The 144,179-nt window shown below is 45.1% G+C and overlaps 6 protein-coding genes and 7 pseudogenes across 6 annotated transcripts; 8 read left to right on the forward strand and 5 right to left on the reverse strand.

Moving 5' to 3' along the window:
- Positions 1-9,944: 9,944 nt before the first annotated feature.
- Positions 9,945-10,655, forward strand: LOC136491854 (uncharacterized). Its single transcript, XM_066488071.1, has 2 exons — positions 9,945-10,265; positions 10,347-10,655. The coding sequence occupies exons 1-2, from the start codon at positions 9,945-9,947 to the stop codon at positions 10,653-10,655; spliced, it is 630 nt and encodes a 209-aa protein (XP_066344168.1).
- Positions 10,656-18,822: 8,167 nt separating this feature from the next.
- On the forward strand, positions 18,823-22,103 carry LOC136491855 (putative UPF0496 protein 2; the record flags this gene model as incomplete). Its single annotated transcript, XM_066488073.1, has 2 exons — positions 18,823-19,706; positions 22,082-22,103. Coding segments are annotated over exons 1-2 (906 nt in total), but the record flags the coding sequence as incomplete, so codon positions are not given.
- A 5,059-nt stretch (positions 22,104-27,162) lies between these two features.
- LOC136492964 (uncharacterized) lies at positions 27,163-32,115 on the reverse strand. Its single transcript, XM_066488986.1, has 7 exons — positions 32,075-32,115; positions 30,962-31,139; positions 30,771-30,872; positions 29,457-30,525; positions 28,837-29,360; positions 27,925-28,683; positions 27,163-27,798 (listed from the first exon to the last, which is right to left on the reverse strand). The coding sequence occupies exons 2-7, from the start codon at positions 31,130-31,132 to the stop codon at positions 27,163-27,165; spliced, it is 3,261 nt and encodes a 1,086-aa protein (XP_066345083.1). The 5' UTR covers positions 31,133-31,139; positions 32,075-32,115.
- Positions 32,116-36,522: 4,407 nt separating this feature from the next.
- LOC136491856 (abscisic stress-ripening protein 3-like) lies at positions 36,523-39,028 on the reverse strand. The gene is made up of 3 exons (XM_066488074.1): positions 38,891-39,028; positions 36,964-37,140; positions 36,523-36,855 (listed from the first exon to the last, which is right to left on the reverse strand). Exons 1-3 carry the CDS (start codon positions 39,026-39,028, stop codon positions 36,703-36,705), a joined length of 468 nt encoding a protein of 155 aa, XP_066344171.1. The 3' UTR covers positions 36,523-36,702.
- Positions 38,984-42,398, reverse strand: LOC136491857 (uncharacterized). Its single transcript, XM_066488075.1, has 4 exons — positions 42,248-42,398; positions 39,693-39,762; positions 39,531-39,589; positions 38,984-39,232 (listed from the first exon to the last, which is right to left on the reverse strand). Exons 1-4 carry the CDS (start codon positions 42,396-42,398, stop codon positions 39,084-39,086), a joined length of 429 nt encoding a protein of 142 aa, XP_066344172.1. The 3' UTR covers positions 38,984-39,083.
- Positions 42,399-48,823: 6,425 nt separating this feature from the next.
- On the forward strand, positions 48,824-49,684 carry LOC136490660 (glycine-rich cell wall structural protein 2-like; annotated as a pseudogene).
- Positions 49,685-51,939: 2,255 nt separating this feature from the next.
- On the forward strand, positions 51,940-53,126 carry LOC136491858 (BTB/POZ and MATH domain-containing protein 2-like; annotated as a pseudogene).
- On the reverse strand, positions 53,109-54,713 carry LOC136491859 (putative disease resistance RPP13-like protein 1; annotated as a pseudogene).
- Positions 54,714-59,038: 4,325 nt separating this feature from the next.
- On the reverse strand, positions 59,039-60,091 carry LOC136494459 (pectinesterase inhibitor 28-like; annotated as a pseudogene).
- Positions 60,092-88,164: 28,073 nt separating this feature from the next.
- Positions 88,165-88,578, forward strand: LOC136491860 (uncharacterized). The gene has a single exon (XM_066488076.1). The coding sequence runs from the start codon at positions 88,165-88,167 to the stop codon at positions 88,576-88,578; it is 414 nt and encodes a 137-aa protein (XP_066344173.1).
- Positions 88,579-102,907: 14,329 nt separating this feature from the next.
- Positions 102,908-104,237, forward strand: LOC136494346 (peroxidase 72-like; annotated as a pseudogene).
- A 7,134-nt stretch (positions 104,238-111,371) lies between these two features.
- LOC136491861 (uncharacterized) lies at positions 111,372-124,161 on the forward strand (annotated as a pseudogene).
- Positions 124,162-124,172: 11 nt separating this feature from the next.
- LOC136491863 (uncharacterized) lies at positions 124,173-125,166 on the forward strand (annotated as a pseudogene).
- The last annotated feature ends 19,013 nt before the right edge of the window (positions 125,167-144,179 follow it).

The raw sequence follows: 144,179 nt of genomic DNA on the forward strand, positions 1-144,179 counted from the left end.
GCCATTGGACGCTTAATGGGGTTGAAGTCCGAGTTAAACTTAAGTCGACCTGGCTTCAATAAGATGTTGGCCGTGATTGACACCTTGCTTCCGGAGGGCCACATTCTGCCAAAGAGCATGTATGAGTCACAGAAACTCCTTTGAGCACTTAAGATGCCGTATGAGTAGATACATGCTTGTCCGAAAGGGTGCCTCCTATTTAGGAAAGAACATGAGCATGCAAAGTTCTGTCCAAAGTGTAAATCCTCCAGATACCTGGAGGTAGACTCTGATGATGGCCAGAAGAGGCAACTTACGATCCCTATGAAAATCCTACGGTACCTTCCGTTCCTACTGAGGATCCAATGGCTATACATGACCGAGGAATCCTACGGTACCATCGTGCTGTCTTTCTCGCAGTCGGCGTCACATAGTGGCTAGGCTTGCTCGGACTTCCAGGCATGGTGTATGGCCCACAAGGGTAAGGCGACGTCCGACGTCTCCTTCAACCTAGAGGACCCGCCCGAGGCATACACGAACCCGAGCGTCCACTCCTGCATCAGTGAGTACACTAAGGTGGCGAGGTCGCTCCATGGGGCAAACCACGATCCGAGCACCCAGGACTTCGATGGAGAGGCCATCATGAGGGCGGGGCAAGGCAAGAAGCATGGGCGGTTCTGGCTTGGCGACGGCGTCATCGACACGGCCTCTACTCCCTCTCTCTCCCAGATCCAAGCATGGAGCACGAGCGAGAGCCCGGCCATTCGCACACAGCCGACCGCTGCACAGCACCGGGTCGACGCACTCGAGGTTATTCCTGTTTTACTCGTCATACATTGATCTTTACACACCTTAATTAGCTTTGCATTACTAAAACATTGGAGTGAAATATTGCAGGCCCGGCTAGAACAAGAAATGAAGGAACGTCAGGAGCTGGGGGCCCAGTTGGAGGCCGAGCGGGCCGAGCGGCAGGCCTAGGCGCAGAGGCTGATGGACATTACGGATTTCCTACAAGGGCTTGGGCAACGTATGGGCTTGTCTCTGCCACCTGGGCTGTTGGTTCCACCTTCGCCTCCGCGTCCTGCAGCTGCAACTACTCCTGTGAGTATCAAAGTTTTTTACTTTCGCTTGTGCTTTACTTGTATGGCCTCTATCGTCCTAGATTAGCTATCAAAATAATCTTGTCTCACATGCAATCTTTTCTCCTTTGTGCAGTCTCCATCTGACGGTGGTTCGAATAATCCACCTCATGCACCTACGAATGATGCATCTGGGCCTTCACCACAGTTGCAGTGGCCGAGATGAGTGCATGTTGTTTTTTTACATTTGTTGTTCGCTTGGTGATGGACTTGTGATATACTTGTGATGCACTTATGGACTTTGATGGACTTGTAAACTTATTTGGATGGACTTGAGCACTTATTATTATATATTGTGATGGATGTGATATGGGCGGATGGATGTGTGGATGGATGAGATATATATGCGATGGATGAGATATATATGTGATATATGTTTGTATGAATGTATTTGTCATGATGGAATGCAAAAAAAAATTGCCGTTTTGGGTCACTTTGCCGAGTGTTGCACTCGGCAAAGGACCCCTTTGCCGAGCGCAATGGTCACAACACTCGGCAAAGCTGGCAAAATGGGCGACCAGAAATCAGATTTTACAGCTTTGCCGAGTGCTGTGACTATAACACTCGGCAAAGAAATTTAAAAAAAAATTAAACTTTGCCGAGTGCCTGCCGTGTTGACACTCGGCAACGAGTTTTTTAAAAAATAAAATAAAAAATCTTTGCCGAGTGCCTAGAGGGGTGGCACTCGGCAAAGAAAATTTTCAAAAAAAAAATAAAGCTCTTTGCCGAGTGCCTTCCGGGTTGGCGCTCGGCAAAGAATTTTTTTAAAAAAAATAAAAAATCTTTGCCGGGTGCCTAGAGGGGTGGCACTCGGCAAAGAAAATTTTCAAAAAAATAAAAAGCTCTTTGCCGAGTGCCTTCCGGGTTGGCGCTCGGCAAAGAATTTAAAAAAAATAAAATCTTTGCCGAGTGCCTGGAGGGTTGGCACTCGGCAAAGAAATTTTTTAAAAAAAATTAAAAAAATCTTTGCCGAGTGCCTGCAGGGTTGACACTCGGCAAAGTGACCATCAACGGGACCGGCGCCGTGACGGTCGCTTTTCTTTGCCGAGTGCCCCCGGGGTACTCGGCAAAGCCTTTGCCGAGTGCCTGATAAAATACACTCGGCAAAGAGTGCTTTGCCGATCAAATTTTTTGCCGTGTGTGCTTTGCCGAGTGCCGCACTCGGCAAAGGCTTTGCCGAGTGCAATATAGCCTTTGCCGAGTGCCTACCTGAATCCAGTAGTGATTTATCCGGGTGTGTGACTAGAGGAACCTCGAATAGTGGGTCGTAGTTACAAACTGTGTAGAATTTACCTATATAGATATACATAAGTTTTAGAAAATAATCAGCAGCTGTCAATACATTTCGTATAGATGATCTTTTATGTATTTTTTTGTTAGGAGATGAGTGTGGTGATGTGTCTGCTTTTGCAAAACATGCTGATCTCTGAAGCTTTAATGATCATATAAGTTTTTAGCACTTTGTATATAAGTTTATTCAAGTGCGTTACTAATTTGTCTCAAAGGGTCTTCCACACGTGGCACGTGTTTATAAAAATATTTGTTATAAAGCAAAAATATTATATGTTTTGAAAAGTTAGAGATGTTTTATATCAACTAAAAGGATAAAATTGGTAAATAGTTGCTCTACAGTACAAATTAAATACACTAATTTATTGAGTTGAACATATCCATCAGTAACTATATCTCATGCTAACAAGCCTCCAAGGGTATCAGATCTGAATTCATGAAAGCCATCATACCAACAAGGTTAGGATGTGCTCCATATCCAGAAGGTCATCAGTCAGCTCTGTATCCCACATGTTATGGAGTTGGTTATCAAATTTTGTTTTAAAAGAGAAGAAATATAATATGGAGTAGCCGCATAATGTTGACAAATTTGGAAACGTCGCAATGATCTAATCTTTGAAAATTGTAAATATACATCTGTTATGCAGGCTATTTTTAGAATAATATGCAATGGATGTGGTTTTGGGCATCACTGTAGCTTGATGATGATACAAAGGAGTCTTTCTAGTTAGCGAGCAGGAAATTAGAGACCACTACGTTGAAGCTATTCGCCTCTCACGGATGGAAATTTAATAATAGACCATATCATGCATAATTTTGGCATTTTATGTTCCCCTGATTTATTAGCAATATCATTAAAACTATGTAATATCATAAACATTATGTGCAGACATGCAGAGGCGGGGAATTCTCATCCATTTTCTATGAAATGTTAATTCTTATTAGACAGCTAGATGTGCTAGATCCCCATACTCTATTGGTCCCCGGTCAAAAAAACACATGTCCTTTAGGGCCGGTTTAGAGCCCTAAAAATGAGAACTCCTAAAATCATCCTCCTCGTTTGTCATTACCGTTTACTCTCCACTTTGCCCATGCGAATCCTCTACCGGGTGAGATGCCTCTCCCGCAATGGATTTTCCTTCGCCCAGCACTTCTTTCCTCTAAGTGACGTCCTCGGTGGCCCTTCTCCTCTCAGCGAGGTTCAAGGAAGCTGTTCTCAAATACCCTAGTTGATGATGCGGAAATTCTTGTCTTGGCGACATCTAGTCCCATGAGATCCCGATGCACTGCTCTCGTATAAGCGAGGTCCCAACGCCTCCGCCGAAGCTCCTAACGTTCTCAGCGGCTACTCCCAGTGCCAACATTCACGACAGCACCTGCTTGGATCCCGATGCTGCAGCGAAGGGCACGTATGTCCTTGGCCAGGGCCTTGACATGGTTAGCATCCTGGTAGCGACAAAGCTCAAGCATGTGGGCCATATATATTGCAATGTTTACTTGCCTTTAACAATGATCTAGCGAAAGAGCTAGAAATGCTCCGAAGGGAAACAACCTAATCACAAGACAATCACAGTACCAACACCATCATACAAGCAATTACAAAGAACAATATATACTCAAGAACACCCAAACCCAATGATTAAGCCACTAACCATGCACATCTAGATAGATTATTTCTTTCATATAGGTTTTGACTAGTTTGAATTTAGAGACCTGAGTTAGAAGTACATTTTAAGTAGCCGAATTGAACCCCCCCCCCTCTTAGGGTCACCTCGGTCTGGTCATACGCCACCCTAGCACCACGCAGCTCAGACATGACAACACCGCCCAAGGCGGTGATGGCTGGTACGGTGCCCACCGGCCAGATACGGCCCGACAAGATGCATGTACAATTCAACCCACTATGGGATGGGATCCACGACGAAGCCCTTGACTTAGAGGCCATCTAGACCAGCGGGAACCACGACCCCAACGCTCGGGATCATGGCCATCAGCTCCACAAGCCAACCAGGTGATCGACGACCTAGGAGCGGCTACCAACTCCTGTACGACGCCCTAGGAAACTAGGAGGCGATGATGAAGACCACGGCAGAGACCACATCGCATAGGAAGGATGGCGAACCACCACCGTGCCTATAGTGCCACCACGGCCGGTCCAGTAGCACCACGTCACACCATGCCGCGATGTGGCCACAAGACCATGATGACAACCATGCCCAGACGTGCACCGCAAGATGGCGTCACTTGCAAGCCAAGTTAGCTAGGGCCTCCCTCAGGCTCACGACCCTTTGGTCAGGAGAACCTTCTACTTTGTACATGCCATGGCTCCGGACTCTATATAAGGGCAGCCAGGGCATCCATCCAAATGGACTCACTCTCATTCACTCATTTTTACATCATAGAAGGGCTCCTGAAGCTTCCCTTCGGGCAGCCCATCTCCTAGCTCTAGCTCTCCTACCTCTTCCACCATTCTTGCACCCCCCCCCCATTGTAAGAACTTTAGAGCATTCAAGCGAGAAACACGCATGCACTCGATCATCTCCGAGACTGGACATGGGGCTCTGGCTTGAACCAGTATAAATCATCGTGTCTTTTGGATGCTACTATCCACTTCCTAGAGCAGTGCGGTAATCGTATAAGTTTACTAGTCTGGTTTACAAAACATCGACAGTTGGCGCGCTAGGTAGGGGACAGTCGTGCACTCTCATTTGTTGAGAAGGAAGCGATGGCTCCTCGCATCATCGGTGGACTCGCTCATGGAATGGCCCATGGCGGCCACATCTACCACGAAAACTATGAGTTTACCAGCGTCGGAGGACCAGCGCCCACATCCGCCTTCGGCCATGTCCAAGAACTCCACTCAGGAGATCTGGATCTTGTGGTCTACGGCGGACACATTCTTGGAACTGCCCTTGGCGGCAGCATCCCAAAGCTCACCGATATAGGAGGGTCAGCACCCTCCCTCACCGAAGGCCATGCCCGAGTCCTCCATCCTGGAGACTCGGACCCCATGGCCAACGACGAGCATGCTCGCGAAACGGCCCACGGTGTCTGCATCCAAAGGCTCATCATGATGGAAGGGCTAGTGCCCTCCCTCACCGACGGTCATGGCTGAATCCTCCATCCCGAAGACTCGGACCCCATGGCCAACGATGAGCAAGCTCGCGGAACAGCCCACGGTGGTCACATCCAAAAGCTCATGACGACGGAAGGGCCAGCGCCCTCCCTCACCAAAGGTCATGGCCGAATCCTCTGTCCCAGAGACTTGGACCCCATGGCCAATGGTGAGCAAGCTCATGGAACGGTCCATGGTGGCTACAACCAAAAGCTCATCATGACAGAAGGGCCAACGCCCTTCTCACCGAAGGTCATGGCCCAATCTTCCATCCTGGAGACTCGGACTCCGTGGCCAATGACAAGCAAGCTCGCAGAACAACCCATGGTGGCCGCATCCAAAAGCTCATCACGACGACAAGGCCAGCATTGTCCCTCGCCGAAGGTCATGGCCAGGCTCTCCGTTCTAGAGGTCGAGACCCCTTGGCCCATGGTGAACAGACTTGTGGAATGGCCTTTAGTAGCCACGTTCAGGGACCTGCCAGACCATCCGCTGACGAGATGAAACGAAAGAGGACTCCAGCAGAAAAAGGAGGTAAACATGATCGTAGCCTAGGCCGGAGCTACCCTAGCTTACCTAAAATGGTCAAAAACAGTGATCACCTTCGATAGGTTTGATCACGCCAACCACATTCAGCCGCCGGGACGGTTTCCCCTTGTCGTCAACGCAACAGTCGGCAGAACGTGCCTCACTAAAGTGCTAATGGACAGGGAAGCGGGCTCAACATCCAATACGCGCGGATGTACGATGCCATGGACCTCCCCAGATTAGCGATACGGCCGATGAGCGCCCCGGTCTACGGGGTTGTAACACCTCTGGTGTTTTGACCTAGCACTAAAAATTGACATGCCATCATGTGCATTGCAAAGCATTCATATAGTATAAAGTTTTGAATGCATTTACTCAATAAGGTTTATTTCATAATGTTGTTATTTCATGTGATGTGTTTCAAAAACCCTAAATAAAGATCATGACCACAAGGGTCAAATTTCATGTGATCATATGAGACCATGTGTCATTTGACTCAAATAACCCTAATGGGCCATGTTACTGGTCAAAAATCAAAATTTAAGTAAAAGGAAGACAAATCAAATTTGAATTCAAATTCAATTTATAAAAGTCCTTTTTGCCCCTTTTGACTAATTCAAAATCCATATGGAATTTGGGGTTGAGGCAAAAAGAAAAGTTGGAGATTATTTTATGTAGATCAACTTTGGTATTCAAAGTTTTTCAAGTTTACATATAAAATTTGGAGTAATTTTGAAATGATTCAAATGCTCAAATGCACCCCAAATTCAAATTTCAAAATGGAGGCAGAATTTGAAAATATTTCTAGAAGCAAAGTTGTAGAGTTTGAAAAATTGAACAACTTTCATTTTTGGAGATTTTCAACTTCTTTAGAAAATTTGTGAGTAATTTGAAAAATGGACGCAGTGGCAGTTCTATAATTATTTCAAAAATCAACCTCCACCTCTCTGCTTGCCGCCGGCGCCACGCAGAGGTCACCGCCGATCGGATTTCGCCGCTTCTTCGCACGTTGACACGCAGCTGGTGCCGTGGCGAGCGCGGGCGTGCGCTGTCGACGCCGGGAAACACCTTCCCGGCTATAAATAGCAGCCGCCGCCGTCGTCATTCCCGTTTTTCCCCTTCTGCTCTGCTCTGCCACCAGCTTGCTCCGCCGCTCACCGTAGCCTCTGTCGAGCAGCATCCGTCGTACCCAGCTACGCCTACGTGATCGCCTCGGCCTTGCGCCTCTCTACGGCTTGTATACGCCACTTGGGTTGGCCGGAGTCACCCGGCGCAACTGCTTCTTCCCCGAGCCCGGCCGGAGCTCCGCCAGCATCGTCTCGACTTGGCTAGGCCATTCTAGACCATCTCCGCCTTCACCAAGCCCACCGACGTGACCGTGGTGAGCCACTGAATGTGAAGTTCACTTCGCTTTTGACTCTACCGCAGTCTTGCCGGGGTTACGCCGTGAGCCGACGTGCTCGAGCCGCCATGGCCGGCGTGGGGTCTTCTCCGGTGTACCTTCTGCCATTCCAAGGACGGAGATGGGTTCGTAGTAGGGTGTAGATCATTTTGATGAGGTCGGCTTCGCCGGAGCGTCACCGTCGGCGCATTTTGCGGCCGATCAGTGAGGGTAGCGCCGTCGTGACATGTTTGAGTCACTGACGGGTGGGGTCATTCTGTCAGTGCGAGTGAGGAAGAAGAACAGTGATAATTTTTATTTTCTGAATTTGTGAATAGTGCTAAAAATTTGGGAATTTGTAGGAAATTCATGATAGCTCCAAAAATTCTGAAATTTTGTGTGTAGCTTCTGTACATGCTCTAGTATGGTTTAAAAATTTGAAACTTGAAATTTGAATATATTTTTAATGTTCAAATATTCAGTCCATTAATTAATAAATGCAATTTCCATGATTTTTGTAAGCCACTATATAATTCCAAAAATTATGAAATTTGTTTTGGTACACTAATTTGTCATGAGGAAGCTTACATAAAATTTTCAGGTCATTTGGAACAAGTTCATTTTTGGGCTTATTTCCAAATTAATTCAAAAATAAATAAAAGCAAACCCTAAGTGTTTGAATAGTGTTGGATCTTGTTTTGGTCATGTTTTGTGACTAGTAGGGTTTCAAGATCCACTTGGTCAAGTCACATGTGTGGTTCTTGATGGTAGGATTGTAAGTTGGTTTTGTTGGCTTGCAACTGTACCGTGAAATAAAATCCTTTGCGGGGTGTTTTTACATTTTATGTACCGTGAAAGCATCATGTTTACATTATCATCATGTTAAAGCATATGTTATCATTTCGTGTAGAACCCGAGAACGAAACGATTCTAGTTGAGCAAGTTCTGGAAGAATCCTCGGTTGTCACGGGATTCGATAATTGTGGTACTGATCCGGAACCTAAGATCGTCAACGAAGGCAAGCCCCGGTTTATGCATTAAGCCCTTACCTTGTTTACTTTGAAAAGTTTATCACCTATGTTATTTATTGCATTAAGTTGTTTAATTCAAATGTTACCTACTTGATGCATTACCTACCTTGATAATTGTTTACCATCCTTGAAGATGTTTTCATTTATAAAGGCGTAGTGTGCTTAGTATGCTTTATGGTAGGCTTTCAAAGTAAAAGTTTCGATACAATCAAAGATGGCATACTAGCCAAAGAAAGAAAGAATGTAGAATGAACTAGCGACTAGTCAGGTGACTTATCTTGAATGTTGGGTAATGTTGCCGGCTATGTCGCTTAAAGGCCACTCATTGTGGATCTTCTGAACGAGACACTTTGTAGTACTAGTCACATACTCCGGTAAGCCTACTTCGGCTAATCCGATACTAAGACGAATGCCCATGCACTGGGAGTGGAGAGATGGCGGGAGTAGCGTGTACCCTCGTGGCTGGAATGTGGCCGGATTTGAGGTGTGCTGTGCTCTCGGGTGGCGTGGAGACGACTTAATATAGGAGGATCCGGTAGCGAGGTTGATATATGCAAGATTAAGTTCTACATATATCATGTGATAAGGAATCCCCAGCTAGGACTTGAATCAATTTGAATTGCTGGTGCTCCGCGGATATGGAGACTCGATTTATTACAGAAGCAATGCAGGACTGATGAATTACTAAAATATGAGAAGAGAATGGAATGAGAAGGAATGGAATATGGGAAATGTATATTTAGTTGAGATAATGAACACAAAGGACTTAGTGGTAAAACTTGAAAATAGAATGAAGAATAGTAAGCTTTTGGCAAAGAACTTTTGAAACTTGCTACATCCTTACCTTGCCCCAAAACCCTGCATCTCTAAAGTCTTACATCCTGTTATGTCGGGTTAGTCTTGTTGAGTACCTTTGTACTCAGGGTTTGTTAACCCTTGTTGTAGGTGAGTCGCATGCGTAGGCTTGTTTTGGTCCCTGCTACATGTCTGTGTTTGACGTCAATGACGATGAGGAGTGATGAATGGCCTTTGGACAAGGCACTAGTTTGTTTGATAAATAAAATTAATGTAATATTATCCCGCTACTATGGTTGTATGACACTTATGGTATTGTAAGTTTGAAAACAACTGGTTTGTAACTATGTTATCTTAAGACTTCTGCTATCTTTTACTCTGGTATATATTTGAATAAACTGTTGTAATTTGCAATGACTGTGATTGGGATCCTGTTTGAAAAGAGAATCGTGGATGATTCGGGTTTCCCAAGGACACCCGACAGACCTGTTGAGTTGTTGGGAACTCATGTACGCTATCCGAGGTCTGTTAAGACAATGATAGGTGCACGTGGGCCCGATTCCTTAGGAGGTTCTGCCATAGGGGTTGCGCCCAGAATACGAGCCTCTCCTCTCGAACAGGTTACTCTACCCATCATATTTGGAGGTCAAACAAACTTACGCACGGAGACGCTCGACTTTGAAGTAATGGACCTCCCGAGCATTTACCAAGCCATCCTAGGTTGGCCATGCTATGCAAAATTTATGGTCGTCCCAAACTACGCTTATCTCAAGCTCAAGCTTCCTGGTCCTAGAGGGGTCATCGCCGTAAGTGGCGACCTGCAGCAGGCGCACTCCTACGAGGAGGAAAGCCTCAACATTGCAATGGCTACAAGCCAAGCCCTAGAGCTCCAATCCATCTGGGCCACTATGATCGAGACTGCACCCAAATCCAGCAGGAGGAAGCAGTCGGCGGGAGCCTTCAAGCCCACAAATGACACCAATGTGGTGCGAATTGATCTCGAAGACGTTAGCAAAAATGTTCGGATAGGTTAATGCCTCTCCAACCAATAAGAGCGTGAGCTTGTCGACTTCTTGCTCTGAAATTAGGACATCTTCGCATGGAAACCTTCCGATATGCTAGGAATCCTGAGGCAGGTCGCGGAGCATAGCCTCGACATCTTACCCGGAGCCAAACCGGTCAAACAATGCCTCTACCGCTTCGACGACAAAAGGCGGAAGGCCATTGGAGAAGAGATCACCAGGCTCCTGGCGACAGGGTTCATCAAGGAAGTCTTTCACTCGGAATGGATCGCTAATCCAGTTCAAGTCCAAAAGAAGAATGGGGCCTCGAGGATGTGCATAGACTACACCAACCTGAACAAGGCATGCCCAAAGGTACCCTACCCGCTGCCATGAATCGATCAGGTGGTTGACTCAACCACGGGTTGCGAACCCCTATGTTTCCTAGACACATATTTGGGATATCACCAAATCATGATGAAGTAGACTGACCATCTCGCAACCTCCTTCATCATCCCGTTTGGCGCCTATTGCTACACCACCATGCCATTCAGGCTTAAGAACATGGGAGCCACCTATCAACGATGCATGAACCGATGCCTCGGTGAGCTCATTGGGGAAGTCATGGAAGTCTACATTGATGACATTGTCGTAAAGTCAAGGAAGGCTAACCAGCTAGTCAGCAACTTGGAGGCCGCCTTCACTAGTCTTAGAGAATTCAGGATCAAGCTCAACCCCGAAAAATGCATATTCGGGGTCCCTAAGGGAAAGCTCCTCGGATTAATCGTCTCCGAGCAGGGCATCGAACCCAACCCAGAGAAGATCGCCGCAATAGAGAATCTAGGCCCCATCACAAACCTAAAGGGGGTCTAGAAACTCATGGGATGTCTGGCCTCTCTTAGCCGCTTCATCTCACGGCTAGAGGAGCGCGGCATGCCATTATATAAGCTCCTGAAAAAAGCCAATTAGTTCACCTGGATGGCCGAAGCATAGGAGGCCATCGAGAAGCTTAAAGCGTTCTTAGCAATGACTCCTTTTCTAGTATCACCCGAGAAGGGGGAACCACTCCTCCTCTACATCACCGTAACCACCTAGGTGGTTAGTGCGGCACTCGTCGTCAAGCGAGAAGAGAGCGGGCACTCCCACAAGATCTAGAGGCTAGTATACTTCATTAGTGAGGTTCTCTTGGACACTAAGGTACGCTACCCATAGATCCAGAAGCTCATCTATGTCATCCTCATTTCCAAACTCAAGCTACTACATTACTTTGAGGGACACCCCATTGTAGTTGTGGCATCATCCCCACTTGGGGACGTGGTTCAGAACCGTGATGCCTCTGGCCACGTGGCCAAATGGGCAACCGAGCTCATGGTCTATCACATCACATACGTCCCAAGAACGGCGATCAAATCTCAAGTCCTCGCAGACTTCATCGCTGAATGGACTAAAGTGCGGACGCCCTCACCCCTGACCCACTAGGAATACTAGATGTTGTATTTTGATGAGTCACTCATGGCCATGGGCGCGGGGGCTGGGGCCGTCTAGATCTCCCTAATAGGAGACCGCATGGAGTACGCCATCCGACTCCACTTCTTGGCCACCAATAATGTTGTAGAATATGAAGCCATCATCCATGGCCTCAAAATCACCTCCGACCTTGGTGCTCATCGCCTCTTCATCAGAGGAGACTCAGATCTGGTCGTCAGCCAGGTCTTGAAAGAAGCCTCATGTCGCGATGGCAAGATGGTGGCTTACTGCGATGAAAGTTTGGAAACTCAAAGAAAGATTTGACGGGCTAGAACTACACCATATTCTTAGATGGGACAACCTTGCCACCGACTCCTTGGCCAAGATTGCATCAAGTCATGGGCCTTCCCCCTGGGAGTGTTCGTTAACGACGCACGTGAACCGTCGGTGCGAGCTCTTCAGCCGCATAGCCAAACGAATGGCGCGGCCAGGCCCTCCCAACTTGATGATGATTAATCGAGCAATGGAGGACGCCCAATCGAACTGGACCGCACCCTTCATAGAATACCTAGCATGGGAGAATTTACCTAATGACCTAATGGAGGCGCGGCGCCTAGCAAGGTGCTGCAAATCTTAAATGATCATAGGAAACATCCTCTATAAGCGCAGCACCTCAGGGATTCTCTAGACATGCATATCACAAGAGCGGCAGTGACTCCTACAAGAGGCCCATGCAGGGATCTATGGCCACCACGTGGCGCTCAAAACGCTAGTCGGGAAGGTTTTTTGGCAAGGCTTTTACTGGCTCACGGTGGTCGTAGACGCTCAACAAATTGTATGAAGCTGTGAGGGATGCCAGTTCTACACGCGGCAAACACACTTGCCCACATAGGAATTGGAAACCATCCCACTGACATGGCCCTTCATGACCTAGGGGCTTGACGTGCTCGAACCCTTCAGGAAGGCACCCGGGGGCTACACCCACCTTCTGGTGACAGTCGACAAGTTCACCAAGTGGATCGAAGCTAAACCTATAACAAGGGTAAGATCTGAAGACACGATAGAATTCTTCCTCAACATCATATATAGGTTTGGGTTCCCGAACTCCATAATCATCGACAACGGCTCACTCTTCACCAGGAAGAAGTTTCTCCGATTTTGTGATGACTATGGCATTCGAGTCGATAGGGCCTTCGTCGCTCACCCATGAACCAATGGCCAAGTAGAACACCATGATACTTTAGGCCCTCAAACCCCGCATCTTTGATAGGCTTGACAAATTTGTGGGACGGTGGGTGGGGGAGGTGCTAGCCATACTCTGGGGCCTAAGGATGACTCCAAACCGGTCCACTCGCTTCACCCCATTCTTCCTGGTATATGGCACCAAGGCTGTCCTACCATCCAACCTCGACTACGGAGCGCCATGAGTCCTGGCGTACGACGAAGCCAAAGTGGAGAAGGATCGGCAAGACGCACTTGACAAGCTGGATGAGGCCCATGAGACAGCGCTCCTCCGTTCCACGAAATACCAACAAGTGCTACGAAGGTATCACAACAAGAACGTTTGAGAGCAAGCCTTTCAAGTTGGCGATCTCATCCTATAGAGGATCCAAACCACCAAGGACATACACAAGCTAACGCTGCCCTGGGAGGGACCCTTCATCATCGCCAAAATCATCCGCCTAGGATCCTACCGGCCCATGGATGATGATGGCAAGATCTACACCAACTCATGGAACATCGAACAGCTACGCAGATTCTATCCTTAATATCACTTCCCAAATGTGCATATACCCTCCTGACATCACAAATTTGTAGACTAACCTTTTTTGCAAAAAGATCATAGACGGGAAGGGTCCTGATGGAACGAGACGAAAGGCGAGGAACGAAGAAGCGACAGGCAGAGCGTGCGTTAGACCTGCACCCCCTTGTCCATTTCATTAATTCTCTATGCAATTTCTCCTTACTTCATGTGCGAGCAGTCACCACTAAGTCATGACGTGACCTGAGGTGCAACAAGCCCTCAGGGCCACGCATAGAGCGACCCGCCACGATCATGACCCCGAGTCATATCTAGGAATCCATCTCTCTGGACGGTCCTTAGAAGGGCTCGAGGACACAAAGGGATAGGGGCAGGGAGGAGATGACCCCTGTGACTCTAATCGGTGGTGTGGAGCCACATGACCATCTCTCTGTGTGTTCGAGTCATCCACTTTGAAGTCACCAAGGTTGACCCCCTCTGGGGGGAGGCATCTTGCCCTCTGACCGCTGCGGAGGTGGTCGGGGACTGACGGGTTTGACGGTCGATGATTTATGGGACATCTCTTAACAAGGCATAGCCGAACTCCACGTCGATTGGGGAGGATATCGGGTCCCGCTCGAATTACCCATTGACCCCGATGAGGCGCACTGATTGGACCGCGTGATTACAGTGGACATGCCTCTCCCCGCATGGGATGAAACCAAAACTGCCTAAAAACAGGCCGCCGTGACCTCCTAAGGTCTCCAGGGACCCCAAAAGAAATGAAGCCAAGTCCTCGTGACAAGCTCCAACCAGAATCCCAGAACCGCAAACCTAAAGCTAGTAGACCAGCAAAAGTCAGTGACCCCTCATGGATGATCATTCGAGTTGCAACGACGCCTTCTTTGCAGGGCAACGACAACATCTAGGTAAAAGGACCGATCATAGTTCAAGCGCGCATAGTCTAGGCCCCCTGGAGCATTAGTGACCACTTTTGGCAAGAGGGAAACACACCATGATCGCGTTGACACTCAAGAATGAGGTTGTAACTTGTTAACAAATGGGGAGACTTTGCCCAACAAGTCAAAGCACAAACGAGGTGAGGTCTTTCAAGCTAAGGACGACCTCTCCATTTCATCAGAAGGAAGGTCGACAACCCACACGGAAGTCCTGACCTCTGTGATAGAGCCTCGCAACCAGACCACGTGGACTAGGGGCTCGGCATGACCCCGAGGCAAGGATGCGACGTACAAAAATTGAATCCCATGGGTACGGGCATTACAGGCATGGCCGAGCCACCAAGGCAAGAAAAGGAAAAGCCTAATGCCACCTCGGGGATGATGCCATCAGGGATATGAGCTGTGAATATGGTCGAACAAGGTGAGAAAGAACACCTTAATGACCACATCGTGGTATCACGATCCCCAAAACCAAGACACACAGGGAGGAGAGGAAGGCTAAATGGCCCCAGCGCGGCAACATCTCGTTGTGTCATCACGATGCCATGCCAAGGTGCAGTGACTAACGAAGCCCCGAATCAATCATTTGGCAGTCATGGAGCGACGAACGTTCTCTCCGGAGAACCGACTCGCTGCCTACACATGTTGATGCCCCGCGGCAGAGGGGCTAGCCTCCTCTCGATCAAAGGCCATCATGGATACATGATCCACTCAGGCATGGGTAAAACCCAGGCTATACGATCATGGGGCCGGCCTCCATGGCATCTCATCCTCCCCTACTCGCAAGTCCCCTTCTAGCACCAGTCGCTGGAACGGGCGACACCGGCTTTGGCCACCATAAACGACCCCTAGTGGGACATTAAGGGAACCACGTAGTTCTCCTCGAACTTTTCTAAAACCATTTCCTCACCCCTCAGCACCTAGCCATTCGGGGAGGCAAGGAACGATTAATAGTTACAATCATGGGTACCTCAAACGGTAGAAAGGCCTCTATTTATAGGATAGACTAAACAGCCAGAGACCCCCACGTTGCATGGTGATCCACGGGAGGTCACAACTAATGTCAGATGCCCACGTGAGGTCTAGAAAATCGAGACTCTCACAAAGGTAGGATCGGTAAAGCATTGACGAGACCACTCGGTCCCGCCTGGGTCACGAATCCTGATACGCAGCACACTAACGCAGCAGGACTTAGCGGTCATGTACCACGTCGTAAGGGCGTCCTAGCGGGGCAGAACACAACGGCCACCTACCAGCCCGCAAGGGGTCGAGCGATGAAGCTCAAACAAACTGCGAACTATGAACCCGCATTCGATATGCACGCAATACAGCGCTTTCACGATCACTTCGTGATCGCAAAAACGCTCGAAGGCTACTGTCGGGGTTATAATCACTGGGTGTCTCCAGGCACCGATTAATTAGCAGGCCGAGCGGCCCACGACACATCATCTAACAAAGGCTCGAACGACTGAGGTCCAGCTGAGCCAAGCAGAAAAGACCTGATGCCAAGGCCAGGGTCAACCGCGACCCCTCCATCTGCCTTAGACGCACGACGCGCAAGAGACTCATGACCTCTCTATCGTCCTGACCCCTAGGAGGAACAGAAGATGTCAGGCCCAGCCAAACATGCCCGCTCTGACAAGAGTAGGCACGTCGCACTGACCCCGCAAGGATCGAGGGGACAATAGTCACCTCAGTCCGGTCAGACGCCACCCTTGCGCCACGTAGCTCAGACAAGGCAACACCGCCCAAGGTGGTGAAGGTCGGTACAGTGCCCACCGGCCAGATATGGTCTGACAAGACGCATGTACAATTCAACCCACTATGGGATGGGATCCATGACAAAGGCCTTGACTTACAAGCCATCTGGACCGCCAGGAGCCACAACCCCAATGCTCGGGATCGTGGTAATCAGCTCCACAAGCCAACTGGGTGATCGACGACCTGGGGCGGCTACCAACTCCTATACGACGCCCCATGAAACCAGGAGGCGATGACGAAGACCACAATGGAGACCACGTCGCACAGGATGGTTGGCGAACCACCGCCGTGCCTACAGTGCCGCCATGGCCGACACTGTAGCACCACGTCATACCACGCCGTGATGTGGCCATAAGACCATGACGACAACCACGCCCAGACGTGCACCGTAAGATGGCGTAGCTTGCAAGCCAAGTTAGCTAGATCCTCCCACAGGCTCACGACCTTTCAGTCGGGAGAACCTTCTCTTTATACATGCCCTGGCCCCGGACTCTATATAAGGGCATCCAGGGCATCCATCCAAAGGGACTCACTCTCATTCACTCATTTTACACCGTAGAAGGGCTCCTGGAACTTCCCTTCGGGCAACCCATCTCATAGCTCTAGCTCTCCTACCTCTTTCATCATTCTTGCACCCCCCATTGTAAGAACTTTAGAGCATTCAAGCGAGGAACACACACTCGATCATCTCTGAGACTGGACGTATAGGGCTGCGGCCTGAACCAGTATAAATCCTCGTGTCTTCCTAAAGCAGTGCGGCAATAGTATAAGTTTACTAATCCGGTTTATAAAACACCAACACGTATTTATCTGATTTAGAAAAAAACAAAACAGTTATGATCTAGATATTAAATTGCCTTTGAAAATAGCAAGATGACAAAATTTGCTCGGTTTTAACGGTTAACCATGTTCCCTAGTTTAGTACTTTATTCATTTGAACCATTGGAGGGCTTCTAGTATCCGTGTTTTCCATTACAGACCATGTTCCGTAGTTTAGTACTTTATTCATTTGAACCATTGGAGGGCATCTAGTATCGGTGTTTTCCATTAATTTTCCATGACAGTTTTACGTCATCTTGATAAAATTCTTATTCTCTGATCGATTAAGTTTCTGAAATGTGTATTTCATCGGTTTATTTCACATTTGTCACATGAGTTATTAGCTAGCCACAATAGTTCAGCCTGCGGAAGACTGCAAGCTTGCAATTAACACATGTGATGCATGCTTGTAAAGTGCGCTATTTTCTAAAAGTTCCGGTTGTACATGTTCTAACAAAGTGTGCTTAGCTTGTTCTTGCATTGGAGTGAGCCAGTGACGATGTACGGGAGATATAAAGGATGATGTCTTGTAGTACAATGTTACCACTACAAGCTTTCTGTTGGGGATTCCTTGTTCGTTTGTGTGTTGGGCAAGAGATGCTCCTCCTCTTGTGCAAGCAAGAGTATTGCATTTCCAATGTGGCCAAGTACCACCGCATGAAATAAAAGAAACTAAGCAAATTGAAGGCCAATAGGTTCCAACAAGCTAATAAGCCAGTAGGAGCTATATATACCAATTTCCTCTCATGTTTATATATTACCTCTTTCTTCAGCTCCGGGCATGGTTCACAAGGTGGGCAAATTGTTTGTTATATGATGTGCATAGTTCTGAAAATAGATCACCAACAAATAGATAACATTTTTTCTGAAAAAGTGTACTTGTTTCTTGATTATCTGATTTGAAATAATTTAGTTATGATTTTGGATACTAAACCACCTATGAAAACCAGTGTTATCCTAAACGGTAAACGGTAAACAGTCGGTCCCGTGCCGTTTAGCCCATTATTCGGGCAAAACGGGTGTTTAATCGGGAAAAAATGGCCGTTTAAACGGTCAAAACAACCAATTAAACAGAAACGGTGTACCATCGTGTAGCGTTTAAACGGTGTGTAAACGGACTAAATGGCCATTTAGACGAATAGTGATTAAAACAGCTAGAGTCCCAAATTTGTCAATTTTAACAGTTGGAGGGAGTCCAACATCCAATTTCGTAATTTAGTACTTTATACCTATTTTAACACTTGAAGGACGGCGTCCATCCGTTTGCTTCACATTTGTCACATGAATTAGGCACAATCTGTGAAGTGAGTGCACCAAATTCTCTTTGGGTTTCAGGACTTCTTACGGACTCTTGTGAACAAGAAGAAAAGATGTTCAAGAAGAACCCAACTACGTACGCACGTGAAAATGCATTATATTGGTGCTGCCCATGGTGATCAGAGCTGAAGGTGTTTCTAGAAGCACGCGTACGAATTACCTGAACAGTCGCAAAATTCTCTCGGGGTCACAGGAACAGCAGCAAACACCAAATCAAAAAAAAGCTTTGCATCACTCCAGCACGCGGCAGCCGGGAAAGGACACAACCAAAGATACCGACCGACTGATGTGGAGTGCAGGTCTGCAGGAGAACGTTTGGTCATGCAAGCAAGAACGCGGCTGAAACCGCCTAATCCTGAGGCTATGCTGCTTGCATATATAAGGCCTGGAGCCCTCCATTCTAAGCCAAGCAAAGCAGCAGGAGATACTCCAGTACAGTTCTGCACTACTACTTGCTCCCTGAAGAACCAAGATTATCTCCATCCAAAGATAGATACATATGGCGGCTGTGCGCGCTCAGAAGGCCCAGGACATTGAAGAGGAATGCAACAGCACACTGCGCTCACAATCCAAGGAGATGGAAGATCTTCTTGAGACTCAGGAGATCATCATCTCTCCAGTGCTTCATAACATGATGGTGCACCGAAGAACATCTTCAGAGATTGAGCTCGCAATGGCGAATTACTTCGACGCTACCACGGAGGCCCTAGAGATGTGCAGGCAGCTCCTCCAGAATATCAAAGACGCCCAAAGCAATTACCAATCCATGGACAGCTTCCTCGCTAGCATCTCAGCTTCCCAGGCACTTGACTTCCCTTTCACAAGCAACAACCCTTTCTGCACCACAACACGAAGCAACTTGAGGCCGATCCACGACAAGTACTCCTGCATACTTCAGAGCTTAAGATCGAGCCACAGGAGAGTAGGGAGGAAGCTCAAGATGGTGAAGGCCGTCAAGAAGCTCTCGCGTGCCTTGGTCGTCATGGCGGGCGGAGCGGCTGCTGTGGCTGCCTTCGGCACTGGGGCGCACCTGCTGTTCTTCGGTCTCCTCCTCATCGGGACGGCGACCACGGGGGCGCTCAAGACGTGGCTCGCGGCGAGGGCTAGTACAAAGAAGCCGTCCAGCAAGACCATGTCGTCATTGCTTCAGCTGCAGGAGCAGCTCGACACAGCGGCGAAGGGCACCTACGTCGTTGGCCAGGACCTCGACACTGTCAGCAACCTCGTGGCGCGGCTCTCCGATGCCATCGAGCGGGAGAACGCCATGGCGAGGTGGTGCGCGGAGAGATCGGACGAGAGAAGCTCGGTGCTAGAGATGGCGAACGAGCTCAGGCGTAGCTGCTCGAGCTCCAAGAGACTCACCAATGAGCTGGAGGAGCACGTGTGCCACTACTACAGAATGGACTTGTTGTCCTGGACGGTAACAGCCTTTAGTCCCAGTTACCGCGTTGGGACAACGATTTCGGGACTAAAGGTGGAACCTTCAGTCCCGGGTCATCAAGTCGGGACTAAAGAGGGACCTTTAGTCCCGGTTGGTAACACCAACCGGGACTAAAGGCCCTCCAGCCGAGCGAACCTGGCGCATCCTTTAGTCCCGGTTGGTAACACCAACCGGGACTAACGGTTCACCCTTTAGTCCCGGTTGGTAACCCCAACCGGGACTAAAGGTTCCTTTTCTTTTTCTTTTTTTTTGTTTAATTTGTTTTCAGTTCAGTTACACGTATTTATTTAATATATAATATGTTTTTATGTATATATTCTACGCTGCTAATATAAATACACGCATGCGTATAATTACATCTAATTCTCATCTTGAGCATTATTATATTCGAATAAAGTATGAAACTATATATATTATAGATATATATATATATATGTATATATACAACACTTTCATAATTTTGTTCTCGAAAATAACGATATCAATAAACATTTAATTTACATCATTTATTCCTTAAGATCAAAGTAGAACTCGCCGTTGGGATTTAGCACTTTTTCTAGAAGATATCCTGCTATTGACTCTTGAACTGCTTTCAGATGGTCTTTTTGCATGACCCTTCGTTTCAACCATTCAGTCTTGCATTTGAAATAAAAGGAAAAGTATTAATACACATATATGTATATATATTCATTTAAAAATAAATAAAAATTGATATATACGTACTTTGAGGACATCTTTAGGAGTTCTTCTTATGTGCGCAGTGATAAATTCACAAACGTAGTATCCACACAAGTTATTACCTGGTTCCTGCCGCAAACACCACTGTACGAGAAGAAGATTATTCTCATCATCTCACACGTAAATTGAAGTACGATATAGTAATTAAACACGTGGGGAAGTGTATATAGTACAACTTACTGGTATTTCAACTACATTAAGTGGTGCCTTGCAATCCTTACGATGTTGCCGAATAAACTCTTTCCAAACCCTGTGCGACCTAATAATGTACGATCAGTTAATAAATTATGGCAAAGTCTATTCAATAATAGTTGTGCGCGAGAGATCGAAATTACCCCTGGATAATGTCTATCATATCTTGGTATAGTGCCCGTTCTTTTCTCAACGAGTCAAAGATTAGTAACCGACTTGAGTTTAACTCAATGACAATGAGTATCCAGTGAAAACTGCATTGGTTTATACACACACGTACATGCATATAAGTTGTATTGATATTACATAAAATGTGTAGACTACATTATTATTAACACTTACTCAAAGTTGTACGGGAAAAGTATTGTTGTCTTGTCGTGCTGCTTCACGAAGAACATCATGATATTCTCCTGTGCTTCAGATACCCATCGCTCCTTGACAATAATACCGGTTTTGAATACTGATATAAGGATCAATGAAGCCAACACTGGTGTCTTGTATTCTTTGGAGCTCTGACATCTGGAATCTATATATAAATATAAGTTACATGTGAGGATAATTATATACACGTACGCATGGAAGTGAGTTTATTAAATAAAAGTAAGAATCACTTACAAACAAAAGGAGCTAATGATTGATTTGTCCAGAGCGTCCATGTGGTATAGTTGATGCAATTCTTCGAAACTAATATGTAAGATGTCATCGCCACGGAAGTAATGATGGTCTCTAAATCTGACAAAGATCCACTGCTCACCCCTGCCACACGCCTGCATGTACCACTTGTTGAGCAAGTACATTTGCGTACCCAATTCATTCAGAGCCGCAGGGTTGTACAGACTTTTGCCATATTTATAAGTCTTCCAGGTATCAACTTCCAGGTTCTGGATTGGAGCTTTGCCCGTCAATTGATCCAAGGTTAAACCAGTATCTTGAAAAAAAGCATTAAGGGCTTGAACCGACACTTCTCCAGAGTTGTCTGGTCGATAGACTTCTATGTTGGAACCATATTGATTAGCAACAACAAGATTTTGCATTGGTTGCTTCTGTTGTCCGAGCTGTGGGACATCCTTCCCTGATGCTCTTTTCCTTTTCTTATCTGCATCATGTGACTTCACGAGGGAGCGGTCATAGTCTGATAGTGGCGAAGGCTTACGAAGTTCAATCATCTTTTTCTTATGAGCATCGACCTTCTGCCTCAGCTCCTCTCGTGGTAGGTAAAAGTACGGCTTCTCCTTAAGCTTCGCTTGACTCTTCTTTTTGGTATCTATAAAAAAATCTTTCACTTTTTTGTCTTCTTCAGCTGCTATTTGCTCATCAGTTTTTTCAGAAAGTATTTCTTGAGAAATAACTCTTTTTCTCGGGGTCTTCTTTGCCGCCGGGACCTTAGACGTCTTTGTAGTGCGTCGCTGTGGAGGGGGTGGGGGCGGTGTTGGAGACCGGCGTGGAGGCGATGTGGCCGGTGTTGGTGGAGACCGGCGTGGAGGCAGTTGGAGATCGTTGTGGAGGCGGTGGGGCCGGTGTAGGAGTTGGAGATCGTCGTGGAGGCGATGGGGCCGGTGTAGGAGTTGGCGATCGCCGTGGGGATGAAGTCGTCTCGCCCCCCGCGACGCTGTGATGAGATGGGGAATGAATGATTAGGCTAGGCTGGGGGGAGACCCTGCTACAAAAACAAGTTGTGTGTCAATTATTTTTTAAGCCAATAGAAAATTAATGGAAAATAATATTTCATTCACTTTCATTCGTACCTAGGGTGAGGTAGGGGAAGCGGTGGCGCCCCAGGAATGATGATGAAGCGTTTGCGCCATTGAATAAATGTCTTTTCTGCTTCTCCTAGTGTCTTCTCCCCATCACCGCCTTCAATGTCAAGAGGAACATTGCTGTAACCTTTGAGCACTCTATCGACCGAGACGCTAGCATATCCAGGTTGAATAACTGACCCATGGATTCTTGGTGTCTTCGTTCGGTCTATTGGAGATACAACCCCGACAGCCACCATGATTGATGCATTATTACCATCTGGAATGTGCAGCTCACATGTTGTTAGAGGCTCGGTAATGTCATCAACAGGGAAGCGCAACCCAGCGTCGTCTTGAATAACTGGCAGCTCCGTAGAAGCACAACTACTTTTCATCTGACCAACGGGGCTAATGGTGACTCCCGGCGTTGATTGCGATTGCATTTGACTCATTGCTAGCTGCACTTGCCTCTTGATCTCCTCCTGCATTCTTGCCTCAAGAGATTTTTCTCGTTCACGTGATTCAAGCAATGCTTGTCGTGACTCGTCAACAAATTGCTCCAATGCACGGATTCGTTCTGCCTCCTCATCCTTCTTTCTTTGGCGGCTTCTGTAGGTATCCTTGTCTGCTGGGAATGCGTGTAGCCACGGAACCGCCCCATAGCCTCTTGTTCGACCACCGTGTTCGGGATTCTCTAGTGCATATGTCAATTCATCCTTCTCTCTGTTGGGCTTGAAAACACCACTATCAGCTTCTTCCCTAGCACGAGCTAGTCTCTGTGTTGCTCTCTCAATTTTTTGGCCGAAAATTAGCTTGCCAGTGTCTAGGTCTAGGCTTCCCCCATGAGCGTAGAACCAATTCTTCGCGCGTTGAGGCCAGTTCTTCTCTATTGTTTCAGGTATGATTCCCTTGGCAGTAATCTCTGCTTCTAGGTTCTGCCACTTGGGAATAGCACTCTTATAACCACCTGATCCCATGCGATGATGGTATTGCTTCTGTCGGGCATTCTGCCGATTCCTCATCACACGTTCCTCACTGTCTTGGGATGTCTTGTATTCTACGAAGGCATCCCAATGGGACTCCAACTTGACAAACGCCTTAGCATTGAAATTCGGCGTAGCATTCTTCAAGATAAACTTTTTATACAATGTCTTCTTCCAACTCTGGAACAATGTTGCCATCTTCTTCATTGTCCAATCCCTCACTAGCTCCTTCAAAGCATCATCTGCTTGTAATGTGAAATGTTGAGTGATATCACTCCAAGCTAGGTTCTTGTCACGATCAGATACAAAACTAACATTAGGAGCGGATATCTTCTGCTTCCATTCACGAGCACTAACTGGGATCCTATCCCTTACAACGAACCCACATTGATTGACATATGTCTGAGCATGTGGTCCCAATGGTTTGCCGGTGTCGGTGTCGAATTCTGATATTATGAAACGGCCCTCTAATGGCTTTTTTGGCCCTCGGACTTTCCTACTTTTGTTGGTGGTTGATGTAGATCCAGAGACCGGCTACATGAGTACAAACACAACGATTAACAACAAATATACGTACGCATGCATCTATAAGAGATGATAGATAATCGAATATACCTCGCCAGTATTTTCTTGCGCGACAATTTGTTGATCTTCAACCACCGGCATATTCAGGATATCCTCATAATCAGCAAAGTACTGACTCGTGTCATCTACATCCACATTGGTGCCGGCGTTGATAATATCCGCCATTATGTCATCACTCAAGTTATCATTCGGAGCAGCCATTTGTATCTTCAAGATAACACATAGATAGAATTACTATGGTACATAATATAAGTACATGTGATAACACATATAGAATTACTAAATCCAATTAAATATAATAACACATAATATTTCATCAACATGGAAATAAGTACATGTATATATACACATAGAATGATACAATATATTTTCTCTCTCTCTCAACACATAGAAATAAGTGCATATGTCTATATCTCTAGATATGCATGTGATACACATAGAATGTCTCTCTAGATACAATTTTCTCTCTCTCAACACATGAAAATAAGTACATGTATATATACATATAGAAATAATTAAGTACATATGTATACATATAGAATCTATCTCTAGATATAATATATATAGAGAGATAGAATATATAATTACTAAATCCAATTAAATAAATCTAACATGAAATTAGATAAACTAGTAAGATAATACATTTTAATCTAACATATATCAAAAACTATAATAAAAAACTATCTAAAAAAACTATCTAAATAAAATACTAATTAAATTTTAATACATTTAAATCTAATATATCAAAAACTATCTAAAAATAACTAAAAAACTAACAATAAACTACATGTACTTATTTTAATCTAACATACAGCCGAGACTTTGTAAAAAAAATCTAAAAAAAAAGCCGATCGAGAGCAGCAGATCATATCGAGTTCGATCGACGGAGGCCGTACGGCGTGGGCGCGCGGGAAGCGTCGGCGACGGATGGTGGGGTCGGGTGCGGCGGCGGAGACGGGATGCGGCGATGCAGGCCTGGAGAATGGCGCGGCCGGGCGGGGGTAGACGACGACGGCGGCGCGGCAGAGACGAGCTCGACGACGGCGGATGGCGCGGCCAGGCGGGCGGCTGAGCGACGGAGGCGAGATCGAAGATGAACAGAACAGACGTTCGATATATATAGCCTGCGACCCTTTAGTCCCGGCTGGTAACACCAGCCGGGACTACAGGGCATTTAGTCCCGGCTGGTAATACCAACCGGGACTAAAGGTCCAACCCTTTAGTCCCGGTTGGTCTTACCAGCCGGGACTAAATGTCCTTTAGTCCCGGCTCGTGTTGCCAGCCGGGACTAAAGGTATTTTTTGGCGGGCACCTAAATTGCCGCCCACCCTTTAGTCCCGGTTCTTGGTCTGGGCCGGGACTGAAGCCCTGAAAAATTTGCCAACCCGCCAGCGTAATTGGAAAGGCCTGGGATTTTGTTTTTGTTTAATACTAGGTTAATCAATTAATTCCATAGCAACTTCAATACTTTGCAATATTTATTTTAAAAAATACTATTGATTAACTAATTATTTATTGTAAATAGGAAAATTTTGTAACCTAAAGTTTTTAATTTCTTTTATGAATATAGAATATAAATGTTACTAATACTAAGTATTTTGTTAATGCAAAAATATATTTCTAACTTAAAATTAATAAAACTAATATTATTCGATAGGAAATTTATTATCACATTATTGTAACGTCAATGTTTCAATTTTTTCTCGGTTTTTGACCAAAATTGACAGGAATTTTTTGTTGAACCTATAAAAATAGAGAAAATGTAGTATTTTTTGTTCTACAGCTTTCTCAAATGAAAAAATGGCCTATATAAGGATTGTATATATTGATGAGCTTAACAAACTCGGTATTCAAAACTTTTCAATTTGAGACAATCTAGGGTCCCGAAAACTAGTTTGTAGGCGTCGAAATTTAAAAATCACAAATTTGAACCGTCCAAACTTTCTCAAATGGAAAGTTGACCAAAACAACAATTGTAGATCTTTTTGAGTTTAACAAACTTGGTATTCAAAACTTTTCAATTTGAAGTCATTTAGAGTTCATAATACTAGAGTCAAAGTGTTGTTTTTTTATTTGACCAAATTTGACTTGGTCAAACTTGCTCAAATGAGACACTAAATGACCTCAGATGAAAAAACTCTGAATACCAAGTTTGATCATCTCAGAAAGATCTACAATTGTTACATAGCTCATTTTCCCATTTGAGAAATTTTTATCAAACACTAGTCACAACTTCTTGAATCTCATATATACTTTCTAAAACTATGTCACACACTTGTGAAATTTGAACTACATTTTGTTCAAGCTTTCTCAAATGAAAAAATGGCCTATATAAGGATTGTATATATTGATGAGCTTAACAAACTCGGTATTCAAAACTTTTCAATTTGAGACAATCTAGGGTCCCGAAAACTAGTTTGTAGGCGTCGAAATTTAAAAATCACAAATTTGAACCGTCCAAACTTTCTCAAATGGAAAGTTGACCAAAACAACAATTGTAGATCTTTTTGAGTTTAACAAACTTGGTATTCAAAACTTTTCAATTTGAAGTCATTTAGAGTTCATAATACTAGAGTCAAAGTGTTGTTTTTTTATTTGACCAAATTTGACTTGGTCAAACTTGCTCAAATGAGACACTAAATGACCTCAGATGAAAAAACTCTGAATACCAAGTTTGATCATCTCAGAAAGATCTACAATTGTTACATAGCTCATTTTCCCATTTGAGAAATTTTTATCAAACACTAGTCACAACTTCTTGAATCTCATATATACTTTCTAAAACTATGTCACACACTTGTGAAATTTGAACTACATTTTGTTCAAGCTTTCTCAAATGAAAAAATGGCCTATATAAGGATTGTATATATTGATGAGCTTAACAAACTCGGTATTCAAAACTTTTCAATTTGAGACAATCTAGGGTCCCGAAAACTAGTTTGTAGGCGTCGAAATTTAAAAATCACAAATTTGAACCGTCCAAACTTTCTCAAATGGAAAGTTGACCAAAACAACAATTGTAGATCTTTTTGAGTTTAACAAACTTGGTATTCAAAACTTTTCAATTTGAAGTCATTTAGAGTTCATAATACTAGAGTCAAAGTCATAACATATTACATAATATCCGTCTCTAAAACATAATATATTAAACATGCATCGTTGTATCATGCGGGCACAACAGTGAATTTCTTCTTGACGTATGACCCTTGGTTATGATCTTGTCGTAACCATGGAGTGTCTTCATCATTTAACATGATGCTTGGATCTTTCTTCACTATGAAGGGTGGAATTCGGACATTTCTTTCGTAATCTTCTGACATGTCTGACTTGTCTTCAATTCCCACTATATTTATTTTCCCAGAAAGAATTATGTGGCGCTTTGGCTCATTGATCATTGAGTTGATGTCTTCGTTTTTTCCTCTCTTTGATTTTGTAGACATGTCTTTCACATAGAACACCTGACTCACATCGGCAGCAAGGACGAATGGTTCCTCTTTGTACCCAATATTGTTGAGGTCCACTGTTGTCATTCCATACTCTTTGTCGACTGTTACCCCTCCTCCGGTCAGCTTCACCCATTGGCACCGGAACAAAGGGACTTTAAAATTAGGTGCGTAGTCTAGTTCCCATATCTCTTCTATGCGGCCATAATATGTTTGTATATTCCCATTTGGATCTGTTCCATCTATGCGAACACCACTATTTTGATTGGTGCTCCTTTTATCTTGGGCAACTGTGTAAAATGTATTCCCATTTATCTCGTACCCTTGGTACGTGAGGATATGCCACGATGGCTGCCTAGCCAACAAATACAGTTGCTCATCAATATTGTCATCGCCTTGACATTCTTTTCGCAACCAACCACTGAAACTTTCCATGTGCTGACGCCTAATCCAAGCTTCAGTCTTCCCTGAAAATTTGGATCGTAAGAACTCCTTATGTATCTCGATGTACGGATGCACCAATGACGAGTTCTGAAGAACTGTGTAGTGTGCTTTATTGAAATAATCGTCTTCCATGCCGATATATGTTTTCTTCCCTAAAGTTCCTTTACCACTGAGTCGCCCCTCGTGTCGTGATTCGGGAACACCAATCGGGGCAAGGTCAGGAATAAAGTCAACACAGAACTCAATGACCTCCTCTGTTCCATAGCCCTGGGCGATGCTTCCTTCAGGCTTAGAACGGACTTTCACATATTTCTTCAAGACTCCCATAAACCTCTCGAAGGGGAACATGTTATGTAAGAACACAGGTCCAAGAATACTAATCTCCTTCACCAAATGAACTAGGATGTGTGTCATGATATTAAAGAAGGATGGAGGGAACACCAACTCAAAGCTGACAAGACATTGAACCACATCATTCTGTAGAGTAGCTAGTTCCACTGGATTGATTGCCTTCTGAGAAATTGCATTGAGGAATGCACATAGCTTCACGGTGGCTAGACGTACATGTGGAGGTAGAATTCCTCTTAAAGCAACTGGAAGCAATTGCGTCATAAGCACGTGGCAGTCATGGGACTTTAAGTTTAGGAATTTCTTATCTGGCACATTTATTATACCCTTTATATTGGAGGAGAATCCCGATGGGACCTTGATGCTGCTTAGACATTCGAACATGTTGTCCCTCTCTTCTTTGCTAAGCGTGTAGCTAGCAGGACTTAAGTAATGACGTCCATCATCTGTCTTCTCTGGATGAAGATTGTCTCGTTCTTTCATGCCCTGCAAGTCCTGGCGTGCTTCAAGTGAATCCTTTGGCTTCCCGTACACACCCATGAATCCTAACAGGTTCACACAAAGATTCTTTGTTAGGTGCATCACGTCGATTGCGTGGCGGACCTCTAGGACTTGCCAATAGGGTAGCTCCCAAAAGATGGACTTCTTCTTCCACATGGGTGCGTGTCCCTTAGCATCTTTGGGAACAGATTCACTGCCTTGTCCCTTTCCAAATACTACTTTCACATCCTTGACCATTGCGAGTACATCTTCCCCGGTTCGGTTATAAGGCTTCTTCCGATGGTCTGGCTTACCTTTAAAATGCTTCCCTTTCTTTCTTACTTGGTGATTCAACGGAAGGAATCGACGATGGCCAAGGTACACGACCTTTCGACATCTTTTCAAATATATACTGTCAAGGTCATCAAAACAATGTGTGCATGCATTATATCCTTTGTTTGTCTGACCTGAAAGATTACTTAAAGCAGGCCAATCATTGATTGTTACGAACAACATTGCTCGTAGGTCAAAGTGTTCTTGTTTGTACTCATCCCAGACACGTACACCTGGTTTGTTCCATAAAACTAGAAGTTCTTCAACTAATGGCTTCAGATAGACATCAATATCGTTGCCAGGTTGCCTCGGACCTTGGATGAGGATCGGCATCATAATGAACTTCCGCTTCATACATAACCATGGAGGAAGGTTGTAGATACATAGAGTAACTGGCCAAGTGCTATGACTAGTGCTCTGCTCTCCAAAAGGATTCATACCATCTGTACTTAAGGCGAACCTTAAGTTTCTAGCCTCATTTGCAAACTCTGGAAATTCCCTGTCTATCGCTCTCCACTGGGACCCATCAGCTGGGTGTCTCAGCATATTGTCTACCTTACGGTCTTCTTTATACCACCGCAACAACTTTGCATGGTCTTTATTTCTGAACAAACGTTTTAAGCGTGGTATTATAGGAGCATACCACATAACCTTGGCAGGGATTTTCTTTCTAGGACGTTGTTCACCCTCGACGTCACCAGGATCATCGCGCCTGATCTTATACCGCGATGCTTTACATACCGGGCATTCATCCAAATTCTCGTATTCATTGCCATGGTAGAGGATGCAGTCATTAGGACATGCATGTATCTTCTGGATTTTTAATCCCAATGGGCAGACAACCTTTTTTGCTTCGTACGTAGTGGTGGGCAATTCATTTGGCTTCGGAAGCATCTTCTTTATGAGGTTCAATAAATTCCCAAATGCCTTGTCGGATATACCATTCTTTGCCTTCCATTGTAGCAATTCCAGTGTTGTACCCAGCTTTTTTTGCCCCTCTTCGGCCGTCGGGTATAGCAACTTCCTATGATCCTCAAGCATGCGCTCGAACTTAACTTTCTCTTTTTCACTTTCCCATTCTTGTTGTGCATCACGAATGGCATCGCCAAGAGCATCACCGAGATCATCTTCTACCGCTACCTCTTCTTCATCTCCCCCCATTGTAGTATCATCAAAGGCACCATACTGAGCAATAATGTCATCAATGTCTAAATCTTCTCCTTCACCTTCTTCCATCATGACCCCGCTTTCTCCATGCTTAGTCCAACATATATAGTTTGACATGAAACCTGACTTAAGCAAATGTGAATGAAGACTCATTGAGCTTGAATATTCCTTTAAATTCTTACATAGGGCACATGGACAGCACATGAAACCATCCCGCTTATTTGCCTCGGCCACACCTAAGAAATAGTGCAAGCCCTCAATAAAGTCTTGGGAGCGGCGATCGGCATTGTACATCCAATGGCGTGACATAATCTGTATTACACGACAAATTATGAAAACCTTGAACATAATTTAGTATTTTATTACACAACATAAATGACACACACACGGTTGATTAATTAACTAAGTCTGGCTACAACGTAAGCAATCCCAACTATCACTAAACAAACTAAAACTACAATGCACTTCAGTAACATAATTATTTCGTGATCGTACGCAACTAAAACAGACAAATCATTCTTCTGTTGAATATCAATAAGCTTCTCCTGCTGGCTCACTGCCTCATCAGCAGCAGCCGCTACCTCAAGCGCACCCAAATTCTGCACGTATGTAGCATAATCTTCCTCCCAGTACCAACCATCGCATCCATTGCCCTCCCACTGTAATTAAAGCCAAAAAATATTTAGTCAAAAATATTCAAGAAAAGCAGGTCAATTAGCCATAAAGATAAAATGCGTAAGAAACTCACATCGCGATCCGGGCACTTGTAGAAAACACGGCCCTTGTTGGGTCCCTGTCTCTTGACTCGGTACTCCATCACAATCTTCTGCTTACACTTGCCGCAGATAATGAGAGGGAGTTCTGGCCTCAGTCGTTTCGCAACCGAACAAGAGGCCGATGATCCGGTACCAGTTGTCATCTACTTTCTATACTTATTTTTGCAAACTAGTGTAAATTTCATATTTTCTAAAATGATATATTTAAACAAAACTAGTACGGATTTCACATGTTTCAATAAATAACCACCCGTACTAGTTGACCTTGCTTACGTGATCATCTCGGCCAGCATTTCTCCACCGGACGGCACCGTACTTGGCCAAGGAAGAGCTCCGATTCTACGAGAAAGGGAACACGGTCTTCCACGACCGTTGCAGCTCTCCCTCGTAGCATCAAAGTTCCTCCTTGACGTCCGTTACCGCTCGGCAGAGAACATGTTGGCCGAGCTGAACACGGTCCGCAAGTTCAACTAGTACGGATTTTCTATAATTTTCTAACTATTTACTAAGTTTTTCATTTCATGGAAAATTTAATTCTAAAAAAAGGCATGATTTCTAAGTAGTTCATTTCATGGAAAAAATAATTCTAAGTGACCTGCTCGATATCGGCGAGCTCGCGGACGTTTAGGTTGCCGAGGATAGTAACATTTGTAGATGACATTTGTAGGTCTGAAGTTATCAAATATCCATCAAATTATAGCTCAAAAACATGTTTCAATAAATAACCATCCGTACTAGTTGACCTTGCTTACGTGATCAACTCGGCGAGCATTTCTCCACCGGACGGCACCGTACTAGGCCAAGGAAGAGCTCCGATTCTACGAGAAAGGGAACACGGTCTTCCACGACCGTTGCCGCTCTCCCTCGTAGAATCAAAGCTCCTCCTTGACGTCCGTTACCGCTCGGCAGAGAACATGCTCGCCGACTTGAACACGGTCCGCAAGTTCAACTAGTACGGATTTTCTACAATTTTCTAAGTTTACATATAAAATCATAATAAAGTCCAACATATAAAGTTACACATGCATCTACATCGCAAAATGAGATAAGCTACTGATAAAACATAAGAGGATTAAGTTTGTTACCTCCAAAATCGAAGAGCAACACCAATGGAGGGGGAGAGAGCAAGAACAACAGCAAGCTGAAAAACAGAGGCAGTGAGTTTGAATGGAATGGCTCGGGCTCGGGGAGGAAGAAATGAGCTGAATTATAGGCCGGGATTATTAGTCCCGGTTAGGGGTCCAAACCGGGACTAAAGATTAATCTTTATTCCCGGGGCATCACCCAAACCGGGACTAAAAGCTTTAGTCCCGGCTGGTATTACCAGCCGGGACTAAAGGTTTACCTTTAGTCCCGGTTGGTAATACCAGCCGGGACTAAAGGCCCCTGCCCCGCGGACGACCGTTGGGCAGGGACCTTTAGTCCCGGTTGGTATTACCAACCGGGACTAAAGGGTCCTTTAGTCCCGGGGGCAAAAAATGCCGAGGCTAATGCCAAATTGGGACATCGTTCTAAAGTCTGTTCTCTAGTAGTGTGCCTGTTCCTTGCCACCATACATAGGGCTAGAAATTTGGTCATCCAAGAGATCTCCAAGAAAGCTTGATATGAAAATAAAAAATTATAAACTTTGACCATCAGATAGTCAAAATATTGTAAACCATGTTGTTTTGGCAATTGGAATCACCGTGTTAATTCTTATCCAGACAACAATTTTAGTTCATCTTTTAAGTCTTTCTCTCGTATATTCATTTGGAAGTTAAATTTTTTTCTAAAAATCAAGATTGTCCTGTGTGGTATCTCTAGCAAGGGGTAATTTTAACAAAGGACAATCTTACTGAGAGGAATTGGAAAGGCAATCAAAAGTGTTATTTCTCTAACTATTACAAAACCATTAAACATCTTTAGGATAATATGCAATGGATGTGGTTTTGGGCACCACTGTAGCTTGATGATGATACAAAGGAGTCTTTCCAGTTAGCGAGCAGGAAATTAGAGACCACTACGCTGGACCTATTCGCCTCTCACGGATGGGAATTTAATAATAGACCCTTTCATGCATAATTTTGTTATTTTATGTTCCCTTTATTTATCAGCAATATCATTGGAACTATGTAATATCAAAAACATTATGTGCGGAATTTCACAGGAATCATACATAAATTTCATATAAATCAGTTTAATTTCACAAAAAAATACATGATCCAAAAAAATCTGGCAACAATGCAAAAGGGGCCTTAACCTGAGATCTCGAGAGATGCTACCTAGCACGAGCACCTTCCCCAATGCAGGTCCCTTCTCCCATGGTGCGAGCACCATCCTGGCGTGGCTCCCTCTTCCCGTGCGTCCCTTCTTCCAATGTTTCTACCTCCACCTCGGCTCCTATCCTATCTTGGCGTGGCTCCCCCCCCCCCCCCCGCCCCCCCCCCCCAACACCCACACCCACACACACACACATTCCTCCACCATCGGCTCCCTCCACCACAGGCCTACTTCCCCGTCCTGGCAAGGCTTCCCACGCCAGTGGTGGCGCCGCACACCACTATGTGCCCGCCTCTCGTAGTCACCTACATTGGTACCCCAAGCTCCAACGTAAATTATAGATTTTATTTTTTAAAATTGTTATCAATGTATTTACCAATATACATGTGGTTTTTGAGTGGATTTGTTTTATTAAGTTGATAGTAAATTGGTATTTAGGATTCATTTGATTTCAACTAATAGTCAATTTGTATATAGGATTCGTTTGATCCTTTTGATTGCCAATTTGTATGCAATGGGTGGAGGTAGCAAGGCTAGTGGTGGTGGTGGCAACAGAGGAGAGAATTGATCCTTTCCTATGTTTCGTGTTCATATATGAACTTAATGTTGTGGCGAACTATGTGATGTGATGAACGATGTCATTTAAACTTAAACTAATGTGTTTCAATTTGTGGATTTTAGTATTACTCCCTCTATTCCAAATTGTAAGCTATTCTGGCTTTTCTATGCACATAACTTTTACTATGTATCTAGGCACAATGTATATCTAGATATATAGCAAAAGTTATATATATAGAAAAGCCAGAACTTACAATTTGGAATAAAGGCCAGGAGTAGTTATTTGTATAAACTAGTAACATTATTTGTATAAACAGAGATGATGAGAAAATAAAGAAAATGGAAAATATATATGTGCCCTGATTTGAACACTATTATTGGTGGAGTTCGCGGTCCAGAAAACAGGGCCTTAAAAGTAGAGGAAGCCTTGAAATCAACATGTAAATCCTTGTACGTAATAAGGGCATTGAAATGGCAGACATTCATGGTGGGAATATTGTGTTACTTTGAAATAACCTATGAAAGGTCATCAAGCTAAGTATGTAAAAGAGCAACTTCAACCAAGCTCTTCCCCCACCCCCAAATTCCCTCAAATTGCCAGCCCTTACTACTTAGCACACTCCAACCGATTTCCTAAATCTTTCTTACTTTACTGTATATTATCATGGACCTTGCTCATAGACCCCATTTGTCAACTTTGTGGGAAGAGAGAAAGGAGTTGTAGGGACAGGATGAGGGGTTCCTACATTTGGGGTTCAGGAGAGAGGAACGAGAGCCTCACATCCATCGGGGGGTGAATAGGAGTTCGGTTGGTGAGCTTTTTCATGTGTTTGAACTATCAAAATAGGATGAGGGCTCAAATAAGGTCTTGGTTGGAGTTGCTCTAAACAGAATGTAGAAAAACTCCATGATTTTTCCACTTAAACTGTGCAACCCAAGTAACACCATGATGTTGTCCTTGGTATTTAATTTCAAGATGGGCATAAAGCTAATCTTAGTGGGAAGTTTGATGACACAGTTACCAAGAATGCCAAGTCAACTTTTGTGTCAGTAACTGTGACAGCGGATTTCATACAGATGAAACTCTCTCTATCTCTTTCTTCACAATTAACCTGCCAAGTCTAAGACTGGGAATGGGCCTTCTAAATCCAAGGGCCAAATGGAGCCCCAATACGGCCTCTTTTTAAGGATTGTCTATGGGCTATGTATTGAAAAGAGCTGATTCGGATTGGATTCTATAACAAAAGGGTTGAACATTACACTTGGTCCAAGACATCAAATTTGCTGATGTGTCATAATATTAATGGAAATGCTCTAACCTAAGCATCCGATGCTCTTGAAAATATCGGACGGACTCCAGGCTCATGTGGCCCACGGACAACCACTCGTTCCCTAATTAATTTTTATCCACTTATTTTTCAGCCTCCACCGACACCGCCTCCTGCTCTACCTCTTCTTCAAACCCCTCTCATCCTCACCAGGCGAATAGCACAACGAGCTCAGCCATCCCCATCCTCCTCTCACATTCACCGGGCACAAGTCGCTGTTATGTTGTTTCTGTCACCTGATGGGATTGCTTCGGCTGCGGGCGATGGCGGCGGCAGCTATCTGAATGTCACGCCTACAACTATGGTTCTGCCCGCCCGCAATAACCACACGTCGCCGCCATGCGATGTGTCTGCCATGCCACCCTCGATGGGGCAGCCAGACCGCCCGAACGATTCAGAGGCGTTCTCGAACATCGTGATGGGCTACATCAACCGCATGCTCATGGTCGAGGACATTGACGATAGGTCCGAGCACTACCTGGAGCACACCGCGCTGCTCGCTGTGCTGCTGACGACCTCCTCTCTCTCTCTCATCTAGACGGACTACACCCGAGCGCTGCTTCCTGGCTACTGCAGTTCCCCATCAGATATGCCATGGCCACCGGTGATGCCGTGTTTCAAGTGTTTTAGATGTATGTTTAAAGTGTTTCATCAGGATGTTGTGTGTGTTGCAATGGCTATATATGCATGTTGCAAGCTATGTTTCATGTTGCAAGCATATATTTCAAGTGTTGTTTTAAGTGTTTCATCTGGATGTTGCAGAAGTATATCTGGATGTTGCATAACATGCATGTTGCAATTAAGCGAATGTTTCAAGTGTTTCAGGTGTTTCATACGTATGTTGCAAGTGTTTCATCTGGATATTGCAAAAATAGATCTAGATGTTGTATATGTTTACAATGGCTTTCAAGTATTTTTAGGTGTTTTTACAAGTGGTTTAGACGTATGTTGCAAGTGTTTCAGCTGTTTCGGACATATGTTGCAAGTGTTTCATCTAGATATTGCAAAAGTAGATCTGGTGTTACATATGTTGCAATGGGACCCACCTGCCCCAGCCGCCTGCTGTAGCTGCTGGAGCACCACCGAGCGGGTGCAGATAGTCCCCGCGTGCGGTCTTGGGCGCGAGAAATGGGGTGTAGGCGCTGCCGTCCTTCCGAACGTTCGGACGCTAGCAATCCCCTTGTATTAGATGCAAATGAAACTCAAATAAAACCACTAATTTGTCCTAAAAGTCCCATATGAAAAGTGAACGGAGTTACTATGATCAGTGCGTGGTTTAGTTAAAGACAAATCAAATCAGGGCGGATTTCTTAAATCTGTTTATAAACACACGTAAATTCACATTATTCGAGTATAGATCAGAACATCTCTCGATACATAAATAATAATTAAAAAGGATATATGCACACACACCAAGGCTTGATTTGTACTTGATACAAGAACGCCGAAGATCAAGAGTTCCTACGTGCAAATATCGGTAGCCCAAATCAAGACCTGCACACACACGAGTTGAAAGAGAACAAATCAAGCAGCAGCCGCGACGAGTTGTGGCTCGGGCAGTCGATCGATCAGTTGTGGCCGTGCTTCTTGGCGTCCTTCTTCTCGTGGTGCTCGTGGAAGGCGAACCCAGCGGAGCCCACGGCGGCGACGGCGGCCACCTCCTCCTTGATCCAGTGGCCGTGCTCGTTCTCCGGGTCCTTCTTGGCCTCGTGCTTCTCATGCTGCAGTCACATGCACAGGAACGCATCGATGCATACCAGATCAAGAGCTGAATCATATATGCATCGATCAGGCGATCGATCAAAGAAGTTGGATCTTGTTCTCATCACCAGGGCATATGCGCCGGCGGCAATGGCGCCGAGCTCGCCGAGCTGCTCCATGTGCTTGTGGTGCTTCTCCTTCTTCTCGTAGTCCACCTCGCCGGAGCTCTCCTCATCCTTGCGGTGGTGGAACAGGTGGTGATGTGCTTCTCCTCGGCCATGACACGTCAAAGAAAGATCAGATGTCTCTCGGTGAACTTCTCAAGGGAGATGGAGATGACTTCTTTGGATGAAGAAACCGTGGTGCCTAATGGACAGCATTTTATAGGGGTGGAGCGGATTCTGCAATGCACAACTGACCCTGCCAACTGTTCATTCTTCGGCCAGTCGGAGGGCATTTTAGGTACTTGCTACTGTTCGTGTGAGTGTGAATTATTGGGTTGCAAACTTGCAACATTTGAAGGAAGACTTTTAGTTTATTAAATCAATAAATCCCGGCGTTATAATGAGCGCAACATCATCTAACCACACTTTTAGGAGTCACTAGAGGCGAAAAAAAGGAGAAGGCCTGAGAGTTCAGACTTGCGTTTCAAATTAATTTTAACTTGTACATAAAAGCATAAAAGTTTTCAGCGATATTGGTTGGAGCTTTCAGCGAATTTTAAACTAAAAAGTTTCAGGAAACCTGTGCTTGAAAGTTTTTCGATGTTATGAGGAATCTTCATGACTTCAAGTAATTGGTTCCACGAGTTGTAATTAAGTTTTTTCTCTCACTTTTTTCTAATATTTTAATTTGATTCCATTGTTGACCATATATAGTTAAATTAACCTAGCTAGCTAATTGTTGTACGAATCATTTAATATTCTTCGTTCTATGTTTAAAATTATAGTTCACTTTACTTTTGTTTTAAGTAAAAATTAAATAAATTTATAAAAAAATTATCAATATATGAAATATCAAAATAGTTTGATTATGTAATTCACAAAATATGATCTTGATAGCTAGTGGATTTATTTAAGGTTATACATATTAATATATTTTATATTAAAATTGGTCAAGATTAAGAAAGATTGAGAACAAATAAAAGTATAATCTGGAACCAATTAATATAATAGTTTTTTTTATTTTACAGACCAAACGAATGTAGTAGTTGCGAGAGAGAAATAAAATACTTGACGAGTAAGAGTAAGAGAGTGTTACTGTTAGTAGCCTATGCCCTGCACAGGATAGCGACATGCATGTAGATAGGGTTGGAATTCACTTGGCCTGGGTTAACCGTGTTAACTTCCACGGAAACTTTAATAAGTAGTTGGACAAGCAAGAACGCGTTAACGATGGATCGATCGATCTTGTGCTGGGATTCAAAAGCTTGTCCGTGACCGCGGAGAAAATCGCGTTGCCGAGACCATCCAGAAGATGAGAGGTGAAAGCTACCACTACTGGAATCTCGATTTTTTCTGACGGTGCGAAAACCCACGGAAAAATTCGAATACCGTCAGAAAAATATTTTTCTGACGGTGTACCCTCAGAAAAATACCCACAGAAATATAATGACAGAAAAATCCAATTTTTCTGTGGGTTCACCGTCAGAAACAATTTTTCTGTGGGTCTCGCACGCACAGAAAAATTGTGTTCGCCCAGATTAAAACTAATTTTTCTGTGTGTTAATCCACACAGAAAAAAGAAATAAACGCACAGAAAAACTCATGTTTTTTTCTGTCGGTCTAGGTGAACTCACAGAAAAATTCATTTCGCCCAGATTAAAAAAAATAATAGATAGCATACATATAAAGATCCAAATGTTCAACACATTCATTAATGACATCCGGGCTACATAGAGATAATGTTTAAATGATCCGGCATCAATACATTCAAAAGCATTACCATCTCATCTCAAAGTTCAAGTCTCAGTCAAGATGAGTAAAGTACCAGCATGCATCATTGAGTCATATTATACCTAAAACTAAAGCTAACAGATTAGAGCCTATCAAGGGCCTCGAGGTAATTCTGCTTGAAGATGTCAAAAAAGATCTTCATGGAGTAGCGGTTGTCCTCCAGCATGGTGAAGCCGCTGAGGTACCTCTCCACCTCGTCCCACTCGCCGCCCTGCACGAGGTCCTCGAAGTGCTTCATGTTGAAGTAGAAGCCCGACTCCTGCTCCAGCCTGCACGGGCAACCGCAAAAAGCATCAGAAATCCCAGCTCACCCAGCAAAGAAAGGCTCCAAAAACCCCATTCATGATCATGGCGAGTACTCCCTTGTGCATCGTCTCCTTGAACTTCTCATCGAGGAACTGCAGGATGAGGAAAACCAGCTCCCTGCTAAGAGACGACATGCCTGCAAAATAGAAGGATTAGATGCTATGGCATATCATCATCTAACAGAAAATGATGCAAATCAAGCAATGAAATTCTTGAACTTCTAACATTTGGGGTGAACCATAAAAAATAACATGTATATATATATATGATACAAGGCAGCCATATTATAATCATCTGATAAAAAATGATGCAAATCAAGCAATGGAATTCTCGAACTTTCAACATCTGGGGTGAACCATAAAAATGACATGTATATATATGATACAAGGCAGCCATATTATTGTGCTACAATTGACTAGAAGATGAGTTTGTACAGTGAGATGCATGGCTGTTGTTGGCATGGTGAAGCAGTTCATGCCTGTTATTTTTCCAGCTACAATGAAAGCTCAGTGTTAATCTCATCAGCAGGAGCAATTGAACTTTTCGACAACACATAATGTCATAAAAGTCGGAGTACAAAATCAAACTTCACTTACCAGGTGGACCTTGTTGTCCACAAGCAAACAATATTTTCACTGCCGGTACGTATATTCAAGAAACATGAAGCTGGAATCAAATCAATTACGAGAAGCATGCAGATGTATCAGTGAATTGGTAGTTGGGTTAATGAGATTTTTCATGTAACTCTAGTGATTAAAGCTATGGATCAGAGCTTATTGATGAGAAACCATGAGAGTTACAACTAGCCTGAACACATTAACATCAAAGCACATTACACCATTGATTATTACTGCAAATAGTGACAAAAACTCTGCCTACTAATCAAAAGAAACTCTCCATTATTCATGTGATGCTACAACTTGTCTTCTGAATTGTTGTAAAATACAATTGCTGTAGTAAACAGCACTGTTAAGCCCTGAATCATATACACAAACAAGCTGTCAAACATAGATGTTTATAGATATACTGCATATATTATTGGTACCATATATTATTAGTAGCATAACAAAAGTGACTAGAGTTGTCTCACGAGTGACGACAGCGACATGTACATGATTCAAAATATCTCGGTTTCAACTGCCAGGCCGTCGGAAACAATGAAACGAACTGGAAGGATCATAGAAGGACGTATTGGATTTGGATTCGATGGCTCTAGGCACAAAATAAACTCTCAGAAACAGTCGACCCAGAAAATATATGGAGATAGGGTGCCAAATCTGGTAACAAGGACCAGAAGGAAAGCAGATGGATGGGGTGCCAAATCTGGTAACTGGAGCAGCCAAAGAAACAATCCTGGGAGACCCCAAGGAGACCAGATGAGAGGGGTCCACCTCCACCAAGACAACGGTTTGAACTAACAATAGAGGAGAAGAACATTCTTCTAGAAGTTGAACCCATAATATTCCGTGTGAGAAGTTGAGTAATCTTGAGTGGTTTGTCACATGAATGCAATAACAGAAAGCTAACATGGTAGAATGGGCAAGTTTTCTTATATGAGAAAGATGTCTAAAAAAATATGTAGACCAAAATAATAATAAGACAGTGCAAAGGAACAGATCAGTTATATACTAGCACAGATCAGTTATATACTAGAATGGTGATCAAATGATGTAGTATTCAACACATTGGCCTCAGATATCAGTTGCTCCTCGGTTGACCTTGAGCTTGGAGCATAAGAAACAAACAGAGTAAGAAACAAAGTTCCAGTACCTCAACACAAGCTCAAGGTCATCAGTTCTTGGCATGCTTAATATGATATCATCATTGGCAAAGTAAGTGAGGCCTCAGCCAAGCAGTTGCCATCATATTTACTACAAGGCATTGAGATAAAGCAACTGTCAATGGGAGGAGCAGCCAAGCACTTACAAACGGAAGAAGACAAAAGTTCCAGCCAAAATTTCACAGAAGAAATACCACAAGACAGTGACCATCTCCAGAAATTTACCCATTATCAAGAGCAAAAGAACTCAAGAAATGGCTCAGATTTACCCATTATCAGCCTTACAACTGCAACTTAATTTCAGCTGGAGCTTAATTTAATTCTCTCTAATGGGAATTGAACTGGCCACAGAACTGGTTGCTTGTACTGGTACAAGCCATCCTAGTTAAGCAGCAAACAAAACAAAATATCCCAAGTACCAGCTCATAAGGTGCTAAAGTGCAGAAGTTCTCTAATGGAAACTTGATTCATCACAGCCACTCAAGAGTAGTACAAAACAAAAAAAGTCACAAGGCATAGTTAGGGATGCAAGATATTCAAGATACTGTTTTCATAGCATCTCCAAGCTGCAGGATGAACCCCCAATTTCAGTCCCCTAAAGCTGAAATATTTTTGAATGTGTCAATCTGTAGAAGCAATTCAATATGTAGTAACATACATGAGGTGCTATACTAGTCAGCGCTTTCACAAAAATATCCAAATTATTGCTAAGAAATAAGACATTGTTTCAATCTGTAGACAGAGTAACTGCTAATGCATGGTCTGAATTTTTAGACGCAAGCAACATATACGCAACTGTATTTTCAATTCTACTACGAACCACATATCAATCTCACTAGATCTCTTTTTAATTTAATTCTAACACAACCAGACATGACATAGAAATATTAACTTTTTACTAAATATACAAATGTTCACTTAAATCATTTGGGTCATCTCATATTGGCAAATTCCTTGAATGCCTAGTATGTCTAGCTGGGTTCACCAATACCATCTTTGTTGACTACAATCACATAGTGTGCTCTATCTGTTGCCTACAGATTGTTGACTACAAAAATAATTTAATATTGCACCTAGTAGGCACTTAAAATAGAGAAGACAAAACAGCATGAACATCAACTAAGAGCAAAAATAAAGTGCACAGAGTAATCTTACATGTCACTTTCATCTTCCTTAAGCATAACAGAGTAATCTTACATGTATTGCTCTGGTAAAAAAATCAGTACTAGTTATATTAACAAAATTCAATCCACGTCCTACGGCATACACATGTGATTAGATCAGATCTGTTCTGAATACACATAACCAAATAGCTTAAATTAGGGTTCGTTCTCAAATTTGCACAAAAGGGAAGAGAAGGAACATGCATACCTGGCTTGTGTTGTGGGTGCTTGTCGTTGGCAAAGGGCTCACCTCGGCCACTGGAAGGAGGCTGCACTCGGAGCTGCAAGTGACCTGATGTGGTTGCGCTTGGAGCTGCAGATCTGGACGTCGGGCTGAGAAGGGGCTCTAGATCCACCATGCTTGGGAGGGCCCGCACGCCGTGAGGGTTGTGCTCGGGAGGATAAGAGGCCGCCGCCACGCCCCGCCGCCGGCCGGATCCAGGAGAGGGAGGGCCAGATCCGGCCGGGTGAAGAAGGGGGAGGGGAGGGGCACCCGCCGGGGAAGAAGGGGGAGGGAAGGGGCGCCGGCGGGGGAGAAGGAGGGGGAGGGCGCAGATCGGCTCGGTCGGCGGCGGATCCAGCCGCCTAGGGGCGTGCCCGCCATGGATTTGGCCGGATCCGGGGGTGAAGGAGAGGGGCCGCGCCCGCCGCGTCGATGAAGAGGGAGAGGGAGGAGAGGGAGTGGCGGCGCTGCTCGGGGAGGGGAGGGGCGCGGCGCTGCTCGGGGAGGGGCGGGGCGCGGCGCTGAGTCGCAGAGGGAGGGGCGCGCTGAAAGGAGAGAGTGAGGGAGGGGGCGCGGTCTAGTGCGTTGGGGGCGCGGCGGCCGGCGGGTTAGGGTTAGGATTTTTTTTTCTGTGCGTGTACATATTTTTTCTGTGTGTTTTTAAAGAACCGACAGAATAAATTATATTTTTCTGTGGGTGTTTATTTTTTCCGTGTGTGTATTGTCACGCACAGAAAAATTATGCGATTTTTCTGTGGGTTTTAGTATTTTTCTGTCGGGATATTTTGGAACCGACAGAAAAATCGTAATTTTTCTGTGCGTACCGAAAATAACGCACAGAAAAATTTATCACCCACAGAAAAATGCGAGATTCCAGTAGTGTACGTACTGACCATTATTAGCTTTCATATATATAGTACTCTATAGTCTCTCCATTTTAAATTATAAAACGTTTTGACATTTTTAAGTATATAGTTTTATATGTACTTAGATATATATTATGTCTAGATACACAGTAGAAGCAATGTATCTGAATTGACATCCCCCGGACTCAGCATTGGATAGGAAAAAAGAAAGAAAGATAGTAATAGTACGTCTAATCTAACGACATAATTTCTTGCGTGCTCATGCGATTAGTCAATGCAAGAGCAGGCACTTTAATCGGAATCAACAAGTGGCCGGCGGTGGCTGTTGAGATGGCGCCGGTCTAAATGCTCCTGCACCGGTTGGCGGTTGCCTTCGCTGCCGCCGCGCGCACGCCTCATCAGCCGGACGGCGACGACATGCATGTGCTGCTTCGCACGGAGACGCCCGGACCTTGGCTTGGGTGGAAATTTTGCCAGCGTCCTTAGGGGGTAAGGTAAGGTAAGGATAATGCCTTGGCCACCGTGATGCAAATGAAGAAAGCCGGCCGGAGAGGGCGCGAGGGAGGAGACGAGACGAACGACGACGTGCCAACTTGCCGAGCGGCCTCGCAATCGATCGTTCTCGTTCAGGTTCACGTTCCCGTTCCCGCGAGGCCGTTCCGTTGGTTCGTGCCAGATCATCGTCCAGGCAAAGCTCGGCGGCCACTTGCAAACTTGGAATATGGGGGGAGGTCACGCACTGCCGCGGGATTATTTGCCTTTGCATAATTGCATTGACCACGGAAGGCGTTCGCACGTTCCCAGCTGCCGCGTCCTCCGCTATAATCCGTTGTCGGAGGCTGCCATTGGTCACTGAGATTTGGAAATCGTCCGGTAACGTGTCGGGTTGGGCCGCCATGCGACGACCAGGAAAAGTGTTTCGGGCTGGCCCGTGGCCCATCGTTCGTACACCACGTTGCAATTTTTTTTCTTTTTGTAAATTATTACTTTTTTTTGCAAAAAAGAATCGTTCTAAAAAATTCTAGAATTATACTCCCATCGCCAATTTGATATTGCCAAGTGAACCAGCGGAATTTCTCATGCCACCTATTTGAATGTGGAATTTTCCTTTTCAAGAGCGTACCTTAAAAGTATGAACTCAGATGAAAATACTCCTTCATATCTATCCCAAAATAACTAATATTTTAAATTTCTTTTAAGTAAAACAATTTTGAGTTTGACTACATTTATACTAAAAGGTATCAGTCTTTATGCTAACATGTAAGTATTATTGAAATTATCACAAATTACACAGGGACTTCGGACGATAGACCCAACAGGAGGTGGAGGATAAGGTAAATCCACAGCAGAGCACCAACAAACGGTTGGTAGTGGGCTAGGCGGCAAGCACGGTAGATGCGGCAGCGAGCTTGGGGCAGGCTAGGTATCGAGCTATGCCTGTGGGCTGGATTTATTTTTTCCTAATTTAGCCTGCCTTTTTTATATCTCTAATTAATTTACAGAGACTAAGGGGTGGATCTATCGGGGTGGGGGGGGTGCTCAAACCCTCTCTACCGCTTTCGCAACAATGGAGCTCGATAGATATGGAAGATATAAAGATGGGGTTTTAGAGGTTGAAGATGACTTGAGCCTCTTCTTCTATAAATTACAACACAGACAGAGACGCACGCAGCCAATGCTTCTAAAGATTGGTTTTGCCTACCACTGATAACTTGTTTTGTAGTATCGATTCTGAAATTTCTTTTTGTTGGACAATATTTTGCAACAAATGAAATCTCTATCTCTATCTCTACAACTAAAACATTCATAACTATTCCGTCCACATGTGCGACACCAAAGCCGCTCTATGCGATCAGATCAGAAAGACAACGCGCACTCGCTCTATGCGATCAGCTCAATCCCCATAATAGCCGCAGCAAATCAGGAAGGCAAAAATCAATTTCCTAGACTAAAAAGAGTAAAAGATGGACATTTTTTGGTGCCACAATCACCGCTTTGGGTCGTCGGCCTACCCCTGCGATCCTCACCTGCTTTCATCGCACTTCCCCCGTGCGATATAAAAGGAAACCGCCATCCACGTCGCTCCCCCGCGATTCATCCGCCACCAACCGCGTCGCTCCCCCCGTGATTCCTCCGTGAGAAAAGGAATCGCCATCCAGCTCGCGCCCCGAGATTCGACCGCAGACAGACAATTGCTCTCCACGCATGGCTGTCGTCGTCCTAGTCGCCGCCCCGTCGTCGCCGTCACCCGCCAAGATCTTGCGCCGTCATCACCGTCGTGGGCGGTCCTTGCCATCATCGCCCTCGCCTTTGACGTCCTCCATCTTCCTCACCAGCCGATCCATCCACTGTCGGTGCTGCTCCGTGTCGTCTAGAGGACGTGCGGTTCTGATCCTGCCGGCTGCCTCTACTATGTGCATGCCGCTTGCACGTGCTGCTCTAGCCCCAAGACGGGAGGGCCGGCCGCCGAAGAACCCTGCCCCCGACCAGCCGTTGGGCAGCCCTGGTCTCCCCGCTAGCGGCGGTCGAGGCGGAGGTGATTGGGGACTATGAGCGCGAGTGGGCTGCGAGGATCTAGGAGAACATGGAGCAGATGTAGGAACTCGGCATCCTTGACCTTGCGCAGACCCTCAGCTACTCCGTCGCTGCCTCGGGTCACGGTACTGGCAGCGTGCGGTGGCCCCAGAAGCCCGTGGAGCTGGGGTCCGCTAGCAGGGCCAGGGTGAGGTCCGCGTCGCCAGTGCCCTTACGGAGGTCGCTCAGGTATTACTTTCTCTGATCTGGGTTACCAGCCTCCATGGAGGCATGGACTCCTTCCTTTGGCCGTAGGAATTTTCTACTTGCTTTAGAAGCCGCCCAGAGAGCTGTACGAACAAGTTGTTGAATATTTGAGTTCTTAGCCCTTACTGATAATAGCACCTAGGCAAAGGAAGTAGGGCTATTCCTTGATTTTTTTCCATCTCTTTCTGTTGTATAGCAACACATGCCGATGACAAGCCTTTCGTTATAAGCAGCTTCAGGGTTCATGTAAATGGGGAGCCAGCCGCATGCTCGCATTGCATTTGTATACAACACACTGATGAAGAAGCATGAGACACAAAGTAGCCAAGTAGAACCATCCGAGCGGGATCTCCATGAAGGTAAGTCGACTTCATTTGTGGAAACCTCAGCACTAACAATCTATTCGATAAAATATGTGTGATATGCTTGTCCTGAGCTGCTACAATTAATCAAGTACTTCTGTATTCATTTGCATTGTTCAATTAGAAACTATATGGATTTCATACATAAATAATTTCTGGGAAAAGTTGCAGTTTATATTCATTGTGCTTCAGATTATTTGTGACCAAATGGTGTCTAGAAAATAGAATATATTCATATTGTCCCTTCGATGTTCTGCAACAAAGTAACGACTTAACCAATTTTTGTTATGTTTCTTGCCACGGCCAACAGCTTCCAGTTCATCAAAAAACTGAGCTCCCTTTCTCTTAGTTGGGATTGGGGTTTGGTGCTCGCTCAACAATCTTATTTTGACAGCTACCTAGCTACCTATTTCAACAAATAATATTAACTCAGGAAGCATCTGCAACCAAATTCCAGCATATTGCATTGTTGCAACTGAGCATTCATTCAATCCATTTGCAGAATTCTAAATAAGTGAGCCTTGTGTCTTGAGGATGTTTGTTTCTTTAGTGATGAAAAATCAATAAAAAGGTATTCAGGTGTATTTTTGCTCACTAGACTTTTGATAGTACATTGATAGGTTTCTGTTTGTGTTTTGAAGGCAGTGGTTAGCACAGCCGAGTTTCTCGAGCGCAATAGCGCAAGCCTTGGTGAGCCCGCTGCTCTTGCTTCATTTTACCTTGTTCACCTTCTCTCAGTCCTTCCCATTTGGATTATTCATTTACTGTAGTCTGTTAATATGCGTTATGAATCAGGCTCTAATTACGAAATAGTCACGCCAATGTCTTGTTTGGTTCGACAACGGTTGTGCCTACGGTTATCACTATTGGTACTAGAAATCTACGCTTTAAGTACTTATTACTTTGGTATTTGAAGGGCAAAGGTTGTTCTTTGGTTCAGTATAAGGGCAAAGTGTACTTTCTAATGCACCAACTGTATAAAAATAGGAGTACTTACAAGTATGCTCTATAAGAGATAGTGTGTACACTCAAATGTCATAGTAAAAATACATATGTGCACTATACTCTAAAAAAGGAAGGTGGAATCCATCCTTTTCAAACTGTATATGACTATTGTTCAAAAATTCATGATATTAACAGCTGAGATGTGACTGTTGTGGTACGTGCATGACAAAAATTACTTGGGATTTACAATAAAGGATCCCTAAAAACATATCAAGAAGCCACAAACATTATTATTCAACAGTGCGAGTTTCTGAAGGTGGTTAAGAAGTTAGGTTTCTCTGATTTGCTCGTCAGTGCATTGAGTCAAGAAATAGCTAGCCATTGTTATGATTTTTTTTTGTTTATAGGCTTACAATCTAGCCATTGTTGTTTTGATATTTGTTTGTGGCTTATCCCTGTTTTGAAAGTGTGTGACAATACTCAGATGGTGATTATGGTTCTTTGTTTGAGTCTAGTTAAATTGGAACTCAATTCTGATTTCATTTGTGCTGATACATGTATTCCTAAGCAAACCAATTTGGGTGAATATATACATAGGCTTTCCTTCCACCCTGTGCATGTTCTAACACTATTGGCTCATGTATTTCTTCTGTTTTCTTTTAGGTTGTTGAGCTCCAGCGAAAGCGACACCTTGAGAAAATGGCATGATCAGCATATAAGGTTGGGGCCAAATCATTTGCAAATGAACAGTATGGTTAGATCAGGTATGGCATGCAGCTTGCTTACCCTTTTTTCTTGATAACCAAAATCTTATGGTCTCTGCATTTAGGAAACACAGAAAAACTAAAAATCTATCAAAGTATTATTGAAAATAGCAATTCTACGATCAATTGGCATTGAACTCTATTTTAGACTTTAGTGTGTCTGAGTCAGCATATTCTCACTTGTAATCTATTTTAGGTTTGTAAATTATGTCGAAAAGGTACAACAATCTATATTGAAAGTGACATGCGTGATTGTGTCTGTTAGCAGACTTGTGGCATTCAATATAAAGGATCAAGTTTTTTTAATGCTTGGACAATTCTGTTCATAAACGGCATAATTTGGCACTCAGTTCAAGGCAAATGGGATAGCTTTCGAAAGATGAGATTGCTGGGTTAGGACAACTGTTCAAAGCAGTGGATGCTAAAAATAGAGTTGCAATTACTTTTGGTGATCTTAGAGGAAGTTATAGGAGACGCTTGTACTGAATTTGGAGGATAGAAAAAATGGAGAATTCTGTATTTGGCATCGAAACAAATCACTCTTTCGTATTTGGCACTAGAAATTTAAACTTCCTTATCTAGCATCAACTTGAAAATTCCTTCCGTATATGGCACTTCCGTCCATTTTGACCATCCAACCGTTTGTCAACTTCGTTGACCATGTCAGTTTTTTTTAATAAGTACCAAAATAGCCCTCTTAATTTGGTCGCACACACCTGCTCGGTCCCTTCTTCCCCGTCAGGTCTTCTCTTCCTGTGAAAAAAAAAAACAAAACCGAAGCCGGAGGAGATGAGGATGTACTGAAACGGATGAACGTGACTAGCTAAGAAGCGTACGTGAACGATGGCTGACGAGTACGGCCGCAGCGGCTACGGCAGGTCCGGCGCCGGCGCCGACTACGACAGCGGCTACAACAGCAAGTCCAGAACTGATGACTACGGCCGTGGAGAAGGTGGGTACAACAAGTCCGGCGGCGACGACTACGGCCGCAGCGGTGGCGATGGGTATGACAGGTCCGGCGGCGACGAGTACGTCCGTGGCACCGGGGGCGGTGGCAACAACAAGTCCGGCAAGGACGACTACGACGGTGGGTACAACAAATCGGGCACCAACGACGACGAATACGGCCGCTGTGGCACCGGCGGCGGGTACAACAGCAAATCCGGCGACGACGCGTACACCGGCGGCGGGTACAACAGCAAGTCCTCTGGCGACGACGCGTACACCGGCGGTGGCGGCGGGTACAACAGCAAGTCCGGTGGCGCGGACGACGGCGAGTACGGTTCCTCCCGGGACGACTCGGAGAAGTACCGGAAGGAAGAGAAAGACCACAAGCACAAGGAGCACCTCGGCAAGATGGGCGCCTTCGCCCTGGTAACTAACGTCCATGCATGCATTTCCTTACACGCACGAATTAACTGACGCCATGCTTTGTGACTGCTGTCACGTTCATATTGACATTTGACAAACTTGTGTCCATGCATGCGTTGGTGCAGTACGAGAGGCACGAGGCGAAGAAGGACCCGGAGCACGCGCAGCGGCACAAGATCGAGGAGGGCGTAGCGGCGGTGGCGGCCCTGGGCGGCGGCGGCTTCGAGTTCCACGAGCACCACGACAAGAAGGAGGCCAAGGACGCGCGCGGCGGAGGACGCCGAGGAGGAGGCGGAGTCCGGCCGTGGCGAGAAGCACCACTTCTTCGGCTGATCGAGCTGCTGCTGTTCGATCTCCCTTCGTGCTGCACTGCTGCTCCCAGAAGCAGCATATGCATGCAGCGCGCGGGCGAATAAAGAAAGCCGGGGGGTTTCGAGAGTACGGCTCAGTGTGTCCATCTATGTAAAATTATGATGATGTGCTGGTATTAGTTACGTTGATGATGTGTCTGCAGTGCTGTCGGCTGTGTGGGGGAGTACGTAGTGTGTGTTCCGTGGTGTGTCTCTGCATGTGCATTTGCCTAATAAAGTATATTTTTTACTCCTAGTCCTATGTGTATATATTATATGTACGTGTGTTTCACTTGAAATGTGTTAAAATTTCTTCTCCCGAATATAACATTTATTCTTGCGTGTAAGTTTTTGAAACAAACAACCGTACATTATTCTTAGGTGTGAGCATTCACCATGTTCGCTTGTTGGTTTCAGCCAGCCCTAAACCAGCCAGTCAACAGTGTTTTTCTCTCACAATAAATCCAGCACTGATCAGCCAAAACTAGTCTAGAAACCAACCAGCGAACAGACCGATTGTATAAAGCGGATGTCTTCGAGGGGGAAAAAAATTGGTGCGCGATGGGCGCACCGAGGCACGCGTGTGCCCCCCTGCCCGATTAACGCCGCGTGGTTCTAGACTCCATCTCATGGTATCTGTGAACGATTCAGATCGGCACATGGCCCGGCTCACATCGTAATCCTACTCCGATGCCGTTCGTTGTCCGTACCCGTGCTTGTGCTGCCTACGACCTGCCAGATCCACGTGGCGTCCATCCGCGCGTCGCTGCGGCCGTCGCGCACCCAATTTCTTTCACTTCGAGGAAGCTTCTATGGACAAAAAAAAATCTTCTAATTTTCTATTAGAGGAAATATATAAAAAATCGATATATGCACGATGTTTGTTTGTTCCAGTAATTTTTTTCCTTTGAAGTCTTCTCTCGCTAATGAACATCGAGCTTTCTCCCTAAGCACCCAAACGCATTGTGAGAAAACTCACGGCAATCCATCCAAAGTCCAAAAGCCGCATCCAAATACACACGCGGCCCATCCGTGGATCACGAAGGCTCACGTACGTTTTTTTTATTAGGTTCGTGCCTCTGTGTTGCTTCGGGACAGCTAAACTTTTGTACTAAAAACATAAAGATCGCACGATAAAATAAAAATACTGTGAAATTCAATACATTAAAGTGATATTTAATCAAAAAGCAAAGTTCATGAAATTAACATAGTCACGGAGAGCGCGACGTCACAGGTTCACCAACTCTACTATATATATCTTTCCGTGCGTCACAACGGCGACAAATAATGCCCTGATTATTTGAGCATGAACATGTTGTATTGTTAAAAAAACGATAATGTGAGCAGTGATGTTCGGAATATCAATATTACAAATTAAATTTTGTGCATGGCTAAAATTCTTAGTGATGGTTTGCAATCATCAAGGTATGCATTTATAGTTTTGTACATTTGTGCACACGCACTAAAAAGTTCATATCACCATAACAAGATTAATTGATTCCTTAACTTTTTAGAACTAACCATCTCTTAGAACGCTTCAACCAAAAAATGCTTAGTGACAGACTTACAACCACCGTGTGTCAAACAAGAAAAATATCTTACGTTACCACTTTCATTATATCACTATTTTTCTAGAGAGAATTATTTATTTGACACCGAAACAAATCAGTGTTTCGTATTTGGCACTTGAAAATTTGAACTTTCTTATCTGGCATCAAGTTGAAATTTCCTTTCGTAAATGGCACTGCCGTACATTTAGGACCATAACGGTGTCAAGTGACTGATAAAAAGACATAAATAGTATGGACGATATTGCCGGAGCTCTTGCGCAGCCCCGTGCCATTGCCCCGGCGACCCGACGCATAGACCCCGTACCAACGTCCCCGCATCGCTGCCCTACCGACTGAAGGAGGCAGGACGATGGCGTGTCGCTACCCCCACGGAGCGCCTAGCTCGCTTTGCCGCAACCTCGCTAGTGCCGCGCGCTGGTCATCGCGGTCTCCGCGTGCCGCTCGCCGCTATCCGCGTGAGCTCTGCCGGCACCACAGCGCCTCACCATGCACCGGCGCCGCTGTCGTGGCCCCACACGCGAGCTCCCAGCTCGCTGCCGCACACGAGGTCCACTCGTGCTGTTCCCGTGCGAGGTCTTCCCGCACCGCCGCAGCCTCGCCGTGAGCCGGCTCCGCCACTCGCCAGTCGTCGCTGGACCTGTGCACCGCTTGCCGCCATCCCGCTGCCATGCCGGCCTTGGGATCCGCCGCGCTTGTCATTGACGAGCCTCCCGCTCCGCCTCGGCCATCGTCGGTGGCGAGTTCATAGGGCACCACCTTCTCCACATCGACGGCTACTCGCGCAGCAAGGATGAGCTCCCCACCTGGCAAATCAATCCAGTCACGCCCGTTCATTGCGGGGGGGGGGTCGCTGCTGGTGCATCCACTATTACCCCAACGGCACTAGGTCTAAGGACGCTGATTTCATATTCGTCTTTCTCAGCCTCGACGAGAGTGCCGGTGGACCCGTGAAGGCGCGAGCCAAATTCAAATTGCTCGAATCGGGCCTGGGAACCCGCTGCAATCAGAATCCCATACCACAGACCTACGCGTGTTCTCTCCAGGTGGCTCAGGCTACGGCTTCAATGATTTCAATTAAAAGGGAGTTCTTGGAGAAGTCGGAGCACCTCTTGAACGATTGCTTTAGGATCAAGCTGCGGCGTCATTATTCCCAAGGAGCTCCACACGGAGGACAGGATTGTCTCGCTCCTAGACTGTAGTACCACCACCTGACCTGAATCAGCATCTTGCCGATCTACTCGAGTCCAAAGAGGGCGCCGATGTTACTTTCCAAGTTGCCGGCTAGTCATTCAGCGCTCACAGGTTTTTGCTTGCGGCCCGGTCGCGAGTCTTCAAAGCAGAGCTGTGGGGCGCCATGAAGGAGAGCACGGCCATAGGGGACTGCATCCGGATTGATGACATGTTACCTCAGGTGTTCAAGGCCTTGCTCCATTTAATCTACACTGACTCACTGCCACAGATGGAGGAACAAGAGGCGGCCGCGATGGCCCAGCATCTGCTGGAAGCGGCGGACAGGTATGACATGCAGAGGCTCAAGCTGATTTGTGAGAAGCTATACAGGCACCTAGACGTCGGCACGGCCGCAACCACTGTTGGTGTTGGCTGAACTAGCACTCCTGCCGTGGTCTCAAGCAGGCCTTGCATTGAGTTTCTCAAATCTCCTGATGCACTGGAAGCAGTCATGGAAACTGATGGCTTTGAGCATCTGACTAAAAGCTGCCCTGTTCTCGTGAAGGAGTTGATGTCCGAGCTTTACCTGTTCAAGCAATGCAAGAGAAGGAAATTGAAGACATGAGCCTAAGATTTCATCATTTGGTAATGACGATTGGGACTATCCTAGAAGAAATTAGTGGTTAAGCCCTTTGGAAACAATGAACAAAACGCAAAGCTACGCTTCAGCGGCATGAACAGGTGGTCATAGCTCACCTTCAGCACCTGGCAGTACCAGATTCTTCACCTCATTGTCAGCCCACAAGTCGTTATTCAGGATTTCATCCCAGTGCTTCCAGCTGGTTGAAGCACCCAGGGCACTACCAGCTGCCTCTGCCGCCAATGGCAAGCCCTGACATTTCTTCGCGATCTTCTCACCAATCTCTACAAGTTCTTGCTCGACGTTGGCATCACTATTCGGTAGTGCCCGTCGCTGGCATACACGCCAGCAGTCTTCATCTGACAAGCATTTGAGATGATACACCTTGGTGCTCACCATCCTGGTAACCTTGTTGCTCCTCGTCGTCACGGCAACCGCGCTCCCCGGAGCGCAGCGGCTCAGCGGGGCCGTCAGGCTGTTCCAGTGGCTGGGATTGTCATCCCACACGTCGTCGAGAACGATCAAGCACCTCATCCCCGCAAGGTGCTCGACTATGAGCTCATGAAGCATGCTCAGCTCGCCGCACTCCGGGCGCGATCTGGTGACCGCCTCGACGATCTTGCGGGTCACGCTGACGACGTCAAACTCATAGGATACCCAAATCCAGTGTGTCAGTTAGAAGCACGACTTCATAGCCTCCATGCCGCAGACGTGCTGCATCAGAGCTTTCTTGCCGACGCCGGCCATCCCGACGATGGGCACGACAGCGTAGGTCCTCCCGCCATCCGGCTCCCCGCATACCAGCACGGCGACCCTCTCGATGTCGCGCTGCCGCCCGTGGAGGCGCTCGGGACAGGGGAAGCGCGCTGCTTGGCACGAGCGGGCTCGCCGCCGGCCGGGGCGCGCCGTCGTCGGGCCGCAGCCGGAGCTTCTTCCTGTCCGACGCGATCTCCTCGTACCTCGCCCAGATGCCGTCGATCTTGCGGCGGAGCCGCCTCGCGATCTCTTCGTACCGCACCCCCGGCCCCGCGAGATGGGGCCAGCGCCGGCCGGCGAGCCCGCCCCACCGCCGCGTCCCCTGCCGGAAGCTCGGCCCGCCCCGCTGCCGCGACCCCTGCTGGACCCGCTCGTCGATCTGCCACCATGGGGAGACCTCGGCTGAGGGACCGGCGCCTCTAGCTGAAGGAAGGGCGCCGTGATTTTCTGGGCGCCGGCGGCCTGACGGCTCCTCCGCCCCAGAACAAGAGTATAGCTTGCTTGCAGTTGCACACTTGCAGTATGTTTCCAGGAACACAGCAATGGCCAAGTATTTATAGAAGGGATTCACATGGCTAATATGCTGCACACGTCCTAACAAAAATCTGACGGGTAGTTGTTAATTCTAGTTGATTTGCCTTAATCTCGAAATGGAGATATTTTTCTGCAGACACAAACTAGTTGGCTAGTTGCTTGGTTGTCGACATCATCTTGTTGGGCCATGGATTAGATAATGGATGCATGAGGGTTTATTCCCTGAAATCCGAATCTTTTTTTTTCTTGAATATGTGTATCATTGCATTAATGAAAGTGAACAGAACAGATTAATTTTTATAGTTAAACTAGCTAGAGCCACTCACAATTTGCTCTGACATCTTCGTTCTGATAAAGTGAAATAACTAGATAAAATTCTCTAATTGGAGATGGATATGCTTGCTTGGCAGCAGCATGGCATTGGTGGAGCAGAGGATTAATCAGTCATCACGGTTCGTTATCAGAATGGGACAGAGTTCTGCACCGAAAGTTCCTACTTTATCTTGATGCAATGCAGAGCATGTCATGTATAGGCTAGCTGTGTGTTATACTATCATTATAGTATTAGTTGTACTGATCAACCTGTTGCTTACAATCACACTTCATAGTCTTGCAGAGAATGATGCTAAAAAATCTGCATTTTATCTACAACTGGAAACTGAGAATCAAAATAGGGGGCTAATTGAACCAGTGAAATGGAACCGCTATTATACACCTAGTTAGTACTTAATTGATTTCTCCCAATCCTGCAAAACACAAATTGGTGAGTGCTGTCACCAATCCTCCAGGGCCCAGCGCAGGCACAGCTGCGCAGCAGTGCGATAGCGCCCCTGCCCGCCCCGGTTTTGACGTCGGGTGGCGCTAAGACCGGCCGCGCGCTCGCGCATCGCGCGGTGCCGCGTGCCGCGCCGGCGCCTGGCACGCCCTGCTGTGCTGCTCGCGGCCTCGGGCCACCGCGATGCGCGATGAGCGATGCACAGATGCCGCGCCGGCTCCTCGGCCGCTCAGTCTCCACCCACCGTCGCCGTCGCCGCCGCCGCCACGCGCTAGCTGCTAGCATGCTAGCCAGCTTGAACTGCCCTTTAGTGGGCCTTTTCAGAGCAAGAGCGGGCCTTTTTAGACTATGTAGGCCATGGGATGGGCTACTTCGGTCAAAAAATTGGCAGGTTGGACTGGGCCTCCGTTGAGATATGAGTAATTTTTACTGAATAAAAAAGGAAATGATTTTAAGCAAGGAAAAAAACATCGAGAATGATTTAAAAAAGTACATTTCTAAATCAAAATAATTTTTCTAATAACTTCTAATAATAGATTAGGATTTCGCCGATTTTATGATTGAGGGAGGCAAATTAGACTTGCATAGTACCTGAGGGAGATCAGATAGAATTTTTTCTTAAAAAGTTGTATTCTCTAGAAAAAAAAAGTCCATTTAACACTCTCCTTTAACATCTCTCAACTTTAACGGTAGCCTAAACTTTGTACCTCATATATAAAAACCTAGTTTTTAAGGTAACGCCAGCATCAATCACACTTACGTCAACTAGCGAGGGGATAAATTAAACTTGATAGTTTAGGTGGTAAATTGGACTATAAATGTTTTTTTAATTTATCAAATATTTTTCCTGTAGAATACGTCAACCACACTATGTCAGCTGCGATGGGATAAATTAAACTTGATAATTTAGGTGGTATAAATTGGACTATTTTTTTTTTGAAAAATTATCAAATAGCTTTTCCTATAGAATTTATGCGATTAAAAATCCTATAATTTAGTATAATATGAAGAAAATCACAAAAATGGGTTTATCTTAAATTATTAAACAAGTCCCAATTTTTTTCCTAAAATCATGCTTTACCATACGGTGTCTACATGGAAATTATTTAAATATTTTGTGGACTTTTTGTGATGTTTATTTGCTAGTAGGTACTTGTGTTATCTATTATAATTATTCGTTGACCAACAAAACCACAATAGAGAGTTCAATTCCGAAACGTATTATGACTAAACTGTGGGTTATGTTGTACAGCGTAGGTATGTTGGCTAGTAGTATTATATTATATTAACTAGCAAATATGCCCGTGCGATGCAATAGGAGAAAAATTATCTATTGTTTTTAGAAACTGACAACAAAAATAGTACATATATATTTATGTTTTATACTAAATCTATAAAATTTAAAATCTAGTTTACTTTGTACTAATCATGACATCCATGGCATAAATTAGTGTTGTCAATAATATGACAATAGCCTATTAAGTTTGTAGCGAATTAAAATACGACATTGATGCATTTTTCCTCCCATTGAAAAACACATAAATAATCTATTTAGATGTAAATATATCATAAATTTAATTTTCATACTATCCATGTATTGGTACAGTTAAATATCAAGTTCCATGACTTTCTCTAAGGATCCAGAAATATATGTAGTTCTAGTATCTGATTAAAGTTGGCAATGAGTTAGTTGTAGACATATGAAGGATTTATCTATCTGCTAATGATGATTATGACATAAGACCTCTCACTTTTCCATGTGTCGGCCCTTATTAGGCCTTGCATATATACATTTATTTAGATTGTAATAGACAACAAACTGGTTGAGATTTTAATTTTTAATATAGAGTTCATCTATCTAAGTTTTAATATTTTTTCTAATCAAAACTACCCTCAACAATTTGGTGATGAAAATATTTTATTTCTTAGGAAAGGGTTTTAATTTTAATATATGGTTTTGATTAGTTGGACTATAGGCTGATCTAAGTTTTAATAAAAATATATTTTTTTCTTAATCAAAACTACCATGAACAATTTGATGATGAAAATTATTTTGTTTGTTAGCAAATGGTCAATCGTTCAAAGAAAATATTATATTATATTTGTTATTTTTTAACGTTTATGTGAGAAAAAGTTACGGAAGCAAGGGAACGTGCACAATACAAAAATCTAACAAAAACTAATCTGAAGCAAGTAACAAAAATAAAATCAGAATCGGCATGGGAACTGGAGCATGGAGCGAGCATAAAAAAGATATGACAGAAACGACCTGGACACCAACCTGGACCTGGACGGAAACTAAAATCGGCAGCCGTTCGGCCATGGATAAATAAAAAATAGAAAAAAAAACATGTGTCCTAGTTTGGTTCTTATTTGGTACTTCTTTTGATTTGGACTCAATCTTGATTCGAACTTGACCTGATTCATTGTGGCATAGATTTGGTCGTGTACCCCCTGTGTCACGATTCCTCTTGCGTTACGGTATGGTGTACAGACTACAGATACATCCTTTTTCTATTTAGATTAGAATTCCTATTCAGATTTAGGATGGGACACATTGGCCTGTTTGGATACTCTAGCACAGCTAGAGGTTAGAGTTAGTTTCTAGCTTAGGACTAGCCCTGAACTAACTCTAGCCTAAGAGATGTTTGGATACAAGGGTTAAAATGATAATAAATGTGCTTTCCAAATCATTGGTGCGGGTGAAAGTAGAGAGAAAACAGTGGACCCCACCTCAAATAGCCCCAACTAGCCTAAATAATCACCTCTTTGGGGGGATAGTTTCTTAGGATGGGCTAGTTGCAAATAACCCACTCTAGCCCTCCTGTTTGGCTACTTTAGGGCTAGTTGAGCTACAACTAGCCCAAACTAGCGCTAACCCATAGATCCAAACAGGGCCATTATATAGATTAGGATTTCTAGCTATCTTATATATATATAATAGGAAGCATGCAAACAAAATAAAGACAATTTTCACATTCACCGAGTTAGTTAGGGGACGATGATAAAAAAAAACGGCCTGAAATTTTGTCTCTTTATTAATAAGTATAGATATAGATAAAGAAAAGAGTAATATATATATATATATATATATATATATATATATATATATATATATATATATATATATATATATATATATAGAACTACTACTCTGTAGCTGGCTACAAAATAATTTATTCTGTAGCCACTTTGAGTTACAATAATTACTATGTTAATTTATGAGATTATAGTAACTCCTTACTAAGTGGTTTACTATAACGTTATGGTAAATATCCCCGTGTGTTATAGTAACCCAACTATAGTAAATATATATTGACATTATCGTAAATTAGTATATAAAATTATGATAAATGGAGGTGGCTACAGAATAACTTATTCTGTAGCCGGCTACTGAATAGCCTCTCCCTATATATATATATATATATATATATATATATATATATATATATATATATATATATATATATATATATATACCTAATATTAAAGAATGAAATAATTCTTTGATAGGGTCTTTCTTTATTCTCAAACTGCCTTCGCATGTTTATTGTATCTAGTGATAATACTTCTGATTTCAACACGTATTGGTTACCTTGCAACGGCCGTTTTTATATTACTACTAAAAATATAAAACAAGATGTGCACCGACTACAATTCTGTCCTATGCAATAACAACATTGAAGAGATGGCTTTCCATCTGTTCTTTAGCTACTCTCTCAGTCATGCTTGCCGGAGATTCTTAGGTATTCATTGGATCCTCACAAGTGATTTCTTCCTGACGATGCAAGCAAAGCATCATTGTGCTTTCGGGTAAAAAGAAAAAGACGTGCTGCACCGAGGAAGGAGTGAGGAGGGAGGAGGTGGTTGAGTCCAAGAGGTAGAGACAAATTGTGCCAATGCCCGTCCGCAAACAACAGTCTGTGAGAGCAACCTTTTTCATTCCGCGGACAGCTATTCATGTCGGCACTGCATTGCACGAGCACGACTCATGACATGCATGCTTGATCAATGATCATTGCTCCATTTCACTACGTACTCTTATGCATGAAGATCGACACTAACCGACTGACAATTACATTACTGGGGCTCCTGATTTTGCAGCAGGGAGATGATGTCGAGGGCGATGGTGCAGAGCCGCCGCAGCGCCTCCTCCCTCTTGGCCAGCTCCGGCGGGTACGGCCTCGCCCCCCGCTGCTTCTGCTGCTGCCGGCGCCGGAACAGCGTCCGGCACACGGCGGGGTACTCGTCGGCGGCGCTGACGTGCACGAAGGCGTAGTCGTAGGCCTGCCTCGGCTAGGGACGCCCGCGCCTGCAGCAGCGCGTCGCGCGCGGCGGCGTACTTGCCGGCGCAGGTGCGGAGCAGCGCGCGGTCCGCGTCGGGGGTCGCCGCGGCGTCGCTGGCGTTGCCGAGGAAAGCCGCGGTGCCGGAGGCGTTGGCGGCCGCGGCGGAGACGGCGATAGCGCAGAGGCCCGGGACGTCGGCGGTGGAGCTGGACGGGTCGGCGGCGAGCGCGGCGATGCAGACGTCGTAGAAGCTCGTGGAGTTGCACGTCGACTGCACCAGCACAGGCTGGCGATGTTGCTTGCCGACGCTGCTGATCTGTTGCTGTGGTTGTGCGAGGGCGGTGATGGAGGAGGAGTCGGGGAGGTGGAAGAGCAAGTTCAGCTGGATGATGAGCAGCAAGATCAGCAGCGGGGACGCCCTGGTCGATGCCATTGCCGTCGGCGCCGTATCCCCTAGCTGCTCCGGTGCTCCGGCCGGCCCCTTGGTGATGGAGACGGACGGGTGAGGAGGAGAAGATATAGCAAGGCTGTGAGGCTGTGCCGCCCGGTGCGTGATGGCGCCATGGATATGGACAAGATTGCGCAAAGCTGCTGGCTGCTGTATTTGGTTGTCGCCTTGCTTCACGTGCATCACTGAGGTCCCCAGTTCAAAAGAAGAAGAAGAGAAACACTATCGACGGGCGTCCCCTCCCGGCCCACACTCGGTTCAAGCCAGCTCTGCTCACGAATATTTCAGCCATTCTGCACCGTCAGCTTCCGCTACACTCAACTTTTGGAGCTGTCTTGTACTCTCGTTACGAACAGCATAAGCTGTGTTACAACGCTCTGTTCGTGTTCAAGTAAAACACTTTGCCTGGGAATTACAGTTACACAGCCATCAAAATGTACTGACAGCAATTAGCGTTCCGTGCAGAAGCAAAATATCTTTGAATTCTAGGCTATGATTCTAGCACCACTGGGCTCGAGTTACATTTCTGTTTAGACAAGTTTCCCTCACACAACTGACACCGAACAATCTCAACCTACAGAAAACAGCAGTACAACCCAGGAAAATTCTGCTAACATTCAGATTCAGGGCATCCAACAAAACCCAAACAAATCAACCATCGCTAGTCACTGTAAAGGCAATGAGAAATAAAGATCAGTTGAAGAATAACATGACCTCTTAGTAGATCAACCAAGCTAAGGGAGCTTTTCATTTAGTGATAGAAGCAACTCAAGCAAGCAACCATTGACCGGTGTTAGGAAGTTGTGTGGCAGACTGGCAGTTCTGTTCAAAACAGAGATAAAAATTTTAGCTTACAAGTAATTGTGAAGATTTTGTAGAATTCAAGTATGCCTATATGCGGATTAGGAGGTGAGTGCACACAAATAACATTTCTTGGTGAAGGTGCATTTAGTATGAAAGGAGAGGTGTTGATGTTAGAAATGTACTAGTGCTACTCTCTCATAATTAGTGGAAAGGCAACCTGCATCTGAATCCAGCACAATCTTTTCATACAGAGCTTGGGTTGTGACTCACAAGGGTGTCACAAATGCAATTATATTTAGACATAAACCATGACCAAAGAAACTATCTAATTAAGAATTCTACCAAATCTAAGTTGATCTGAAGTTCTTGCATGAATGCACGATGCTTAGACCAAATCCAATCTTGCATGCATGGTCCAGCACAATCTTTTCATACAGAGCTTGGGTTGTGACTCACAAGGGACCCAAACTTTTTTGGTGATCTTAATGGTTCAAATAATTTCCTTTGGCACCCAAATTAGCTTGGTCCACTTCCTATTGTCTTGATTGTTGACCTTGTGAACCCCCAGGGGGTTGAACCCAAGTTTGCCTGTCACGGTCGATCGCCTTGTTCACTCGGTCTCTCAGCACACGTGTTGCACGTGCCATGATGGTGATGGATGAACTCGCCCTATTCCTCAAAGCAAAACAAAATGTTGTGTGTGAACTGAGAAGACATGGACCACTCCAACTCCACTCATCAAACCAAAACACAGTAAATATACAAGACATGACGCTGACCACCATGGAATTCGAACTTTACTAGGCACAACCAGGAAGGCCCTCGACCTGACCATCGACCATGAACCAAAATCGACTACAATACTCCTACATCTGTTTACATGCACATCATTCCTCATCACCACTGCCACCTCTTAAATGCGCTCCTCCAAAGGGCGTATGAAGACGATGGCCAACTCCTTGTCGCGGGGAGCATAGATGACTTAGCAGTTGCTGATGGAGCACAAAACAACAACGGTGACGTATGCTGCTCACCGGCGATGCTTGTCGGACTCAAGGAAGATGAGCTCGACCTGATGAACACTGGACACACGCGAACACAAAGGAATTTTGTGCCGCAACAACGCAGCGTTCTCGAATATTGATTTGAATATATACAAGCAGCGCGTGGTTTCATGAACATGATGAGAGGTGAGTCGTGCTCGCCATAATCTCTAACTTGATCATGCCATCCCACGACCGAGAAAAGAGCACACATGACGGCTTCCATGACTCAATGGAAAATGATAAGGATGACCGACTCCGCGTCGCGGACAGAGCATGAGTCTTGCGTTTACAAGGACGCACCCAATCTGGTTCAACTTTATTGGTCAAGAATTAAACCTAAATCGACCGAATCAAATTGAATTAACCAACAAACGTCCAACAAAAGGCGAGTTATTTGTATCTTGCTCCACTACATTAGTTCTTGGCTTCTTAATATTCTGTCCAGATTGTATCAGTAACTCCCATTGTTGTGATTTTGAGTCTAGGACGACCCTAACACACAGACATGCAAAAAGTCTAGATCGTTCAAAGATTTGTTCAAGAATGGGTACTATATGAAATTCTGGAGGCCATTGCAATTTTTGCCCTATGGTAAGCGCTAAAGCAGCCTCTGACTAGCCTAAGCTCTATTCCTAACATTTTAATAATCGTCTAATCTTTCATTAGCCACACATGGTGTCTAGAGTGCAAAAGAATGAGCCTAAACTTAACTATTGTTGGTTGTAGCCAACAAGATTAAGAGTGCAAAGGAGAGAAGAGTGGGAAGCAAGCGAGTGATCACCCAGCCAAAAGCCCCTCTCCCCCTTTTTATAGGGTAGGTGGGAGAGGAGGTTCTCTTTATGTCCCCGGTGGGGTTCGTATTTACAAAAGCGGCACTAGAGGCTACAAATGGATCCTAGCAGGGTTTGTATTTATAAAAATACCACTAAAGGCTACAAATGACCCTAACATGTTATCTTATGAGCCCTAGGCTGCGTAATTGGGTCCTGGACATGATAGTGGTGTCCCCAACATAAAATACAACCCCAACAGTAACCCCTCAACTATTCAGTTTTTAATCGAAAGTACAAAGACCCAATAGTTGAATGCAACAAAGTGTGGCCCAATTATAACTTAGACTCGGTACATGTCGGCCCCTCAATTGGAGAGTCCTAAGTGCGTCCATATTTGTGCTAGGATCACGCATAAATACGCACAAAATCACAAGAATGGTACACAAATATATAATAAAAGGTTACGAGGTTTATTGATATCTAGAATTAAGGTCTTACAACATTGCCCCAAAGGGGCATGGTCATAGGCTACATATCTAGCGGAATACTACTGGCCGCGAAACAACATTATTGGTGGTCTCTAGAGCGGGATTATGTCACACCCAATTTTAAGGATAAAATTGAATGCACAAAACTCGTGTGTGCCCAGGAATCAATCACACACACAAGCTGACAAATTACATAAAGTATCATCACGGTGTCTCATACATCAGAGTTATAATAAAACTTAGTCTTATACATCACAGCGGAATAATAAAAAGATAATAAAACTCTCGTGGCCGTCATCACAGGGAAGGTCAACTGGTTGACCACAAGCCTAATAATCCTCCGGGAAATCCTCATACCCGTTGTCATCTGTTACCCATCCGAGATTTTTATCCAAGTAAAGAAAATAAACAAGTGTAAGTACATTCCGTACTTAGCAAGCTAACATGGGGTTATGAAGCTCAAAAAGGATAGACTCTGGTTTACTGCAGTTAGCATTTTTAATAGGTCAAGCTTTTATTCTCAAGTATTATCAAGTTATGCTTAAGCTCTCATTTAATTCCCATAAGAACATATATCGGGGTCAAGTGTACCATATATCATCATTGAACAACTTTAAATGATCATCAACAAGTAACCAGTTATTCTGTGAGTTTTCCGGACCGCTTGTAACCGTGAGCACGGCTGTTATAACAGTTTGTTACCCTCTGCAGAGGTGGTGCACATTCACCGCGAGTCGTGATCCCCATATGCCCGGGTTAATTACTCCCATGTCACTACCAAGGTGAGCGGGCAGGGTACACTATGAAGCCATTTCATAGGTTTTCCTAACAAGTTAGGGCCGCTAGGTTTCCTTGGCAGGCAGATGTAGGGACCCCCCTTTCCTATGGCACAAATCCATCGCGGCTATACTCATAGGAACAGAGGCAGCCCTATACCCAAAGTGGCAAGCCCCATTTGCGCCAAAAGGTAACCTCTAACTAGCTAGGAAAGGTCCTATTACTGAGCTAAAGTCAGAGCCATATGACTCTCCCGGTTGCACTGTCAGTCCCAGCTTTTGCCTGACAGATAAGTCCTTATGGAGGGCCTGGGAGCAACATGAACAAAGGTCATTTGCACTTTCGCCCTATGGAACAGTTGTTATAAATCATGTTACTCACTTTGTTCCATAGTATCATTCATCAACATGTATGTCAAGTTCAGTTAGAGCACTAGTAATCTACCCATATGCATTTAACCCATAGGAGACAAGGAACAGGATAAACAATCACTAGGATGTTCCTTACGGGTATTAAAATTAGACACATGCAAATGAGTAATTGATTAAGGTGAAATAGGACATCAAGGAAGGCCCATGTTATACTTGCCTTGGTTCACAAACTCGTGCTGGTCCTGCTGGTCGTCGAAGAGTTCTTGGTCTGCCACGTTTTCCTCATCGTTTGAACGCTGACCAACACAGCAACATACAACATTCCAAAAGCATTCATGCAAAGCAAACATTCCTATCATTAGAACAGTACACCAACAGTATTGAAATCAAGATAAAATGTTTGTAAAACTAATCTACTGTCTCGCTACGATCACGTCAACGCGAAGTTCACGAAAAACGGAGCTAAAATACGAAAGTTATGATTTAAACAGGTTTTCCTATAGCCATATATTTAATTAAATCTAATCATGAAATTAAAAAGTTCTAAACTTGACTAACAGTAGCTCCAACATGTAGCTTATGAAATTACGAAGCTAACTGCGATTTGAATGGATCAATTCGGAGCTAAAACGACAATTTTATAAGCGAAACAGTTCAAATGGCATTTCTGTAAATACTGAAAACGTATTTCTGACTTAAGTCGTGGAGTTTACGCTTTCCAAACGGGATTGCGCATTCGGGGAAATATGCTTTGGGCTACGGGTTAGGACTTAGAAAAGTCCAAGGACTCTTTTGCATAATTACCCGTGAAGGGGTAACTTCTAATCCTGGCCGTTGATCTCGCGATGGGCGGTTAGGATCGGCCTGGGGAGGGACGGCCAGCCGGAACAGTGTCACCGGTGGCCAGGCGCCATTGCTGGCAGCGTGGAGGTCATGGTCGTGCGTGGTTATGGTCTAGGGTTCACCAAATGGACATCCAAGGGCACCGGTGAGTGCGGGGGAAGAAGGGGGGTCGCGGCCATGCCGTTACGGCAGCCGAGGAATGGCGGCTAGCGCGGTGGCCGCCATGGTCGGCGACCATGGCTCGCGGAGCTCACGGCCAGGGCTCAAGAAGCCAAAAAAACGAGAAATAAGCTACTCGGGGAGATAGAGGGGAGAACGGCGAGTCTCACCACGGTGAAAACTGGAGCGGAGGCGGCTCGGTGATGGAGGTTCGCGCGGAGGTCCCAAGCTCGACGATGGCGGATCCTGGCGACCACGGCTGCGGCGGTTGCGGCCTTCCTCGGTGCTTGGCAAGCGCGAAAAACGAGAGCAGGGGGCAGCCGGGTGCACGCGGGGGGTTAGGCTGCTATTTGAAGCGGCCGAGGCACTAGGGGGGCGCTCCCATGACGTCGTTCGTGGGCGACGGTTGCGGACTTCGCGACTTGACCGGCGCGGGGCGAGCGGAAGGTTGGGGGCGGCGCCGATAGGTGGGGCCTAGGCGATCAGCGGCTGGGCGCGGGCGCAGGCGCGCGGCAACGGTTGACGCGGCTACTGGGCTGGCGCGGCTGCTGGGCCAAGCGGCCGAGGCGCACGGCTGGGCGGGCGATTGGCGGGCCGAGCGGGGAAAAGGGGAGAGGGGCCAGCGGGCTGAAAACAAGGAAGGGGAGGAGATGTTCATTTTTCCTTTTTATTTTCCAAACAAATTTTCCCAAAAGCATTTTCAAATAATTTTTGAATTCATTTGAACTCTAATTCAAGAACAATCATCCCATGAATAAATATTGTAGCAGCATGTATGCATCCAAAAGTTTCTAATCTTATAATTGATTTTAATTCCCCAAAAATTATTAATTTCCTATAATTGAATGCACACTTATTAACATAATTAAATCAAATTTACTTATTTTAAAAGAATGAAAAATTTTGGGTGTTACAAGTCTACCCCCCTTAAGATGAATCTCGTCCTTGAGATTCGGGTGATTGCTTACTCAAACAGTTGGGGATAAGTCTTTCTTCAGATCCTCTTCTCTTTCCCAAGTAGCCTCATCCTCTGTATAACGATTCCACTGCACCTTGCACATCTTTACTGTTTCGGCTTCTCGTAACTCTTTCGGTAGTTTCCAAGATCTTTATCGGATACTCTTCATAAGTAAGATTCTTCCTTGACAACAAGTTCTTCCAAAGGAATTTGTTCTTCTGGTACCCTCAGACACTTTTTCAACTGGGAAACATGGAACACGTCGTGCACACCGGACAAGCTCTCAGGCAGTTCTAACTGATAAGCTACTTCTCCACGTCTCTCTAGGATCTTAAAAGGTCCTATATACCTTGGTGCTAACTTTCCCTTCATATTGAATCTTCTCACACTTCTCATTGGTGACACTTTCAAGTACACATAATCACCAATCTCGAAAGTCAGCTCTCTTCTGCGGGTATCAGCGTAACTCTTCTGTCGGGACTGAGCTACTCTCAAATTGTCTCTAATCATTCTCACTTGTTCTTCCGCGTTTCTAAGGACATCGGGACCAAACACTTGAGTTTCTCCTAGTCTGATTCCAGAACAAAGGTGTTCTACACTTACGTCCATACAACGCCTCGAAAGGTGCCATCTTGAGGCTCTTTTGATAACTGTTGTTGTATGAGAACTCTGCGTAAGGCAGACTCTTATCCCAACTATCACCATACTGAAGTGCACAGGCTCTCAACATATCTTCTAAAATATGGTTGATCCTTTCAGTCTGTCCATCAGTTTGTGGGTGGTAAGCAGAACTGAAATTTCAACTTTGTCCCCAAGGATCTATGCACTTTATGCTAGAATTGCGATGTAAATTGGGTGCCTCTATCCGACATAATTTTCTTGGGAACACCATGTAAGCACACTATTCTTTCCATGTACAACTCTGCTAATCTTGCACCATTATAAGTAGTCTTGACTGGTAAAAAGTGAGCAACTTTCGTGAGTCGAATCCACTATTACCCATATTGAATCATAACCTCTTTGAGTGCGAGGGCAATTCCTACAATAAAATCCATACCAACTTCTTCTCATTTCCATTCAGGAATCTTCATTGGTTGTAGTAACCCTGTAGGTCTTTGATGCTCAGCTTTCACTTCTTTGACAAGTGTCGCACAAAGCCACATATTCTGCCACATCTCTCTTCAGACCATACCACCAATACTTCTCCTTGAGATCTAAGTACATCTTGGTACTGCCGGGATGTATAGAGTAAGCAGACTCATGGGTCTCTTGCAGAATTGCATCTCGTATAGCTTTCACTTTAGGTACACATATCCTTTTCCTGAACCAAAGAGTACCATTCTCATCCATTCTAAATCCGGGTGCCTTTCCAAGCACTACATTCTCTGCCTATCTCCTTAAGTTTTTCGTCCTCCAATTGACCTTTGCGTATCTCCTGCTCCAATGTAGGCTCTATCACCAATTCCATTGCATTAGTGACCAGGCTCAAGTTGAGATACTCCATTTTAGCACACAACTCTGCTGACATAGATGTTATCTGAATTCCATTGGCATAGCTCTTTCTGCTAAGTGCATCAGCTAAGACGTTTGCCTTTCCCGGGTGATAATGCACTTCCAAATCATAGTCTTTGATCAATTCCAACCAACGACGTTGTCTTAGATTCAGATCTGATTGGGTGAAGATATACTTCAAACTCTTATGATCAGTATAGATATCACTCTTATGTCCAATTAGATAATGTCTCCAGATCTTCAAAGCATGAACCACAGCTGCCAATTCCAAGTCATGAGTAGGATAATTCAACTCATGCTTCCTTAGTTGTCTAGATGCATATGCAACCACTCTTCCTTCTTGCATAAGCACACATCCAAGACCCAAACGGGATGCATCACAATATATAGAGAAGTTCTTGTTTAAATCGGGCAAGATTAATACTGGAGCTGTAGTCAATCTCTTCTTTAGCTCTTCAAAGTTTGCCTAGGCATTTATCCGACCATACATACTTAGCATTCTTTTCCAACAGAGCTATCATGGGCTTGGCTAGATTGGAAAAACCTTCAATGAACCTTCGGTAATATCCAGCTAATCCCAAAAAGCTACGAATCTCACTTACAGTAGTTGGTGGTTTCCAATTCAGTACATCTTGCACTTTGCCTGGATCCACTGCTATTCCACCATTGGAGACAACATGACCCAGAAAAGAGACTTCCTTTAACCAAAACTCACACTTGCTCCGCTTAGCGTACAACTTATGTTCTCTAAGCTTTTGCAAGACCATCCTTATGTGTTCCGCATGTTCTTCTTCAGTCTTGGAGAATATTAGTATGTCATCTATGAATACTACCACAAATTTATCCAAAAACTCCATGAACACCTTATTCATCAGATACATGAAGTATGTGGGTGCATTGGTCAATCCAAAAGACATAACGGTGTACTCATATAATCTATACCGTGTAGTGAATGCTGTCTTGGGTATGTCTGAGTTCCGAATCTTAAGCTGATGATAACTAGATCGGAGATCAATCTTGGAGAACACATGAGCTCCTCTCAACTGATCAAACAAATCATCAATCCTAGGCAAAGGGTATTTATTCTTGATGGTAACCTCATTAAGTGAGCGGTAATCCACACACATCCGTTGACTACCATCCTTCTTATCCACAAAGATCACAGGTGCCCCCATGGGGAAGAACTAGGGCGTATGAAACCTTTTTCTTGCAACTCCTTTAATTGTTTCTTAAGCTCTTCTAATTCATTAACTCCCATTCTATATGGACGTTTAGCTATTGGTGTAGTTCTAGGTAATAATTCAATAATGAATTCAATGTCTCGGTCAGGTGGCATACCTGGCAAGTCATCGGGGAAGACATCCTGGGAACTCCTCCACGACACGATCTTGTTCATTGACTTCACCATCTAGCTGATTCACTATGGCTGTAGGCTGAGCTTGCACTACCACTTCTACACAGATTCTATCCCCATTGAGTGATGTCATAACCACAGATTTCTCCTGACACTGAATCACTGCCCGGTGTTGTTTCATCCAATCTATTCCTAGGATAAGATCAATTCCCGCTGTTCTCAACATAATAGGCTTCACCTTGAAGTCTACCCCCCTTAAGGAAATGCTAGTTGAGGGGCTCCAATAAGAAGCGGGCATACTACCTCCCGGGGAATTCACTAGTATGGGGTTTTTTCATGGCACACAAAGGTATGCTATGCATTCTAACAAAAGCTTGGGAGATAAAAGAATGCGAAGCACCAGAATCAAAAAGTACGGTAGCAAAAATAGAGTTGACGTTGAACAGTACCCAACATGACCTCAGGCGTCTCCTAAGCTGCATCAGATGACACATAGTTCACCTTCGCTGTGAGAGGTGGTCGGGCGTTGAACTTCTGATTGTTGGTCTGGTTCTGAGGTGCTTGTTGGTTCTGCTTCTTAAGACACTAATGAGCATAGTGACCTACTTCTCCGCATCGGTAGCAGGCATTGGGATTGTTGGGTGCACCACTCTTCACAGGAGCATTGTTGGGCACTCCCTGGCGTGTTGCAGGATTGCTGGTCTGTTGCGGGGGACTGCTAATTTCCAAACTATTGCTGATACTGAGGGCGTTGCTGGAACTGGTTCCGCTAAGGATACTGACCACGGTTTTCCCTAGGTGAGTTGGTCCTTGATTCCTCTGCTGGAAACCTTGCTGGGGATAAGCACGTGGGCGAGTGTTGCTTCTAGAAGCTTGCTCTTGGAGCCTTCTCTTCTTAGCTTCCATCTCCTTGCGCTTATCATCAATCACGATTGTGCGATTCACCAAAGACTGGAAGTTAGGATAAGTATTAGACATCAGCTAGAGCTGTAGTCCATCATAGAGTCCCTTGAGGAAACGGCGTTGCTTATCCTTGTCATCTGCTACATCATTAGGAGCGTAGCGTGATAGTTGTGCGAACTTGTCCCGATATTCCGCCATAGTCATTGATCCTTGCTTGAGAGATCTGAATTCTTCCTGCTTCAGTTCCACTAGTCCATCAGGAATATGGTATGACCGGAAACTGTCCTTGAATTCCTGCCAAGTGATAGCAGGAGCATTGTTGGGACGTCCAAACTGGAATGATTCCCACCAATCCTGAGCAGCTCCTTGGAGTTGCCCATAAGCGTACAACACCTTCTCAAGGTCGTTGCATTGTGCTATGTTTAGTTGTTTCTCCACAGCACGCAACCAATCATCTGCCTCCATAGGGTCTGAGGCATGGGTGAACACCGATGGACTGACCTTTCATAAATTCTCCACTGCTTATCTCTAACCTGAACAGGCGGTGGCCCTCTTGCAGGTTCATTGTCCAAGCAGTTGCATCATAGCTTGCATCAGCTGCGCTTGTATTCCCAATATCTGTTCCATGGTCACAGGTGGCGGTGGTGGATTTATGAGAGCATCAAGCCCACGACCACAGCCTCTGCCTCTTCCTCCTCTTGCGGCCATCTGTTTTCCAACAAATATGCAAAATTTAGAGATTTTTCCAATTATAGAGAGCTTACAAAAGATAAGAAACAATGCTGAGAATTTTCTGGACAAGATTCATACTCAGCAGTTCAGTAAAACTGTTATAACTCGAGTTTCAGAGATCCAACAGAGGTGCACCAAGATTCGTTAGAAAGCTTAGGACATCAGCTACAACTTTCATTTAGACCACTTTTACAGATTCTGACACGCACATGATCAAAAGTAGAGCTAAACCGAAACTGTTCTGAGCTCCAGACAGCGCAGGCACAACAACTTGTGTCAGCTAGATCTCACAATCCTGAATAGTTAATGACGTGATTCCAGAGACACTAGAAAGATACAGAGGTCTAGTTATCTTCACAAAAATTTCAGAATTTTTATCATCCCAGATTTCGAGATACCAGATAAAGAACACAGGCTGCTCTAGAAATCAGCATAGCAGAGATAAGATAAAACGAAACATCTGCATTAAGATTTCATTCTAAATTTAAAGTTCCCATCTAAGGAAGTTGTGGACATGCCCACAAACTTCTAGCAATCAAGAAAAATACCAAATCAACCAAGTTCACAAATTAAACATCTAATCAACCAAGTTCACTAAGACCAACAAGACTAAATAAGAACACGAACTAACGACGTGATAATCTAGATCAAGGCACCTAACACCTATGGAGTGGTGTCAATCATGGTGAAGGAACGGCACTTCTTCTTGTAGATGGAAGGCTGTCCCAGTTGTGCTCGAAGTTCATCCACTTGTTTCTGAAGACGTCTCTGCGCCCTCTGAGATGCACGCAGTTCTCCTTTGACTTCATCATCCACTCCCTGCATAGCGTGGACATGCTGCACCGTTGCCTCCAGAGTTGGGTCATTCTCTGGTGGAGCCAAAACCTGCCAAACACCCTCATGATCATTTTGAGGAAGGAACCTGAAGCGATCCTCTCTCATGGCCTCAAAGCGACGACCATGGTAGTGGATGTAGGCATTCTGTGCTACATCCTCCATACCATCCAAAGCATGGGCTCTCCTGGTAGGGGCACAGTGGACAGTCTCCACCTCATGTCCATTAATGATATCGTTCCATGCGGTGACCACCAGCTCTACCTTCCAGAAGGTAGCCTCCAATGGGTGCCGGTACTCGGCGCAGTGGTAGCTGATGGAGGCGTGCAAGTCGGGGAAGTAGTTGTCCAGCACGTGGGTGAGGAGAGTGTGGTAGTAGGCTAGTCTCTGGAGCTAGCTTGAAGTAGTACTTGCACTTCCAGCCAATCTCCTCATCCTCCACGAGGGCAGCTGGGGAGGGTGCAGGTGTAGGGGAAGTAGCCGTTGACTCCTTAGGTGTAGCTACCACAGGATAGACGGGCACTGGCGACTGGTGTAGGAGCAGGTGTAGGCGTCGGTGTAGCCATCTCCTCGTCGTCGAAGATGATCACAATCTCCCTCTCCGCCGGTGGGGCACGCGGGGTGAACATGGCACGATAGCCGACGGTGCTGAGTCGAGTAGTCTTCGGATTATGAGACATCTATAGATTTAAAGGGAGATAGAATTAGAATCAATAATTTTATATAATAGACTAAGGTATGAAAAGCATAAATGTTTTAATAAAATAACAAGAATAAGACAGTAAGCAAGAAACCAGAGGAGCAAAGATGCTAAAACGACCATTTTCTAACTAGGCTTGCGTCCTACAGTCAACACGGCTCTGATACCAATTTGTCACACCCAATTTTAAGGATAAAATTGAATGCACAAAACTCGTGTGTGCCCAGGAATCAATCACACACACAAGCTGACAAATTACATAAAGTATCATCATGGTGTCTCATACATCAGAGTTATAATAAAACTTAGTCTTATACATCACAATGGAATAATAAAAAGATAATAAAACTCTCATGGCCGTCATCACAGGGAAGGTCAACTGGTTGACCACAAGCCTAATAATCCTCCGGGAAATCCTCATACCCGTTGTCATCTGTTACCCATCCGGGATTTTTATCCAAGTAAAGAAAATAAACAAGTGTAAGTACATTCCGTACTTAGCAAGCTAACATGGGGTTATGAAGCTCAAAAAGGATAGACTCTGGTTTATTGCAGTTAGCATTTTTAATAGGTCAAGCTTTTATTCTCAAGTATTATCAAGTTATGCTTAAGCTCCCATTTAATTCCCATAAGAACATATATCGGGGTCAAGTGTACCATATATCATCATTGAACAACTTTAAATGATCATCAACAAGTAACCAGTTATTCTATGAGTTTTCTGGGCCGCTCGTAACCGTGAGCACGGCTGTTATAACAGTTTGTTACCCTCTGCAGAGGTGGTGCACATTCACCGCGAGTCGTGATCCCCATATGCCCAGGGTTAATTACTCCCATGTCACTACCAAGGTGAGCGGGCAGGGTACACTATGAAGCCATTTCATAGGTTTCCCTAACAAGTTAGGGCCACTAGGTTTCCTTGGCAGGCAGATGTAGGGACCCCCCCTTTCCTATGGCACAAATCCATCGCGGCTATACTCATAGGAACAGAGGCAGCCCTATACCCAAAGTGGCAAGCCCCATTTGCGCCAAAAGGTAACCTCTAACCAGCTAGGAAAGGTCCTATTACTGAGCTAAAGTCAGAGCCATATGACTCTCCCGGTTGCACTATCAGTCCCAGCTTTTGCCGACAGATAAGTCCTTATGGAGGGCCGGGAGCAACATGAACAAAGGTCATTTGCACTTTCGCCCTATGGAACAGTTGTTATAAATCATGTTACTCACTTTGTTCCATAGTATCATTCATCAACATGTATGTCAAGTTCAGTTAGAGCACTAGCAATCTACCCATATGCATTTAACCCATAGGAGACAAGGAACAAGATAAACAATCACTAGGATGTCCTTACGGGTATCAAAATTAGACACATGAAATGAGTAATTGATTAAGGTGAAATAGGACATCAAGGAAGGCCCATGTTATACTTGCCTTGGTTCACAAACTCGTGCTGGTCCTGCTGGTCGTCGAAGAGTTCTTGGTCTCCCACTGTTTTCCTCACCGTCTGAACGCGACCAACACAGCAACATACAATATTCCAAAAGCATTCATGCAAAGCAAACATTCCTATCATTAGAATAGTACACCAACAGTATTGAAATCAAGATAAAATGTTTGTAAAACTAATCTACATCTCGCTACGATCACGTCAACGTGAAGTTCACGAAAAACGGAGCTAAAATGCGAAAGTTATGATTTAAACGGGTTTTCCTATAGCCATATATTTAATTAAATCTAATCATGAAATTAACAAGTTCTAAACTTGACTAACAGTAGCTCCAACATGTAGCTTATGAGATTACGAAGCTAACGCGATTTGAATGGATCAATTCGGAGCTAAAACGACAATTTTATAAGCGAAACAGTTCAAATGACATTTCTGTAAATACTGAAAACGTATTTCTGACTTAATGCCGTGGAGTTTACGCTTTCCAAATGGGATTGCGCATTCGGGGAAATACGCTTTGGGCTACGGGTTAGGACTTAGAAAAGTCCAGGGACTCTTTTGCATAATTACCCGCGAAGGGGTAACTTCTAATCCTGGCCGTTGATCTCGCGATGGGCGGTTAGGATCGGCCTGGGGAGGGACGGCCGGCCGGAACAGTGTCACCGGCGGCCAGGCGCCATTGCCGGCGGCGTGGAGGTCATGGTCGCGCGCGGTTAGGGTCTAGGGTTCACCAAATGGACATCCAAGGGCACCGGTGAGCGCGGGGGAAGAAGGGGGGTCGCGGCTATGCCGTTACGGCGGTCGGGAACGGCGGCTAGCATGGTGGCCGCCATGGCCGGCGACCATGGCTCACGGAGCTCGCAGCTAGGGCTCAAGAAGCCAAAAAAACGAGAAATAAGCTACTCAGGGAGATAGAGGGGAGAACGGCGAGTCTCACCGCGGTGAAAACTGGAGCGGAGGTGGCTCGGTGATGGAGGTTCGCGCGGAGGTCCCGAGCTCGACGATGGCAGATTGGCAGAATGGCGAGTCTGCGCGCGGGGGGTCGGGCTACTATTTGAAGCGGCCGAGGCACCAGGGGGGTGCTCCCACGACGCCGTTCGTGGGCGATGGTTGCGGCTTCACGACTTGACCGGCGCGGGGCGAGCGGAAGGTTGGGGGCGGCGCCGACAGGTGGGGCCAGGCGGTCAGCGGCTGGGCACGGGCGCAGGCGCACGGCAACGGTTGACGCGGCTGCTGGGCCGAGCGGCCGAGGCGCGCGGCTGGGCCGGCGATTGGCAGGCCGAGCGGGGAAAAGGGGAGAGGGGCCAGCGGGCCGAAAACAAGGAAGGGGAGGAGATGTTCATTTTTCCTTTTTATTTTCCAAACAAATTTTCCCAAAAGCATTTTCAAATAATTTTTGAATTCATTTGAACTCTAATTCAAGAACAATCATCCCATGAATAAATATTGCAGCAGCATGTATGCATCCAAAAGTTTCTAATCTTATAATTGATTTTAATTTCCCAAAAATTATTAATTTCCTATAATTGAATGCACACTTATTAACATAATTAAATCAAATTTACTTATTTTAAAAGAATGAAAAATTTTGGGTGTTACAGATTATTATACAGCGAAGCAGTATTCTATTCCATAGGCAACTTGAGCACGGTTGAAACCCTAGCCTCGATGTCATACTGCTACGAACGTATTTCCTTGCAGGAATCCTAATCCTCATGGTACGTTTCCTCGTCGAAGTCATAGTATTCTTCCGTGCCAAAGTCTGGAGGTCAACAACGGGTGAGTACATATGTACTCAGCAAGCCCTAACCATATTGTGGAAATATAAGTGTAGTGGTGATTATAATTAAGGGTTGGGTCCTAGCGGAGTATTACCATTCCCACTAGTACCCGGATTAGCATCAATTCCATTACCAGTTTTATTACACATAAAAGTAAGTCTAATCATAGTATCCCATCCTAGCATTTGCCTATTCCAAGGACGTGGCTATTCGAATAAGTTTAAGTAACTCTGCAGAGGTGTATAAATTTCCCCACACGATAGGTGCAACCTCATCCATGATCAGTGGACAAAATAGACCTAACGAGACCTCGTACCCAAATGTACGCGACCTTAGATGTCCATATAACTCTACCACGGCTTCTCAGGGGTTGAAAACACAAATACCGGAAAGATACCTAATCGTCCCAACGTGATGATACCAAATCATCACAGAATAACATGGCTCGAACACGGCCAGAAATAACATGGCTCGAACACATTCTTTGTTACTCACTCTCTGTTCTTCGCTGCTGCAGGTAGCCTACTCTCAATTCCAGCCCTCGCGTAGGGAAAACCTCTCTTAGTCCCTTAAGGGCTCCAGGTACTCTACTCCTCTCCTCTCCAATCTTTCAAAATGGTAATGATTTAGGAATTATGTTATGATGTGCTTTTCGGCTGTTCCTATGGATTATAGCATATTCCTAGATTTTTTACTGTGTTCTTCTCTATTTGTAGCATATCCTTGTGTGTGATTTTGTGGACATCTTGTTATAGGCGCCTAGAAAGTTGCCCTTCCTAGTTTCCACAATTTGAACCAAAGTTCCAAACTGATAGATAAAAAGTAAGGTATTTTGGAGTCATTTTTGCCTCAGATCAAAGTATTAGACATTGCGAACCACTGGTAAAGCTTGATCAGTGTTTTGTTTTTATCTTTTTCAAGCTTGCATGCAAACTGTTGATTGGTGACTAGCAGGGAAATTGCATTGCATGTAACTATACAAATTCTGATGGTGATAATAATCATTTGAGCTCATTGCACTAAAAAATTGATAAATATTTTCGCAGCTTTCAGTGGCTCCACCTCTTCCTTTTATAATTCCACTTGGAGGTTGTTGACCTATCAGTACTCTTTTCCTTGTTATATGATAAATAAGCCACTGTAACATGCTAGCAATTGACCTGTTTTATTTCGAGTGTCCTCTTCTAGATATCAGTACAAAATATGTTATTTGCTTGTGTTTTAACTAATTCTTTGGTGCAAGTAGTTGACAAATAAACGATGCTTTCTTTTTTATGATTTGCAGGAGGTTACATAGATCTAATTTAGATTCTTACAAATTGTATATAAACAATGCTTTCTTATGTATGATTTGCAGGAGGTTGCGTAGATCTATTTTAGATTCTGACAAATTGTATGCAATCTCAGCACATTTGGCATAAGCTTTAAATTTTCAGACTAGTTGCCTGTCTTATATTGCCAATCCCAAAGTAGGGATACTTCACAACTTCTATGCAGTTAAAAAGAACCAAATGACAATGATATATTTGACTCTCCAGACTTGATCATTTCAGTGCCTGCTAAACTATGCACCTTCATGCAGGTTACTTATGCTTTGTATTAACTTGCACTGCACTTTACGTTGATCTGAATTTATCATCTCCTGTTCCTATCAAACCTGTTGTCTAACTCAGCTCCACATGTTCAGACTTCAGGCTGAACTCTTTGTTTGGTTGGCTACAGTGTAATGAAAAATAGTGTAATGAATAGCACTTTGTTTGGTTGGCTGGGTATCATTTTCCATTCCCTTCTGTGTTCGGTTAGGGACAAAGTGCTTAGAGTTTTTCTGACTTGTGCATGCAAGCTAGTCATCTTTGAGTATGAATATAAACTGTGAGGTCATCTTTGTTTGAATTTTGTTACCTATGTAGGTCCCATTATTAACTTTATGTGTGTATTGTGTTGTTGTATTCAGGTGGAGGGAGGCCTTGGAGGTGTACATGATGCTGGATAATGTCACCAGGAAGCCAACATATGACATTTTGCTTTTGATAAGATGGAGTTGAGGCATTTTATAGTGAATCTAGTTAGATTGTGCAAGCAAACATATGACTTGTGCCTGCCATTAGACCTAGCTAGGTTTTTGTGTGCTTTTTGTTTTGTAATGATGACCTGTCATGGATCAAGATGATAGAACTTGATGTATTGCTAAATATTGGCTTCAATGAAGACTTGAGAGATACATTTATCTAATAATGTGGTTGATGAGTGTTGTGGGCATCTATGGTATACATATGTATGTAGTTGATGAATAATGCAACATGTTATGGATGTTTATTAGGATTGAAATTTGGTTAATATGAAATTAATATTATATATAATATATATAACTATGCCAGTTCATAGCGACTGATTACTAGTTGCTAAAAAGTTTGATATCATCAAACCATTGGTTGCTAAAAACATGTCACAAATCATTGGTCGGTATAAATATTAGCGTCCAACTATCAGTCGCTATAAACCTTGTCGGTCGCTATAGACTTATAGCGACGCCACTTACAGTGACTTATACATCGGTCGCTATCACGACTATAGCGATAGATTTAGAGTCGCTACAGATTGGCTGTGGTATAATGATGGGCTCGAACGCGGCCAAAAAAACAAAAGCTTAATGTGGAAGATCACATAGCATCCACGTCAATAGGACCACGGAAGAAACCTATCACCATGTCAGCTCCTGATATTTCACTGCCTACACCGATGTCCTAGTAGAAATTATACTTCTATCTAACGGGGTGTGAGAAAGCCTACCCATAGACATGTGGTTGTACGTAATATCTCACTAGGCGAGAGGGACTACGAACCGGTCCTTATGTGACCGAGGCAAGTATCTCCCATAGGAATCCTTTCTAGGCATCCCTGCATAGTTTACCACCACTTTCCCCTGTTGGGGTTTAGTTTTAGAATTAGCAATTTTAAGTTCTATCATTATCCCTAAGTCTATTCATAACATGGAGCTCATAAAGTAACAAGATAAACATTTATCTTATTCCAACAATGTTCATATCACAATAACCGAGCTCATATTCTAGGATAATAATCTTATAGTCATGTTTTAGCATTTTAGTGGTTTAAAGCAAGATGGTTGGGACAGGAGCTAGGACTTGCCTTCGTCGTTGTCACCTTCCGGCACGTCTATGAAATTTGGGTCCTCATCCTCCTGACGATTACCATCATCTGTCGGGTGTATCGATCGAAATAAGACTACCGCTAACCACAAAAGAAAGGGCAAAACCAAACATAGAACAATATTGTGGTACTAGGTGCAAATGATAGGATTAGATTTTAGATGAATTTTAGAGGTGGTTTCATGTAAAAAGGAGTTAGGGTTTAAAAGTTATATATTTTAGAAGTTTATTCTATAGCTATTTAACTAGGTAGAAATTTATATGCATTTTCTGGTTAATGAAAATATAAGCAAACTACATGATTAAATTCCCTAATGCATCTAATTTATTTACAAATTTTCTAGGAATTTTTCTAAGCTAGAAAGATGTATTTTTAGCTCTATATGTACAATAGCCGGGTGTACCCAGCGTTTTCTAAAGTGTACCCCGCGCTGTGTGTGTGGTGTGTGTGTATGCGGATGATAGGTGGGCCACTCTGCCTATGTCAGTGAAGATGGTGGCAGCGGCATTATGGCCTAGGGCCCATGCGTTAGTGTGTGAGAGAGAGGGGAAGGGACAGACGGGAGGCGACGGTAACGGCAACGCTGTCATGTACCTAGCCCACACGTCAGAGACAGAGAGAGAGGGAGAGGGAGACTGCGATGGATGGGGTGACCACCGTGATGCGGGAATAGGGGAGAGGGAGGCCCAGCTCATCGGCGCAGCGAACCCGGCCATACGAGGCTCTACCATCGCGACCAATTGCGTGTACGTGAGTGCGGGTGAGTGGTGAGTGGTGAGGGTGGTGTGGTGCCCTGGGCAACTTTGCCAGTGATGGCCTACGGCCATGGTGGCTCGGTGGAGTGGGGCACGCGGGGACAGCGCAACACAGAGGGGGAGACAAATAACTAGATAGCAAAAGAGATAGGGGAGGGGCTCTGGGACTCACCGATCACTCCAATCGACCAAAGACACAGCGGGGGTGAAGGGAGAAGTCGACACCAATGGCGCCGACATACTCTGATTTGGGGGAAATTGGGAGAAGGTGGAGAGAAAGAGGAGAGAGGTGGAATAGAGAGGGAGATGGTGTGTTCCTGCCCTCGGCGGACCGGATGGTGGAGAGGGCGGGGAGAGGCGTCGCCGGCTAGGCCTATTTATAGGCCAGCTATGTCGGTCCCGGTGGTGAGATATTTTTCTCGGCTGCTCTTATCCACCACGCGCGCTCATGGTTGACCTCATCAGGTCACTTTCGCCACAGCTGGTGCTTGCCCATGCGCACGGCGAAATGCCTTGGTGGCTACTCCGGTGGCTCGGCATGGAGACGACCATGGCGTTGGCATTGACGAGTTCACAGTGAGGGAGGAGAGGGGAGAAGAGGAGAAAAGAGGGCGCCATGGGGTACCATGGTCTCCTCATGTTGCCGTTTACCTCTATGTTGACGGTAGTTAACAACCAATATAAACCATCAATTAAACATGCACACGGGCATAAATATAATCACCAATGAAGGTTTAGGGGTTTAAACTAATAAATTCCATAAGTTTTGGTGAATTTGTGTTTCCAGCAGGGTTTAATCAGAAAACCGCCAAGGAGGACCTAATCGTCAAAGGAAAATACGGAGTTCCGCCGCTGTACCTACGTGGGAAGACTCTAGAAGGGTCCAAAAGCCATGTCACCGAAGCGGAGGGCCACCCCCTAACAGGTGGGGCTGTCCAGCCCCTATGGACCCCACCTATTAGCCTCGTCGCTATGTTGGTTTCCCACCGCCTTTGAGGATGCATCTAGGCCATTGCTTAAGTCGGTTTGATCCAAGGGCACATGTTGGACCCTCAGGGCTATATAATCCAACCCCTGCCTCTCCCCCTAGGCATAACCTAAGTCATCAAGTCATTTGAGAAGACAGAAATCCTAATCTCCTCAGAGCTCCTCCGCCATAGCATAGCTAGTTAGGATAGATCTAGAGGGAGACAAGTAGGACTTCGCTTGGATTCTTGATCTTGTCAAGAGCGTAGTTCGGTATAAACTTTGTACCCCTCTCTCTCTTGTTTCTCCATTATTTTTATATGCTAGTTACAATTGTTATGACAATCTCAATGTTCAACTTATTCATGTTCTTCGTTATGATGTTTAACGTCTACTTTGATTATATAATTAGTATAGCTAGTTTATCATTATGTTTATGCACAAGGTCGTATAGCGCTCACTCTAAAGTACACGGGGTGGGTGGTCGATATTGTGTAAGCGTGGTGCTTATACATTGTTTACCTATGAATACACCCTATATTCTGGGTCATGTGATAGATCACGGATGTGACACTTCCATTGAGTCCTTTGTAGTCCACTACCCGAATATAGGTGCACATAGGATCCGATTACAAAGGTAGAACAAGATCTGCCCTCAATCTTCCTTAGTAATATCCCTTATGTGTAGATATGATAATGATGATAGCCATGATTACTAGGTGTAATTGCACTAATCAAATGTATGCTTTGACTTGTAATTAAGAATGACTTAGGAATTATTCCTCTAATATTCTACCTGACCATGCTAACGATGTAGAAAGGAGTGCTCTTATTATTACTCATCATTTATACATATCTTATCCTATGACTTATCCTGTTGTGAGTAGAGTAATGGCTATGGTTTATTTCTCCTTCAATAGTATAAGTTATCAATACATGTCCATGCTAGACCTTCCCAGTGGTAAAAATATAAATAACGATACCTGGAATACTCTCGGGTAAAATGCTACAATGGTATATTATCTGTGCACTTGCGGATACTTTTCATTCATAGATTTATATATATTCTCTCTAGTCACATAATTACTAAAGAACTGCTTAGTGTTATTCTAGTAGTAATACTACGTAGTACCAACACATATCTCTGGCATCATCACTAGGGATGACAACCTAGTAAAGTTAGGAGATATAGGTTTATAATAGGTGGCTAAGTACTGAAACAAGTGACACATTAATAAACAACAACACTTCGCTGGGACCAAGGTGGAGCTGGCGGGGCATTGACGTGCGGCTGTGCCGCGTATAGCTGCCAGTCGTGAGGTTGAAGACGGAGCTAACACGCGGGGCTCGGGCATCAGCGGGATAGAGGGAGAGAAGAGAGGGGCGCAGGCGAGGTTGGGCCAAAAGCTGGGCCATGGTTGCTGCGGCGCTGGCTGGGCTGGCCCACGCGGGGAGGAGGGAGAGAGGGAAGGGGGAAGAGATGGGCTGCGGCTGCGGGTTGAGTGAGAGAGAGGGGGAGAGATTGAGCCCAAGTGACTTTTCTATTTTTCCTTTCTCTTTTCTATTTCCCAGATTATATATGCATATGTTTAAATGATTTTGAATTCAAATTTGAATGCATGAGTATGCAAAAGTGCACCACCATAAGTTCAACAAGTTAAGCAAACATTCTTACACAAAGTTTCACACATCAAGTTTGTTTTCCTACGTTAATTTATTTATAAATATTACCTATGTTGATTATATATTCTAGTTCCTATGCAATGTTTTAAAAAGTTTAAATTTTTATTGATTTTTAAACTAGGTCAAATTTTTAGGGTGTTACAGTACACAACTTTATTCTATACATAGATAGTTTAGGGGCTGCTTTGTCTCTAGCTAGTCTTTGACTTGTCTTCATTTGGTCTTTGATGCACCCTTTTCTCGTGCCTCCATGACCCGGTCCTTGTCCGCTTGCTCCTCGTGAATCAGCCTTCACCGAAGACATTAATATAGTTGATGCAGGCGAAGCAGTTGACGTGGACAAAATAGTTGTAGATGATCGTGACATGTCTTCAAGCCTTCACTCATGGGTGCTAGGCAAAGCTTTTGTCTTCGAGCGGATTGCATGTCCAATGCACTCCGCGCCAACCCCTCTTGGCTGGCGCTTGTAAGAAATTCTTTCAAAGATGGCAATGACGATCGCTTCACTCTAAAATATTGGTGAAAATGAAGTTGTCAAAGATGCCGATGACGTCTCCTCCACCCCAAAATGTTGGTGAAAGTGTTGTTGATGACATTGACATCATTGGCGACCCCCTCCCCCCGTTGAAATGTTTATTGAAGGCGTAGTCATGGATGTCAAAGTCGGCGGCGTAGCCCTTGCCAACACGTTTCAGGATCGGTCTTCCTCATTTTTCGGTGGCAGAAAGAAGAAGAAGGAAGACACCAGAAAGAAGAAGTTTCTTAACTCCGTCTACATGAATGTTGGTCGTCGTTCGTTGAGCATTTATTTTCAGGCATTTTACCGAGTGTTTGCCTGTGCGGTCATCCATACTGCAAAGCGTCGTACATGTTTGATTTTGAGATCTGGAGCTATTCACAGCATGGGTACAATCTAGATGAAAATAAGTTTCTGGATATTTATGTAATCAAGAGTGTTTGTAACGTGTTGATGTACCTAACTATTATCTAATATAATTCTTCTTTCATCGCAAAAAAAAAAAAAAATTGTGAGGCATGATTCTTTCGCTCACCAGTCATCACTCCTCACCGTTAACTGCATAATGTACAATTTATCTTTGTCCTCTACGATTCTATAACATTTGAGGACCGCTGACAAATTTACAATCGCTGCAGATAAACAAAACTGTTATCTTTCCATGCACAACTTGCTTTACATCTCTGCAGACGCTGCTCGAGCAAGTGAAAAGCAAATAGATTGTTTCGGGTCTTGATCGTTCTGTTTGGGGACCCTTTACCATTATGCTTCGGTTGAGTAATTTTTGGCAACCTAAAGTTACTGAGTTCTTTTGATATCATTGTGTACATAGGGATTGAAAAAGATGCATGTGGCAATCTGCGGCTGCTGACTAGTTGATCTCGTTGAATATGTTTTTTGCGGATGTCATGGAGCCTTACGGTGCTAAGGCGCCCCTTTCGGCTCGTACCAAGTGCTCATGCGGTGAATGGATGTTTTGGACCAACGTCGTGACACATACGATGAATGCATTTGCACATAAAAAGAATGGGAAAGCGTTTTTATTTAGCTTTGCCCTCACGTATCTTTGGAGTGTCTTTCACACGTGTATTTTTGGAGGCTCGAAGTCTTAAGGCTTTTCATTTAGCTTCGCTCTCGTGTATTTTTAAATTAAGGGTCGAAGTCTTGTGCCCTTAGGCTTTTTATTTAGCTTCGCACTCACGTATTTTTGGAGGGTCAAAGTTTTAATCCCTTAGACTTTTCATTTAACTTCGGCCTCCCATATTTTTGAAGGGTCGAACTCTTAAGCCCATAGGCTTTTCATTTAGCTTCGTCCTCATGTATTTTTGGAGGGTCGAAGTCTTGAGCCCTTAGGCTTTTTATTTAGCTTTGTCCTCGTGTATTTTTGTAGGGTCGAAGTCTTGAGCCCTTAGGCTTTTCATTTAGCTTCACCCTCGTGTATTTTTAGAGGGTCGAAGTCATGAGCCCTTAGGTGTAACACTCTGAAATTTGCATTCTTTTGAAATAGCTTATGATTTTAAAACGCAATTATGTGAGCATTGAAATATAGGGAAATAATAATTCTTGCTAAATTAAAATCAATCATAAGGTTAGATACATGATGTTGCATACATGCTGGTGCACTGGTGTTTTTGTTGTGTGTGTGTTTGTTAGCTCTTGAGATCTCCGGTACGGGTGAGTCGACCACTCACCACCGTTGCTGACCACGCACTGTCGTTGTCGACTACACACTATGGCTAGAGGTAGAAGAAGGGAGAGAGAACAGAGCACACACACATAACACAAGCTCTAGCGTTGGTCGGAGCTCTGCAGAGAAGATGGCAAGCTGAACTCTCTCTTTACTGAGTTGCAGTGGCAAACTATATATACAACTCTATCCATCTAATCCTAGTACACAGACATGTCAGGCTGCCATGCTACTACAGTGACTAGATGTGACAGCAGGGCTGACTTTGGCGCCTGCCCCTGCTGTGGCTACTGTGCGACAGGAGAGCCATTCGACGTCTGCCCCTACAGCTGCAACAGTGCAACAACAAGGAGCCCTTTACGATGTCACCTATCCCTGCAGTGCGTTCACACAAGGGGAGCAATAGATTACTTAACAGTGTTTTGGTCTGAAATTCAAACTGAATTCAAAACTGATTTGAAAGGCTTTGAAAAATTCAGTTTTCAGAAATAGGAAAAGGAAAACGAATGTGCCCCCTCTCAGTTCTTTTGGCCTGTTGGCTTTGCTTACAGCGCTGTGCTGCATGGGCACCTGACGCCGGCCTAGCTTCAGCACCCGTGGCCCAATGAGACGGTCCAGCAGCCAAGCAGCAGCGCCGTTCCTCTTTTCTCCCTCTCCTGGCTGGCTGACAGCCCAGCTGCGCCCCATGTGACGCTGACGAGATGGCCCTGCATGTCAGTGACTGCGCCATCTTCTTCCTCACGATGGAAAGAATGATGCCGTTTTCCTTCTTTGAAGCCGCCGAATCCCTCTCGATCTCCTTCTGTGGGGAGTACAACCTCAGATACCCACAACAGATCACATGGGCTGTGTCTCCAGGGACGGCTCAGCCCACAAGACGAAACCTTGCGGAGCACGACACTGCTCGGTGCCTCTCGTAAGACACCGAGAATATATCCTGAAGATACTATAAGATTTGTTAGGATACGTATGATCCTATGATTCCTGTAATCTGTTATTACTTTCTGGTTATATCTCAGATCTAATCGACTTGTAACCCTGCCCCCGGACTATATAAGACGGACAGGGACCCCCTCCAAACTCACGCAATATCATACGATAGCCAATACAATCCAACAGACCACAGGAGTAGGATATTACGTCATACAGACGGTCTGAACCTATCTAACGCATGTGTCTCTATTGCCTTCTTGTTCTTGATTACACGCCTCTCTGTCGATCAATCTACCTTCATGGGATATCCCTCGGAGGACTGCCGACGATATTCTGTCGACAGGTAGCGCACCAGGTAGGGTTGTGCATGCTGTTTCTATATCGAACAAGATGGTACGTTCCACAGGCTCTTCGTCCCTCCCGCAGTCCGGCCAGATCTTCACGATCAGATCGATCTTATGGATCATCAACACTAACGGAGTCGGAGAGCTCATCGAGCCGACGCAGATCGATTTTGCGCCGATCACCTCAACACCTACGACTACAGATCCGATCTCGGAACTGCCTCCGAGGTCGCCTTCATCGACAACTCGCCGCTCGCTTCCTTGCTACCAGAGGAGGCAGATCAACAATGATGATCTGATCGCATCCATTGATCAGGTTGGTCAGAAGCTCACCGATTGCCTCTCCATCGCTGAATCGGCTCTAGACACTCTTGTTCAGCGCCGACCACCCTCCGATCCAGATCTATCGGAGGCTGCTCGAAAAACTCCATAGGTTGCGGCTCTGCCCTTCGGGCTCACCAACGTCGTCGCCACCTACCAGGATGCCCTAAGGGTCAAGTTTGCTAACCAGGTTGGAGATATCCAACCTCCCGCCGACTAGTTTGCCGACCAGCCTCCACCGGCCGTCAACATGCTGCACGTTGGCCAATGCTCTAGAGCATCCCTCCAAACCATCCTGGAGGAGAATATGGACTCCAAGTCCCGAGGCTCTACGGAGACCGTCGCCGAAACCACCACCGAACTACTCCCTCTCCCTCCTTTCCGTGGCGGCGCAATATTCAACGTCAGCGTCGACAGTCCCCCATGGGAAGGGGAAACCGAGGAGGACCGCGCCGCCTGCATCAACAGGAACGTCAACCGTGCTCAGCGCCGAGCTAACGAGGCTGCCCTTGCTATGGCTGAGGCTCAGCTTAACTTGCAAGGAAGGCCACGCCAACTCCAACGCAACCTCGATGACGAGTTCATTCGTGTTGACGGCCACATCGCCTATAAGACCCCAAGCGCCAACCTGGCCGTGGCCGCCAACGAGCTCACCCGGCTCCTGCAAACATTGGAGGTCGCCAAGGTCATCGCCATGCTTAAAGCGACGCACTACAAGGTCAACGAGATCCGCCAGGATCAGAGACCTTCATACTCCACCAGCTCGATTCACCGATCAACCACGCCAAGATCTGATCGCCACCCAAGTCGCTTCACCGACCAGCACTGCGACGACAAGCAACCCCTCCAAGGGGGAGCTAGGGACAACTACGTCGAGCACCTTCACCAACATGACCAGGAGGTCGACAAGGACATCTGAGTGCACCTCAATAATCTCCAAGACGCACGACGACGTATCGACGAGCGCCGCTTCGGTCGCCATGAAGAAGAAGTACGCCACTCCTAAGAGTACGAGCAAGAGTATGGTAACCCGGACTCAGCTCTCGAGATGCTCAACACCGGCAACGCTGCAGATCATGGCCCCGACAACCCCAAAGGGCCTCCAACTTTCACGAGGGCACTCCAAACACTCTAGTGGCCCTGTGGTTTCAAAATCACCAAGGTCGAGCCCTACGAGGGAAGGATGAACCCCACACAGTGGCTATAGGCTTACGCCACTGCTGTGCGCGCTGCCGAAGGAGATACCAGTGTCATGGCAAATTATCTTCCCGTCATGCTTATGCCAACCACCATGAACTGGTTCACAAGTCTTGCCCCATACTCCATCGGATCCTGGGAAGAGCCTAAAAAAGTCTTCATCGACAACTATGTGGCTACGTGTACTTGGTCGGGCACCAAGCATGATCTGAACTGCATCTACCAGAAGTTGTCTGAGCTCCTCCGTAGCCACATTAGATGCTCTTCCGAGATGAGGAATTCTATTCCCAACATCACGGAAGCTGAGGTGATCACCGCCTTTATCCAAGGACTCCATCACCACGAGCTTCATTCCAAGTTCAACCGCAAGCCATCCATAGGGATTGGCGAGATGATCGCGAACGCCAACCAATATGCCAATGCCGAGGAAGCTGAGGTGCGCTTCAATGGGGATGTGGGCACTCATCGCCCAACTTGCCACAGCAACGATCGCCCCGACGACCGGCGCCACAGCAACCGCTGCTACGACGACCGTAGTCATCATCAGGACAGCGGCCGTGATCGGTCAGAAGGATCCAAATCTGGCCAATATCGCCGCCACCGGCCAAACCACATCATCGCCGTCATTGATGAACCTTGCACCAAGCGCAACTACAGTGAGCAGTACAAAAAGATACTCGATGGCCCGTGCCCTCTCCACAAGAATGCCAAGCATAAGATGAAGGACTGCCTTGGCTTGGCTAAGGAGTTCTAGGCCAAAAAGCCAGATGACGACAGGAACAATGGAGCTAGAGGCTGTCGACCACCTAGGGGAAACAACAATGTCTTCTAGGATCACGATAAGGTGGTCGCCACCATCTTCGGGGGCCTTGCCTCCACCGAGAGCAGAAGAGAACAGAAGCTCGCCGTGAATGCAGAAGATGCTGCCGCCAACCCTAGCTATCGCCCCTGATCTGAGGTCCCCATCACCTTCAACAGGGCCGACCAGTGGGCGGATATCCCTTTCATAGGGTGTTTCCCCCTCGTCCTCAATGCAACCATCCATAATGTGCTTTTAAGAAAAGTTCTCATCGACGGTGGGAGCGCTCTAAACCTCCTCTTTGCCGGAGCCCTAAAGGAGTTGGGCCTTGGGATAACAGATCTCACACCCTCGGACTCCTCCTTCTAGGGTGTGGTACCTGGTAGGGCATCAAAACCCCTTGGGGAGATCACCCTACCAATGCAGTTCGACATGGCAAGCAACTACCGCGTTGAGCACATCAGCTTCTACACCGCCAACTTCAACACCGCCTATCACACCATACTTGGTTGGCTAGCTCTGGACAAGTTCATCGTTGTACCGCACTACGCTTATCTGGTGCTGAAGATGCCTTCACCTATAGGAGTCCTGGCCCTACGGGCCAACCTCCCCATCGCCAAGGCCAACGAGACAGAGAGTCTCGCCCTCATCGAAGCCACCAACCTCTCCATCCAGATGGTCAGCATGGTCACCGACGCCAAGACAGTGCCTGCCGATGACCTGGAGATCCCATCGCTAGAACCTCCTCGCGCCTCCGCTAAGTCCAGAGAATCCAAGGAAGTCAGCCTCGGTCTCGATGACCCCTCCAAGTCCATGAAGATTGGGACTCACCTCGACCCCAAATAGGAAAGCGCGCTCATCTCCTTCCTATGTGCCAATGCCGACGTGTTTGCTTGGAAACTTGCAGACATGCCAGGGGTACCATGGGAGAAGATCGAGCACTCCTTGAATGTCTCGCTGACCGCCAAACCAATCAAGTAGAAACTCCGATGATTCACGCCAGACAAGAAGGAGGCTATTAGGGTAGAAATAAAATGGCTCCTAGTTGAAGGATTCATAAAAGAAGTGTCTCATCCTGAGTGGTTAGCAAACCCTGTTCTCATTGAAAAAAGAATAAAGAATGAAGAATGTGCATTGATTACACTAATCTTAACAAACACTACCCTAAAGACCCCTTCGGTCTGCCTCAGATAGACGAGGTTGTAGACTCCACCATCGGCTACGAACTGCTCTCCTTCCTCGACTGTTACTCCGACTATCACCAGATCTCCCTCAAGGAAGAAGACTAGATCAAGACGTCGTTTACCACGCCCTTCGGTGTGTACTGCTACACCACCATGTCCTTTGGATTCAAGAATGCCTAGGTGACTTACCAAAGGGCCATCAAGATGTGCCTCGATCAGCAAATCGGCCGCAATGTCGAAGCTTACATCGACGATGCGGTTGTCAAGTCTAAGACCACTGACAATCTTATCGCCGACCTCAAAGAAACATTCGCCAATCTAAAAAGGTACCGATGGAAGCTGAACCCTTCAAAGTGCATCTTTAGAGTTCCATCCGGTATACTACTGGGCTACATTGTCAGCACTCGTGGCATCGAACCCAACCCTGACAAGGTCTCCGCCATCACCAACATAAAACATCTGACCTATGTAAAGGACATACAAAAGCTTACGGGCTGCATGGCTGCTCTAATCCGCTTCATATCATGCCACGGCAAAAAGGGACTACCATTCTTCAAACTCTTCAAGGCCTTCGAGTGTTTCTCCTGGTCAGAGGAGGCGGAAACAGCTTTTGAGCAGCTCAAGTTGTTTCTAATGAAGCCTCCAATCATGACGATGCCTCGACTAGATGAAACTCTACTGATCTACATCACCGCCACTTCTCGCGTCATTAGCACAGCTATCGTCGTCGAACGCGAGGAGGTCGGGCATGCCTATTAGGTGCACATCCAGTCTAATTCATCAGTGAGGTCCTTAATGAGCCCAAGACTCATTATCCTTAAGTTCAGAAGTTGTTATAAGATCGTCGTGGTCATGCACGCTCCGTCATTACTTTGAGTATTACAAGATCATCATGGTCACCAAGTTCCCTCTGGGGGACATTCTTCGCCACAAAGAGGCCAATGGCCGCATCATCAAATGAGCTGTTGAGCTCGGCACTTACTCCATCAAATATAGAAGCAAGCCTACCATCAAATCTTAGGCGCTCACTGACTTTGTTGCTGAGTGGACCGAGATTCAAGAGCCCATCGTCGCAACTTGCCCCGAGCACTGGGTGATGTATTTTGATGGCACCCTCAACATCAACAGTGCTGGTGTGGGCATTTTGTTCATTACGCCAACCAAGGATAAGCTCCGATATGTTCTCTGAATACATTTTTTGGCCTCCAACAATGTCGCCGAATATGAAGCATGTCTCCATGGACTCCGTATAGCTGTTGAGCCCAGCGTCAAATGCCTCATGGTATACGGGGACTCCACGCTGGTCATCAACTAGCTCAACAAAGACTAGTCCTACTCTAGTGACAAGATGGATGCATATTGCGCCAAAATCAGGAAGCTTGAAGGAAAATTCTATGGTATCGAGTACCACCACGTGGTACGAGATCAAAATCAGCTCACCGACCACCTATCCAAGATAGGCTCTTCTCGGGCCATGATTCTGCCTAGGGTCTTCGTTCAAGATCTTTTGGTGCCATCCATTAAGGAAGTGAAGGAAGTTCAGGAAATTCCCCCCACCGAGCAGCTGGTACTTACAGTACCTTCGCCGGTTGCTGATTGGAGGGAGCAGTTCATCAAGTACCTCTTCAGCGCCAAATTACCCACTGACAAGATTGAAACCGAACGCCTAATCCATCAAAGCAAGCATTACATGCTGGTGGACGACAACTTGATGAGGAAAAGTGCCAAGGAAGGGATACTGCAAAAATGCATCACCCAAGAAGAGGGAGTGAAACTACTTCTCAAAATTCACTCTGGTTCCTGCGGCAACCACATGTCCCTGAGAAACCTGGTCGGCAAAGCTTTCGGAGCTGGTTTTTACTAGCCTATGGCCATCTCCGATGCAGAAGATCTCGTCCGATGTTGTGAAGGATGTCAATTTTTTGCCAAGCAAATACATGTGCCGGCACAAGAACTACAAACCATCCCAGCTTCCTAGCCTTTCACATGCTAGGGACTGGACATGATTGGTCCTTTTAAGCCAGCGCCAAGTGGTTTTTGGTACATGTACGTCACCATCGACAAGTTCTCCAAGTGGATCGAGTACAAACTGCTTGTCTCAGCTACTGCAAAGAAGGCAGTCGAGCTTTTCAAAGATATCATCCATAGATTCGGTCTCCCAAACAGCATTATCACCGATCTCAGAACCACATTCACTGGTCATCATTTTTGGGACTTCTACGAAGACCGATGCATCTCCGTCAAATACGTCTCTATTGCCCATCCCAGAGCTAATGGCTAGGTTGAACGGGCGAACGGCATGATCCTTGATGCCCTTAAAAATAGGCTATATCAGAAAGAAGAAAAGCATCCAGGTAGATGGCTCAAAGAGCTACCAGCTGTGGTCTAGGGACTCTGCACTCAAGCTAGGTGCAACACCGGTGTGTCTCCATATTTCTTGGTCTACGGCTCAGAAGCCATACTACCAGCGGACATTGCCTTCCGAGCATTTAGGGTGGAACATTATGATGAAGAGCAAGACACAGCTTTTCGGATAGAGGATGTCGATAGGGCCGAGGAAGAATGCCTAATCACCCACGTCTGCACAGCCAAATACCTAGAAGGCTTGCAGAGGTACTACAATCGCTCCAGATATGTATTCTCCACTCCATGATGAATAAAGTTTTGGTCGCCATAATTTGTCTCCATTTTTTCTCCATTACGATTTAATCTCCATTTACGGTCGCTGAGCTCTATGCTACTCCTTAATGAACTCCAATACGAGATCACCATAATTGCTTCATCATGTTTCTCCATATCTCCAACACGAGATCGCCATAACTGCTCCATCACGTTTCTCCATATCTCCAACATGTGATCGCCATAAACACTCCGCTGCATTTCTCCATATCTCCGAAATGTTTCACCGACCAACGAGCAGCACATGTTCTGTTCTATGCTCTATGGAGAAGACCCAGTCTTCGATCTCTCCCTACACGTGCTACAGGCTCTACGCTCTGCGTTATGGGTGGTCGGCTGTGGTTCCTTGGTCACACCTGTTCCTCCTACACATGCACGGGCTCCGCGCTCGACGTTATGGACTATGGGCTAGCCAAGGCCGAGAGCTCAGTGAAGAACTAGTTGCTCGGACACCACTTATACTACGTTTATCTACAAGTTATTTCGCCAACCGCCTAGCAGCACACGTTTCGCTCTATTCTCTATGGAGAAGACCCAGTCTCCGATCTCTCCCTACATGTGCTACAGGCGCCATGCTCTATGTTATGGGTGGTTGGATGTGGTTCCTTGGTCACACCTATTTCTCCTATGCGTGCACGGGCTCCGTGCTCGACGTTATGGACTATGGGCTAGCTAAGGCCAAAGAGTTCAGTAACGAACTAACTGCTCGGACGCTATTTATACTATGTGTAATTGCATTTAGTTTAATACTACAATAGTTTTTCATCGCAATACCAGCAAACTGCATAAACATGCACATGTCAACATTTATACATATACATAAATGTTTGTCTGTGCCCTTGCATGTTTTAACTACTCTATTTAGTTCTCCAAGCAGATTATCGGGCTTCGCCATCGCCGTCTGTCTCATTGAAAAGGTCAATGTCACCGGCTAGCTTCTTCGCCGCGTCTTCCACCTCATCCGCCAGCTGCTAGGTGCTCTGCCTCGCCCATCCCTTCGGTGAATCTGGCCCCTATCGCCTGAAGGTCAACGGCTAGGTAGTGGGATCAGACCACCGCAAGGGCGTGAGTAACGGCGGTAACAATGGTGTCATGGTTGAAGATCTTTAAGTTCTCCCACGCCACCTTGCACCTCTCGGTGATGGTGTCTAGACGCTGGTGGCCTCGACGTCAGGCTGATGAGTCATCTCTAGGTCGATGCAGTCGAGTACCGGTTTGACTCCGATGACTATGTCGTCAAACTTGTTCCTTTGGGTCCTAGCCTCCTGCTGTAGCAAATCAAACTATGCCATGACCCTCCGATGGTAGTCTACAAGCATTACAAGGTTCCATCAAGCAAGGAAACTACTTCAATAGTAACTTCAACCAGTAAGTACTCACCCTTTAGCTCCTCGGCCAGTTTGTTCGCTTGCCCTGACTCCTCCATCTTCTCCTCATGGAGTTGCTCGATGTTTTGGCGTAGTTGGCCAAGCTCCTGCATCTTGCTCTGCAAGCACAACGATCGTCAGTCACAATATGGTTTTTCAATAATGAAAAACACATTTGTCGATACGCCATACCAGCTTTCTGCTCGAAGATGCTTCTGAGCTGCTTAGACTTCTGCTCTAGTTGATTGGAAGCACTCATCAGCTACTCGGAGATAGTGGCCAGCTACTCAGACTTGCTCCACAGCTGCTCGGACGCATCCACCAGCTGCTCAGATAGGACGCCCTTCTAGTATTCTAGGTCCCGCGCATTGGACTCAGCAAGGTCTTGCTCGTGCTGGGCCCTCTAAATGTTTCTCTCCATTAGCTTCATCGCCTCTTGGAGCTTTTCATTCTCCTCAGCGAGGGGCTTCATCCTCTTTATTAGCTGGCACCGCTGCTCGGCAGTCCGAGTTATCCCCTGCAAAAACGCCAAGATTAAGAAGAACAGTCCCCAATGTTGAAGATGAACATTACAGATGCAGTACTGACCTTGATCTGCTTCATCACTCTAGCAAGGGTCGACTCTAGTCTCCTGAGCTCCCTGGTGGTGTCCTCCTCCTCAACAACCACCATCTCATCGCTGCGTCTACGGAGGATTCGGACAGCTTGGGGTCGAGATTTCTCACGTTCGATCTCTTCCACCTTGCCCTCCTCCGCTGCAGATGGAGGCACCACTAGGGGGCTCCATGGCCGGATAGCTAGTCCGAACACACCCTTCGACACCTCAAGGAGCACCATATGCTCCTCGGGTACTATAGGTTTCTCTGCTCCAGCCTTCGACGCGGCATCGGCGACTCCAGCCTCTACTCCTAAAGACCCGATGGCTTCTGCCATTGCCCCGGGCATCGTCGCCGACCTGTCTGCCACCAACGCCATCCGTTCATCACCGCCAATTCCACCAGCAGGGGCGGTTGACTCCTCCGTCGGCTGCCAAGCACTCGGGGACTCCGAGACGAGAGCTGCCGGCATTGCCTCCACCCCGGGACCAGCCCTTGGCTGTTCATTTGTTTGGACAGGCCGGGTCAGATCCTCTGCATGCCTCGCACTGCATTAGATCAGCTCATCAATCGCTAAAAAAGAATAAGGATATGATAGCCAAATAACTCCAAGACAAGGTTACTTACGTATCAGCTTTCTGGTAGATTTTTTTGAACTGGTGCTGCTGACCTGAGCCCACAACTGCAGCCTTGGGGTTGATTCCTATGTCTTGGGGTGGAGGTCTCGCGGTCTCTGTCGTCGGCCTCTCCTCCACCTGCCGCTCTGGGACTCCCCTTGCCTGCTGTTTGGGGACTCCCTTTGCCCGCCGCTTCAGAACTCCCTTTGCCTACTGCTTGGGGACTCCCTTTGCTTGCTGCTCGGGGACTTTTGTCGCCTGCTGTTGGGGGACTTCCTCCCCTCCCTTCGATTATTCCTCCACGCGCGTGGTGCGCGAAGGCGCTTTCATGCTCGGTGGAGGAGCCACTGGAACTTCGTCATCATCCGACCACTCGGACATCACAGTACTCCACGTCCGACTGGTCTGGTCACCACCAAGCAAGATGCCACCCAGTTTGAGGGGAGCGGCACCCGCTATCTATCTCTTCTTCTAGGTCGGCTCATCTACCGCTGCCCTCTTCCCCTAGACTTTCTTTGACACCAGGGATGGACTCTCCGACAAGATGCTAACAGCTCCCTCCTCAGGCTGTGTTGCTGGCTGGGCATCTACTACCTGCGGCCAATCGCCCCTTGGCATGCCCGAGAAGTACACCGCTCTTTCCTATGAATGGATCTTTGCATAAGTGAATCATTCCACTGCACGGCAACGACAATGGATAAAAAACATCAAGAACACACAATTGAGATATTTACCTAAGGAGGTAGATTCTTGTAGTGAAAGGGTCTCATTTGCCCTGGCAAGTTGAACGAGGCAAGTGGAGTGAATAGCTCTGTGGCCCGCTCTTGCACAACGTCCCTTGATATCATCTCTGTCCTCTCCCGGGTACCATCGGTCTCCCCCTTGAAATCAAAGGCTACGTGGGCCCTCTCCTTGAAGGGCTAGATGCGGTGCACTATGAAGCTCACCACCACCAGTCCACCGTTGGTCTTCATGCCCTTTATTATGCCAAGGAGCTCCCTCACTTGCTCCATGTCAGCACTATTTGGTTCCTCCGACTAGCTCTTTTGGCTCTCCAGGATGTGGTCGACGTCGCAACAGATTGCAATGTGGCTCTGCTTCATGTAGAACCACCTGGCGTTCCACCCCTTCAGCAAAGTATTCAGTGGTACAGTGATGTACTCACTCGCCATCCCGTCCCAGAGTTGCAGACATACACCGCTGACCACCTTGGAACTGTCGCCACCTTTTTTCTACAACTAGAACAGGTGTCTGAAGATGTTGAAGTGCGGAAGAATCCCCAGATACGCTTCGCAAAAGTGGATAAAGATCAAGATGTGCAAGATGGTGTTTGGGTGGAGATTGCATAGACTAAGTGCCCAAAACTCCAACAGATCCCTCAAAAAAGGATGAACAGGAAATCCCAACCCTAGCCAGAAATAATCCTCAAACACCACTACTTCATCAGTATGAGGCATTAGGAAGGGCTCACCGCTGGCTGGCCGCCATCCGGCGGTGACACGATCAGGAAGAACGCCCGCCTCCACTAATCTATTGAGCTCCACCTCCCCCATGCACGACGGCACCCACTCTTCGTCACAGCTAGCTCTGATGCTTGTCTTTTTTGGGCTCGCCTTCTTTGGGTTCACAGCTCCCCTCTTAGGTGCCATCTCTCAGATCCAAATTAGGGCAGGTGGCGGAAGCGCGTGTGGATGTGAATCTAGAAATGTGAGGGCTGAGGAGGAAGATGAAATGGCAAAGTGGCAAAGGTGGGAGCATGGGGTGCGGCGGCGTAGTTATAAAAGCACTCCTCCACCTCTTCACATTCGAGAGTTTTTGGGAAACCGCTCCCACAATTTGCGCCTCTCCAATTTCTCCACAACAGTGTGGTGGGCCGGTACCTAGGATTTCGTGCAAATACAGCCTGTATCACCCACTTCTTGCCGTGATTTGTTACTGCTCACCGAATATTCGCCGACTTCTCCGCCAACCGTTATGGCTCAGTAATTACTACTGTACAACCATTACTCCGGTATTTTCTCCGTGATTTAATTTCTTCAAGATTTCCTCTTGTGGCTTGGGGACTACGTCAGCACTACGTCTCGGTTCCTCAACGCATTGGGGACTTTCTTCTATTGACTGCTATTTCTGACCCTGGCACCACGTGACCACATCACCTACTGTCAGGCTCGGGGACTAAGTGGGCACACTTCACCTCGTGGTGAATGTGCTTTTTCTCATCTCGACGCTATGCCTGGGGACTGGCTACCTGCTTGGCTGGTCTTCTGCTATTCTTCTACTTTGGACCCTGGCACCATATGACTACGTCATCTACTATCAGGGTCAGGGACTAAGTGGGCACACTTCACCTCGCGGTGAATGTGTTTGCTTTATTCTGGAAGACTCCGTGCCTCTTGAAGCTGAAGAAGACTATCTCACTTTCTCGTGGTCGGACTCTAAGTGGGCACACTTGGTCCACTGTGAAGAAATTTTTGATTCTAAACTTGAGCTTCTTACACCCTTATGGCAAGCCGTACTTGGGTTACACTACTCGATGATGGCTCATGCTGCTCGACGACAGTTCACATTGCTCGGCGACGGTTCATGATGCTCGGCGATGGTTCACACTGCTCGGTGACAGTTCACAGTGCTCGACAACTGCTCACAACAACTCGGCAACTCATCATGGTGGTCAGACCATGAGTTTGACTGCTCGGTGATGGTTCACGCTACTCGGACAAGCTCAAGACAACGTTGGACAATGGGTACAAGGTGCTCAGGGACTAGCTATGGGGGGTACGACCCCGGATACCCATGGTAGACCACATGGGCTGCGCCCCTAGGGGCGGCCCAGCCCACAAGACAAAGCCTTGCGGGGCACGACACTACTCGGTGCCTCTCGCAAGACACCGAGAAGATATCCTGAAGATACTACAAGATCTGTTAGGATACGTATGATCCTATGATTCCTGTAATCTATTATTACTTTCTAGTTATCTCTCAGATCTAACTGACTTGTAACCCTACCCCCTGGACTATATAAGGAGGGCAGGGACCCCCTCCAAACTCACGCAATATCATACGATAGCCAATACAATCCAACAGACCACAGGAGTAGGGTATTACATTATACTGATGGCCTAAACCTATCTAACTCGTGTGTCTCTATTGCCTTCTTGTTCTTGATTACACACCTCTCTGCCGATCAATCTACCTTTGTGGGATACCCCTTGGATTACTACCGACGATATTCTGTCGACACCTTCCTTTCCATCTCTAGAACATCCCCGGCTATAAAAATAATGCGCCGCACTCTGCCGCATTTTCCAGACCCCTTCATAGCAGCCGCAGTGCCTAGAGCTCTCGCATCGCCGCTGCAAATCCTCGCTGCTGTAGCCGCTCGCCAACCCACTCGTCCGCAGCTCCATCGCTGCCCTCATCATTGTGCCGAGCTCAGCATCAAGGTTAAGAAGCGCCCAACGCTCTTTGCTTCTCCCTTTTGCTCTTGTTTGCTCACATGCCATTGTCGTGGCTTGCAGAACGCTGTCGTCCGCCCTCGAGCCGCTCGCTTTCTCTGCTTCGTCTCCTTCCACAAAATCTCCCATGGTGAGCTCACCGTGATCTCTGCTCCATCCCCGTTTTTCCCCACGTCGAATCATGGCCAAAAGCTCACCGCCGGCAATGGCTGGTAGCCATGATGTCTCCTGTTCCATCCGACACCCCTCTCACTTTCATCTTCTCATTGAATTTCTGCCGTCTAGATCGAGATCAATGGCTAAGATTAGAAGATACCCCTTCGCCGGTTATTTTGTTAAAGAGACCCTGAGTTTTTATCAAAATTATGTCCACCTTCCTCGACGCAGATTTAAACTCAGATTTTGATTTATTTTAGTTCGTAATTAGTTCACGTTAATTATAGTTCTGCCATCTGGTTCATATTTTCATCATAACTTCACCGTTTTAGCTCCGTTTTCGGTGATTCTTGCGTTTGTGTGTTTGTAGCGATGTGTAGAATGATTTTATAAACTTTTCAACTTGTTTTCCACTTTTGGTGTACTATTCTAATTATAGATCTTGTTTGCTCCGTGCATGAATGCATAGATGATTGTGTGTTGATGTTTGATGATCGAGTATAGATGGTGAGCGGTATATCGGTGAGCAAGACCAGTACTTTGACGACCAGCAGAGGATCAATAGGAGTTTGCTGAGCAAGATAAGTATAGCATGGGATCTTCCTTGTTGTCTTATTCACTGTTAATCATTTAATCATATGCATGTGTCTAATTTGTTACCCGTAAGGATGTCCTAGTGATTTGTTATCTTGCACCTTGTTACCTATGGTTTACTTGCATATGGGTAGTTTTTGCTAGCGCTCAATTTAATTACGCATGATCTTAATAAAGACTAATGGCATATGCAATGATGTTTAAAATGTGATTTTTAGCAACATGGTATCCCTAAGGACTTATCTATGAGCAAAATTCGGGACTTACAGTACAACGTTGAGGGCTACATGGCTCTAGCTTTAGTCAAGTATGAAGACCTTTTCTAGCTTGCTAGTGGTTACCTTTATGACGCAAAAGGGTCTGACACGTTGGGTATAGTGCGGCCTCTGTTAATTTGCGTACTTCTGCATGAGTGTGTCTCCTTAAATGGGGCTCTATACTTGCCTGCCACTAAAACCTAGCGGCCCTAACTTGTTAGACGAGCTTTTGAAAGACTTCATAGTGTACCCTTGCCTACTCACCTTGGGAGTGTTATGGGATTCATGACTGCTAGGCAAATGGGAATCACGAGTCACAGTGAAAGTGTATGACCTCTGCAGAGTGTAAAACTAGTATATCAGCCATACTCACGGCCACGAGCGGCCTTGGACCCTTATGGAATAGATGATCACTAATGGATTATTTGTTTATGCTATTCATTATTCATGTTTACCTGATCATGTGCTTATATGGGTGTTGACGGTTGTTAATGTTAATTATAAACCGTCAACATATCCTACATATATAGGTCCCATTCGCTTCGCTGAAAAAACAAGCCGAAGCCCTATTCTGACTGATTTGTTGTGAGAGAAAAACACTGTTCCCGCTGAAAAAACAAGCTGAAAAGTATGGATTATAAGAGAAGCGAACAGGGCCATACTTAGTTCCATCACCAAACATAGGTATAGGGGTTTAAACTAACGAATTTAATGAGCTTTGGTGAATATGTGAATGCAGGAGGATTTATCCAAAAAAATGGCCCCGGGACCACTGTCATACACTCTAAACAATCAAACCAACAACAATAAGTGACTCAACTCACGAAAACTACAAAAGGCAACTTAATACGGAGTCAAGGACCCACCGCTAGAGGGGGAGGCCCAACCGCCACGAAAGTGGGCTAGCCGGCCCAACCCCTAAGCTGGTTCGATCCACTCCGGAGCCCGTTCGCTCTCCGCTGCCTCGTATGCGTTTCTATGATCCACACCATTGATTTTAAGGTGGTTTTATGTCAGTTTATCCAATAGTGATCGATGGAGTTGATGCTGATCAATGATGTGGCAATGCCTTGCCCCCTACTCCATCTCCCGTATATAAGGCGCCCCTACCCCCTCTAGGGGGCCATCTCTCATTCAAATCAAGATACACCACAAGAGAGAAATCTCCACCAAGCTCTGAAGATGTAGAAGTAGAATAGTTAAGGTTGAGGGTTTGGGAGAGTTGAGCCATGCTCAGGTTCTAAACAAATCTTCAGAGGTCTGGTATATCTCTGTATCTTACCTTTGCAAGACTTATGCTTTAATATAGTTATCTTCTCTATTTACTTTTATGCCTTTCATGTGTATGGTTAGAATAGTCATCATATCTTAGCATGGGATCTCCACTCGCATCGAGTGCTGTAGTTATCGTACGTGGCTAGAGTAGTAATCGGTAGTATAGGCAGGGTGTCTAGACTATAGGCTACCTGAGATTGCGCCCAATCCTACGGTTAGTTGTGCTGCCCCAGAGGTGACAGCTCTATCAGGCCGTTACAATCCACCACGTTAGGATTGGTGTTCGTAGAGCTTTAGGCAGCCTTTCCCCAACTATGCTTTCTCACCCCCCTCAAGATTTGGAAAGGTACTATTGCTCCAAAGTGTTATTGTGTGTGATCGCTATATCTACCTATGAATTAGTTATATCCTATAGAACCAAAGTAAAAGAGAAGTACTTAGGGACCTTGAACTCACCCGTTGTCCTCTCAAGTTGGCTAAACTACTCATTTATTTTATCATAGAATTCTCCTATGTGTGTGTCATTATTAATAACTCTTATCATTACCATCACATACCCCCACTTTAGTCTAGTTGGTATACTAGTTAGTAGATACATGATGGTGAACCATCAACTTCTTTAACCATTGTTTCCCTGTGGATAAATACGATACTCTGTAATACTCCCGGGTGAAAGCTACAACGGTATCCATGCGCTTGTGCATTTATCTGTGTGCGTTTAAAATACCAACAATGGGCTTGTGATAAACTCATTGCTACTCAATTGCTTAAAATTGTGACTCAATAAAAGCTAAATGCAGTTAAACCCATGTCTACCTTTGAGCCTCATGAACCCTGTGTTATTCTTGTTGAGTACGAGATGTACTTACGCTTATTTATTTTTACTATTTGGATAAAAATCCCGGATGGGTAATAGATGACAATGATTATGAGGATTTTCCTGAGGATTTTTAGACTTGCGATCAACCAGTCGACCGTCCCTATGGCTATGGTGGCGCCATGGAGTTATTTTTATTTATTTTCGCTTGCTAGATTTTGATATATTTATGTAATGGGATTTAATACTTGTGATTTAATAAAGCACTGTGCTTGGTATTCTCCTTTAATTTGTCTCTATATGTGTGTAATTGATTCCTGGGCACACATATAATTTATATCCAGATTTGCATTTAAATTTGGGTATGACATTAGGCTTTTCATTTAACTTACTTGGTCGAAGTGTCTTGGGCCGTTAGGCTTTTTGACTGGCTTCGCCCTCGTGTATCTTTGGAAGGTAGAAGTTATGAGCCCTTAGGCTTTTGACTGGCTTCATGCTCGCGTATTTTCGTAGGGTCGAAATTATGAGCTCTTAGGCTTTTTTGTCCGGCTCCGCTCTTGCGTATTTTCAGAGGGTCGAAGTTATAAGCTCTTAGGCTTTTTGATTGGCTTTGCCCTCGCGTATTTTCGGAGGGTCGAAGTTATGAGCCCTTAGGCTTTTTAACTTGTAAAGTACAACTTTCAAGACCGAGGAATAGATAATTGTGTGGCTTCTACAAAAAGAGCGATCTGCAAATAAAGTTATCAAATAATTAAGCAAGTTTCGTCTAATCCTTAGCAGCGTAGTTTTCTTCCGGAGTTGGTCATTTTGCTAGAAATAATCACTTCTGAGAGTAATGTGTCCTGAAGATGACCGCAGCTGATGTCTTCGGGTGCAGGCTTCAAGTGGCATGCGCAGATGCGAAACACTAGAAAACTTTGCTGTAGCTTAGACGAATAAAGCTTCGCCGCTTCCGCGTATTGAGCACATGAGCCCAACAATATCTAGAATGCACAAAGTTGGCATATTTCAGATGCACAAAGAATTGTAGTGGCAAAGTTTTTTTTTATTTTTTTTCTTCTTCTTTCCTAGAAAAAAAGATTTTACTTCTTTACCGAGTGTAAAAAAAAACACTCAGCAAACCCCATCTTTGCCGAGTGTTTTTTTTTTCTGACACTCGGCAAACCTTCTCTTTACCGAGTGTTTTTTTTTTGCCGAGTGTTTTTAGTGCAGCACTCGGCAAAGAACTTGTTTGCCGAGTGCCCGAGAGAATACACTCGGCAAACATAAAAACACTCCGCAAATTTGACGTTTCCGGTAGTGACGGTAGTTTTTCAATCCATGAAAAATGTAATACTATGTTTCCAATTAAACCTTTTTTAAGAACAAAAGCTAGATATTAATTTCTAGTCTGGTCAAGAAATATAGTCAAGAATTACTGTACATAGCTCCGCCGTAATGGGCCAGGTCTTGGTAGATCTCTGCACCGCCCTGCCGTCGTGGAGCTCCGGTGACATCCTAGCTCGCCACGGCTGCTGCTCAGTTGGATTTGCATCCAATGGACAGAAAACGGGGTGCCCAGGACCCGAGCTAGATAGTCCTGCTTTTACAAACGCGTGGCTAGCTATATTTGAGACTAGCATCTTCTTTACTATATCATACACCGTCGATGGATATGTGTCGGCCGGTGGTCACGACAAACGGCAAACTCCATATAGCCTCTCTGCAAAACGAGCATGCATGCATGCATGTTCTAGAGATTATTTTAGCACAAGGCTTTTAGGTGACAAAGCCAAGGTGATGGGGGCAGGCATATGCGAGCATTATACAAGCGCCGCGTCACTCCTACTGCTGTCCGTTCTGTACGTGTACCAGCTGATCGAGCCGGTGAGGTCAACATGCATGCATAGCATGGTGTTTAGGTTGTACTTACCCTGCGAAAAGCTAGATGGAGGAGGTGGAGGTCAGAGCTGGAAAGATCCTGCCATGCATTACCGTACCAGGCTCCCCCAATCCTCAATAAAACTAATCACTACGAAATTAGTTTACCAGATCGATCATGCTCATCATTCCATTTCAAGCTTGTGGTTTTGTCCTATAAATACGTGCCCATTCCACACTTCGTTAAACCAACTCGATCGAGCAAAGCAGCTAGCTAGCTAGTACCATCGCTTGCGAGTAGTGTGAGCTAGCTGCAGAGTGATCGGGACGTTGTTTGAGTAGCTAATAATGGCACGGCGGCAGTGTAGCAGCAGCGGCTGCGGCCTCGCGGTGGCGATGCTCGCCGTGCTGTCGTCCGTGCTCTGCTCGGGGCACCCGGTGCCGGGCGGGGGGTTCCCGCTGCAGCCGCACTTCTACGACCACGCGTGCCCGCAGATGCAGGCCATCGTGGGCTCCATCGTGGCGAAGGCGCACGCGGAGGACCCGCGCATGGCGGCGTCGCTGCTGCGGCTGCACTTCCACGACTGCTTCGTGCAGGGCTGCGACGCCTCCGTGCTGCTGGACTCCGACGGCAGCGGCAGATTCGTCACCGAGAAGCGCTCCAACCCCAACAAGGACTCGATCCGCGGCTTCGAGGTCGTCGACGAGATCAAGGCCGCGCTGGAGCACGCCTGCCCGCACACCGTCTCCTGCGCCTGACATCGTCGCCGTCGCCGCCAGGGACTCCGTCGTCCTGGTACGCACCAATACGAACTAATTAATGCAGCGTCGTTCAGCATCGTTGTCTATCCACCGTTGTCGATTTATTTACATTATTACTCCGATGGTCGCCGCCGAACTGCATGCAGACCGGCGGACCCGGCTGGGAGGTGCCACTGGGGAGGAGGGACTCGCTGACGGCGAGCCTGAGCGGCTCCAACAACCTCATCCCTGCGCCCAACGACTCACTCCCCAGCATCATCGGCAAGTTCGCCAACCAAGGCCTCGACGTCGTCGACCTCGTCGCGCTCTCAGGAGGGACACACCATCGGCGACTCGCGCTGCGTGAGCTTCCGGCAGCGGCTGTACGGGCAGAACAACAACGGGCAGGTGGACCGGACGCTGAACCCGGCGTACGCGGCGGAGCTGCGGGGGCGGTGCCCGCGGTCGGGCGGCGACCAGAACCTGTTCGCGCTGGACCCGGCGACTCAGTTCCGGTTCGACAACCACTATTACCACAACATCCTGGCCATGAACGGGCTGCTCAGCTCCGACGAGATCCTGCTCATGCAGAGCCGCGAGACCATGGAGCTCGTCCACCGCTACGCCGCCGACCAGGGCATCTTCTTCGACCACTTCGCCAAGTCCATGGTCAAGATGGGCAACATCTCGCCGCTAACCGGGAGCGCCGGCGAGATCAGGCACAACTGCAGGAGGGTCAACCACTTCTAACTTCTAAGGAGGATGCATATATGACGTGCGCCTGCTGCTTGGCCGGCTATCCGTGGTGGTCTTATGCTTTGATGAATTCATTCTGGATGCATTTTGCTTCGTGTTTCATACTTGGATTTAAGTAGTGTGCAGGAGTCGTAAATGATTGAAATTTCTGTTTTAATTTGGTGCCGTTCGATCTCGAGTTGATTTTTCACTCATGTAATTTGCAATTCGTGTACCAAGAAATGATCCAATAAAATTCAGCGTCTGTGTCATTTGCTAACACTATGTAAAAAAAACCACGTATTCTCAATGTCACCACATATGCCAGCACTAAAGCGCGTCCTGCAGTAGCTCAACTGCAGACGCGCCTTTCTAACACGCGTCTGTAGTAAGTCATCGGCAGGGGGCACCGGTCCGGCGAGGTCAACACGCGTATGTAATAAGAGCTTACTACAGACGCATATTGGTAAAACGCGTCCGTGACAAAGCTACAAACGCTCATTTATGTAACGCGTCTGTATCTGCATCAATTATTACAGACGCATGTTGTGATTTCTGAATCTTAGATAACAGGATCAAACCCTACGGACACGCGTATGAGACACACGTCTGTAGTTAGATCTCTTATTGCAGACGTGGCCTGCTCTATACGCGTCTGTACTTTTATGGCAGACGTATGTTTCGTACGCGCGTCTGTAGTACTTGCCTGCGTACTTAGCCGTTGGCATGTGCTAACGGGCAGAGGGAACTTGGGGCGTGTACGGATCACAGCGGGCAGTGCCCGTGGACTCTTGTGCGGCTCTCATGCGGGCGGTGCCCCACGCAACGCCGGCCTGCGGCTTTGAGGCGCGCAGGCAGAGTTGGCGGGCGGCGGGCGGACTTGCGCGACGCGTGCGCAAGTGGGCGGCGGAAGGAGGGCCACACTGACAGATGATGGGGCGCGCTGCTGTGGTGGGTGGCAAGACGGAGGTGCTCGCTGCTGCAACGGGCGGCGGTGGGCGGCCGTAGGGCCGCGCCACGTAGGTGGCTAGGCAGTGCTTTGGTCTCCTCCAGAACGCCGGTGGCCAGGGCCGTGCTCTCCGCGTTGGTGAGGAAGTCTTAAGCTCGAGCCGCCGACGCTCCTCTCTTTCCCTCTTCTCTGCCGGAGCACTGCCATGCCGCTCAACGACGAAATTCATCGCCGTTATTCCATCTTCGCCCAATTGCCCGCGCTCCCAGCTGTGCCTAGTTCTTGCGGGCCTCCTCAAACCGTTCTAGCCACCTCTCGCCGCCGCAATAGCCTTCGGCACCGGTTGCTGCCGCGGTCTTGCCACCATGGCCGCCATGGGCACCTCGCCGTGGCTCCTCTCGTCATCCTGTTTATTGTTTTAGCTCCCATGCAACTCTGTAATGCTCATCGGCTCCATTTGTTTATCTCTACCGCACAAGTCGCGCCGGTACGGTGACCTCTCCACCAATTCACGCCGCTGCACCGCCATCACTGCCGGCCATCTAGCTCTGCCTTGTCCCCGGTTCAACCAAGCAGCGCATCGACATTGTGGTGAGCTGCTAATGCTTCATGAGCCCTTAGACTAACCTCTACCATTCTGTATAGGTCGGAGCACCGCCGCGCCGCTGTTCTATGCCGCACCGCCATGGCTGCGGTCAAGCTCGAGTCTGACTCTAACTCATCCATCTCTGCAGTGTACTCCATCAGGCGTGCTCCGACCGTGCTTTGTCATCTTGAGCTATACGGGATTGCCGGCGTGCTCAGCTCTCCTCCCTAGTCCCCATCATGCTTTGCTCCTTCAGCCTCCTGTTCTCTAGCGTGTGCTTCTCTGTCAATAGTGGTGAGCTCAACAATAACTTTTATGAGCTTGTGTGGAACTGTGATGAATTTGCTTGTGTGAAACTTGCATTGTGAACTAAGTCTACTGAAAAAATGTGATTTTTATTACTAAAGGATTGATGAATTTGCTTATATTCTTCCATTTTCAATCTTCTTTTGTAGACTATGGAGGATCGAGGCCACTGTATGTATCTTAAGAACCGTACTTGTGGTGAGTACTTGGAAGGACTGAAATATTTCCTAGCTAGTTGCCGAGGCGGACATGAGGAATGGACATAAGTCATCTATGTTATGCCCATGTGTTGACTATAAGAATGAGAAGCGATACTCGAATTCGTTCTCGGTCCATGCCCACCTAATTCTTTGAGGCTTCATGGATGACTATAGATGTTAGAACAAACATGGAGAAGAAGGTGTCAATGACCGAGATGGTGAGGAAGGACTTCATGAAACTTGTGCCGGTGGCAAGGAAGCACCCTTTGGCAATGAGGAACTATGTGATGATGATGTAGCAGAGATTGCTGCCAACCCTGTCCCTACGGTTGAGAATCTAGAGGAGATGGCGCTTGATGCCTTTGGCTTTGATGAGTACACTGGTGCGGAGTTCAAGAAGCTAAAACAACTGATGGAAGATATGAAGACACCACTCTATCCGAGTTGCAATGAGAGGTATATGAAGTTGTCCGCTTCACTAAAGCTTCTCCAACTGAAGGCGGCACATCACTGGACTGACAAGGGCTTTAGAGATTTGCTAGAAGTGCTCAGAGATATGTTTCCCAAGGCGAATCAGATACCTAGGACTACATATGAGGCCAAGAAGATTGTTTGTCCGATGGGATTGAAGTTTGAGAAAATTCATGCTTGCAAGAATGGCTGCATCCTGTTCCATGGTGACAATGCAGCCCTCAATGAATGCCCCAAGTGTGGGACCTCTCATTACAAGTGAAGAACTGACGAGAGTGATGCGGTGAGGAGACGCGCTGTAGAGTTCCTAGGAAGGTTGCTTGGTACTTCCCTATAATTCCTCGCCTAAAATGTTTGTTTGCAACCTCCAAGGATGCATGACTATTGAGCTGGCACTCGGATGGGCGGATCGTTGATGATTATATACGGCACCAAGCAAATGGTATTCAGTGGTGAGTCATTGATTTCAAGAATCCAACTTTTACTGATAAGCCAAGGAATCTTTGGTTTGCACTCAGCATGGATGGCTTGAACCCATTTGGTAACATGAGTAGCTCACATAGTGTCTGGACCCATGCTGTTAACTATCTACAATCTTCCCCCATGGCTATGTAACAAGAGGAGGTACATGATGATGTCAGTTCTGATATCTAGTCCAGTGTCAACCAGGTGTTTACATCAATGTGTATCTAAGGTTGCTTATTGATTATTTCAAGGAACTCTAGAATGAGGAGGGTATCAAGGTGTACAATGGGTTCAGGAAAGAACATTTCAACCTATGTGCCATGCTCTTCACCACTATCACTGATATTCTAGGACATTGTAGCGTGTCTAGGCAGAGTAAAGGAGAAAAAGACTGCTTTCAGTGCTTAGATGACATGGAGACTGTTTGGCTGAATAACTCAAAGAAGAGGGCTATGTAAGGCACCGACGTTTCCTTCCTAAGTCTCATCCATATCAGGAGATGAAACATTAGTTTGATGGCATGAGGGAGACAGGATCTACACTAAGGCATTTCAGTGGGCAACATGTATGTGACTAAGTGGTAGAGGATACCATGCCTAAACTTGACCCGGAGAGCACTGTCCTTGGAAAGCGAAAGCAGCAGTGCAAAAGCAAAGAGTGCCGTTAAGAAGAGGTGGAAGAAAATGTCAATCCTGTGGGAACTGCCTTACTGGAAAGACATAGCGGTCCACCACAACATCAATCTCATGCACGTGAAAAAGAATGTCTATGGGAGTTTGCTTGGGACACTCAGGAATGACAAATGGAAAACCAAGGACCATGCAAAAGCAAGAGCTAACCTAGAGGAATTGGTCAAAAGGCCCGAGCTGCGTCCTGAAGGTACCAGTGCCTAGCCACCTCTATCTGCCATAAACCTAACCCAAGAAGAGAAGCAGGAATTGTGCGACTTCTTTTGTAGTGTCAAACTTCCCTCTGGACATGCAGCCAACATACGAAGGCTTGTGCTTACAAGAGAAAACAAGATGCTTCCCATGAAGGATCATGATTGCGATGTCATGCTAACAACCATGCTTGTAGTTGGTATCCAGAACATATTGCCAAAAAAACCTAAAGGCAATCATGAACCTCTGATTCTTCTTTAATGCAATCTCTCAGAAAGTCATTGATGAAAAATCACTGGACGATCTTGAAAAGAACATGTGTGAGACAATGTGTCTCCTTGAGGCTTACTTCCTGCCAACTTTCTTTAACATATCTATCCATCTCATTGTACATTTGGTTAAGGATATCTAGTATCTTGGACCGATGTTCCTCCACCACATGCATCTGTATGAGAGATTTATGAGTACTCTGAATAGGTATGCCAAGAGTTGGGTCCATCCCAAGGGAAGCATGGCATAGTGCTATTCTACTGAGGAGGTGGTCGACTGGTGCCTCGGTTACATGGACCGCACTAATCCAATCGGCATATCCATGTCTCGCCATGAGTGAAGGCTATTGGGTAGAGGGTGTGTTGGGGAGAAGTGAATTACTCCAGAGAGTGATGCCTATGAACGAGCCTACTTTCTAGTGTTGCAACACACAACAGAAGCGGAACCTTGCATCGAAGAGCATATGGGGATGTTGAGGTAACAAAACTCGCACCGGGGTGAAGCTTGGTTAGCGAGGGCACATATGAGTGGGTTCAACATCTGGTTCAGAGATCGACTTGTCAGTTCAACCTCTTGCACAGATGAAAGTCTTCAAAAGCTGGCAAATGTCCCTTTCTTCACAGTCACAACCTATCAAGGCTATGACACAAATGGCTACACCTTTTACACAATTGATCAAGACAAGAAGTGTGTGTACCAGAACAGTGATGTTTGTGTAGATGCATTTGACAGCAAGATGCAGAAGACAACGTACTGTGGTTAGATTGAAGAGATATGGCAACTCTTGTATCCAGGCTTCAAGGTGCCCATTTTTTGGTGTCGATGGGTTTAGGGAAGTTAGGGTGTCATGAAGACAGGTATGACTTTACTACAGTTGACCTCCAATAAGTTGGGTACAGGGACAAGCCATTTGTTGTCGCAAGTCAAGTTCCCCAAGTCTTCTATGTGTGTGACACTAGAAACAAGAAACGACAAGTGGTTCTCCCTGGGAAAAAATGGGTTGTCGTACTTGAAAATCCAGTGGACGAGGTAGAGTTCAATCAATCCAATGAAGTGCCTCCTTTGGATACTTCCATCCTCCCTGTAATTTTGGCGAGCGAGGTAACTCCATACCTAAGAGATGGCCGTAAAGAGGATGCCCCCGTGGCAAAAAGACACTGAAAACGCTAAGTACGCCAAAAAAGATGCTCATGTGAGTTTTTGAACAATGTGCAATCTCATTTTTTAGTTAACATTATATATTTTTTATCGCTCTTATTACTTACAATGTGATGTTACTTTCAGGAACTTCTAGGAAGAGATTCTGGCTAATGAGAGAAGTTCGTGTCATCTATGATGTAGACTATAGAATGAGAGATATAAATTGTACTAGATAAATTTATGTCATCTAGGACATGAGCCCACAACTCCTTGTAATGTCAAGACTACTTCATTTGATCTCTCATGACATGCATAAGAGCTTCTGAGTACATGAGCACTATTCTGGTACATGAGCATCTAGTACATGAGCAGCATATGAGCATCCAATACATGAGCACACAACACATACATGAAACCAGCAACATCCAGTGGCTGCTATGGTCATCACATGCAACACAAATAAGCACCACATATAACATATATATACATAGATAGCTAATCAACCTAAGGTGTCCATACATGAGCATCCAGTACATAGATAGCTAATTAACTTAAGGTGTCCATACAGCATATCACCACACATAGATGAGCAGTGTCCATACAGCATATTACCACATAGTACATATATTAGCTAAGTTAAGGTAACTTAAGGTCATCACTATTTCAATGACATGATTACTTTGGCTTCTTAGCCACGACATCGTCCACCTCCTTGATTAGGACCTCCAACTTCTGAGACGTGGCCGCTAGCTAGGCACCCATGGTGTCCACCATCTCCTTAGTATGTCCCTTCTCCTCCTTAGCTAGCATCTTCTTCAACTCTTGTGTTTTCACACCTTGATTGTTTAGCAACTCCTTGACATCATCAAGCGTCCAGTGAATACCAAGAGTCTTTCCTATAGTGGTTTCATAACCATTCCCTGCAGGGCCTCATGCATGGTAGCTGGAGGGACCACAAAAGATGGATCCTACATATATGCATAGAAACAATTATCAAATCGGTAGCCATGTGCTGAAACTAAAATGAAAGTGAAAGTTTGAAACTGAAACTAAAACTGATTGCTGCTGTTGCTAAGCTTGACAGATAGCAGATTCCACTTAACTGAAGGTTCATATGTTAAGCTGTTGAAAATTAAAGACAATAAATTCTTGACAATGCTATTTTCTGAACTAAGAAAACTAAAGCCTGAACTATTTTCTGTAAGTGTTCAGTAAACATGAAACACTGATAACTTTGATCAAATCCTCAAGTATAGTGACAATTGACAAAGGCAAGTTAACTTATCAATCAAACACAATTCCAGTCCCACCAAACATAATTCTAGCCCCACAATGACCACGGGAGCATTGCTCAACCAGCAACCAGAAATTCCTCATCAAAATGCAGGAAACATATGCCAAACACTAACTTACAGTTAACTGAAACAAATTCAAACAAATTTAAACACAAATACAGGCATATATATACACAGGCTATTTTCTGAACTAAGAAAATTCACACTCCAGCAGTCCAGCCTGTACAAGGACATATAGGGTACACATGTAGTTGTAACTGACAATGCTCTATTCACACTAAAAGCAATGATCTCTTCAGTTAACTGAAACACTATGATAACTAAAACATTCAGTTAACTGAAACATTCAGATAGCATGTGCAAATATAGGTCACACTAGAAATTGCTAATAGATGCAAATAGCCTCTAGTGATGAAGGATGCATCAGAGAATGATACTACAATGCTGAAATAGAAAATGCAAGAAACATATCAGGCCAAATACTAACTTTCAGTTAACTAAAACAAATTTAAACACAAACACAAGCATATAGGGGGAAGCATATCATGCCAAGCATTGATCATGAATGGGGATTCAAACCCTAAATAAGCAGGCTGCGGTTGGAGCTTACCTCACCGGGGTTGGAGCTTGAACCACGGACTTGGCCGCACTTGAAGCCGGTGCGCATCCAACGATGGCATGTCTTCTCATTGTCGTCGAAGCAGTGGCTGCACTTCCCCACCAGCGGTTCGCTATCCAACGAGATGTCCACCTCTAGCATGACCACCGACTCCTTCTCCTTCCTCCTCGCCGGCTCCTCCTTCCTTGTCTCCGCCAGCTTCACCGCCACCAACCTCACCACCAGCGAGGAAGAGGGCCCCGCCACTGAGGAAGACTACATGCCCTTCTTCTTCACTGCTACTGATGTGGTAGGCATGGCCTTCTTCCTAGAAGCCACCCCACACCTCTTCTTGAACCCCAGCGGGCGCATCAAGATGTCCTTCACCGCCACTGGCGACAAGGGAACAACCATGGAGAAAGGGGCCAACCGTGCAGTCCTAGGGTCCCTTCGGCAGTGGCGCCTCTTGGGCCTCGTCATCTCCAAGGGCGGCAGCGATGGAGAGGAGGTGAGAGGGGTGGAGGACGGTAGTGGCAAGGGAGGCAAATGGAGGCGCAGCGCATGAAGTGTGAGGGTGGTGAAATGAGCGAGGCGAAGTGCAAGTGTGAGTGGGCGACGGGGTGGCAGCAGTTATTAATGGAGGGACACGCCAGTTCAGATCTAAGTCTGAAGGGACACACTAGTACAGACGCGTCTTGACTACATGCATCAAAAGTAACAAAAACTCCAGACGCACCTTTACTACACGTGTCTGCAGTAATTAATTATTGCCAACACATTTTCGCAACACGCGTCTGCAGTAGTTAAATTGATAATTTCAATTTCAAATCTTTGAATAGAATTTTAGTACAGTAAATGATCTAAAATGAAAATGTTGTAAACATCAAAGTTATAGAACTCATCAAGATCTACAACTTTTGTTTTGGAAAACTTTTCATGTGACTTTGTTTGAGCAATTCAAAATTTGAATTTAAAAAAATGGGAACTTCAAACAAGATTTTGAAACACCAAAAGATTTCTGATGAAAAAGTCATGAACATCAAAGTTGTACAGTTCATCAAGATCTACAACTTTTATTTTGGTTTTATTTTCATGTGACTCTATTTGAACAATTCATATTTTGAATTTCAAGAAATGGCAAATTCAAACAACATTTTGAAACACTAAATGATTTCATCTAAAAAAGTCAGCAACAACAAAGTTGTAGAACTGATCAAGATCTACAACTTTTATTTTATTCATTTCTTCATCCGAGAAAGTGATAGTAACATTATTCACAAATTTTACATATCTCTCGTATGGTTTCATAAACTATAAGAGAGATATGTAGATTTTGTGAACAATGTTACTACCACTTTATTGGATGAAGAAATGACCACAATAAAAGTTGTAGATCTTGACCAGTTCTACAACTATGTTGTTCATGACTTTTTCAAATGAAATCATTTACTGCTTCAAAATGTTGTTTGAAGTTGCCATTTCTTGATATTCAAATTTTGAATTGATAAAACACAGTCACATGAAAAAATGACAAAAATAATAGCTGTAACAATACAATAAATGGGTAGAGCATGATTTTAAAAAAAATTAGGGAAAATCATCAAATTTGAAGTTAATATGAGGGAGAAAGACTAGTTACTAGTTTTAGCTAGAGATTAAAAAGAAAAATCACACTTGTTCATCAATCTTTGAATCAATTTAATTGATACAGACCCTATTTTACCAATTAAAACCACTTCTTGTTAAAACTCCTTACATAACGCAATGAAAAACACACTTACTTCTGGCCCTAGAGGGCTCAGGTTCGATCCCTGGGTGGGACATAATTTTTTGCGGCTTTTTTTATTACTACAGACGCGTCTTGGTAACATGCGTCTGTACTAATTATTTACTATAGATGTAATATCTATAGTAAATAATTAGGACATATGGTTTTTAAGAACACACGTCTGTAGCAGGAATTCTAGTGTGAATAAATGCATTTAGATTGCAATCTGATGGTTCATTCCTATTGCAATTTGATGCAAACTCTTCCCAACATCATTAACATTAACATGATCATCATGTTTTGTGAATAAAGTAAGAGGTTCCACATAACATTACATTAATTAGCACTAGTACTTCATCATCTTCATATTACACATAGCAAAGGAAGAGGTTCCACAAAACATTACATTCATTAGCAATTATCAACCACAGATCTGGAGGCCATCATGCCATCCTAACATTACACACAATGGCAAACAACATGCCTAGAACAAAAACACACAAACATACATCGAAATTACTGCATCCATTATTCTTACTTAACCTTGCTTGCAATGCTTCCAGCTCCTTGTCCTTTGCTTCCAACTACTTGTCCTTGGCCTGCAACTCCTTGTCCTTTGCTTCCAACTCCTCAACTTTCTTCACCATCTCACTCTGCAACTCCCTCTCTTTGGCCTCAAGCTCTGAATCTTTCTTTAGGAGATCCTTTTGTAGGAATTGGTTCATCTTGTGAACCTCCTGACCATGTTGCATTGCACTATCTTGGTCTTCAACAACAGCTCCCTAATGTCTCTCCCTCTTCAAACTTCACACAGCATCTCACAGGTCTCGCAGGAACTCCTTCATGAATTCGAATGATTCCTCATTGATCCAAAGATAGAAGACACAATCTTTTACCGTCTACAACATAAAAAAAGCATCATATTTGAAGCAAATTGGGAGATTTCATAAAAAAAGCATAGCTACATTTGTAGTATCTATGGCATGGTTGGCTGTTGCTCCACGGGATCCACCTACATGCCTTTAGCTAGCACCAGCATTCAACCGGTGGCTGATAGACCAGAGGCTATATGCAGTACGACACCGATGGGCCAAGGCCGTTGTAGGCACCGCCACCATGGCCAGTTGAAGCGGACCCCCAAGATGAATGTGAGCTTGACTCCACCATCAGATCAGCTATCGACAAAAGATGCTCAGCAGTCCACCAAGAGGTATCCCACAATGGTAGATTTGTCGTAGAGGTGAGTGAGATCAGAAGCGAGATGATAATACAAGCACCAAGACACAAGATTTAGACAGGTTTGGCCGTCAGTATAACGTAATACCTGCATCATGTGTTCTGATGTATTGCATTAAGATGTCAAGTAGGGGACCCCTGCCTCTCCTTATATACTCTGGAGGGGTAGGGTTATAGGAAAAGTATCCTATTTGGTACTATACAATAGTTTGCGGTGCACATCGAGCAGCGTCGTGCTCGCCTTGATCTTGCGGGCTGGGCCACCTCTAATGGTGCGACCCATGTCTTGTCTTGTGGATACCAGGGGGCCATACCCCCATAGCTAGTCCTCGAGCCTGACAGTAGGGGACATAGTCATGTGGTTCTAGGGTCAGAAAGTAGAAGACCAGCCGAGTAGGCAGCCAGTCCCCGGGCACAGCCTCGAGATGAGAAAAGCGCATATTCACCGCAAGGTGAAGTGTGCCCACTTAGTTCTCGAGCCTGCTGGAAGATGAAGAATGAATCTTGTAGCAGGGTTAAAGAAAAAGAAGTCCGAAGGCTTTGCCGACGTCATCCGACATGCGCGTATCAAGACCCCAGATGTGCTGCCCAAGATCAGCACCCTGATCTGAACAGCATAGAGCAGCTTGATAGCACACCGATGAGACGTAGCAAGATCCGACCACCAAGGGCGATGTCCGAGCACCGAGGAGTCCCTGGCACTAGCTGGCGACATCTGAGCATCGAGGAGTCCTCGGTGTAGGTGGTGATCTTCGAGCACCGAGGAGTCCCTAGGCATAGGCGGCAATGTCCGAGCATCGAGGAGTCTCTGGCGTAGCTGGCAGGTGTCTGAGCACCAAGGAGTCCCTAGCGTAGGCGGACATGTCCGAGCACTGAGGAATCCCTAGCATAGCTGGTGACGCCCGAGCAGCGAGGAGTTCCTGACGAAGCTGGCGAGATCCGAGCACCGAGGAGTCCCCGACATAGCTGGCGATGTCTGAGCACCGAGGAGTCCTCGGCGTAGCTGGCGATGTATGAGCACCGGCATAGCTGGCAACATCCGAGCACCGAGGAGTCCTTGGCATAGCTAGCAATGTCCGGCGTAGCTGGCGAAGTCTGTGCGGTGAAGTGTGCCCACTTAGTCCTCAAGCACAAAGAATTCGAGCACCGAGGAGTAACCGACGTATCTAGGCAATGAAGTACGAGCGACAGGATAGTCTGGTCAATTGATCGGCGGTGAAGTGAGCATTGAGCAGAAGCGACCGATGAACAGTCCGATCAACTAGTCGGCGACGAAGTCGATGATCCTAGCGGTCCGACCAGTTGATTGGTGGCGAAATCCAAGCACCAGGTGATCCGATCACCTGGACGATGATCTTGCAATACAAATATGTAGAATGGGTAGTACATGATGTACAAATTTATGAACTCTGGAGAAAAATTAGCAATGGTGATGAAATAGCATATGCAGCTCGATGATTAGTTAGTGTGAAGATGTACTTGTATTTAATATAAACCGCCCAACCAGTTAGTGTGTAGCTGAGTCTCCAGCCCTAGCTAGCCTGTTAACCATAACACAGAGCGCGGAGTCCGTGTTCAGTGTAGGAAGAACAAAGCGTCGCTAAGGAGCCTGCTGCCAACCACCCATAATGTAGAGGGTAGATGCTCATGCATGTGTATGGAGGAGCCAGAGATAGGGCTGTCTCTGGAGGCGTTTGAGCATCAACAAAACTGTTCGCGGGTTTGAAAAATCGTTTGGAGAGCAAACATGGAGAAAACAGCTCGGAGAAACATTGCGGCGATGTATGGAGACTAGAGAATATTTAGAAGAATATTAAAGCTATGACTTAGCTTGATTAGCAGTCGAGTGGATTAGTCGGTGAGCCACATGTTGAGTTGTAGGGCTGCTGAAGGCCGCCACCATAGGAAGTAAGGTTGCCACGAGCGACGTCGATCTTGAGATCCCATCTGGCCCACCATGGATCAAGCGCACACCCCTAACTAGAGCACTAACTATCGACAAAAGATGCTTAGCAGTCCACTAAGGGGTATCCCACTGATGGTAGATTTGTCATAGAGGTGAGCGAGATTAGGAACGAGATGGTAATATAAGCACCAAGACACAAGATTTAGACAGGTTCGGCCGTCAGTATGATGTAATACCTACATCTTGTGGTATGATGTATTGCATTAAGATGTCGAGTAGGGGACCCCTGCCTCTCCTTATATACTCTAGAGGGGTAGGGTTATAGGAAAAGTATCCTATTTGGTACTATACAATAGTTTGCGGTGCATGCCGAGCAGCGCCGTGCACGCCTTGATCTTGTGGGCTGGACCACCTCTGATGGTGTGACCCATGTCTTGTCTTGTGGATATCGGGGGGCATACCCCCACATCAGCCAACTTTGGCACCCCAGTGATGATCACCTCAACCCTAACTCATCGACCTTTCAGTGGGCGGAGGTAGAGACAGAGGGAGGCGGAGAGAGAACTTGACTCCACCACCGGCGCCACTGTGACACTCACCTCCACTATGGAACCTATCGGCTAGAGAGGGATAGAGATAGGGGAGGCAAGCGTGATAGGGACAGAGACAGGGGAGGCATATTTGGGGGAGACATGACTCCAACTCCAACATGGCAATAGTGTTGTGTTTTTAATAATTAAAATCATGCTATGATTGAACTCATGATCATAACACAATGGTAACACACTTAGGTCTGGACCTAGAGGTCTCGGGTTTGACCCTTGGGTGGGACACAATTTTTTGCCCTACTTTTTTATTGCTACAAATGCATCTTAGTACACACGTCTATAGTAAGAAATTTCCTTTTGCCCGCCCTTTTTTCCAAATTTGTTTTTCTTTAGCTCACCTTCCCGCATTCCCCAAGTCCATTCACATCCACCTTCCTACATTCTAAGGTTCCGCTATCCACTCCCCACCACTGCCTCATCCACGTGCCTCCGCCATCTTCACCCCCGTCCGCTCACCACATTCTAGGGTTCCACCACTGCCGCATCCACCTATCATCCACATAGGCGAGGACGCGCTCGTCATGGCTACTAGTGGCTACTGGTGGCCATTGGTGGTCTTGCATCCTCTCCTCAAGCACTCCTAACGGTGACCTCTTCACCAACCTCCTCAAGGCCTTCGCCTGCTGGTACCTGCTGGGGCTAGGGTTGCTGCTGCTAGTCACCAGCACCAGCACTGAGGCACTATTGCCGCCAAACGAGGTCTTCGCCTGCTTGGACACAGCCGCTCGGTGCCCCCACCACCGTGCCAAGCTTGCTACCACAGGTACCAGTCTTCTTTCCCACTTTTCTTTGTTCTTTTCTAGTCAATTGATTGATGGTTTGTTCTCTCGCTGAATGGAAAGATAGAATGGAAATATCTTAGTTTATGCTTGCTTGGATCTTATCTAGTTGTGTTCTCTCTGCTTAGTTTGTGCTTGTTGTGTGCTCTCTGCTTAGTCTGTGTATTGTGGAACTAGTAAGAGGTAGCAGCTTAGTCTAGATTCTTCTAACATGGAATTTCTTCAGTGATCTGATCTCTAAAAGATCACTGAAGAAATATAGATATGTAGGACTTCAATCTTTTGGTTTGCCTATAAATGAATTTAGATGTTTTGTCCCTGATCTAATTACATGTGTTGATTAGTACCTCTATGAGTGTTCTGTCATCCCTCACGTTTGCTGAACACCTGTACTAGACTGAAGTTAGCTGAACTGTAGATGTTGAACACTTCCTCTAGACTTGAAAACATTGAATGTTCTATTCTAGTACTAGCCTAACTTTGAACAGCTGACTGCTACAATGTTGTTATCTATGTGTGTTGTCATAGGCAGCCACTGAATTTTAGTGCAACTACTTTTCTATAGCTACACAATGGGTTGCAACTTCTGTTGCTTATCTTCTTTATAGATGAACAATAGCTGTAGGTGTGTTGTCGTTAGAAACACTGCTTATAATACTGTTATCTATTCTGAATTGTACATGATCTCATGACATTTCAAACTTTGCCTAAACTATTTTTGGTGTTGTTTTCACTATACATGTGTCAAACATGGATATGCGGTGCTCTAAAAGGAGTCTGCACTACTAGCTGTTGACTACTATTAGTGACCTATCAGAATGGTAAGATGCAACTTTGTGATATACTAACACTACTTACTGTTAGATGGTAGTGCTCTATGATGTTCACTAACAACCTTACTCACCTTTGTTTGATAGGTGTCTGATCATGCATCTACGACATCATCATTAAATGAAGACAAAGAACCAACTAATAGTGGAGAGGATGGACACAGCAAAGATGCTATTGAAGAGGAGGAAGAGAGAGAGATGCGTATGCAAGGGACCTAAGAGGGAGATGCTACTATAGAGGATGAAGAGAGAGATGCGAATGTAGAGGCGTAGCAATCTAAACCTCCTCATCAACCCCATAGAAGAAAGAGGACAGTCACCTGGTGGCCAGAGGATGAGCTAGTTGTCACGGAGCTCACTCCGACTAGGATTCCCACAGAGAAGAGGGCCCAGATAAGAATGAGGAGGTTAGTTGGTCTAATTGCTAGACTGAAGGATCTCCTTGGTCCTGCCTTCATTCAATTCACTAAGTGAACAAGACAAGATGACTATATTTGATGGGTGTGTCTAGCCTTGGTTGTAGTTTCCTAGAAGAAATGAAGGCTATTGCATGTAAGAAGATAATGTAGATGGTAGCCAAGAGTTAGAGAACCCACAAAAGCGACCTTATATGCAATTTCATCATCAAAGGGTTGAATGCCACGGTGAAGCACACATACATTCTGAAAGAAGATTGGGCAGCGTTTGTGAAGCTGAAGGACAACAAAGAAGCAAAGGCAGCAAGTGAGAAGTACAAGAAGCTTCAAGAGAGGAACTTGCATGACCACTGCCTTGTGATAACAGGGTATGAAGGGAAAGCCACAAAGTGGGAGCATGAGGATAGGGAGTTAGCCACCCATGGCATTAGTAATCCTTGGGACTAGTTTCCAAGTGGTTCGCCCAAGGAATTGGCTGCATGCACGTAGTACTTTGGTGAAGTCAGAAGGAAGTGCTAAGATTCGTTGGTTGAAAGATTCAGCTAAAAGTGTATCTAAGCAAATTATAGAGAAGCAAGGAGCCCTTGAGTCTTCAGGGCTCACTTTTGTTAGGGAAAAGGATGTGCTCATAGAGGTCTTGGGTAGCCTAGAACAGATAGGCCGTGTGCATTGGTGTGTCTAGTTATAGTGGTTGGAAGCATTGGCTGGACTACATCGGCATGTACAGAAAGAGGAAGCAATCAACAAGTGATGTGGATGTGGAAGCCATCAAAGAATAAGTTAGAAGCCAAGTGTGGCAGAACCGTCCAAAATAACACGCTTTTGGAGGTGCTCGTCTCCCACTAGACACTAAGCACACTGAAAGTTAGCTACATCGGACAGTTTCGTCGAGCACACCCCATGGGAGAACTCGAATCAATCCACATTTTACCTCTAGAATCCAATAATAAGTATGAGCTTACAATACTTAGTCCATTTCATACAACAAGATTTCTTAGAAATTACTTATTACAATACCAAGGTTTAGAGTGCGATAATTAAACAGCGGAATGAAAATAAACATCTAGCAGGAAACGATACAAGGATCTGTCTATGCCCACTAGAGGAATCCTCCACATAAGTGCTACTCCTCAAGTTGCAACTACAATAGGGTAAAATAAACCCTGAGTACATAATGCACTCGCAAGACTTACCCGACTAGTGGGAATAGTTTCCCGACTCCAAGGGTATAATAGGCAATATGGGTTTGCTATTTTCTTTTTGTTTGTGAAAAGCATTACTAGAAGTATGCCCTTAAGATCCAGTTTAATTAGCAGTCATGATTACTTCATTAGCTAATCATTCTAGGCAAGCACCTGTTCTACTTTCAAGCAAGGGTTGAGCAATAAGAACCAATTTACCATCTTTCATATTCCAGTTCTTACTACGGTGCTAGACCATAGCAAAGTCGTACCGTCTCACAAAAAACAGCGACTTGCGAACCAATGTATCCCATCTAGTTACCCCAAAACACGTGCCTCGCTTGTACTCAGGCACAAAGGAGACCAACCCATTTCACTCCTATCGAGGGGTTCAGGTCCCCGTCCAAACTTGGACTCCAAGCCCCCACACTTGAGACCCTGGTCTCAATATGGTGCTTAGACCTCCACCTTTCCCCGCCTCCAATCAGTCGATCTGAAAAGAGCCAGAATCCATGACAAGAGCATAATGAGCCTTCCTACCCCCATAAGAAATATGTGCTCAGGATAATAAGTCTGTGACCTGACTACTATCCACAGCAACGGATGGTCCTCAATCAACATAGACAGGGAAAATAGTGTAACCAAGCCAAGCCCTGTGGCCGCAGGACACAACTTTCTACACCCACCAATACCCATACCATATCCCTACTCAGTCTCCATTTTCCTTTCATCATTTTTATCATGAGAGTAATTATAATAACCACCTATTGTGAGTAACGGCAGGTTACTCACGCTACCGAAAACCAAAGCATAGCAGCTACTCGAACCTACAGTAGTAAGACTCATAGGATAGATATATCTATGCATGTGATTTCTATAATATTCCTATAACATAAATGCGCATCATATATATACATATAGTGATTATCAAAAATAAGGGTTATGCACTAGGGCTTGCCTTGGGCAGGCGCAGGTGTCAGCTGAGTCAGTCGGTGGTGGCTTTGGGACCTCCTCCCTCATGAGGACCTCCTCCTCGTATTCCTTGACAATCTCCTCATACTCACGATCATCTGTGGTCACTATCTCCACCAACTCGTTCTCTACATGCATGCGATGATGATGCAACCATTTAGCATTTAGGCAATAGCAACTCTTAAGATAAGAATACGCACACCAAGCTACTAAACTAGCTCTAATGACTAAGATACTAAGCTAACTATCATCTTTATCAAGCAAAGTGTTGGGTTCAACTAATAAACCCTTAGCTTAGCAAATTAAGGATATATCTTTATTTCTACTAGTGATTTAATGTATATTGAAACAAAGAGCATTTAACTACCCTAATGCTTAGTCTATTCTAAGGGTATAAAAATTACATTGAGCATATAATAATATAATGAAGCTACCATAACAATTTTAGGACTAAAGCTCTCACCAATTTACCACAAAAATTCCTACAATAATTAACTTAATATTATTAAGCATTCTCAAACGATATAATAACTCCTAATATCAACACATATAAGTATGAATTAATACACCAACAGATAGATCACAACTTTAGGAACCTAACAAAATTTGTTTCACAATTTTTGGACACCTACATGATTTTATATTAATTACCAAAGATTAGCTCAGAAATTAAATGAGAAAACCATTTCTAATTCCTTAGAAAAAAAGGAAAAGTGAATCTCTCGCACGGCTCGTGTGACCCAGCATGCGCTCGGGTGGTGGACCACAAATACGGCCCACGCTGGACATCGACCCACGTGGAGATAGCCCGCACCAGGGAAAGCCCACGCACGCTGGTGATTTTCCAAAAGAGACCTCAAACTCCTCCTAATTTACAACTAAGTACTAACACTATTTACTCCTCTCTCAGACCATCTCACTTAACCCCTCGACTTCCCTGGAATTCCCCCATGCATACCCTTGGCTAACCCATGCCTAGCGGTGCGGCAAGCGGTGGCATGGGTGGCCACGCCAGCCATCGGAGACCCGTAGTAGCTCGTTGGTCCAGCCGACATTCAACTATGGTCCCACCGCCTATGCCGAGCAGCAACGCGGGGCGGCGGGATGCGCTAGAGTTAGCTGTGACAGCGTGCAGCCATCCACGATGGTGGCACGACTGCCCTGGCGAACTAGAGCACCTAAGGACCTAACTGGCTAGCGAGTGAGCTTTAGGAGACTACCGTGGACTTGGCCGAGGTGGTGGGTGGAGAATAGGGTGACGGAGAAGGGCTGGCCACGTGCGGCCGAGCCATGCAGTGGTGCACCATGGCAGCATGGTCACATCAGTGATGATGGGGAGGTGGTAGCGGTTTGGCTAAGGCACGCAGGGTGAAGAGGGAGTCAAGGCGAAGATAGTGGTGCAGGTGAATTGGTTTAGGATGGGAGGTAGGAGAGCTGCCCTCGACCATGGCCGAGCGCAGCCTTAAAGGCACAGTGGCGAGGAAAAGCTCCAAATTGGAGCTTGGCAATGCCTTCTTCATGGCTGGGTGGGGGTGGCAGTGAGAGGACATGATGGTGAAGCCATGGATGCGATGAATTGAATGTTGGTGATCGATAGCTGGGTAATTTGGTGGTGCGGCTCGACGTCGGTCAGCAGAGAGAAAGAGGGAGACAGGGCTAGCAGGTGGGCTCAGCATGGCCTTGCCTTGGTAGGATGTGATCGGCATGATTAGGGCATCACACACATGGACGCAATCAGACAAGCACATGCATCCATTGACCGGCATGGCCCACGCGGCCATAGTGCCATAAATGGCAAGGTGATGGTGAGCTCCACCACGTGCGCACAGCAGCGGCGAGCACCAAATTGGGCCAGCAGTGGGGTAGGGGTGTAGAGGGAGGCATGGACATGACGGTGAGGCGACATCACCTACAGCGGCTGCATCATGGCACGAGGCAAGTCGGTAGGGCGGCAGCACGATGAGGCAGGTGGCCACGCCGCTCGGTAGTGCAAGTAGCAATAGTGGCTCCATGTGACAGAGCCAGTGGTGGCCAGGGCAGGGTAGTCACAGTCAGCCACGTGCGGCAGCATGCGTGCACACGCAGAGCAAGCCAGCATGGCTACGTCGTGCCCCCGAGACATGGTGACTGCGCTCACCCGGTGAACTAGCCCGAAATCACATCTTGCATGAATTTTGAAGCGCCTATAACAGCTAAACGGTTGCTTCTGGACCTAAACCATCTTCACCATGCTCAAGATGGCATGTGAGGCTACCAACCCGAGCTAAAACATGACACCATCCCTTAACTCAATATCACAAAATAAATTGCCAAACATGGCATTGTCTTGCTGTCTATAAACTTAAAAATATTCTAAATCTTTGAGCTGAACTTGATTCCAAGTTGCATTTCTAGGCCATTAGAAGCATTAGCTATCAAAGTTATTTGTCAATAGCTAGGATTTCATTGTCATCTACAAAGTCCATACTCCAAACTTTATTTAAGTGTCACACACATGTTCTATAATGCTTTTGTTTAATAAAAAATGGTTTTCAACCCTACTTGATATACATGAGCTATTGAATCAACTTTCATTTAACATTTTTATTAGTCATTTTAGGTTACAAGAAATTGATCTACACATATTATCACATGCTATATCACATAAACATGATGCTCATGACATGGTTTAGTGGTTTGTTTAGGGTGTAACACCGAGGGTGTTACACCAAGTGATAGAAGAAGTTACCAAGAAGGTCACACATGATATTATGGCCATGCTGCATGACCAAGGAGTGCATTTGAGGTCGCCTTCCAACACCCCTAGCCCTATAGGTGGTCGAAAGAGCAGTTGTAACTCGGCCTTGGATGCAGTCAAAACTAGACTACATCGACGGACATGAGGCAACTCAAGATCTAGATACTGTGGACCTTCTGATAGAGCCAACACCAGTGTAGCATAGTAATCAACCCTAGAGGTTATCAGATGGAGGTAGCAAGAGTTTCGAGTGTTCCCACAGCAAACTAACCTATGTTCACAACTAGTAATGGAACATTTTGCCATTATACATATTGATTACGTACATCCGGAACATGAGGATAGACCGTTGAGTCCGTGCCAAAGTCCTAATATAAGAACTCTTGGACAGGCTCTATACAAGATGGTCTAGTGGAAGAGAGGCCAGATTGTGGTATCACCAAAGGTGCTCTCTTCTCCAAAGTTATCAAGACCTCCACTTCCTAGTGAGCTCCAAAAGTAATACTGTAGGCGATGAGTTATCAGGACTTTGTGATAGGCGATGAGAAGGCGAAGAGTGCCTCTAAGAGTGCAACTGTTGACAAGATGAAGAGTGGCACTACTATAGAAAAAGAGTGCTTTGAAGGAGACTAATGCAACGTTGGAGCAGCCTAAGTCCACAACTGCTCTAGCTAACCCACCGACAAAGCCAAAGCAGGCTAAGTCCACAACTGCTCTAGCTAACCCACCAAAATAGATTGGAGTAGCCAACTAGTGATAACAAACTAGAGCAGCAGGTGGGTGCCAAGTAGCAGAAGGTGGAGAAACCCACCAAATCATCTAAGAGTGCCTTTGGGGGTTCGATATTGACACATGCCAACCCCAAGTTTGAATTTGGAGAGCGATTCCTATCAAAAACAGAGCTTGAGACGGTAGGACCTAGGTGTATTGCTCTTCATGCTTGGTACATGAAGGAATGTGAAGAGACGAGGACAACCGGGATGGTTGCTATGTTTAAGAAACATTATTTTTTGCGTGAGGCAGACACTGAGTTTTTCGCTGTGGGATTAGAAGACTTGTTTGACCTCTTCAACCTTGATGGATTGGATGTAGCACTTCTTCGCGTGTTGACACTGTAAATACAATTTCATCTATGTTTTGGGCTTGTTCATTTTTAGCTAGGGATGCTCTTCATATATTTGTTTGCTAAATTGCTTTTGGGTATGTTTCTTTATTCCTAGATGTCTAATTATAGAAGCTAGGGCCAAAGATGTGCCTATTGGCATTATTGATCCAGATCTAGTGTCAATAATGACTATGAACACTAATAGAAGTTATAGCATGGGGTATCTGGAATATTGCCTAAGGAAATATGCCGAAGAAAAATTTTGTGATGTTTGCACATAACTGTGGTGGGCACTGGATTGCTGTCATCATCATTCGAAAGTGGCAGAAGGTGATATACCTCGACTCCAATAGAGGCAGGAAGTCAGATTTGAGTCCTATCAAATCTATGATAGATGAGTGAGTATTGTCTAACCTACAATTGACCCATGTATTTATTTCTTAATTATGTTACTGGAAGTCAAAAAAATTTGATAACAACTCATGTATCTGTAGGGCTTTTGGCAATTGCCAACCCAGGCCAAAGAAAGGGCAGAAAAATTGAAGTTGACCCATGCAGCCCAAATTCCAGCAAGTAGTGCTTCACTTCTAGTTGTAAAGTCTTTTTGTCAATTCAATTATTAACCATGTGTTTCCTATGTTCGTAGTGCCTAGCAGCAAGGTCTGGACCACACATGTGGGTTCTTTGTAGCCCACAACTTGATGCTGGCTGATGGCACAAGCCAATTTGAATGATCCTCAGGTACAACTACAAATATATATGTATTTAATAGTGCTCAGCTGTTGTGATCTACTTGGAATGCCTTGATCCTCTCTTGTTGTCATATATATTGCTGCTATCAATTTTTAAACTGCTGCTGTGATCAGGAACAAGATGAAGCTGCTATTGTGATCTGCTGTTTATGATCTGCTATGATCATTTTGTAGACTATGGCTGGTTTATATATATTTACTAGTAATTTTTAGTACTGCTGTTGTTATATATATACATATATATATATAAATCATCTCTTGTTGTGCAGCTTCATTTTATGGATGATGGCTATACACATGTGCAACTTCATCTTATGACTACCTTTCTTTATCTTAGGATTTTGGAGTGCAGTACACTCCAATCAACTTTGAAGACATTAGAGAGAAGCTCGCCTTGTTTATTGTGTCGCAGATCATCGACGAAAAAGGTGAGTTTCATTGTGTAGATACACCACCACGATGAAATGCCAGGTATATATATGTTCATTCGATCTGTCCTATAGCTAGCTACTGCTATGCCCTATTTGTGAACTGTGTTTGGAGCTGTGAGATACAATTGGAGCTGTGAGATGCATGTGAATATCCTAGTGATGAACAATCTGTGAACTATGTGTGATGAACAATGTGTGTACTATGTGATGAACAAATTAAGTTTTGAGATGAACAGCTGTGATCTTGTATATATATGTCATTTCTGTGAGATCTGTGTATATATATTTGTGATCTGTGTATATCTATGTTGTGTGGGCTATGCTGTGGGCTATAGATGGGTCTAGGCTACACACGCATCTATAGTATTTTCCTTACTACAGACGCATCTATAGCCTAGACCCTGTCTGTGATAAGAAAAATACTACAGACGGGTGTAGAGAATACGAGTCTATAGTATGCTACATACTACAGATGTGTTTACAAATACCATATGTAGTAGGATCCTTACCACATACGCTTGTATTGAACACGTGTCGGCACTATGGTTCTTCACACAGACGGGTTTACAAATGTCGTCTGTAGTAGGATCCTTACTATAGACTGTGTATAACAGACATGCGTCTACGCTATGGTTCTTCAGACAGACACATCTTAATCTTGTCATGGACACATGTTGGCAACACATGTCTCCAGTAAGAGCTTATTGTAGATGCATGTAGATACTCACTAGTGTCTATTAACGACTTATCACAGATGCGTGTTTGTTTTGTCATAGTCACATGTTGGTAACACGCGTCTATAGTATGTGCTTATTATAGATGTGCTTTTTGCGCATCTGTAATAAGCCTTATTACAGATGCGTTATGGCATCTATGATGTGCCTGAATGCACATCTGTGATGTGCTTTTTTTACATAGTATAAACTACTCAAAATTAAGGCTGACATGTGCAATTCTAGGGGTACCAAGTCTTTTCTTTTCTTAGGTAAATTTTGCTATAAGGATAGGATGATCGAGCTTGGTGGTGTTTGGTCATTTGACATTGAGCACATTGAAATTGACCAAGTAGGAGCACAACACACAACTGTTCGGAGTTGCAGAGGCGATAGCACCACCATTTTCTTGATGGTCGGCAGAGAAGAGGTGATAGCAAGCTTCATGCCAGTACACATAAAGCTATAGGGTTTGAACTCATTCAGCTATGCATCAAATTGGCAAATAGTACTATGTGAAATAATGATTGGAGGTGTTTAGAGTATATATATATCCCACCATCATTATCTTTGTTGGGAAGCCGATGACCAGCGACAACCATGGCCTAGGTAGTGGAAGTGATGGCATTACTAGAGGTGTCACAAGGCCCTCAAAGCATAAGGATTATTGGGGTTTAGTCCCACATCATGCCCCCAATGTGTGACTAAGGGGGAGATTGTTGGGGTTTAGTCCCACATCGTGTAGTGATGGTGGGGAGCAAAACATATAAGGCAGGGCGAAGTCCTCACCTATTAGACTAGTCTTTTGGGTTGAGTAAGGCCCAAAGGCCTTATATGTTGTCAGCTCCGGTGGACCTAGGACCTATGAGAGCGTAGGCTCATGGTAACAAGCTGGCCAGCTGCAAGCTAGCTCTAAGATCGAGAACTCAGGTGGTCATCACTGGTTCCAAGAATTGGTATAATGAGCCCATGATTAAAAAAGCTAAACCCGATAAAAAATCTCGATCGAGCATTACATATGGCATGGGGGTGGGGGAGCACAACATATAAGGTGGGGAAAGTCCTCACCTATCAAGCAAGCCTTTTCGATTGAGTAAGGCCCAAAGGCCTTATATATTGTCAGCTCCGGTGGACCTAGGACCTGTGAGAGTGTAGGCTCGTGGTAACAAGCCGAGCCGGCTGCAAGCCAGCTCCAAGGTCAAGAACTCGGTGGTCACCACTGGTTCTAACAAGGATAGGGGAGAAACCAAAGTGTAGTTAAGGTGGAACAATAGAAAGCTTACGACCAACAACTGACCCTATAAAATAGCACAAAGAAGATAGCTTAATAGTGACACAAAATTGAAATGTGTTACTAATGAAAGATTAGAGACGGAGTGAATGCGTTACTGATTTGTCATCATCCATGAATAGGAAGCAAAATGCGTCACTAATGACAATTTATTAGAAAGCTCGTCCCAACTAGAAGAGTCACTAAAAATAGGGTATGTTCTCTGAAGGATCGAAAACGGCGACCAGAGGGGGTGAATGGGAGCCATAAATTTCTTTCAAAACTTTTTGACCACTGTCCCAAACTCACCACCAAACATGCAAACCAAGCACTATGATGCCCATGCCCAAATGATTTGATGGATGCTCCCTAGGAAGATTGCGGGACACCACAAAGCCAACGCAACAGATGAAAAATGAATCGGAGCTCAAACGAACAAATCACGAAAGAAATAACACGGTAGTAACTCACACCGGACCTGTCCAGGAACTGCACCGGACACGTCCAGTAAACATGACCTTTATGAAACTTTTTGACCACTATCCCAAACTCACCGCCAAACACGCAAATCAAACACCATGATGCCCATGACCCAAATGATTGGGTGGATGCTCCCTAGGAACACAGCGGGACACCACAAAGCCTAACGTAACAGACAAAAAATGAATCGGAGCTCAAATGAACAAACCGTGGAAGAAACAACCTGCTAGTAACCCACACCAGACCTATCCGGGAACTGCACCGGACACAGTCTGGTAAGCACGACCTAAGAAAACCTGATGAACTGAGCACAGTCGGCAAATACCGAACACGGCCTAGTATGCTGAACAGCACAGAGCAACTTTGGGAGAAAAATCGAAAACCCTAGCAAATGGTGTCCAAAAATTATGAAATTTTAAACACAGCTTCTATACACCTTGAGGTAGGTCTCCACCAAATTTCAGCTCCAAAATCGAAAGTTTGTCCTACCATACATGTCGGACATTCACACTGGATGTGTCTGGTATGTACGAGCAGTTCTCGGGAAAAATTGATTCAACACCCAAAACTCGATCAAATCAAATCAGAATGATTTAAAACTTTGAAGAGAGGATAAACACAGAGTTGGTAGGATACTCCTAGAATATCATCGCACAAGACAAAGACAATCGACTGAAAATCAAGAAATTGCGATGAACATGAGTTTTTCAACCCTAAAACTTGATTCTCCTTGATCTATGAACTCATGAAGAATTAGCTGAAATCCTTCTATGGAAGGGATCAACTCATGTTCTAGTCCATCTCAGATAAAAAAGAATGAGTCAAAACGCTCTCAAAATGATGAATCGAGCCAAGAAAGAATGGGGAAAAATGAGAATGCGAAGAACACGAATGCGATTCACAAAAGCACCTCACAAATCAAATCCTGAAGGACACAAGGAGGTTAGGGCCTCTATTCCCAAAAAAATCATAGGTTCAATTACACTAGGAACACTAGTTCATTGGTGGACCTCTTGAGAAGAACCTAGAGGGGGAGGAAAACCTAGAGAGAGAGGTGTAAGAATGAAATGGCAAGAGGTGAGGGAGATTGGGGCTCCCTCATGCTTATTTAATAGGGCTATTACATAATCCCAAACATGCCCCAAGATATTTTGAGTCGAACCATTTAACCTGAGGGTGTTATGGTCCAACCCGAAGGTAGTCTTCATACGATGGCCACCGCGCCCTTCATGAGATAGCTTCGCCTCAACATGAACTCCTCGATGCCCCCACATGCCGCTCGTTCCTCCTCGGAACCTCCACCCAGTTTTTGAGGCCCAAACCCGAAAAACCGTCCACCCAGTGGTTTTGAGGCTCAACCCACCAAACCACCCGCGAGTAGCCTACTCCATAAGCAGTCCCCCGCAACTTGACGCATGTCACCTTCATCCTCGACCGCCCGGCCACCAAGTCTTCGAGAGCCTCCACTCGACTTGCAAGTCCACCATCTTGACTTCGGTCAACATGGTCACTCCCATGTATACTTATGCTTGTCGATGTCCCTAGATGTCAGCCATCGTGGCTAGTCACTAGGCCTCCTAGTCCCTTAGTCCAAGTCTCATGTCCATCCTTCACTGCTCCTAGTCCATTCGGCACTGACATGTTTCACAACCTTGCCTGTCAACCACTGCCTCCGAGCTCCACACCTGCGCACCACAAGCCAAGAGACATGTTGCACAACCCAACTCATGCCAGGGTTAGTTCACAAACTCAACCTAAGACGTGAATCACGTTGACAAGTCACTCATCACAAATCCAAACCACAAGGGCACATATCAACCTTGTGTTTGCAATCTCCCCCTTGATGAGTGCATTGTCAACACCAACAAATGATAGCAGAGAGAAAACACAAAAGAAGAAGAAGGGAAAACAAAGAACTCACCCGAAATGACCAAAAGCCAAAGAAAAGCTAAAAATAGGTCATTTGAAATGAGCAAAACTTGGTCCCCAAAGACATGGCAACGGCTCGATACAACCAAGTAAAACATAGCTAGCCCTCAAGAAGAGGCAACGGGCTCAACACCACTAGCAAAGCTCAAAACATGCTTGAATGCTAGACCCACCAGATGAGGCAAAGGCTCAACACATCTAGCAAAAGCAACTCAAAGGCAACTCCCCCTGAACAAATGCAATCTCCCAAAAGAATGCATGCACTCAACAAGTTCTCCTTGGATATTTCTCAAAACTCTCCCCCTTGTTGACACATGCACTTATCAATCCCTGAAAAACTACCACTCCACCTCAAAGTATGCTATGAATGCAAGGGATGTAGAAATGCAGAAGCTTTAGGAGTATAGCAATTAGATTGAAAAGATGCTCTAACTAGTGCTGTTGTGTGTATGTAGAAACTAATACAAGTGCTAGCAAATGCTCAAACTGATCAAGTGAGACAAAATATGACACTTAGGCAATTTTGATCAAGTTTAAGCAATTCAAGAAGGGGTTCACCACTAAAAGTAGCACATAGCAAGTATAAGCAGGAAATCAACCTAGTGCTAATAGGTGTATACAAGGTGAACTACCCCAACCAGCGGTCACACATCATGTCAAAGATGAATGTAAGACTTGTGTTTTCATCAAATTTTAATTTTATCAGAGTTTGAAGCTTAACACAAGACTTAGTCAAAACAAGTGTGTGCGAGAGGTTATCTGTACTATCAAGCCTAACTTAGCAACCATGCCAAGCCTATGTCATAGACAATCAGAAGCTTAAGAAAATGGTTTCGGCATCCACTACAAGGTTCAAGTTCATCCAAAAGTGCAATTAGAAGCCATCTCGATACCTTGACATGGGACAGTTCAGACCCATCTCAATCTTTTCTCATCACTTAGCTTGGTTTTCAAATTTTAGCACAAGAATCTTGAAGTTGTCCAAGCAAGTGAATGACTCAAAGCAAGAGACATAGCAACCTAGCATATAACTGATAGCATCAGGGATCTCAACAAGTCCTCACATGCTAGTTGCCAATCTCAGCGGTGAACAATTTTCAAGTTTCAATATGCATTAATCAAGTTATAAAACAAGCTTAGCTCATAACATGCATCAAGTGATCAAAAGGAGCCTAAGCCATAAACACAATTATGTACATATAGAACATACCAAATAGAGCATAATCTCAATCTAACAACTATAGTCATGAAGCTCAAAATATGATCTATAATACATGATGCTATGCAAATGCAATATGATACAAAAGCCAAAGAGAAAAATCTACGCTACAAAGGAAGCAAAAACTACCATCTAAACGTTCCCCTCCTCTAAAAAGGGAAACAAACCCCAAGCTCCCCTCGCAAGAGTGCAAATTGGGCTTGGTCAAGGGGTTTGGTGAAGATATCTGCGAGCTGGTTTTGGGTGTCAATACGGCGCACGTCTATATCCCCTTTCTCATAGTGGTCTCGCAAGAAATGGAAGCGGACATCTATATGTTTGGTTTTTGAGTGGAGAACTAGATTCTTAGCTACACTTGTGGCACTAGTGCTATCACAAAGCAAAGGCACTCACCTAAACTCTAAGCCATAATATCTTAGTGTAGCTATCATCCAAAGCACCTAGGAGCAACAAGCAGCGACAACAACATATTTAGCTTCTATGGTGGATTGGGCAATGCTGGACTGCTTGCGAGAGGACCAAGACATAAGAGAAGACCCAATGAATAGACAAGTCCCTGACATGGACTTTCTCTCAATGTGACAGCTAACATAATCCACATCCCGAATACCCACAAAGAGAAAGAGAGGAGGCCAAAAACCAAAGACCAAACTTAGGTGTGAAACGAAGGTACCTCATGATCTGCATGATGGATTGACGATGAGACATGTGTGGTGAAGACTAAAGCGTGCACATAGATAGACCACGAACTAGATGTATGATCTCATCGTCGTCAGGTACAACAATGATCCAATCATGTTGTGGTACTCCTTCTAATGCATGGCTTCTCCTTCCTCATCAACGTCCAGGGCCGTCATGGTCGACATGGGCATCAAAAGAGGCTTGGCCTCACCCATATCAAACTTATTCAGTAGGTCCTAGGTGTACTTGCCTTGGTGCACGAATGTCCATTCTCGGGTTTGCTTGATTTGTAACTTGAGGAAGAAAGTCAATTCTCCCATCATGCTCATCTCAAATTCCCTGCTCATAGTATCTGCAAAGTTGGCAACAAGTGCATGAGAAGAGCCACCAAAATGATATAATCCACGTATATCTAAACCAAGAGAGTTTTAGTGCCTTGCTTGAGGAGGAACAAAGTTTTATCAACTGAACCCATTTTAAAATCTATCTCAAGCAAGAAATCTTTCAAGCGCTCATACTAGGCTCTCGGGGCTTGCTTCAAACCATACAAGGCTTTATGGATTTTAAAAACATGGTTGGGGAACTTAGGATTTTCAAAGCTAGGGGATTGCCTAACATAAACCTCTTCCTCTATGTACCCATTCAAGGAAGCACTCTTCACATCCATCTTATATAGCTTGAACCCTTTCGAAGCTGCAAACGCTAAAAGTATCCTAATGGCTTTTAAACGAACAACAGGAGTGAAGGTTTCCTCATAGTGTATTCCCTCTTTCTGGCAAAACCCCTAAGCTACCAACCTAGCCTTGTTTCTCACTACCACCCGATCCTCACTCTGTTCGTTCTTGAAAACACACTTTGTACCTATGGGGTGGCAATCTAGTGGACATGGTACTAAAACCCACACTTGGTTTCGCTTAAAGTTCTCTAACTCCTCATGCATGGCATTGACCCAATCGGAATTAGATAGAGCATGTCCAACATCTCGAGGCACAAATGAATTGAAGTGACAAAAGTAGAGTGAGCAAAGTGTGAGATGTCATATGACCTAGACCTCATGACTCGTTGGTCGATGTCGCCGACCATGGTCTAAGGTGGGTGGTGATGTTGAATGTGTCGTGGTGCATCCCTTGAAGAAGTAACACCCCTAAACAGTAGCTAGGGCCTCCTCAGGTGTAGTAAGCGTAGGCTAAGGAAGCTGCTCGAATGGACCCCAAGTAGTGGAAGAAGAGGGATCGGAGCCAGTGAGCTGAAGTAGGCGTCGTAGACTCGAGAGGGGCAGCCAGTGGAGTCAGCTTGAGATCACCCCATTGGCATCTTCCTGCTCCTCCTCCACAAACATACTCTCACCAATCTCCTAATCCCCTACACAATCAAAGAAAAGAGTGGAACAAGGCATGGTTTCATCAAATGTGACCTCACGGGTCTCCATAATTCGGTTAGTTTTAAGGTTAAGAACACAATATGCATTAGAGTGAGAAGCATAACCAAGAAAAATACCGTTGAAAGACCTAGACTAGAACTTATCCAAATTACCTTGTTTTAGGATGAAGCACTTGCATCCAAACACCGTGAAGTGACTCACCTTGGGTGGTCATCCGAATCACAACTCATAAGAAGTCCTTTTCATGAAAGCCTGAAGGAAAATGCAATTGGACATGTGGCATGTGGTGTTGATTGCTTTGGCCCAATATCTCCTAGGAGTCCTGTGCTCATCGTGCATCGTCCTAGCCATCGCAACAAGGGTCCGATTCTTGTGCTCAACAACACCATTTTTTTGAGGAACATAAGGAGAGAAAAACTAATGCTCGAGTCCCAAGGAAGCACAAAAGGTTTCAAAATGAGTATTCTTGAATTCTGTGCCATTATCACTGTGAATCGCTCTCATGGCATTCTTAGGGAACTCATTTTGCAACCGAAGAATCAAATCCCGATCATGTGAAAAAAGCCTCATCCTTACTCTCCATGAAAAACACCCAAGAGTAGCGAGAAAAATCATCCATGATCACTAGAACGTACCACTTCCCACCATCTGACCAAACCCGAGCTGGACCAACTGTGTCCATGTGAAGTAGCTCTTCGGGTTCTATAGTCATGACTTGGTTCACAGGTGGGTGAGAAGCGGCAACCATCTTCCCTGTGACGACAAGGGTGGCAAAACAAATCCTTCTCAAATTTCAACTTGGGCAATCCTTGGATCAGGTCAAGTGAGCTCGACCAAGCTAGTATGTCAAAGCTCAAGTGACCCAGGCTCTTATGCCACTTCCAAAGCTCAGAAGAGGATCCGACCACCAAACATCGAGAAGAGCCAAAGGAGTGAGAAAAAATAGCTCAAAAGACACGGCCAAAAGGGACAATCTGGCAAACAAGATTTCCCTGAGAATCAAGAACTCGAGACAAGATGGTATTAAAGCGCACTTCAAAGTTGTCCTGAAGGAGTTGTGAAACTAAAAGTAGATTGAAATGTAGATTCAAAACCAAAGCAACATCCTTTAGAACAAAACTCTCATTGACCCGAATGGTCCTACGAGAAAGCACCTTACCTCTACTATTGTCCCCGAATGTGATGCACTCCTTACATTGCATGGGGTCAAGGCTGGAGAACCATTTTGAATTCCTAGTCATGTGGCACGAACAGCCAAAATCAACAAGCCATGTGTTCTCTAGGCCTCCAACCTGCATGAATAGAAAGACATGGGATGAGCAAATGGCGCAACACTAGGGTTAGTAAACTGTGAAGGATACCAGTGTTGCCTCATTTGCCCTAGAAAAGTGTTAGGAAAAACACCAAACATACCATGTCCCATTTGAGGGAAGCGGTCACCACGTGGGGGAAAACATGGTCCGCTAGAGATGTAGGACTGAAAGCCACTACCATGAGGTCCAAGGTCATATTGATCATGACCTGAACCACGCCAGGCATGACCATCGTGTGGTCTCACAACCTGAGGCCTAGCACCTTGAGGCATTGCACCTCTAGGCCTAGCATTGTGCCTCTAAACAGGTGGCACATGTACGCCATGGAGCGGGCTGGTACATGTTCTGGTTGTTCAACTAATACTCTCGTTGCTCATCTCTCTTCCTCCTAAAGTAGAACTCCGCAAGGTGACCATCCCTATGGCAATAGTCACAGTGATACCTCACCTCTCTCTTGGGTGGTTGTTGGTTCACTCTCTTGTGGGTATGGTTCACTCTTGGTGGCTATTTGGCTTTAGGAAGGGGATCCTCAGAGATGTTTGGTAGTGTCAAGTGGGTTCTTGAGATGGTTAGGTTTTGGAACCCAAACTTTTTTGGGGTGGAGCTTTTGGAGGTTCTTCAAACACTCCATCTTTGACAATGGGCTCAGTGGGCTTAGGTGGAGTGCTTTTGATCAACTTGGGAGTAGTGGAAGGTTTCTCACTTGGGTTCAAACCACTGCACTCATCAACCTTGCCATAGATATTTTCACCCTTCCCACCTAAAGCAAACCTACCTCGATGCACTAGTCCCCCACCTGAACTTGCTCATCATCATGCCCAACTATGGCTCACTGCAAGACACCCAGCTCAAGATGGACCGAAGGTATGTGTTGGCTTCCTCAGGTTCTCATCTTGTTGTGTTTGTAGGACTCAAGCTCCAGCACCAAGCTCTCACAACATGCACACTAAGCAGCAGTGCTATCTAAACTAGCCTTCTCAAGCAAAGAGATCCTTGCAACCTTCTCTGCCAGCTTAGATTGCAAGCTCGAGCAGGACTTGCACGCACCCAACAAACTAGACCTAGACTTCAACTCATCATTCTCATCAAGCAAAGAATCATACTTAGATTGCAAGGAAGCAAGGCTAGACATGTGAATAGCACACATCGCACTCAGCCTCGTCAGAAACTGCTACAACGTGCTTCTTAGCTTCCTCAAGCTCCTTTAGCGCAATTTCTAGCTTGTCCTTAAATTCTTACCTCTCACGGGCAGCACGCTTTAGCAGATTATCTTGGCTAATCAAGGTGTTGTTCATGATATCAAGCTCAGCAACAAGATTGTTGACAGAAAGGTTTACCTCAGAAGTGTTTTCATCGACACGAACCTCATCCTTGCTGGCCTTCACCTCAACATCGATAGCCATGGTGCAAAACCCTCCATGTGTGGTACTGGCGATGAAGCAGAGCCCGATCAACTTGTCCTCGCTCTTCATTTTAGACTTATCATTGCTCGAGGGGGAAGAAGTGCGATCATTGTTAGAGTCATTGTCGAGGTCGCTGAGGAAGGCGAGGATGGCGCGCTCCTAGGCCTTGGCCTTCTTGAGGTACATCTTCTTAAGCACCTCCTTGTCGAATCCTCCCTTCAACTTATGCTTGTCAGAGGTGTACTCATGCTTGTCCTTGCACTTGCCGGAGTCGTGCTTGACAGAGAAGTTCTTGTTCTTCTTGGGGCAGTGGGCAACGAAGTGGTCATGATCTCCACAGCCATAGCAACCATCCTTTGGACCACCACCACACTGGCGGTTCATGCAGTTGTTGTGAAACCATGAGAACCAGTTGATGACCAATGCCAGCTCGTCATCCCCAAGTGCCTCCATCTGCTCCTCTATAACAGACATCAAAGAAGACAAGGCAAAGGAGATCTGTGAAGGGTTAGCTGAAGAACTTGAACCATTACCTAAGACCAAAGCCATAGTCAGTGCAGAGGGATTTTTTATTTTGGCTTGGGTCTGGTAATCGATCTCAGTGGACTTGAGCTTGCTGAAAAGCTCATCCACGGTGAGGGTGTTGTAGTTAGAGGACTCAATGATAGCGGACACCTTCACATCCCAAACCTTCTGATCTAGGATGTATAGTAACTTGAGAGCCCTCTCATGATCATCATAAGGCAGTTGTGGCTTGTTTGCCCGCATCTTCTTCACAATCGATAGAAAGCGAGAAAACATGGCATCGACAGACTCTCCATCCAACTGAGAAAAGTTCTAATACTCACGCTTGTATGTGTCAAAGTGTCTAGTTTTGACCTAGTGCAGTTCCCTTGTGATAGCTGTAAAACCTCACCCAGATCTCTCCAACTATAGTACAATCAGAGACTCTCAAACTCAGAAAGTGAAAGACTCCAAAAGAGAACACTGCGAGCCTTGCTATTTGCGTTGTGTTGGTCGATCTACTCTTGACCGACACGAGCAGCAAGCACCTCGTAGTTAGGATCCTCACAAATCTCCCAAACTCTCCAATCAATGCCCTGAAGATGCACAAACATGCGGATCTTCCAGTAGGGGTAGTTTGTTCTATCGAAGTATGGCAGCTTGCTAGAACCATGCTCCATGTAGCCTTCGTGGATCATGGGCCGATTAAGGTGGAATGATCCTTAACCGGCTCCAATACCAATTGAAGGACCAAAACGGCGACCAGAGGGGGGGTGAATGGGAGTCGAAAATTTCTTTTGAAACTTTTCAACCACTATCCCAAACTCATCGCCAAACATGCAAACTAAACACCATGATGCCCATGACCCAAATGATTAGGTGGATGCTCCCTAGGAACACAGCGGTACACCACAAAACCAACGCAACAGACGAAAAATGAATCAGAGCTCAAACGAACAAATCGCAGAAGAAACAGCATGCTAGCAACTCACACTAGACCTATCCAGAAACTACACTGGACATGTCTGGTAAGTACAACCTCAGAAAACCTACTGAATTGAGCAGAGTCAGCAAATACCGGACACATTCGGTATGCTGAACAGCATAGAGCGACTTTGGGAGAAAAATAAAAAACCCTAGTAAATGGTGTCCAAATATTATGAAATTTTAACCACAGATTCTAGACACCCTTAGGTATGTCTCTGCCAAATTTCAGCCCAAACTCAAAGTTTTACCTACCAGACATGTACGATATTTATACCGGACTTGTCTCGTATGTATGAGCAGTTCTCGGGAAAAATCGATTCAACACCCAAAACTCGATCAAATCAACTCGGAATGATTTAAAACTTTGTAGAGAGGATTAACACTGGAGTTGGTAGGCTACTCCTAGAAGATCATTTCCCAAGACAAAGCCAATCGACAAGAAATCAAGAAATTGTGACTGAGCACGAGTTTTTCAACCCTAGAACTTAATTCGCCCCGATCTATGAACTCATAAGGAATTAGATGAAATCCTTCTGTGGAAGGGATAAACTCACATCCTAGTCCACCTCAGATCAAAAAGAATGAGTCAACATGTTCTCAAAATGATGAATTGAGCCAAGAAAGAAAGGGGGAAAACAAAAACACGAAGAACACGAACGTGATTCACAAAAGCATCTCACAAATAGAATCCCAGAGGACACGAGGAGGTTAGGGCCTCCATTCCCAACAAAAATCATAGGTTCAATTACACCGAGACACTAGTTCATCGGTGGACCTCTTGAGAAGAACCTAGAGGGGGGAGGAAAACCTAGAGAGAGAGGTGTTAGAATGAAATGGCAAGAGGTGAGGGAGATTGGGGTCCCTCATCCTTATTTAACAGGGCTATTACAGAATCCCAAACATGCTTCTAGATATTTTGAGTCAAACCACTTAACCTGAGGGCGTTATGGTCCAATCCGAGATAGTCTTCATTCGACGACCACCGCACCCTTCATGAGATAGCTTCGCCTCGATGCCTGCCACATGTTGTCGATTCCTCCTCGGAACCTCCACCCAGGTTTTGAGGCCCAAGCCCGAAACCCGTCCACCCGGTGGTTTTGAGGATCAACCCACCAAACTGCTCGTGAGTAGCGTACTCTATACATGTCCCCCACAACTCGATGCATGTCACCTCCGTCCTTGACCGCCCGGCCGCCAAGTCTTCCTAGAGCCTCCGCTCGACTTGCATGTCCGCCGTCTTAACTCGGTCAACACGGTCACTCCCATGTACGCTTGCACTTGTCGATGTCCCTAGATGTCAACCACCGCGTCTGGTCACCCGGCCTCATGGTCCCTCGGTCCAAGCCTCATCTCCGTCCTTCACCGCTCCCGGTCCATTGGAATGACACAGTCCCTACTTGACCTTCACCTCACCGTCAACCACCACCTCCGAGCTCTACACCTGCACACCACAAGCCAAGAGACATGTTGCAAAACCCAACTCATGCCATGGTTAGTTCACAAACTCAACCCAAGATGCGAAACACTGTTGACATTCACTTATCACAAATCTGAATCACAAGGGGATATATCAACCTTGTATTCGCATTATCAGTTAGATAGTTACACGTTTCACCAAGACGAGTTTTAGATACATAGACACATCAAAGACTCTTCACAACTAGATGACTCTCTGATAATAAGGGTCGAACAAGATAAGTCCAATGATGTGATGTATTTTGAACAAGTATCATAGCCTCATTTTCATGTATATGTGAACAAGTACTACTTGTGTTGTGAACCTTTTGCAATGTTGATAACTTTGACGTGTGCTATGAACCTGCGTGTTGTGACCTATGTTATACAGACGTGTGATTTATAACACGTCTCTGATTTATTCTTATTATAGACTCGTTTTAATATATATGTCGGTGATGACAAAATATTTGTGACATTTGAACTAAAAGCATCACTGATAATGGTCGTATTTGAGACGTGCATGAAAGAAAAATAAGAGTCATATCTCAGACATATCTTTGAATCAAGAGTCAGGAATAAGAATCATATTTGAGACATGTCTTCGAGTCAAGTGTTGCTAATATCTTCACGTCAGTGATGTGTTTTCTCAATAGGAATAACTGATGTCTTCACATTAGAGACATAATATGAGTGAACAAGTTTTGTTTTCTTTGGCATCTCTAATGTGGAATTCTGACATAGTGCGATACTGGCAACATAGCTCATCGGAGAGGGAGTAGAACCATGATCATTATTGTTGAGAAACTGTGCGAGAGAGAAAAAAAAGAATTTTTTCTACCCTCTCCCTCCTCACATCATGCAAATCAATATTATGACTATTGTGGTGTTATAGGAAAATCACATTGATTTAGTGATGATGCATGATCAATTCCAATAATTTTGATATCAAACGACCAGTAACATGAAAGTTTAGCATTATGTGACAAAATGTCATTTTTATTTTGGAAAGTTAAACCTAACTGGAGTGATTAGGACCATTCCCTCACTTGATCTTTTCAGCTAATCAACAAAATCTACGACGGCGTCTCCCTCAGTCCCGGTGAGGTTAGGTTTTGGTTGAAAGTGCATCTAGGCCCTATGTGAATTTTGTTCAATTTAAGGGACTAACATACTTTATGAGATTATATGCATGTGTTTAGTCCCATTTTGATTAGTGATTGGGCTCAAATGAAACAAACTACAAAAAATGTGATCACATTAAGGGCTTATTTCGAAATGACAAGCATATTTGGAAATGACAAGCATATAAATTAGTCCCATTTGTAATTGAGTCCAAGATTGATTGGTGAATTGCATAACTCACAAGCATATTTGGAAATGACAAAAGCTGACATGAGTGATAGTATATGAATTGGTCTCGTATTAAGGGCTTGCTAAGCCAAATTAAGAATACAATATTGATGTTGGATTTCATATAGACAAAAAACTATGGTGAATTAAATGAAAGCTTGATTGATCCCAAAATTGATACAAATGAAGACATTCAAGCAAGAATCATGGTTTTGATTAAATTGATTTCTAAGGATGCTTATGGCAACTCAAGACAGTGTAACTTGAGGATGGCTCGATAGTGTAAACGAAGCAATGAAATGGTTTCAAAGTATTAAGCTAAGGTGAATGGCAAGCAACGGCTTGGTGGCTGAGGTACCATGGCTAAGGTAAAGAATAGTATATGTACTTGCATTGAGCTAATGAACTAATCAAGCTATGAGGAATCATGTCTTGTGGAGAATCAATTCTTTGTTGAATCATATGAAGAAGTGACTTAAGGATGAAAAGTGTAGTCTTGATCGTATGGTCGAAAAGATTCTAAGCCGGAAGCTAAAAGGGGACATGCTCATGGAAATGGCAGTGTTGAAAGATCTTCAAATGGTGAAGATTGCAGTGATGGAAAATTCTAAGAAAGAGAAGCTCAATTGCGATCTAAATGTATATCTTTGATCTTGAGTGAAGGTATGTCTTACTATCAAGAGGGATGCAACTTTTTGCTTCTTGATTTGTAATTTGGGGAATTAATGCCTCTTCTTTAAAAAGGTTTGAAGATAGAACTTTTCCATTATCTGGAAAAATCAAGAGGGATGCAACATTGACTACTAGCAAGGCCTAAAAGTGCTCCAAGTAACCCATGAGGGAAACCCGAGTGATTAACTCTAGAATTAGAAAAAGAGTGGGAAGAAATTAGGAAACATGCCAGGCTGGTCTTCCTAACTGGCTAGGCCGGTTTTGTGTAGGTTTGAATAGTAATAGCTAGTTCTCACAAAAACCAACCATGTCGGTTTCCTGAATCTGCCAATTTGGTTTTGTTAACAAGTCCCCCAACTGTTGTTTCATGGGAGATGAGTATTTGTACTCACCATTTCCCATTTTAGGGGTTTCTGATGCCTTCCACGTCCATCTAACTTTTAGAAAGCCTTGAGAGCTCTCCACATCATCCCTTTGCATGATTTGTGTTTTAAGTGATATTTCTTTTGGATTAGAGAGTCAGACTTGAGTATTTTGAGCTTTGATGAGAAATTGTGAGCTGTTCTTGAGCACTGTATGGTTGCCTCAACGTTTTCTAAATACATAGTTTTTGCTATGCACTTAGATATATAATATGTCAAGATACATAGTGAAAACTATGTATTTGGAAATGACAAAACGTTTTATAGTTTAGAATGGAAGGGGTACTAAAGTCAGGTGCATGTTTTGTTTTTGAGAAACTATGTGCAATTAGTGTTGCAGCTGCATGCTGGGGCTAGCAATTATTATCTTGGCCCTTTAAAACACACACAAGAAGTAGGGGTGATCTTGCGAGCGGTTCATTCTTTTGACAAAAGGAAACACAAGAGTGGGTCTGATAGTATTGTGCCTGTGTCCGAGAGGATCGGAAGCACCCATACGTTAGGTCAGTCATGTGGGATTTGGAGGCATCGGAATCTTTGGTTGTGCTCAGGGGCGGATGGTGCTTTCACACATTGCTCAAGCTGGTCTCCGATGGCAGAAAGCGCACAAATCTGAAGTTGGTTTTGTGATCGCTGAGTCCAAAGGCACTTCACAGTCTTGTTGATTGTGTGCATACTTTTGAGGCAGATGAAGAGAATAGAGTAGCAAATGAATTAGCTTTGCTAGCTAGAAGAGAGCTGCATACTGTTGAGGCATGCCCCTGCGTGGGTTTCTTTTTTGTAACGCATCCCAAAATGATTGTAACCCCAGTTTAAGGTAGCAACAAAATACTCTCTTTGCCCCACCAATAGAGAATTAACAGCTCGTAGGTGAGTTTAGAGAATTCACGAGGTCCACACACGTGCCTAAGATTCTGTTTTGTGACCTCTGATGACGAGTTCCACATCAATCTACTGTAATTCTCTTGCGTGGGGGTCACCATCCAATAGTCCTAATCAGCATCTCTCTTTCATACTTGACTAATTTATGGTACCGCAATCAGTCTTGAGGAGCTGAGAAGACGTCGATCCCTAAATGGAAGTTGCCATTTTTCTTTGCGGAAACTAAATGTAAGTTATCATGGTTTTGAAAAAAAAAATATTGAATCAATAAGCCTTTTTTAGAGTTCTAGGGCAAAGCCCCGGTCATTACATTAACAAAGTCCAAAATGTTTTACAACATCCAGTTCCCAAAAATTCTACAAAGCACATAACTTAGTCCAGTCTCAGAGGAAGTTTCATCAGAGTTTTATTTGTATTTAATAAGTTGTCACACAAACACTTTTGATGATGTGGCAACGTTTTTAAGTAGAGAGAGAAGTGAGTTTCATGGTGATAAAACTCTCTTGGCACGATTACTATCTCCCAGTGAGTAATGAAATTAAAAGTCTATGAAACCATAAAATGAAACTCTCTATCAAGAGCGAGTGTTTCGTCTATGTTTTAGTTCATTCCATGTCATGGCAGTCTTGAAAACAACGTCATGAAACTTCTCATCGAAACTGGCCTTAAAGACTCCAAAAAACCAGTGAACTCTACACTGCACTCAAGAACAATACATATATACCCATTCCATTCCCAACTTCAGAAAACTAACCTATTTCCCCTCTTGAAACAACTTAGCCGACAACTCCACTAGGCGACTTTTGGCTCCAGTCGGGACATGTGTCATCTCCTAAATATATAGTTGCATTCTGGTACTGGAACTTCTCCAATTTATCATCCACTTGATTTAACCACGTAGCGTTGGAGGTCTGATGGCTAAAAGTTTCAACTTCTCTAGCCTTGTCTTAAATTCTAGGATCCTTTCTGGTGGACAGAGTGTACTCCAGTCCTGAAGCATGACTATTATCTTCGGGAGAAGGGATTGTCTATTTTCCCAAATAGTTCCCTGAAAGCAAAGACTGGTTCTTAATTTCTAAATCCCACACAAGGCAGCAGTACAAAACATATTACCTACTAAAAAAAGTTTTGTTACTTAACCACAACTGTCCCATTGAAAGAAAATCAGCACCTAAAATTTTATCTAGAGTTTACAGAGACACAACACCACATCTGCTTCACTACAATGCAGTCAAAGAAAAGGTGAAAACCGATTCAGGTTCACTACAAAATAAACATTTTCTTGCCCCTTTGTTTTTTTAGAAAGCAACCATAAGAAAACATGAACTCTAGGAGGTATCTTGAGACTCCAAATCGTCGGAACATGAACAGGTAGCACCCCTCTGAAATTAATCACTTTATAGAGGGATTGAAAAGAATAAACACCATTAGAAGTAAACTGCCACATTAAGGAGTCTTCATCAGAAAAAAACAAATGGTAGAGGCTGACTAAACTACTTCTGACCAGAGGTTCATCAACCTGTTATCAACACGTACGCCTTCTAAAGGTGCATTTAAGATTAGTTCTG

Source organism: Miscanthus floridulus, chromosome 11, assembly GCF_019320115.1.
Source record: "Miscanthus floridulus cultivar M001 chromosome 11, ASM1932011v1, whole genome shotgun sequence".
NCBI lineage: Eukaryota > Viridiplantae > Streptophyta > Magnoliopsida > Poales > Poaceae > Miscanthus > Miscanthus floridulus.

Bases quoted from the DNA above. Each gene is read 5' to 3' on its own strand.
- LOC136491860 (XM_066488076.1), top strand. From the start codon at position 88,165: ATGGCAAGCAACTACCGCGTTGAGCACATCAGCTTCTACACCGCCAAC.
- LOC136491857 (XM_066488075.1), bottom strand. From the start codon at position 42,398: ATGGTGGATCTAGAGCCCCTTCTCAGCCCGACGTCCAGATCTGCAGCT. The intron at 39,590-39,692 runs GTAAGTGAAGTT...CTTTCATTGTAG, and splicing joins TGGACAACAAGGTCCACCTG to CTGGAAAAATAACAGGCATG. The intron at 39,233-39,530 runs GTACAAACTCAT...TCTATTTTGCAG, and splicing joins CAACAGCCATGCATCTCACT to GCATGTCGTCTCTTAGCAGG.
- LOC136491854 (XM_066488071.1), top strand. From the start codon at position 9,945: ATGGACCTCCCGAGCATTTACCAAGCCATCCTAGGTTGGCCATGCTAT. The intron at 10,266-10,346 runs GTTAGCAAAAAT...CTCTGAAATTAG, and splicing joins TGCGAATTGATCTCGAAGAC to GACATCTTCGCATGGAAACC.
- LOC136491856 (XM_066488074.1), bottom strand. From the start codon at position 39,028: ATGAAGCACTTCGAGGACCTCGTGCAGGGCGGCGAGTGGGACGAGGTG. The intron at 37,141-38,890 runs GCCCTTGATAGG...GTTCACCGAGAG, and splicing joins TCAAGCAGAATTACCTCGAG to ACATCTGATCTTTCTTTGAC. The intron at 36,856-36,963 runs GTGATGAGAACA...ATGTGACTGCAG, and splicing joins CCGCCGGCGCATATGCCCTG to CATGAGAAGCACGAGGCCAA.
- LOC136492964 (XM_066488986.1), bottom strand. From the start codon at position 31,132: ATGACAACTGGTACCGGATCATCGGCCTCTTGTTCGGTTGCGAAACGA. The intron at 30,873-30,961 runs GTGAGTTTCTTA...CTTTAATTACAG, and splicing joins ACAAGTGCCCGGATCGCGAT to TGGGAGGGCAATGGATGCGA. The intron at 29,361-29,456 runs GTCATAGCACTT...TCCTCATCCAAG, and splicing joins TTTTGGAGAGCAGAGCACTA to GTCCGAGGCAACCTGGCAAC.